The sequence below is a fragment of the Capricornis sumatraensis genome, chromosome 8 (assembly GCF_032405125.1).
Source record: "Capricornis sumatraensis isolate serow.1 chromosome 8, serow.2, whole genome shotgun sequence".
In the NCBI taxonomy this organism is placed as follows: Eukaryota; Metazoa; Chordata; class Mammalia; order Artiodactyla; family Bovidae; genus Capricornis; species Capricornis sumatraensis.
Window position 1 is genome coordinate 22,458,714 of NC_091076.1, and position 142,865 is coordinate 22,601,578.

The 142,865-nt window shown below is 46.3% G+C and overlaps 4 protein-coding genes across 7 annotated transcripts; 3 read left to right on the forward strand and 1 right to left on the reverse strand.

Moving 5' to 3' along the window:
• Positions 1-46,686: 46,686 nt before the first annotated feature.
• On the forward strand, positions 46,687-76,668 carry MSANTD2 (Myb/SANT DNA binding domain containing 2). Of its 2 annotated transcripts, none has more exons than XM_068977185.1 (4): positions 46,687-47,199; positions 69,106-69,361; positions 71,073-71,133; positions 75,153-76,668. In XM_068977185.1, exons 1-4 carry the CDS (start codon positions 46,687-46,689, stop codon positions 76,003-76,005), a joined length of 1,683 nt encoding a protein of 560 aa, XP_068833286.1. In that variant the 3' UTR covers positions 76,006-76,668. The 2 variants fall into 2 exon arrangements, with proteins under 2 accessions (XP_068833286.1, XP_068833287.1); XM_068977186.1 differs by having other exon boundaries at positions 69,262-69,361.
• A 4,735-nt stretch (positions 76,669-81,403) lies between these two features.
• Positions 81,404-90,017, forward strand: ESAM (endothelial cell adhesion molecule). 3 transcript variants are annotated; one of them, XM_068976968.1, is made up of 8 exons: positions 81,404-81,595; positions 85,083-85,279; positions 86,555-86,756; positions 86,918-87,073; positions 88,457-88,579; positions 88,869-88,995; positions 89,197-89,324; positions 89,564-89,726. In XM_068976968.1, exons 1-8 carry the CDS (start codon positions 81,526-81,528, stop codon positions 89,590-89,592), a joined length of 1,032 nt encoding a protein of 343 aa, XP_068833069.1. In that variant the 5' UTR covers positions 81,404-81,525; the 3' UTR covers positions 89,593-89,726. The 3 variants fall into 3 exon arrangements, with proteins under 3 accessions (XP_068833069.1, XP_068833066.1, XP_068833067.1); XM_068976965.1 differs by lacking the exon at positions 89,197-89,324 and having other exon boundaries at positions 89,564-90,017; XM_068976966.1 differs by having other exon boundaries at positions 89,197-89,697.
• A 1,114-nt stretch (positions 90,018-91,131) lies between these two features.
• Positions 91,132-96,217, forward strand: VSIG2 (V-set and immunoglobulin domain containing 2). Its single transcript, XM_068978902.1, has 7 exons — positions 91,132-91,192; positions 91,537-91,700; positions 92,478-92,685; positions 93,461-93,619; positions 94,547-94,666; positions 95,009-95,153; positions 96,088-96,217. The coding sequence occupies exons 1-7, from the start codon at positions 91,132-91,134 to the stop codon at positions 96,215-96,217; spliced, it is 987 nt and encodes a 328-aa protein (XP_068835003.1).
• Positions 96,218-97,164: 947 nt separating this feature from the next.
• On the reverse strand, positions 97,165-103,774 carry NRGN (neurogranin). Its single transcript, XM_068978977.1, has 4 exons — positions 103,760-103,774; positions 97,929-98,155; positions 97,698-97,715; positions 97,165-97,318 (listed from the first exon to the last, which is right to left on the reverse strand). Exons 1-2 carry the CDS (start codon positions 103,772-103,774, stop codon positions 97,934-97,936), a joined length of 237 nt encoding a protein of 78 aa, XP_068835078.1. The 3' UTR covers positions 97,165-97,318; positions 97,698-97,715; positions 97,929-97,933.
• Positions 103,775-142,865: the final 39,091 nt, after the last annotated feature.

The window sequence follows — 142,865 nt, forward strand, 5'->3', positions numbered from 1 at the left end:
GCAGGCTGCAAGTCTGAGCTCAAGGGCTGTGCTCTTTCTGAAGGCTCTTAGGAAGATCTTTCTTGTCTCTTCTAGCTCTGATAGTTGCAGGTAGTTGTCGGCATTCTTCAGTTCGCTTATGCATCACTCCAACCCCTTCCTTTTTCTTCACGTGGCATTCTTCCCTGCGTGTGTATGTCTCAGGACACCAGTCACTAGTTTAGAGCCCAACCCAATCCACTGTGACCTCTTCTTAACCACTGCAAAGTCCTATTTCCAAGTAAGGTCACATTCTGAAATTTAACCTAGTACACCTTCTTTTTCTGTTTTTCTTCCAATAGTAACCCACTCCAGTATTCTTGCCTGGGAAACCCCATGGACAGAGGAGTATGGCAGGTTACAGTCCATGGGGTCACAAAGAGTCGGACGCAACTGAGCAACTAACACTTTCACTTTCCCCACTCTATCATTCCTGATACTCTCCCAGGGACCCTATTTTGCTACTTTAATCAGTTGAGTCACTCAGTTGTGTCCAGCTCTTTGCATCCCCATGGACTGCCACGTGCCAGGCTGCCATGTCCATCACCAACTCATGGAGCTTGCTCAAACTCATCGCTGTTCATAGAGTCAGTGATGCCATCCAACTATCTTATCCTCTGTCTTCCCCTTCTCCTCCCGCCTTCAATCTTTTCCAGCATCAGGGTCTTTTCAAATGAGTCAGCTCTTCACAGCAGGTGGCCAAAGTATTGGAGTTTCAGCTCCAGCACCAGTCCTTCCAATGACTATTCAGGACAGATTTCCTTTAGGATTGACTGGTTGGATCTCCTTGCAGTCCAAGGGACTCTCAAGAGTCTTCTCTAACACGATAGTTCAAAAGCATCAATTCATCGGTGCTCAGCTTTCTTTATAGTCCAACTCTCACATCCATACATGACTACTGGAAAAACCATAGCTTTGACTAGATGGACCTTTGTCGGCAAAGTAATGTCTTTGCTTTTTAATATGCTGTCTAGGTTGGTCATAGCTTTTCTTTCAAGCAGCAAGCGTCTTTTAATTTCATGGCTGCAGTCACCATCTCCAGTGATTTTGGAGCCCCCAAAAATAAAGTCTCTCACTGTTTCCATAGTTTCCCCATCTATTTGTCATGAAGTGATGGCACCAGATGCCATGATCTTAGTTTTCTGAATGTTGAGTTTTAAGCCAACTTTTTCACTCTCCTCTTTCACTTTCATCAAGAGGCTCTTTAGTTCTTCTTCACTTTCTGCCATAAGGGTGGTGTCATCTGCATATCTGAGGTTATTGATATTTCTCCCGGCAATCTTGATTCCAGCTTGTGCTTCATCCAGCCCAGCATTTTGCATGATGTACTCTGCATATAAGTTAAATCAGTAGGATGACAATATACAGCCTTGACGTACTACTTTCTCAATTTGGAACCAGTCTGTTGTTCCATGTCCTGTTCTAACTGTTGCTTCTTGACCTGCATACAGATTTCTCAGGAGGCAGGTCAGGTGGTCTGGTATTCCCATCTCTTCAAGAATTTTCCAGTTTGTTGTGGTCCACACAGTCCAAGGCTTTGGCATAGTCAATAAAGCAGAAGTAGATTTTTTTCTGGAACTCTCTTTTTCGATGATCCAACAGATGTTGGCAATTTGATCTCTGCTTCCTCTGCTTTTTCTAAATCCAGCTTGAACATCTGGAAGTTCACGGTTCACATACTGTTGAAGCCTGGCTTGGAGAATTTTGAGCATTACTTTGCTAGCGTGTGAGATGATGAGTGCAATTGTGCAGTAGTTTAAACATTCTTTGGCATTGCCTTTCTTTGTGACTGGAAAGATAACTGACCTTTTCCAGTCCTGTGGCCACTGCTGAGTTTTCCAAATTTGCTGGCATATTAAATGCAGCACTTTCATAGCATCATCTGTTAGGATTTGAAATAGCTCAACTGGAATTCCATCACCTCCACTAGCTTTGTTCGTAGTGATGTTTCTTAAGGCCCACTTGACTTCGCATTCCAGGATGTCTGGCTCTAGGTGTGTGATCACACCATCATGGTTATCTGGGTCACAAAGATCTTTTTTGTATAGTTTTGTGTATTCTTGCCACCTCTTCTTAACATCTTCTGCTTCTGTTAGGTCCATACCGTTTCTGTCCTTTATTGTGCCCATCTTTGCATGAAATGTTGCCTTGGTATCTTTAATTTTCTTGAAGAGATCTCTAGTCTTTCCCATTCTATTGTTTTCCTCTATTTCTTTGCATTGATCACTGAGCACGGCTTTCTTATCTTTCCTTACTATTCTTTGGAACTCTGCATTCAAATGGGTATATCTTTCCTTTTCTCCTTTGCCTTTAACTTCTTTTCTTTTCTGAGCTATTTGTAAGACCTCCTCAAACGACCATTTTGCCTCTTTGCATCTGTTTTTCTTGGGGATGACCTTGATCACTGCCTCCTGTACAATGTCAGGAACCTCTGTCCATAGTTCTTCAGGCACTCTGTCTATCAGATCTAATCCCTTGAATCTGTTTGTCACTTCCACTGTATAATCATAAGGGATTTGAATATAGTTTAAAATATTGTTTTATTATTGTAAGCTTAATACATGCTCATGGGGCTTCCCAGGTGGTGCAGTGGTTAACAGTCTGCCTGCCAATGCAGGAGATGCAAGAGGTATGAGTTCAACCCTTGGGTCAGGAGGTTCCCCTGGAGAAGAAAATGGCAACCCACTCCAGTATTCTTGTCTGGAGAATCCAATGGACGAAGGAGCCTAGCAGGGTACAGTCCATGGAGCCACAGAGCCGGACACAACTGAGCGACTGAGCACACAGACACCCCCCCACACACATGGTACATGCTCGTGCAAAAATATTTAAGCAGAATAAAAGAGTATAAGGTGAAGAAAGTGCTCACACCGTTCTTATCCTTCTTTAGCCTGGGGTAACCACAGATTGCTTCTTGGGTATCCTTCCAGATTTTATTTTACTTTTTAAATATTTATTTCTTTGGCTGTACTGGGTCTTAAATGTGGAACCCTGAATCTCCAATCTTTCCTGCCTCAGGTGGGATTTTTAGCTGCAGCATGCAAACTGTTGTGGCATGTGGGATCTGGTTCCCTGACCAGGGATTGAACCTGGGCCCCTGGGCATTGAGAATGCGGAGTCTTAGTCACTGGACCATCAGGGAAGTCCCCAGATTTTAAAAAGCATATGTATGGAACATAAATATGATCATATTATTTGTTCTGTTTTGCAGCTTGTTATTTTTAGCTTACCATGTAGGGTATCCTTTCACATCAGTGTATATATAGTCTCCATCTTTTTTACTTTAATAACTGCAAAATATTGGTCATTGCATAAATTTATCATATGCTTGTATTCAGATCCCTATTTATGGAGATTTGGGTTGCTTCTCAATTTTTTGTATAAACAATGCTACAAAGAAACAACATATATATATATATTTGCACATATGTGTATCTGTAAGCTAAATTCTTGGAAGTGGAAGTATAGAGGTGAATAATAGCTAACAATAGCTAATGTTTCCTGAGTGGTTCTCTTCATTCATCTGTCTAGCAGATGTTCTTACATGCATGCTAAGTCTCTTCCGTTGTTTCCGACTCTGTGCGACCCTATGCGCTGGAGCCCACCAGGCTCCTCTGTCCATGGGATTCTCCAGGCAAGGATACTGGAATGGGTTGCCATGCCCTCCTCCAGGGAATCATCCCAACCCAAGGATCGGACCCGCGTATCCTGTTTGGCAGGCATTTTCTTTACTGCTGAGTCACCATGGAAGCCCCCTTTCTAACCTGCTTATATCCCCCTCCTTAAGTGCTGATCCTGAGCATGCTTGTCCAGTGAGTCTCTGCGCTATTTCACCAGCTCTGTGGCTCCTGCCCATCTCCACGGCCACTGCCTTAGTCCAGGTTCTCACCATCTTTCACTACTGCAAAGTAACTCTGTATTCAGTTTCCTACTGGGAGTCCATCACCTACACTGCTGCTTCGGGGAGTTGTCATATATTTGTTCAACCCCCATTTAGTAAGCAACTGCCAAGTGCCAGATACTGAGCTATGTGCTTGTCTCTGATGTTTAAATCTGATCATGTCTGTTGTCTACTTAAAAATTATAATCCCTAGAGGAAGTGGCAACAAGTGTTGCCATAGTTCAGATAATGTCTGCTGTTTCCTGGTCTTCTCTGTTACCCCTCCCCTCACTCCATACCTCTGGCCATCTACATCCCACCACCAAGCAGCCTTTTTCCTTTCACAGGTGGTGCTGTCTCTACTTCTGGGCCTTAGCTCTCGCCATTCTCCATTTCCTCTTCCTGAAATGCCATCTCTGTTCTTCGCTGGCAGGACTCCTTTCATCTGGCAATCCAGCTTCCATCACCTAAAATTAGTAAAGCCCTCCCTGACTCTCCCAGACCACTTGGTTTATTCCCCTACTGTCTAACTGAACATGTGATGTTTTAATTATTTGCTGACATAACTGTCTTCCCCCTGAACTCCAACATCCCCTTCGAGAGCTGGAGCTACATCTTACTCATCCTTGAACGCTCGGTGCCTAACATAATGTGTAGCATGGCATTTATTGTGAACTTACAATTGCCAGGTCTGTCCTAGGTGTTTTATTCGTATAATTCTCCTATTAACTCAATAAATAGGTTCTCTCGTTACCCTCATTTTACTGACAGGGAGACGTAGGCACTGATTCAGTTAAGTAACTTGCCCAAAGTTACTTAGGTGGCTACTAAATGGAGGATCCAGATTTTAAACTCAGGCTATCCCTACACCTGTGTGATTGGTACACCACCTCTCTGTGAAAGACCTGCATCTGAGCATAGTGAAGGAAGACTTCTCTGTTCCCCACCCCCACATGGTTATGTGTAATTCATAATTCTAGTAACAGAATGACCTCTACAATCACGTTGCAAAGTATAATCCACTAAGACTTCCATATCTTTTTCTACCGTTCTGTTTTTAGTTCTGAAATCCCTTAGTCCCTGGTATCTATCGGTCTTAAACGTGCTATTCTTTGTGTTTGCACATTTCTATAATTCCTGGAACTTTTGCAGTTTCAGGGAAGTCAGAAATGGACTATGTTCTTTATCACTATCTGTCTTAATTTCCCAGTCTCAACCTTTCTCTGTCTCTCTCTCTGCTTCTCCTTATCCCGCTGTCCCTCTGCGGGTGTGTGTGTGTGTGTCTACGTGAGCATAAAATGCACAAAGAAAGAGACCAATTAAGATCTTCAGATCCCCTGCCTCCAAGAGAGGGAGTCTCGTTTTTCAATTAAAGAGGACTATTCCCTGGCCTCTAATGATTTACATTCAGAGGGAAATGCTTTTGCGTTAAATATCTGAGAAAGGCTTTCCACTTCACATCACTGGGCCTTTAGCCTCTGTGTTTCTTGGGTTGCTACCTGTGTTCATAGATTTCTTCGTATTCATTGCGAATAACAGACTGATTTCCAATGTCTTCGGGGGTCCCTCTGCCCTGGACTCCTACCTGCCACTGCTCTCCATTGATTTTTGGCTTCCCACATCAGAAGAGCCTCTGTTTCACCGACATACCCTGAAGCTCAATTTCTTGGGATGAAGATGACTCCAAGATCTTTCTCGGCTTCCACGGGAAAGCCATGGAAAAGCCAGCATCATTATGGCCTCATTCCCCATTTACACATGCAGAGAAGTCACCGTTCTGACAAGTCAGCGGACCCTAGTCTCCTTTCTGTGTCCTCTCCTTTACCATGGCTGCTCTTCCATCTCTCTCTCTCCTTCCATCTTCCCTACCCCCCCATCCTGCTGCCTGTTTCTTTTTAAAGCCTTACCTCCTAGTCCTGATTGCAAGGCTTATAAATATTCAACATTTCCTAGAAGCAGTCTCTGAATGATATTTCACTACTCAGTGTCGTTAACCCATCCAATCAGAAACGGAGCTAGACTTTCCTCAGGGTCGCTTCCGTCCACCCCCTTGCGCCTGCACTACCAGCGTGGGGGCCGTATTTTCCTCTCCAAGGTCTTCATCATAAAGGGACGACCCGCTGTGACTTTGGAGCCCTTTACGGATTCCAGCCTTGACAGGTGCTGAGACCCCCATCTCTAAATGTGTGAATTTCCAAATATTCCCTCACAAGACGGTTCACTTATTCCAGAGCAATAATCCTGGCATTTTAGGAGGAGAAGGAAAAATAGATCTGGAGTTATAATCCAGGTAGAAAAACTGTAAGCCCTGAGCCTGGTGCACAGAAGACATTCAGTAAATGTTTTAGTTGTGTTGAGTGATTTCTATGCATATGAAAAAGATGGAAAGAAAACTACACAAAACTATAAACAATGGTTGGTTGGGAATGAGGGAACACATGCAATTTTTGATCTTTGTTTCATTTAAAAATATTTTGAAAAAAATATTTTGTTAATAATAGAAAATATGAAATAGTCATTTTAAAGTTATTTTTATATAGTTTTATTTATTATTTTTATCTTTGGCTGTGCTGAGTATTCCTCGCTGCACAGGTGTTTCTCTTGTTACAGCAAACAGAAGCTACTCTCTAGCTGTGGTGCTCCAGCCTCTCATCGCGGTGGCTTCTGTAGCTGCAGAGCCTGGGCTATAGTAGCTGCAACATGTGGGCTTGGTAGTTTCGGCTTGCCAGCTTAGTTGCTCCGAGGCATGTGGGATCTTCCCAGATCAGGGATTGAACTCGTGTCTCTTGCATTGGCAGGCAGATTCTTTACCACTGAGCCATCAGGGCAGCCCTGAAATTGTCATTTTTAAAAATCTTTATTTTTTGGTCACACCCACGTAGCGTGTTGGATCTTAGTTCCCTGACTGGGGATTGAACCTGCGGCCCTGCCTTAGGAGTGTGGAGTCTTAGCCACGGGAACCACCAAAGAAGTCCCATAAAATTGTCATTTTAAAGGGTTTAGTGCCCAAACTCAGGCAGCGGCCAATCTCTTCTTACCTGCACTGGTTTGGAGAAAGGCTCAGCAAACCCACAGCTCTTTCTATTGGAGGGAAGAGAGATGTGGGAACAGGAAGCAAGTGCAGGGAGTCAGAGAATGGTAGGTCCCTTTGCAAAGATCCTCCCTAAACCTTTCTGCTCATCCAGGCGTGGCTTGAATCCTTCCAGCAACAGGGAGCTCAAAACCTGATGGGAGGGGTTTCCCTGGTGGGCCAGTGGTTAAGAATCTGCCTTGTAACGCAGGGGACACCCGTTTGATTCCCGGCCTGGGAAGATCTCAAATGCTGCAGAGCAACTGAGCCTATGCGCCATACCCAATGAGCCTGCGCTCGGAAGCTGCGAGTGTCCACTACTGAGCCCATACTCCACAACTCCTGAGCCGGCACGCACTAGAGCCTGTGGTCCGCTGCAGGAGAAGCCACTGCAGTGAGAAGCCCGTGCACCACAACTAGAGAAAGCCCGCCAGCAGCAACGAGGACCCAGCACAGCCCGAAATAAGTAAGTGTGATATTAAGAAAACAACACCACCACCTCATGGGATGCCGAGGCCAAGACAGGCGGCTCCAACAGAGAGAAGGGCTCTGACCCCTAGACGCCTGCCTCATCTTTGGGGCTGTGTTCTAGCTCAGGCTCTAACTAAAGAATTGGTTGGGAAGTGGATAGGAAGAGAAGCGAAGTGAGGTGAAAGTCGCTCAGTCGTCTCCAACTCTTTGCAACCTCTTGGAATTCTTTAGGCCAGAATACTGGAGTGGGTAGCCTTTCCCTTCTCCAGGGGATCTTCCTGACCCAAGGATCGAACCTGGGTGTCCCGCATTGCAGGCAGATTCTTTACCAGCTGAGCCACAAGGGCAGCCCAGGGTAAGAAGAGAAGTAGAACTGAAAAACAGAGATTTAAGGAATTAAGGAAAAGAAAATACCTCGATAAGATGCCAATGTTAGCTGAGTCAAGCTCATCTTTTAACACTGTCTTGAGCTGTCTTTGCCCAGGACCCACACGGGGACTTAGGTTGGCAGAGGTTGGGGATGGGGTGGACAGCAATGACTCTTGCCAGTGTCCAAAAAAACAGTTTTCAGCGCAGCTTAGAGGGAGACGGAAGCGGGGAATATTCCATAGGGCTATTTCAGAAGGCCAGAGCAGCTGTCAGAGGAAGCTACAGAAGTGTTTGTGGGGGGGAGGGTCGGTGTGGGGACAGGGCTCATGCGTGTGTGTGTGTGTGTGGGGGGGGGGGGGGGAGGGTCGGTGTGGGGACAGGGCTCATGTGTTTGGGGGCTCTATTAACTAACTCCCTCCCATCCATCACAGCCCCCCTCCCAGGCCACTGCAGCCCTGGCAGCTGGGTTACCCCGGGGAGGCTGGGCTGAGGGTCCCTAAAGGGAGCCAGGCTTCAGGCAGAGCAGCGGAGACACATGTGTGCCTGGTCAGGTTGGGGCTGGCGCCTCATTGAGAAGGGGGCTCTCCAAGCTGGGCTTCATTAGGGCAGTGGCACTAATAGGGGAGGGGGTGCAGGGGGCTGGGCTGACAGCCAATTACTTGCTCGTCTGCATTATGGATTAACCCATCTGGGTCTGGGAGATTGGCTCTGAAAGGGGCACAAAAGGGGGGGCGTGACCACAATCACACACCGAATTATCCAGTCTGAGCGCAATTGTCCACCAACAAACGGGGCCTCAGGATGGGTGACCCCCTTGGGTTCTCTCCGTCCCCCACCCCGAGCCCCACAGGAAGCGTTGGAGGTAAACTGCCGGCTGGTTAAAAGGCAGGATCTGGCATGAGGAGGAACAAGGATGCCCTTCCTGAGAAGGAGGGGATTTAGGGGAGACAGGCCGGGTTTGAGGTTAAGCCAGAGAAGTCAGAAGCCAAACAAAAGTTCTCCGAACAGACTTGATAATTTCAGTCCTCTACTTCAGAGACAAAGGATGACGTAAGGAACTTGCCCATCTGAAATACCGGAAAGAATCAGAGAGCTGAGGGCCTTAACCAAGTCTATAGGAAAAGATAGAGGGACTCTCAGAGTCGGGGGGTCTCAGTCTCACCCATCTTCCTTTCTGAGGCTAACTGATTCCAGACATGAATAAGGGGCTCTCAGATGGGGTCTTGGAGGACCCCTGCCCTGCTCTGGCATCTCTGATGCTCTCCCAGTGGAAGTGCCCTGCACCCTCCCCCATACCTCCTTCTCTAGGAATAAGCCCACCACGCAGGGTACTGGAGGGAAAGATGGGAGGGGGCGGCAGGCAGGGGGGCTCTCTACTCTGGCTAATCCCCTCATTACCATCTCATAATCAGAACCACGCTTTCAATGTAAATGGGGATGTTAAATATTGGTTTCTCTAGACACAAGCTCCTTTGGAAAAAATTATTGATGCTCCTTCTTTTGCCAGTGCTGGGTGGCTCCCACAGTGAGGGGGGTGGGTGGTGGCAGCGAGTGTTAGGGCTGGGGGCTTCAGAGTCTGGTTGGTGGGGAAGGTGAAGGTGTCTGATGAGCAGGGGTGGAATGATTTGGTTTTGGTTGATCTGGGCAGCCTCCATTTTCCTGATTTGGCAGAAGAAACTCACCAGGGGCAAACTGGCTCATTTTGAATCCATCAAGACTTTGTTGGGGCTGATTGGCTTCTGGTCTCCAATCACTCTAGACTAGAGATCAATATGGAGCTGTAGATCCCAAAGTCAGATTACTGGGGGAACAGGGGTGTAGTCATTGGCCAGTTTAGGCACCTTGCCCTTTGCCCATTGCTAGAAACCCCTGGCAACCCCCTGGGCAGTGACCTGGACTCCCCTTCCAGCCATTTCTAGGTACAAAGCACAACGTAAAGCGACAATGACCTTTCACATGCAAAGGTCCCTTTACGAGCAGTCCTGTGAAACAGCTATGGCTGTCATCATCCCAACTGGCAGATGAAACTCGGGGTCATCAAGTGACCCACCGAGGCCCACGTGGCTGCTCAATGGCAGATACATATCGGAGCATGGTTCTTCCAGGTCCAAACTCAGCCCCATCCCCTTGTGCCATGCTCTAGCCTTTAAAATCAAGACAACTATTCCTGTGCCATTTGTGGGGACACAGAGAGCATCTGGTGTGTCTGCAGTCTGACCATAGAGGTATGAGCATTGAGAGGTGGGTATGGGGGCTCTGGGCTTCCCAGGTGGCTCAGTGATAAAGAATTTGCCTGCCTGTGCAGCAGACGCAGGAGATGGGGGTTCTCTCCTTGGGTGGAGAAGATCCCCTGGAGAAGGAAATGGTAACCCACTCCAGTATTCACCCACCTGGAGAATTCCATGGACAGAGGAGTCTGGTGGGCTCTTTGCAGAGTCTAACACGACTGCGTGACTGAGCACGCATGCACTCACGGGGGCTCTGCCACTGCAGTTAAGACACAAAGCTGCAGACTGCTGGCAAGGCCACACACCCCCTGTTCTCTCTCTCCGCTCGGGCGCCCCATCCCTCATGGATTTCTCTCCTGGGTCCGAAACTAAGTGTGAAAAGAATAATGGCAACAACAGGGGCTTCTTCTCCCATTTGCTTAGCATTTTACAGTTCGCAGATCTTTTCCACATGTTATGTGGTTAGACCCTCACATCCGCCCTCAAACTAGCACCGGTGCTTGATGCTAAGGACCTGGGCTACGTAATCACATGGTATGTTCACTTCCCAGCAGCACTTAGTAGCTGGGTGGCCTTGGGCAAGTCACCTCAGGTTTCCCGCCCCCATTGTCCTTCTCTATGGAATAAAGATGGTAAGAACACACCTGCCTTCTAGCGTTTGGGGGAGCAATAAAGATTATATATGCCATGTGTTTCACCACCTGCTTGACTGAGCTGCTAACTGGTTTCTTCCCACCTAAAACAGCAGGAATGCGCCTTCAGCTACTTCTTCCTCTTTCACAACCATGTTCCTATTCTACACATTTCTCTTCCCCAAAGTAGCATCTTTCTTCCTTCTTATTGTAAAGCTGTATTGGAAAGAAACAGACCCACAGACATAGAGAACAGACTTGTGCTTGCCAAGGGGGAGGAGACATGGGGGAGGGACAGATTGGGAGTTTGAGATTAGCAGATGCAAACTATTACACATAGGATGGATAAACGAGGTCCTACTGCGTAGCACAGGGAACTATATTCAATATCCTGTGATAAACTGTAATGGAAAAGAACATGAAAAATAACGTACATATGTATAGCCATACATCAGCTTTTGCTGTACAGCATAAGCTAACACAACATTTTACATCAAATATACTTGAATAAATTTTTTTTTAAATTATATATGCCAGCTGCTTACCGGAGTGTGTCTGGTACATAGTATTACTAAGATCTCAGTCAACCTTAGCCATTTTGTGGTGGGGTAAGGAGTATGACTCATTGGAAAAGACTGATGCTGGGAGGGATTGGGGGCAGGAGGAGAAGGGGACGACAGAGGATGAGATGGCTGGATGGCATCACCGACTCGATGGTCATGAGTTTGGGTGAACTCCGGTAATTGGTGATGGACAGGGAGGCCTGGCGTGCTGCGATTCATGGGGTCGCAAAGAGTCGGACACGACTGAGTGACTGAACGGAACTGAACTGAAGGAGTATGATCCCATTTTATAGATGCAGAAACAGAGGCTCACCGGACTAAGGAACTTGTCTACTGGTTACTCAGTTGGTAAGGGCGGAGCTGGTTCTTAATTCGCTCCGGAAGGAAACCTGCGGGTGGTCTGGGACTCCCGCCAGACGATGAAAAGGACGGTGTCCTGAGGTCCTTTGTTGGGTTTTAGACAGGAAGGGCAATTTCGCTCTCAGTTTAGCGAGGCTGGGCACACGCGGAGGAAGGAGAAACGAGTTCTCCAGGGCGGCGACCCCTCCTTTTTCCCGGAGGAGCGAGTGGAGCCTGGGGCACTGCGTGGCTCGAGCTGCGCCTCCCCTGAAAAGAGGGGGTGGGAGATGCCTTCGGAAGCCCCCTCCTCCCTAGGGCCTCAGACGGCTTCCGCTGCTCGGCTCCCTCCGTTTAGCTTTCTTCTCATTAACTCCCCGGCCTCATTAATCAGCCCGTATGAAATGCGCCCCCGGGAGCACTGCCCGCCCGCTCCGCCGTTTGGCGCTTTAATTATCCTCCCAGCGGGATGAGGCAGGGTGGGCGACGACTGTGTGGGTACACACACACACACACACACACACACACACCCCGTCCTCAAGTCCTGTGTGGGTACACACACACAGACACACAGACACAGACACAGACACACAGACACACACACACACACACACACACACACACACACACACACACACACACACACACACACACACCCGTCCGCAAGTCCAGGACTCGCTGCATCAGCCCCAGGCCACCCTAGCCTCTACTTAGCATCTGTCAGTTCACTACCACACAGTGTCATCTGCATCCAGCCCTTTCCTTACAGAAGGGGGAACTTCCTTCTGTCCAAAAAAGTCCACAAAGCTTCATCTCTCTAATCTAATTTCATTCACTAACCAAACTCTTGCTGATCTGCCTACTGTGTGCTCTGCTTTAGTGTTGGAGGTACAGACAGAGCGCCTGTGAGGCCTCAGGAAGTGCCCACATCCTCCAGGTGGCAGACAAGTGGAAGGAAAAAAGACCTAACATCAAAAAGAAAACACAAGAACAAAAAACCCACACAGGGGGCCACCGAAGTGCAGAGCAGGACAGTGAATGGAGTCAGGGCCTGCCCAAAGCAGGTTTCCGAAAAGACCAAAGCTTGAAGGGAGACTTAAAAAAAACAATTTTTTTTTAAATTTTGTATTGGCATATGGTGGCTCAGATGGTGAAGAATCTGCCTGTAATACGGGAGACCCAGGTTTGTTACCTGGGTTGGGAAGATCCCCTGGAGTAGGAAATGGCTACCCCCTCCAGTATTCTTGCCTGGAGAAACCCATGAACAGAGTCTGGCAGGCCCATGGGGTAGCAAAGAGTTGGGACACTGAGCAACTAACACTTTCATAGCTGATTAACAATGTTGTGATAGCTTCAGGTGAACAGAGAGCAAAGGGATTCAGCCATACATATGCATGTATCCATTCTCCCTCCAAATCCCCTCCCATCCAGGCTGCCACATGACATTGAGCAGACTTCCCTGTGCTCTACAGTAGGTCCTTGTTGGTTACCCATTTTAAATATAGCAGTGTGTCCATGTCCATCCCAACATGAAGGGAGACTTTTTAAAAAAAATGATTTCGTTATCCTTGTTTATTTTTATTTTTTGGTCATGCTGTGGGGCAGGTGGGATCTTATCCACTGAACCTGCACCCCCTGCATTAGAAGCATGGACTCTTAACCACTGAACTGCCAGGGAACTCGCTTGAAGGGAGACAATCTATAAATGAGAGTTAGCTGGGGAAGGAATGGGTGCTTAAAGAAGCAAATAGAAAACGCAGAGGACAAAATATACACCGCCCTGTGTGTGCAAAGTCCTGTGGGTAATTCCCTCTGGCCAGAGGATGGGGTCGTGACAAGGGAACAGTATGTGGTAAGACGCAGCTCATGGGGAGCCTTGCATGGCGTGCAGAGGAGGCTGGCTTATATCTAACCTGAAGGCAATGAGAAGTTACTGACAGATCTTTAGGCCAGAGAGTGACATGATTAGGTTTATGGTTTGGAACATCCTCTTTTGGATGAGGAGGTCGAATTGGAGGAGACAGGAATGGAGGCAGAAGGCTAATTAGCAGGCTAGGTGACTGACTGGGTGTGGGAGGCAAGGAAGAGAGGGAAGGATTTGGAATAGTATCAAGTTTCCTCTGCAAAGTGTGTTTTGGGAATTGGGAGGGAGGTTGTCTTGAGGTGTTTCAAGGTCTCTGACTCAGCTCAACTGAAAGGTAACGCAGAGAATTCCCTGGTGGTCCAGTGGTTGAGATTTCACCTTCCATGTAGGGGGTGTGGGTTCAATCCCTGGTCAGGGAGCTAAGATGCCACATGCCTTGTGGCCAAAACGTAAAACAGAAGCAATATTGTTGTTGTTCAGTTGCTAAGTTCTGTCTGACTCTTCTCATCCTCATGAACTGCAGCGGCCAGGCTTCCCTGTCCTTCACTATCTCCCAGATTTTGCTCAAACTCATGTCCATTGAGTCACTGGTGCTATCTAACCATCTCATCCTCTGGCGCCCCCTTCTTTTGCCTTCAATCTTTCCCAACATCAGGGCCAGGAGACTTGTCTTCTCCTCCTAGGTAGGTAAATTATTTCACCAGCTCTCTCATCTGTAAGATAAAATACAGATTGAATCTGATTTACAAACCCATAGCTGCAGTATCCAGGCAGGTAACAGAAGAGATCTGAGCAGATCAGGAGAAGAACAAGTGTCCACTAAGTCTGGATGGGAGGGGAGTTTGGCAGAGAATGGATACATGCCCTTCAGCCACAGACTAGCCATGTTGGGAAAGGGCTCAGGATTGCCATATCGTCCTCAGGAGAAGACAGAGCTTGGTATTTTTATTATGGTGTCTCCTAATTTAAAAATACTCATGTAATAAAAAAACATACTTGCTGTAAAATCCATCAAATATATTTAAAGTCTTGAATTTATAATGATTTTTTAAATCTTGCTTACCTTAGAGGATGCTAAGGAATTGGCTCATTATCTTGAGAAATAATAGGCAAAGAAAAAGAATCGAGAATTTTTCCTACGTTTTCTATTTGGATGTACCCCAACATAAAGAAATAGTTGATGACACGTTTTCTTTAGAGAAGTATTCCAGCTAATAAATGAAGATGGAATTACAGAATTAGAATGTCACAATTTGGCAACCCCTAATGAAATAGTGGATCCAGGCAATTATCCTTACTGGATGGTGATATATCACAACAACAAACAAAACAAGACAAGCAGACATGACTGCTGTCACAATTACACAATGTTGCCTATGAAGTATTCTAGTGAAAAAAATATCACGCATTAATTGATCAAGCCTCTATATCTAACAACCAATTTACAGGAAATATAGGGACATACGAACATGTTAAATGACACCATGGGGATACATTCAACAAAATTCAGAGTGTGGAAAGATTTTCAGGACAAATGACCCAGTTTTGTCAACAGATAAATTTCAAAGAAAAAAAGATAAAGAGGTGAAACATCCAGTTAAAAGAGACATGACACTGTAGAGTCTCATCTGGATCCTAATTTGAACAACAACAATGAATAAACATAAAACAGCTGGGGAAGTTTCAATATTGATTACATATTGGATGATATATTACAGGTGTGCCAATGTTATTATTATGTTATTTAATGAGACCTTGCCTTTTAAGACTACACTGAAATATTTACAGAAGAAATATGATTTCTCACATTAGCTTCAGAATTATGAAGGGAGAGAGATGGGGCCAGATAAAGGAAGACTGTCTTCAAATGGACAAGCGCTGAAGCTGGGTAGTGGGTTCATGGAGTCTCATTCTATTTTTCTCTCTAATTTTGTGTGTATTTATTATACAGAATATGCAATTTATCCATAATAGGATGCTGAAGAATACTTAAAGGGTCAACATGTGTCTGTCCTCTCAATTTGGCCCAGCATCTGCGAGACTGTGGCCTCTATATCTAATGAGCTTCAGTCTCCACTGAACTCTACCTTCACTCCCGAAGCCTAAGTGGTAAGGCCCTTTATCAGCAAACCTGGCTGTCCCAACCTTTCTCTGGTCCCTTTCTTCTCAGGTCCTTTCCCAGAGATGCCCATCTCCCAGCGAAGGTGACATCGTGGCAAAGAGGAGAATGACACAAAGCCACAAAGACCAGGGCGGGTTCCCTGAGAGGGAAAACACCCAGGATTAGGGAGCTGGGTGTCAGGGGGCGTCACCACCTAGCGCCCTTCGTTTAGTTCCCAACTCCTCTGTCCAATTCCTTAACCTCTAGGTCAAAGATACACACACACCTGTCCAGATAGCCCACCTTTTCTTTCCTTCAGCATTCCAGAGCCCAGACAAAGGTATCGACCGAGCAGGAAAATAAAAAGAGGGCATCTCTCCCGGAACAGTTCGGATTAGAGAAGAGAGTCGTAATCTGGGGAGATGGAGCTTTGAAGCGCGGGAGGGGAGCGGGTCCCCCGACCCGCAGGCCCGAGTGAGAGACCGCGCTGGAGACAGGCCGGTATATTTTTGTGCAGCCTCAGCTAGGTGCATCCCCTCGCCACCCCTTCCCAGGCCCCCTCCTTGAAAGACCCTTCCCCCGGCGCGCCCCACGGCTCTAGCTGCTCATTTCGAATCCACGAGGCGGGCAGGGAGAAGGCTGTTACTCCGACAGAGCGCGGGGGGCGCGGAGCGGACTCGGACAATGGGCAATCTGCGAACCCGCTGGGCGCGCGCTACCCGGGAACGCCAGTCTCTGCCCAGCCCCGGAGGGCCTCTCGTGGTTCCCTGGCTCCTCCTCCCGCCAGGCCTTGGGGGCCAAGATTGGCGCAGGCGTCGGGGGTTTGGCTGGGGTCGGAGATCGGCTGTAACTGGACGGGTGTCCACCGTGCAGGCCTCTCCCCTCCACCCTCGCGCGCTCCGTCCGGCCCGGGGCTCTGGCGGCAGGCCCTCCCCCGAACCCCCCTCTTTCCACGCCCGCTCCCCGGCCGATCAGGGTAATGAGCCGCCCTCGGCCTGGCCCCCGCCCCATTGTGTACACTGTGGGGGTGCAGCCGGGTCTCCGCGTGCGATGGAGGGTGACCGCGCGCGCGGCTGCGACTCCCGCTTCACACCTGCTCCCCGCCCCCAGCCCGGGGCCGGCGGGGGTGTGTCTTCTCCCTCCCCGCGGGAGGGGCCTCAGCTGGGGCTGCCCTTGGTAAAGAGGCCGTGGAGAGGCCGGCGGCGCCCGAGGAGGGGCTATAAATTTGAAACAGATGCGCCCTGACAGGCCCCCAGCCTGGGGAGGGAGGGGGGGTTGTCCCCCTCCCAGGTCCCATCTTGTCGTCTGCTGCTGAGTTAGACTGCAGATGAGGTAACCCGGGAATTTGGACGTAGGGAGGCCTTCTCCCCCTCCCTACCTAATCCCCCACCTCGTCAGTGTCACCCCTCTTCCGCTCTTTGTGCCCACGTGTGGGGAGGAGGAATGGAAAGCAGGGAGGTGCCTGAATCACCATTGCTTTCCTCTTTAAAAGAGTGATTTCTTCTTAAGAGATTGACAAAGTCTGGCTCTGGCCTGGCACGTTTTGGCAGCAGCTGGAGAAGGCAATGGCACCCCACTACAGTACTCTTGCCTGGAAAATCCCATGGGCGGAGGAGCCTGGTAGGCTGCAGTCCATGGGGTCGCTAAGAGTCAGCACGACTGAGCAGCTTCACATTCAGTTTTCACTTTCATGCATTGGAGAAGGAAATGGCAACCCACTCCAGTGTTCTTGCCTGGAGAATCCCAGGGACAGGGAAGCCTGGTGGGTTGCCGTCTACGGGGTCGCACAGAGTTGCATATGACTGAAGCAACTTAGCAGCAGCAGAGAAAAATATGGCAGACAGCAGAACATGCTTCGCCTGTTCATTCCACACCATTTGAATGCCCGTTTTGGCTTCCCTGGTGGCTCAGCTGGTAAAGAATCCCCCTGCAATGCGGGCGACCTGGGTTCCACCCCTTGGTTGGGAAGATCGCCTGGAGAAGGGAGCCGCTATCCACTCCAGTATTCTGGCCTGGAGAATCCCATGGACACGACTGAGCGACTTTCACTTTTACTTTGTACTAAAAGAAACGTAGGGAGGCACAGGCAGCCTGGGTGCAGGGAGAGTAGGAACCAAGGGCAGGAAAATGCTAAGGAATAATGCCTGCCCCGAGGGCTTCCCAGGTGGCTCAGGGGTAAGGAATCCTCTGGCATTGTCAGGAGATGTGGATTCCATCCCTGAGTGGGGAAGATCCCCTGGGGAAGGAAATGGCAACCGACTCCAGCATTCTTTCTTGGGAAATCCCACGGACAGAGGGGCCTGGCAGGCTTCAGCCCATGGGGTCACAAAAGAGTCAGACAGGACTGAACAACTAAAGAGCAACAATGCCTGCCCTGCTCTAGGGACTTTAGGTGCTTCGATTGTGTACGTTTAAATAGCATTTCCCTTTGGTGAGTACAGTCCTCCCTGGATATCCTCTGGGGATTGGCTCCAGTACCCCCATATCAAAAATCTGACACTCAAGTCCCTTATATAAAATGTTCTAGTATTTGCATATCACCTATGCACATCCTCTTATATACTTTAAATCATCACTAGACTACAACTAATACAACTCCTGTATGCGTGCCTGCTAAGTCACTTCAGTCGTGTCAGACTCTTTGGACTATAGCCACTCCCCTCCCCCAGGCTCCTCTGTCCATGGGATTCTCCAGGCAAGAATACTGGAGTGGGTTGCCATGCCCTCCTCCAGGGGATCTTCCTGACCCAGGGATCCAACCTACATCTCTTCTGTCTCCTGCACTGGCAGGCAGGTTCTTTACCAATAGTACCACTTGGGAAGCCCACAACAACCCCTACTACAGGGTAGATGCTATGTAAGTATACAGTTGCTTTCCTGAAGCAAATCAAGGTTTGGTTTCTAGAAATTTCTTTTTCTGAATATTTTCGATCCAGGACTGATGGAATCTGCGACTGCAGAACCAGGCAATCCAGAGGACCCGCTGTAGTATTCTCCCCATGCAACAGAGGAGGGAGCAAGCTGCTGATGCTGCCTGGGGTTTCATGGAGTTAGTTTTCAATCCAGGTATCCCGGCCCCAAGTGAGGGAGGTGAGGGGGGTGCTGCTGGGGGCCTGCTGGTGCACCACACTGCCCAGGAGGTGAGTTGCACCTGTCGCGGATCTGGACGGAAGTGGAGAGAGTTGAAACAGTGTCGGCTGGCACAGCCCTTGCTTATCTTATCAGTCCTGAACACTGCAGCTACTGTTCTGGAGTAGCATGATTCGAAGGCTGAGCCCGCGTCTAAAGATGGTGGTATAGTCACCAATGTGACCTAGGGTAAATTCGGGGGCTAGTGTCTCAGCTTGGTGCCAAGGTGAGCTGGCAAAAGGCCCTGTGGTGCAGTGTCATCTCCCTTTACAGATGTTCTCTGCTTCCTCTCCTCTTGCAGGAACCATCACTTCTTCTCTTCCATCCCACCAGTCTCCCTGGTCCATACCCGCATAGTTTCGTAGACTCATGGTTCTCAAACTTTGGCATGCATCAGAATCACCTGGAGAGCTTGTTAAAAACACGCCAAGGGGGGAAAAAAAAACCCACTCCCAGAGGGACTTCCCTGGTGGTCCAGTGGTTGAGAGTCTACTTGCCAATGCAGGGGACATAGGTTTGATTTCTGGTCTGGAAAGATCCCACATGCCTAAGAACAACTAAGCCCATGAGCCTCAACTACTGAGCCCCTGCCCTAGAGCCCCGGAGCTGTAACCACTGAGCCTGTGTGCTCTAGAACCCGTGCTCAGCAGCAAGAGAAGCCACTGCAAGAAGAAGCCTGCGCACCACATCTAGGCAGTAGCCCCGGCTTGCCACAGCCAGAGAAAGCCCCCATAGAGCAATGATACAGGGCAGCTGAAAATAATAAATAAACAGTTTTAAAAACATTGCCAGAGATTATGATGTATTTAGTCTGGGAAGTCACAGGGCCTGGGAATTTGCATTTCTAAGAGTTTCCCAGGTGATGGTGGTGGGGATGCCTGGGGCTACAATTTGAGAGCACTGGCCTGAAAGGAAGGAAAAGTAAGGGCTGGTGAAAGAGGAAAGAAGTGATCGTGTGCAGTGCTGGAAGAGATTATTGGAAGTTCAAGGTCCCAGAGTCCTGGGGTATCTTTACTTTCTGTGAGGGATAGATAGACTGAAATCCCCAAGCAATCCTGGGCATACTCCAGAATTAACCTAGGGCATGTGTTTTTTGTCTGGAGATTTAGCACTCCCCCTAATGGACTCAGACAACTCTGCACCCTCCAGTGAAAACCAGAATTACCTATTTTCCCAACCTAACTTGGTCATCTGTTCATCTCTTTGGCACTAAAGGTGCAGGGATGTGATCTTACACATTTTTGTTTGCAAACTGATTTGCATGTTTTTTTTTCATGGGAAGGCATTTTATTTTGATGAGCATGGTTTTTCATGCTCAGTGGTGCTCAACTCCATGGATGATGGTGTATGAATGAATGAATGCTTTCTTCTTTAGGAGAATCCTAACACCTACCAGTCCCCTCCTTCTTACCTTTGCTTCTTCTCCCAGCTGTTCTAAAATAATATGAAGGTGATTTAAGATCCAGATATTTGCTGAAAAATTCTGTTCAATATGTCAGCATCATTATCAAATTAGGAGAATTTGGCTGGTGGCTAAGCAAGCAAGCCCAAGTTAGAGGCTGAGAATGGGTTCTGTAAAATATGTGTTGAGTCACCTCAGCTGTGTCTGACTCTGTGACCCCATGAACTAAACAGTCCACAGAATTTTCCAGGCCAGAATACTGGAGTGGGTAGCCTTTCCCCTTTTCCAGGAGATCTTCCCAACCCAGGGATTGAACCCAGGTCTTCTGAATTGCAGACGGATTCTTCATCAGCTGAGCTACAAGGGAAGCCCTTGTAAAATATATGATTGTATATGATTTTTAATATATATGATTTTTTAAAAAAGCAGTATAGCAAGAAATTAGATGAGAAAAGCAGGTGACATTTTGTTTCTTGCCACCAGGTGGCAGACCTTGCCCAATCAATGAGAATTAACCCTGGACTTGGAGCCCGGCCTATATACTCTACATTTTTCCACTCAGAACCAGGACAAAGGGCTGTTTCTCTACTTAAATGACTTGGGAACTGAAGCAGGAAGAGCAGTTACTGGAAAATACCTCTGTAACAGCTGCCGAGGTACTTGAGTGATCCCTTGAGTTTCCTCAAGGGCTCTCTGAGACTTCTTAGTTTTTCCTTCTGGGAAAGAGGTCCACCCTGCTCTAGATGTAAGAAAATGGGTTACTTAACTAAGAAAAATGGAAAGAATGTAACTTCAGACCAGAGGTTTCTACATAGGAGGCAGCTCTGAACCACTTCAAGGCCCAGGGCTTGGCTTCTTCCTCCCAGGACCCTCTGGCAGTCAACTTCTATCTCCTACCACCCAAGAGTTCTTTTTCTCTTGCTGGTAGTGAATCTTCCTCAAATTATTAAAATGACCACTTAATTTTAACTCTAAAGTCCACTCTGGAATCTTCTTACTAAATTCCAGTTTTCCATCTAATGGACACAGGATGGTCTCTCCCAGGTGATCATGACCCTCCCTCAGATGATACTCAACATGTTACAAAACCTAAATCACACAGTAACTTTAGCAAATTACATGCTCATAGCAAGAATATACATTGTTGTTGTTGTTCAGTCACTAAGTTGTGTCCGACTCTTTGAGATCTCAAGGACTATAGCCCACCAGGCTCCTCTGTGCATGGGATTTCCCAGGCAAGAATACTGGTGTGGGTTGCCTTATCTCCTTTAAGGGATCGTCCTGACCCAAGGATCGAACCCCACATCTCCTGCATTGACAGGTGGATTCTTTACCACTCAACCACCAGGGAAGCCCAAGAATATTCATATGTGTATTAATATAGATACACAGTGTCTAACAGGAGAGCTCAATGAATGTTTTGGGAGAAGAGCAAGTGAAGATTCTATTTCATGCACTGTTTTAATCTCAGTTGTATGTGCAACAGATACTGAGAATATAATTGTACCCTCATGGCACCCCACTCCAGTACTCTTGCCTGGAAAATTCCATGGACAGAGGAGCCTGGAAGGCTGCAGTCCATGGGATCACTGAGGGCTGGACATGACTGAGCGACTTCACTTTCACTTTTCACTTTGATGCATTGGAGAAGGAAATGGCAACACACTCCAGTGTTCTTGTCTGGAGAATCCCAGGGACAGGGGAGCCTAGTAAGAGGTGGTCTATGGGGTTGCACAGAGTCGAACACGACAGCAGTAGCAGGGCCAGAGTCAGAGCAGATCTGTACCTACACAGAAAACAGGAAGTTGTGAGATTGGGATTGACACATATACACTATTGATACTATGTATAATAGATAAATAATGAGAACCTACTGTCTGGCACAGGGAACTCTACGTACTGCTCTGTGGTGACCTGAATGGGAAGGAAATTCAAAAGGGAGGGGATGTATGTACATGTGTGACTAATTGATCTGGCTGTACAGTAGAAATGAACACAACATCGTAAAGCAACCATACTCCAATAAAAATTAATTTAAAAAAGAAAGAAAACAGGAAGTTGCTATACCATTGTCATGTTCTCAAACGCAGGTGGGACATCACCCTCAGCTCATCAGCTTGAGCACTGTTGTTCAATCGCCAAGTCATGTCTGACTCTCTGTGACCTCATGAATTGCAGCACCCCAGGCTTCCCTGTCCTTCACTATCTCCCTGAGCTTGCTCAAGCTCGTGTCCATTGGGTCAGTGATGCCACCTCACCATCTCATCCTCTCGTCCCCTTCTCCATTTGCCCTCAGTCTTTCCCAGCATCAGGGTCTTTTCTAATGAGTCAACTCTCCTCATCTTGTGGCCAAAGTATTGGAGCTTCAGCTTCAGCATCAGTCTTTCCAATGAATATTCAGAGTTGATTTCCTTTAGGATTGACTGGTTTGATCTCCTTGAAGTCCAAGGCCTGGGGATGTGTAAATCCCAGCTAATAATGACCACTTTAACTAAACTCATAGCCCAGAAAGCTTCAGTGGGCAGTTCCCTGACTCTGCAGCAGCTACCCTGGTCATCTTAAATGTTTATAGAAATCTTGCACTAAAGACAGAGACTGTGAGGGAGGAAATTAGATAATTGAAATAGTGCACATTTGGGGGTTTTTCTCTGTGGATTGTTAACAGAGTCAGTCAAACCCATGTTTATGGAATACCCACAGGGCACATAGCAGGATACTTCACCTCTCATTGAAAATTCATTAGAACAATTAATAGACCATGCTTAGAAACTTTTTTTCCACAGAGAAATTTGCTTTAGTTGCAGGGGTAGCAGGAACTAATTTGAGATGTAAAACTAACAACCCCCCTTTGCACTAGGAAGGCTTTATGTAAACTGTCACATATATGTGAATTTATTTGTACCTGTGTCTGTGTTTATGGACTTAAAAGCTACAAATGTAATAGGATATTGATATAAGGGGAAAATAATGTTAAAGTTAGTGAGTCATCTTCTACTGATGCTCCAAAGTTAAATATTTACCTGGGAGGTTATGCCCTGGTTATAGGCCATTAATGACCATCAATAAATAAAATTGTGTTCACATCTACACTTATGGAACGTCATATTGTCTTGACTCTCACACAAAAATGAGGCTCAAAGAAAACGCACTTTGGGGCTTCCCCGGTGGTCTGTCTAGTGGTTGAGAATCCACCTCCCAATTCAGAGGGCACAGGTTCGATCCCTGGTCTGGGAAGATCCCACGTGCCTCAGAGCAACTAAGCCCAGGAACCACAACTACTGAGCCCACGTGTTGCGACTCCTAAAGCCCACATGCCCTAAAGCCATGGTCCCCAACAGTAGAAGCCACCACAAAGAGAAGCCTGTGCACCGTAAACTAGAGAGTAGCCCCTGCTTGCTACAACTAGAGAAAGTCCACGCAACAAGGAAAACCCAGCACAGCCAAAAATAAATAAATAAATATTCTTTCAAAAATCCACTTTTACTGAGATGCTGTTAATCAATGTGAATGGCTAGACTCATTCAAACCAACATTTTACCTGCCCCCCGAACAGGCGGCAGTGGGCGCAACTGAGGGACTCTGGAGAGGGTCCTCTTTGGCTTGTCCCAAAGGCACTATCTGCTGGGCCCCAGTAGCTGTTACCCAAGCCGGTGGGGGTTCTTCTGTCCTTAATCTTCTCTGTGCCAAGGATCAGGCCAATGAAAACTGTGAGCACAGGTCAGGTGAAGTGAAGTGAAGTAGCTCAGCGGTGTCCGACTCCTTGCGACCCCGTGGACTGTAGCCTACCAGGCTCCTCCTTAGCAGATTTTCCGGCAGGCTATGAAGGGGATCCCTTGGCACATTTTTCCCACTGCTTTTTCCTCCTGTCCTTTAGCTCTCTTCTGGGACTCGAGCCCGGCCAAAACCCAGGAGGCCTGGCTTCAAGACCTAATGAAGCTCAGGCTCTGACGTCTCATTGCAAAAATTCAGTGAGAGACAAAGCGATAAGTAAGAGGTGGATTTGTTAGGATTCACAGAGAAGCACACTCTTCTGGATGTGGGCCATAGCTGAGGGCAAGGGCTTGGGCCAAGGAATGTGGCCTGGCTAGGTTTTGCTCAGTTCAGTTCAGTTCAGTTCAGTCACTCAGTCATGTCCGACTCTTTGCGATCCCATGAATCGCAGCACGCCAGGCCTCCCTGTCCATCACCATCTCCCCGAGTTCACTCAGACTCACGTCCATCAAGTCCGTGATGCCATCCAGCCATCTCATCCTGGGTCGCCCCCTTCTCCTCCTGCCCCCAATCCCTCCCAGCATCAGAGTCTTTTCCAATGAGTCAACTCTTCGCATGAGGTGTCCAAAGTACTGGAGCTTCAGCTTTAGCATCATTCCTTCCAAAGAAATCCCAGGATTGATCTCCTCCAGAATGGACTGTTTGGATCTCCTTGCAGTCCAAGGGACCGTCAAGAGTCTTCTCCAACACCGCAGTTCAAACGCATCAATTCTTCGGCACTCAGCCTTCTTCACAGTCCAACTCTCACATCCATACATGACCACAGGAAAAACCATAGCCTTGACTAGGCGGACCTTAGTCGGCAAAATAATGTCTCTGCTTTTGAATATACTGTCTAGGTTGGTCATAACTTTTCTACCAAGGTGTAAGCGTCTTTTAATTTCATGGCTGCAGTCACCATCTGCAGTGATTTTGGAGCCCCCCAAAATAAAGTCTGACACTGTTTCCACTGTTTCCCCATTTATTTCCCATGAAGTGATGGGACCAGATGCCATGATCTTCGTTTTCTGAATGTTGAGCTTTAAGCCAACTTTTTCACTCGGGGTGAATTCATATGCTGATGAGGGGAAGATCATCCCAACCATTGGGGAACCAGTCACTCCTCTGTCTTTTGACATTGCCTTAGAGCTGTCCTGCTACGTCTGGGTGTGTCTTTTGGTTTACAAATTGGAGATTAAGGTTCACTTGAATTTGACTTGTCATCTTGGACCCAGTTGATTTTAATCGGTTTACGTTATTCCCCTGTGCTCTGCCCGCTTCCCTCCTGTTTCGTGCTCTTTTCCTGAGCCCCATCCGGCCCACAGTGTTGCCTCTACAGTCTTCTGGAGGAACAACCAGAAAACAGCTGGCCCTTGGGAGGGAAATACCGTATAATATCCAACTCCTCTAGATATTCAGCTCTGCGTCATCCATGATTCCTACAACATGTGCAGTACCAGCATCTCCCAGTGAACCCACTAGGGCGGGCGCCAAGCACACAATGCCTGCTAGAAGTCCATCTGTTGGCCTCCCTTCAAAGGCAATTGGGCTTCCAGGGATAATGTTTGCCACTTTGGGAGTTAGCCCTGCAGGCCGTTTGGGCCCAAACCCTTACCACCCTTCTCCTAAAGTTAGAAACATACCCCTGGATCAACTCTCCACTCCACTTTTATGGAACATTTAGTCTGTTGCCTCTAAACAAATTTGTTCTTAAGCCCATTACTAACTCCTACAATCAGGACCCTGCCCCCTTGTAGGCAACGTTGCTCCACCCAGGCTATTATTAAAATACCTTAATGTCCCTAACAGGGCCAGATAGCCCACCCCTTTGTCACTATTTCTGTTATTGCCTAAAGTGGGTCTATGACAATGAAGGGCCTCCCTGGTGGTGCAGAGGTTAAAGCGTCTGCCTGCAATGTGGGAGAACTGGGTTTGATCCCTGGGTCGGGAAGATCCCCTGGAGAAGGAAATCGCAACCCACTCCAGTATTCTTGCCTGGAGAATCCCATGGACGGAGGAGCTTGGTGGGCTACAGTCCACGGGTCGCAAAGAGTCGGACAAGACTGAGTGACTTCACTTTCACTTTTCATGACAATGAAATGCTTACCAGGAGAGACACCCTAACCTGCTCTTTAGGAGGACTGGGGGAGGAAATCAGTGATTTACAATCCCTTAGAGTAAGAGGACAAAGCTTATGACTGTTTCACTGTTTCCCAGGCTCAGGGTACAGGCTTGGATTGCTTTACGTCATCATATCTATTCCCATCTTCAGTAAACAAACTGGCGATGAGTTAAAATTACAACCCCTTAATCCTACCCAGCACTGGTCACGCTGAAGAACTTGGGGATGCCCAACTCCACTCCGGAGGTCCCAGGAGTCAACCTGCCTTGACCTGTCTAAGGATCTGGTCCTCGAAAGGTTGTCACACCTTAATCTGCTTGGGGATCCGCCAGTCCAGGGGTCCCAGGAGGTCGTCACGCCTCAACCTGCCCAGGGACCCAATTCTCAGGAGGCCGTCATGCCTCGACCTGCCAGGGGATTCAATCTCTAGGAGGCTGTCGTGCTTCAGCCTACCTGGGGAGCTGCACCCTGACCCGGGGACGCCTGGCTCTCAGGTTGCAACAGTACTGGGTAGGATAATCTTCAGAAAGACTCACCCCTAAGGAAGTCCACCCATGAAATTTGAAGGAGGCCAAGGCCCAGGAGAGGGAGAGAAGGAAAGAGACAAGGCATGCCCAGATGCTGGCCGCCCTCCAGGGAAGCCCTTTGGCAAACCCCGAGTCCTTGAAGGACAAGGCACGAGACAAATGCCTAATCTATAGACAGGCAGAGCATTGGGACAAAGAGTGTCCAAACCAAGTCTCCTAAAATGGCTTGCTACAAATGCCATCAACTGGGACATTGGGGAGCACTCTGCCCTCGGGACCCAAGAGCCTCAAGGTCAAGCGCCAAGCCTTCCCTCAGGGGTTCAACAGGACTGAAGCAGCCTGCTCCAGCCAGCCCACCTGTCACAGATAACCATCACGGGGCTGGAGCCAAGGGTGCAACTGGATGTGGCAGGTAGGTCCGAGAATTTCTCGGTTGACACAAGGGCTACCTACTCTGTCTTGATCTCCTACTCTGGAGCCTTCTCCTCCCAAACCTGTACCATTTTGGGTGCTCCAGGAAAAGCAACTACTAAAAGATTCACCATTGGTGGGATGGACAATATTTTCCCAACAGTTTCTGGTGGTCCCTGAGTGTCCTACTCCTTTATTGAGAGGAGATATACTCACTAAAGTGGGGACCCCCCCCCCCTTGTGATGGGAAGTTTCTCTGCCCCTGGAGCTCTGCAGCTCCTGGTTACTACTGAAGAACCCATTACACCTTCAATAGAGAGGGACCAAAACTATGGGAAGACAAAATTAACCCCCAGGTGTGGGACCAGGGAATTCCAAATTGAGCCCACCAAGCTGAATAGGTCATCATTGTCCTCTGAGATCCCACTCGGTTTCCTAACTGGAAACAATATCCTTTCAAGCTGAATAGGTCATCATTGTCCTCTGAGATCCCACTCGGTTTCCTAACTGGAAACAATATCCTCTCAAAAGAGAGGCTCGGGAGGGACTACAGCCTTTAATAAATAAATTCCTTGCTTGTGGGCTATTGGTCCCCACCAGTTCACCATGTAACACCCCAATCCTCTCAGTAAAGAGAAAGGATGGAGACTGGAGAATGGTTCGAGATCTCCAGATCATAAATGAAGCTGTAGTCCCCCTCCATCCCACAGTACCCAATCCCTGTGTTATCTTGGGAGAAATCCCACCCAGGGCCAAGTGGTTTACAGTCTTGGATCTCAAAGGTGCATTTTTTTGCATACCACTGGCTAAAGAATCCCAGTATCTATTTGCCTTTGAGTGGGAGGCCCCAGGAGAAAAACGCCAACAGATGACTTGGACAGTATTACCTCAGGGGTTCAGAGATAGCCCCCACCTGTTTGGACAGGCCCTTAGCCAGGATCTCCTAGATTTGGACCTGGGACCTAATAGGAAAATATTACAATACATAGATGACCTACTAATCTGCTCTCCAGATGAGCAAAGTGCCCAACAACATGCAATTCAGGTTGTAAACTTCCTGGCAGAAAGGGAATATAAAGTCTCCCGTGCTAAGGCACAGACGGTCAAGACAAAAGTCACTTACCTGGGATTTCAAATTACGCATGGGTCCAGGAGGCTATCCTCTGATCGGGTACAAGGAATCCTCCAGTTGCCCTCCCCCATGACTCGAAAACAATTGTGAGCTTTCCTGGGGCTAACTGGGTATTGTAGAATTCAGATACCCAACTATGGTCTAATTGCCCAGCCCTTATATGAAAGCTTAAAGGGACGGGATGATTCAATCCCACTGATGTCAGGAACTCCTCAAAAGAAGGCAGAGGCTACGCTAAAACAAGCCTTAACTCAGGCACCTGCCTTGAGGTTGCCAGACCCAGAAAAAGCCTTCTAACTCTATGTCCATGAAAGAGAGGGACTAGCCTTGGGAGTGTTAACTCAAGGGTTGGGATCTGAACCCCAGCCTATAAGCTTACTTATCCAAGAGGCTTGATCCAACCGCCCGAGGCTGGCCCGCCTGCCTTGGAAATCTTGCAGCTATTGCAATCATGATAGAAGATGCTTTAAAACTCTCCTTTGGGAGAAGGAAATGGCAACCCACTCCAGTATTCTTGCCTGGAGAATCCCATGGACGGAGGAGCTTGGTGGGCTACAGTCCACGGGGCCGCAAAGAGTCGGACACGACTGAGCAACTTCACTTCACTCACTATAGTAACTTTAGCATAAACAAGAAAATAAATTGATTAAAAAAAAAACTCTCCTTTGGGGGCAAACTAACTATTTTTACCAGCCACCAAGTGAAACAACTCCGAAATGGGAGAGGCCATTTATGGATGTCTGATCAAAGAATCCTCAGATATCAAGTAGTACTGATGGAAAATCCAGGCTTCATTATATCTCCTGGTGAGGTTCTTAACCAGCCACCCTCCTGCCTACCCCCGAGGGCTCTCTCCCCTTTCACTCTTGCCTAGAAACCTTGGACCACTGGACAAAACCCAGAGAGGGGTTGTCGGAAGATCCTCTGACCAATCCTGAGAAAATCTGGTACTCTGACGGAAGCAGCTTTGTCTTGGATGGAAAAGGAAGAGCCGGGTATGCAGGAGTTTCCAATTTTGAGACCATAGAGGCCAAGCCTCTGCCACCAGGTCGACAAGCTACGACATGCAGTGCCAGTTCAACAAAGATATAAAACTACAGCCGACCGTGGAAAATATCACTCACCCTTAGATGGACCCCGCTATAAGGACTCTGAGGCCTGAGACTAACAAGACGGGGAGGCCCAATACCCCTCGCCATCCCAGTTCAGCAGGAAGTAGCCAGAAAGACCTCAGCGCCCCATTCCCAAAGAATTGGGCCTCCCATCTCTTGACGGGGGAACGTGAGGTAGTTAGAATAGGAAAGAGGAGGCCAAAATGGCAGTGGCTGAAAGACAAGGAAGGGAAAAGCCCATGAAAATGGAACAAAGGAAGGTCAAAGGAAGGTCGGAGGACTGAGTGAGGACCTCAGGTAGGACAAGCAGCACTCCTGGCGAGCCCAATTTACATAGGGCAGGCCCAGGGGAGGAAAAATCATGTGAAAAGAGCAGCCAAAGGGCCAGGTCTCTCTCTCTCTCCCGCGCGCTGGCGTGCTCCCCCACGCTCTTCTCTTTGCGTCTTTGAGTCGACATGCCCTCACGCCTCGAGGATGGATTCTCCTGCTATTTTCTAAATAAAATAGGCTATAACAGGGTCTGTTCGAGATCTGAGAGCTATAACATGGTCTGTCCAAGACCCAGGAGCTGTGACTCGCCGAGGGCTTTAATGTCCGTCACTCCAAATATTTGTTGTGACCAGACCTAACTGAGAATACACTCACCTGACAATTTGATCTCTGAAATTAATTTATAAACATAAGGAGATTTCATAAGTTTGTTTGTCGCTTTTTCCCACTGCTAACTTTAGCAACCTTTATTAACATATGTACACATACACAGTTGGTTCTGCCTTTCTTCAATTATTAGTTCAACAGGGAATTTTCATCACATACTTAGGGCACTGAAACAGAACTTGTTGCAGGGAGGAAGCCAATTCTGACTCCACTTGGAACTGTTTCCTTGACTTGCTTTTCGTTGCTTTTGTTATTATAATCATACAGAATGGTTTGTCTCAGAAAATCCTGCCCCTTTGCCTGTTAAAGTGCCTTTGTTCAGAACCTTGTCCACGGTGGGTGGCAGGAAGGAAGAAATTAACACATCCCCTGTCTGAGGCTTGCCACTCTAGGAGATGTCTGCAAGATGAATGGTCTTTCGCTTTGCTTCCTCACCTCCCCCCATCTCTAATCCATAAAAGAACCTGGCATCCAGACCCCATAAGATGGTCATTTTGAGATGCTACCCTACCATCTTGGTCTGCCAGCTCTCTTCCTTGCCTCAACACCTGTCTCTTGGATTCACTGGCCTGTCGTGCAGCGAGCAGAGCAAGCTTGGACTCGGTAACAAACTTACCCCCATATCCTGCAGAGCCCAAGTTATCTAGTAGAGAGCTTTGGTTTGAGGGAGATGTGGGGTCTTGTTGATGCTGCCTGGTCATAGTAGGGCCCCTCCATTGCTACTCCTGTCCCATGTTCTAGTCCCAAATCTTCTCTGCAAACAGCATCTGACCCAAGATTCTCTACAGAATCCCCTAGGTTCTTTAGGGCAGAAGGAGAAAGAAAGCAGACTTGGGCAGAGGGCTTTAGAATTTATTTGAAAAATGTATCCACATGTTAGTGTAAGGATATCTGCTGTCTATATTGAAAACATTGTCACGCTCTAACCCTTTCCATTAAGAGATGAGTCTCTTTTTTAATATTTTTATTTGTTTATTTTTGGCTGCGCTGGGTCTTCATTGCTGTGTGGGCTTTTCTCTAGCTGTGGGGAGTGGGGGCTACTGTCTAGTTGTGGTGCTTGGAGTTCTCATCGTGGTGGATTCTGTTATTTCGGAGCACAGGCTCTTGGGCATGCGGACTTCAATAGCTGTGGCATGTGGGCTCAGTACTTGGGGCTCCTGGGCTCTAGAGCACAGGCCCAGTAGTTGTAGCACACTGAATTAGTTGTTCTTCAGCATGTGTGATCCTCTAGGACCAGGGATCAAACCCATCTCTCCTGCACTGGCAGGTGAGATGAGTCTTAAAAGTGAAAAAAATACACTTTCCATCAAGTGGTAGAACTGTGGTGACGGACATACGGAAAAGAATATAGGTTGAGAGCATAAGCTGAGGTCGGACAGTCCCAGAATCAAAGCTGAGATTCATCACTTACGAGTGATCTGGTTTTGGAACAGTAACAACTTCTCTGACTTAAGGCTAAACTTCTCACTTGTAACATAAGGCTTCAATTAGATAAATATGTAAAATGCGTAGTATAGTGTCCACCAGAAGGCATCAGTGAGTGGAAGTTCTTGGCATCCTGCAAAGGTCTATGAGAGTTGAAGCCTACTTCACCTCTGACACTTCAAGTGGCTTCTGGTTGATCTTCACCTCTGATCAAGAAACTATTGGGTTGGCCAAAAAGTTCGTTTGGGTTTTCTATGGCCAAACTTGGCCAACCCACTGTGCATGCAGCGTATCAGAAAGCTCACTGATCTGCCAGTGAGTCAGCATACCCCATCATAGAACTTTCTATCTGGGGAGAAACTTTGTGTGGGATAGGTGTCATAAGTGAGCAAGATCCTATCCTTGTTTTGGTAGGGAAATTATCGGTAGGTTAGACTGATCTCCCAGGGATAGATGCTGAGATAAGGATTAGAGTGCAAGCAGTTTATCTGGGGAAGTCACCAGCAGGGAAATGGAGGTGTGTGAAAGAAAGGAAGAAGGCAATAAAGGGTGAGTGTGGACAACTGGGGGTTTAATCCCAGCAGGGAGCCCTGGGAGACAGTGTAGGGCACACTTTGGAGCTGCTCCACCAGGAAGAGCAAGGAAGTTTGTTTATTTACTGACTTCTCATCATCAGTTAAGATCTGCTTTCAGGAGCATTAACTGTTGCAGCAGAGCCATGCAGCAGAACCCTGGAGGTCTACACTACAGTTTTCCCAGTGGAGCTTGCAAAAGACTCTACATGGCATACAACTACAACTAACACCACCAAGGAATCTACTGGTCACAGGGCCAGGCAGCAAGGCCACTTAAACTGCTCTCAGAACCTGCTGAGGTCTGCTCTCACTCTGGCCCCCCTCATAATGTGTGGTCTTCAAAGTCACCTAATACATGGACTGGAGCAGTATTTCCAAATGTGGTACGTGTTTTCTTCAAGATTGGAAGAAGCCTACCATCACTACACTGCCACGTGGTATAAGAAGCAGGATGCAGGAACTTGTCCTTAAGCTTGGAGCGGACCTCTTAGGGATGCCCAAGACAACTGAACCTTAGAAACTTTACTGACATGGCAGGCCTGCCAATCATTTTAGGGCTTATTTCCTCCCTGCTGGTATTCAAGTGATCCAATTAACACGCTGCTATCAAAATAGGGGAACTTGGGACTTCCCTGCTGGCCCACCAATGCAAGGGACACAGGTTCAATCCCTCGTCTGGGAACTAGGATCCCACATGCCATGGGGCAACTAAGCCTGCAAGCCAAAACTGCTGAAGCCTGTGGACCCTAGAGCGCGTGCTCTGCAACAAGAGAAGCCACTGTAATCAGAAGCCCAATCGCCACAGTCTCTGCTCACCGCAACTAGAGAAAGCCCTCATGCAGCAGCAAAGATGCAGTGCGGTCAAAAATAAACAACTTAAAAAAACTTATAGGGGAATTTGGTGATGGTGTGTGTCATATGTACCAAGACAATCAAGGTCTTTGGAGTAATAATTTGGAGGTGCTATGGGAAAACATCCTTAGGATTCTCAGAAGCCCTCAATGAGAGGGCATTTATCTTAAATCATTCAGTAGTCTTCACAGAGGTCCTTCCAGCCATACCCTTGATTTGATATTTGGCCTTGGACTACTTCAATGCTGAGAAATATTTACCAGCTGGGAGAACTGGGAATAAAAGTCAGTTCTATCAGCCAAACCAGCCAGTCCTGGTGCTTCTGTGTCTCCTCTAGATTCTGCTTACAAATTGCACGATGCCTTCTCTCGCTCATCCCTCTCTTATTGCACGTTATCAGACTCCGTTAAGAGAGACCAAATGGCACTTTGAACATTCTGTCTGGAAATCTCCTTATCATCTATTTTGAAGTTTACTAGGTACATTTTCTATCTTCCAAGTTGCCACATGCAACATTTCTCCAATTATTCCGTCACACTTAACACGTGTTGTCCTTCTCCAGCCTCTGATAACTTTACTCACTGCTTTCTCAGCCTCCAGCAACTGTTTGTTCACCATCCCTCCAGGCTTTGCTAACAGCCTCTTTGGTATTTTCCAGCTTCTAACCACCAACTGGTCCAAGGGCAGAATTCCAAGAGCACTAGAAGGGATGATACAAGCCTCTTGAGGTTAGGCTTTGGAACACTTCTGCTACATTTTATTGCAAGCAAGCCATGGGGCTGTTCCAGATTCAAGGACTGGGGGAAACAGACTCATCTAGTAATGGAAAGAGCTATAAAATATTGTGACAATGTTTTTCTGTATACAGCAGACATCATTACACTAACATGTGGATACAGCTTTGGGATACATTCCCAAGAGTGAACTTGCTGAGTCAAAGGCAAGTATGCATTTGTGAAATATTGCCTAGCTACCCTTCATAGACGTTATACCAATTTTGAATTTCACCGGCAAACTAGAAGGATGCCAGATAAGGTTTCCTCAGATTTCACAAGACAATGGATTATCCAAATTTTTTTCCCCCTGCCATTATAACAGGTAAAAATGACATCTTTGGACTTCCCTGGAGGTAGTACAGTGGATAGTGTCTGCCAATGCAGGGGACACCGGTTCAATCCCTGGCCCAAGAAGATTCCACATGCCGCCGAGCAACTAGGCCCATGGGTGTCAACTACTGAAGCCTGGAACCTGTGCTCTGCAACAAGAGAAGTCACTGTAATGAGAAACCTGTGAACCACAACAGAGAGTAGTTCCCTCTTGTTGCAACTAGAGAGAGCCCCCACGCAGCAATGAAAGACCCAGTGCCAGCAAAAATAAAAATTAAAAATAAATAATTTTAAATGACCTCTTGTAGTTTTAATTTCTATTTGCATATTAATATTTTATAAATTTGCTTAAAGAGCCAATTGCATTTCCTCCTTGAAACTGGCTACGTTTGGATTTTCCATTTGGTTTGTAGGCTTGGCTTATCATCGTTCAATGCACTCAAGAATTCGCATATGTTAGTAGCAAAATACAATGGAACAGGCTCTCTTGAGTCTCTAAACTGTTCTCTTACATGCCTGGTTTTGGTCTTTCTAAGGGTAACACATTCTCTCCTCCCTGGGAAAAGCTAATAGTATGAGACCATGATGAGCTCTCGGAGAAGGCAATGGCACCCCACTCCAGTGCTCTTGCCTGGAAAATCCCATGGACGGAGGAGCCTGGTAGGCTGTCCATGGAGTCGCAAAGAGTCAGACACAACTGAGCAACTTCACTTTCACTTTTCACCTTCATGCATTGGAGAAGGAAATGGCAACCCACTCCAGTGTTCTTGCCTGGAGAATCCCAGGGACGGGGGAGCCTGGTGGGCTGCCATCTACAGGGTCGCACACAGTCGGACACAACTGAAGTGACTTAGCAGCAGCATGATGAGCTCTAAGGGAATATGTGGTTCTCTACCTGGAGAAGACCTGGGTTTCTAGATATTTTTCCCCAAATTTCACTGTTCCCAAAAGAGAAAGTCACATAGGTGGAAGAGAATCCTAAGTTTTGAGGGACCTAATTGCCTTCAATTTCCTAATGGAGGCTTAGGGAGAAGTGATCATAAAGATATGTGTGTTTATGTGTTATAATTGACTTCTGTACTTCATGAACACTGCTATAAAGAGTTCTGCACTGGGCTTCCCAGGGAGCCCTAGTGGTAAAGAACCCACCTGCCAGTGCAGGAGACATAAGAAATGTGTGTTCTGTCCCTGGATCAGGAAGATTCCTTGGAGGAGGGCAGGGCACTCCAGTATTCTTGCCCAGAGAATCCCATGGGCAAAGGAGCGTAGTGGGCTATAGTCCATAGGGTTGCAAAGAGTCAGACACATCTGAAGCAAAGCATGCAGACTAGTGGATGAAAATAGAAATGCCTTAAAGAGTTCTACATTGAAGTAGAACATGTGTGTTTGAGTCTAGTGACCTTGGACAAGCGTCCCCCCTTCACTTCTGTTTCTTTGCTTGTAAAAGGAGGATGATGTTACCTGTCTAGAAACTCAAAATTGCAATTTGCAAAGGTAAATTTTACAAATATATGGTGTTAAGATGTTCACCTAAAGGTACTGGGGACCACCCAGGATCTAATGCGGGCTGGAGAAACTCAGTAGTTCTAAACTATCACTGCCTGAGGGACACCACTATTTCTCACAACCTAAGATACTAGATGTTGTTGCCTGACCTCTTCTAATGCCACCATTACAGCCAACCAAGGTTAAGAGCGCAGACCCCCTGCCTGAGATTTGAGGCACCAACTGCAAGTTCAGAGATCCCTAGGGCCACCCTCACTTCAGACCAGCTGGCTACAAACTAGGAAGCGCCTATGACCACCTTCAGGTTCCATCCTTTGTTAAAATGACTCAGAGAACTCAGGACTCATGGTTATAGTTTTGTTATAATAAAAGGATACAAATTAGAACCAGCCAAGGGAAGAGATACATATGGCAGAATATAGAATGAAGCGGGTTCCAAATGAAAAGTTCTGTGTCCTCAAGAATGTGTTTCCCTCCTGGCATCAGTGTATGGTAATATGCAGATTATTGCCAGCCCAAGAAGCTCATCCGCATGCTTCATATATTCAAGAAACAGCAAGAAGGCCAATGTGACTGTCTAGGGAATGGCAATATGAGATGAGGTCAGAGAGGCAACTGGTTGGGAGCAGAACTTAAGCAGCTCTTCAATCTAGGCAAGAAATAATGGTGACTTGGAACTAATACTACTGAAATATTAATATTCATTGATGTCTGTAGTTTACATTAGCACTGACTTTTTGTGTTGTAGAGTTGTATGGGTTTTGACAAATGTATAACGCCATGTATCCTTGTGTGTATGTCAATATCACAGAGAATAGGTTCAGAGCCCTAAAAATCTGCTGTGCTCCACCTGTTCATCCCTCCCTCCCTTCCTGCCCCACCTGGCTACCACTGATCCTTTTTTTACTGTCTCCATAGTTTTAATTTTTCCAAAACATCATATAGTTGGAATCACACTGTATGTAGCTTTTTAGATTGGCTTTCCTCACTTAGCAGTATGCATTCCTCCGTGCCTATTCATGACTTGATAACTCATTTCCTTTATTTGTTAAATAATATTCCATCGTGTGGATGTACCAGTTTGTTTTTCCATTAACCTATTGAAGGACATTCTGGTTGCTTCCTGTTTTTGGCAATTGTAAGTAAAGCTGTTACAAACATTCATATCTGAGCGACTAAGCACGCACGCACGCAGGTTTCTGTGTGGACGTAAGCACCATTGTTGGACCAGGCAGCAAAAATATGTTTAGCTTTGTAAGTGGCTGAATCAATTTGCATTCCCACAAAAAATGAATCAGAGTGCCTGTTGCTCCATAACCCTGTCAGCATTTGGCACCGTCAGTGTTTTAGATTTCATCTATTTTAGCAGGTGTCTGGAGGTATGTTGTCATTGTTTCAATTTGCAGTTCCTCAAAATATATGACATTAAGGATATTTTAATGTGCATTTCCATTCATATATCTTCTGTAGTGAGGTGTCCATTCAGATCATTTGCCCATTTTTTAATTGGGTTATTTTCTTGTTAAGTTTTAAGTGATCATTGTATATTTTAGATGAATCCTTTATTAAATATTAGATTTATAAATATTTCCTCTCAGCCTTTGGCTTGTCATTTCATTTTCTAAAGCCTATTACTCTTGATTAACAAGATGTACTGTGAACATCTCTCTAAGTTAACTTACTTACTACAGTACTTTTCTTGTCAGGATAGTATTTCATGGAATGATTATAGCAGTGTTCATGTAGCCAGTATCTTACTGCTGGGTTTATACATCCATTCTAACTGTTGGTATTGCACACCAAGTAGTGGCAGACCATCTTGTAACTAAATCTTCGTGTGCAATCTTATTTTCTCACTATACATATCTCGAAGTGGAATAGCTAGCTGGATTAAGGAGTTCTTATTTTTTTCAAGCTTTTGTAATTCATTTATTTATTGGCTGCTCCATGCAGTACGTGGGATCTTGGTTCCCTGATCAGGGACGGAACTCAGGCCCCCCTTGCATTGGAAGCAGGAGTTTTAACCGCTGAACCACCAGGAAAGTACATATTTATTACAATTGCCCAACAGAAAATTTCTCCCAGTGTACATGCTTATCAGCAGTACAGAGAAAGCATCTATTTCCCCAGGCTCTTAAGGAGGTATTACAAAATGCTTCAGAATTTGAAATAGCTTTCTTTTTCCTTCTGGATACAAAAATAACTCATACTTATGCTACCATTTAAAACTATTTGCAAATTAAAAAGTTAAAACTAGTATTTTATGCCTTTAATTTGTATTTCTTTGATAATTAAACATTTTGTCAAGCAAAACTTCTTTAGTCCCACTTAAATGACATTAATATAATGGGTATGTAATAAATGTGCCATGATAATATTTATAAAGCATCATTTGATTACTTGGTATTCAACATGGTACTTTGCTGGTTATTACTAAACATGTATAGAAGAAAGAATCCCTAATCACTGCGGTGCTGGGAAAATTAGACAATTATATGTAAAAGAATGAAATTAAAACATAACCTGACACCATACACAAAAATAAAATAAAAATGGATTAAATACCTGAATGTAAGGCCAAACACTCTAAAACTGCTAGAGGAAAATACAGGTAGAACATTCTCTGACATAAATCACAGGAAGATCCTTTTTCGACCTACCTCCTAGAGTAACGAAAATTAACATAAAAAATAAGCAAATGGGACCTCAGTTCAGTTCATTTCAGTTGCTCAGTCATGTCCGACTCTCTGCAACCTCATGAATCGCAGCATGCCAGGCCTCCCTGTCCATCACCAACTCCTGGAGTTTACCCAAACTCACGTCCATTGAGTTGGTGATGCCATCCAGCCATCTCATCCTCTGTCGTCCCTTTCTCCTCCTGCCCCCAATCACTCCCAGCATGAGGGTCTTTTCCAGTGAGTCAACTCTTCGCATGAGGTGGCCAAAATATTGGAGTTTCAGCCTCAGCATCAGTCCTTCCAATGAACACCCAGGACTGATCTCCTTTAGGATGGACTGGTTGGATCTCCTTGCAGTCCAAGGGACTCTCAAGAGTCTTCTCCAACACCACAGTTCAAAAACATCAATTCTTCCGTGCTCAGCTTTCTTTACAGTCCAGCTCTCACATCCATACATGACCACTGGAAAAACCATAGCCTTGGGACCTAATTAAGCTTAAAAACTTTTGAACAGTAAAGGAAACCATAAACAAAATGCAGAATGGGAGAAAATAATTGCAAAGAAAGCAACTAACAAAGGATTAATCTCCAAAACATATAAGCAGCTCATGAAGCTCAATATCAAAAAAGTGAAGAACCCAATCAAAAAATGGGCAGAAGACCTAAATAGATATTTCTCCAAAGAAGACATGCAAATGCCCAACAAACACATGAGTAGATGCTCAACATAGCTAATTATTAGAGAAATGCAAATCAAAACTATTATGAGTTATCACCTCACACCAGACAGAATGGCCATCATCAAAAATCTACAAACAATAAGTGCCGGAGAGGGTGTGGAGAAACGGGAACCATTATACACTGTTTCTAGGAATGTAAGTTGATACAGCCATTATGGAGAACAGTATGGCGGTTCCTTAAAAACTAAAAATAGAACTGCCATATGACCCAGCAACCCCACTCCTTGGCATAGATACATGCACTCCAATGTTCATGGCAGCTCTGTTTACAACAGCCAGGACATGGAAGCAACCTAGATGTCCATCAACAGCGGAATGGGTAAGGAAGATGTGGTGCATCCACGCACGGAATATCACTCAGCCGTTAAGAGAAAGGAAATTGAGTTATTCCTAGAGACATGGATGGACCTAGAGTATCATACAGAGTGAAGTAAGTCAGAAAGAGAAAAGCAAACATCGTATATTAACGCCTGTATGTGGAATCAGAAAAATGGTATAGATGATCCTATTTGCAGAGCAGAAGCAGAGACAGAGACATAGAGAACAAATGTATGGACACTAAGGGGGGAAGGGGGTGGGAAGAACTGGGAGCTTGGGATTGACACCTGTACATTATTGATACTGGGTATAAAATAGATAACCAATGAGAAGATACTGTATAGCACAAGTAACTCCACTTAATTCTCTCCGATGACCTGAATGCTAAGGGAGTCCAAAAGAGAGGGGACATATGTACAAGTATGACTGATTTTTGTTTTGCTGAACAGTAGAAACTAACACAACTCTGTAAAGCAACTCTACTCCAATAAGAATTAATTAAAAAAAAAAATCCCTAACCACTGAGAAATCACAGGCTGAGAAAACCAACAGTCACTCAGTAAATATCTATCATTTTTCTGGAACTATATTTTCATAACAACTTTACTGAGATATAATCAACATACAATGAACTGTGCATAATTAAGTGAACAATTCGATAATCACTAACATATGCATGCTCCAGTATCCTTGCCTGGAAAATTCCACGGACAGAGGAGCCTGGTGGCTTACAGTCCGTGGGGCTACAAAGAGTCGTATACGACTGAGTGGCTAGGCACACGCACCCAACGAATGCACGCGCCTGTGAAACCATCCCCACAGTCACCTTGTTTGTTTCCCATCTCTTAGGTTCACTGTCGTTTGTTTTTTGATGTCTTTTGTCTCGAAAGCCCTTGTTTCATACGTTTTGTCTGGTTTTCTAGTGATTCGAGGGAGGAGGGTGTATCTGGTTCCTGCTGCTCATCTTGGTTGACTATGAAAGCTTGCCTGGACTCTTTTAAGTGCTGGATCCAGTAGGAGGGAACGAAATGGACAAAATCCTTGGTTTCAAACAGCCTACATTCCAGACCAGAGTGACAGTAAATATATGAAAGAAGAGTGAATTTGCATAAATAAATAAATGATTTCAGAAAATGTGTGTTGATAAAATAAGATGGTAATGTGACAGAGATGCAGGAAAGGTTTCTCTGGGGAGGCAACATTTGAAGAGACGACTAATGAGAAACAGGCTGTTACTTGAAGAGCTAAGAGTGTGTTCTAAGATAAGGAGATATGACAAGTCCAAACAGAAATAAGCTTGGCTTATTTTATAGGGCAAACACAAGGCCAGTGTGGCTGGAGTGTATTTGAGATGGGAGACAAAGTTAGAGGCGCAGGTAGACTGTTGTTCAGTCGCTCCGTTGTGTCCGACTCTTTGCAATCCCATGGACTGCAGCACGCCAGGCTTTCCTCTTCTTCACCATTTCCTGGAGCTTGCTCAAAGTCTTGTCTATTGAGTCAGTGATACCATCCAACCATCTCGTTCTCTGTCGTCCCCTTCTCCTCCTGCCTTCAATCTTTCCCAGCAACAGGGTCTTGAGCTTAGAGGAAAAGAGTCTTGTAGATCAGTGTTCCAGCTACCAACTGCTGCATAACATAGAACAACAACAATCATGAACCTTACTCATGAATCTAGGGGTGCTTGAGGTCAGCTAAGTGACTTTGGCTACAGGTCTCTTGTGTGGTTGCAATCAGGTGATGGGTGGGACTGGAGTCATCTCAAAGATTCCTCATCCCCCTATTTAGAGCCTGGGCTACTTAGACAAATAAGTAAAGGATAGAACATTTCTAGTTCCTTGGCTCGCTCTCTCTTTCGACTTAGGGTAGCCCAATTTTTTACATGGTGGCTAAAGGTTTTCAGAGCAGAAACTGGCAAAAGCTTCAGGGTATTTCCAAACCTAGCCTTGAAGTCACATAATGTCACTCCCACCACATTTGGTTTGTCAAGGTAGTCACAAAGATTCACTCAGGTCCAAGGGGAAGGAACAAAAATTCAACTTCTTATTGGAAAAACATCAAATAATATCTGGATATGTTTTAAAACTGGGATTCCCAGGTGGTGCTAGTGGCGAAGAACATGTTTGCCAATGCCAGAGACATAAGAGACACAGGTTCAATTCCTGGGTCGGGAAGATCCCCTGGAGGAGGACATGGCAACCCACTCCAGTATTTTTACCTGGAGAATCGCATGGACAGAGGAGCCTGGTGGGCTACGGTTCATAGGGTTGCACAGAGTTGGGACACAACTGAAGTGACTTAGCATGCATGCATGTTTTAAAACCATCATACTCATGGCAAAGATTTTGGGTCAGATTTTTACAACAGGAAGTCATTGGTGGGTTTTTAACAAGGGAATGATACGAAATGATTTGCAATTTTAAAAGGTCAGTCTGTCAGGATTACTAAGATGCAAAATCAACAGGCAAGCATCAATTGCGTTATTATATAACAGCAAAACCAATTAGCAAATGAAGTGTTTCAAGTGATACCATTTACAAGAGTGTTTTAAAAATACCAACTACCTAGAAATAAATCCAACAAAAATACGTGTAAGACTTTTATGCAGAAAACTACAAACCTCTGTTGAGAGAACCTAGAGACTGAATAAATGGATTTACTATTTTCCGGGATTGTATAACCAATTATTATAAAGATGTCAGTTTTTCTTAAATTGGTCCATAGTTTCTGTGCAATGCCAATCAAAATATCCACAGCTTTTTTCTATAGAACTTGACAAGCTAATTCTTACCATGTATATGGAAATGTGAAGGATCAATAATAGTAAGCCACTCTTGAAGAAGGAGGAAGAAAAGTGGAAGAAGGATTTTCTATCCTTGATATAAGACTTACCATAAAGCCAGTGTCATCCACTATTAAGGCAGTGTGATATTGACATGAGGAACACAGATAGAAAAATAAATAGACCAACATAATAGAAACCAGAAATAGACTCATGCACACATGGACACTTGATTTATGTCAAAGATAGCATTATAAAAGAAGGAAAGGATGGTCTTTCAGTAAATGGAGTTGGAGTAATTATGTATCCACATGGAAAGAAAGAAGGAAAGAAGGGAGGGGGAGGTATATAGTCTGCAGAAATACTTGCGCATATGCACTGGGAGACATGTACAAGAATGTTTGTAGCGGCATTATTCATAATATCCTAATTTAGAGACAACCCAAAGATTCAGCAGTAGGATGGATAAATAAAATGTGATATATTCATAAAACAGAGTATTTTACAGCAACAAAAATGAATAAACTGCAGCCTCATACAGACTAGATGAATCTTAAATTGAAAACATATTATTGAATGAAAGAAGCCAGACACAGAATACATGTGATTTCATTTCCAAAAAATTCAAAACTGGGGAAAACTTTTAGAGATGCATAACCATGGACAGAGGAGCCTGGTGGGCTAAGTCCATGGGTTGCAAAGAGTCAGATACAACTGAGCGACTAACACTTTCACTTTTTTCAATCATTCGATAAAACTGTAAAGAAGGGCAAGCCTGCATAGTGGTTATTTTTATGAGGAAGATAGAGTTTAACATTGGGAAGGGGTTGTAGGGTAGGGCTTCTAGAGTGCTGGTTATATTTTATTTTTACTGTCTTGGGTGTGGTCATATCAGTTCAGTTCAGTTGCTCAGTTGTGTCCGACTCTTTGCAACCCCATGAATGGCAGCACGCCAGGCCTCCCTGTCCATCACCAACTCCTGGAGTTCACTCAGACTCATGTCCATTGAGTCGGTGATGCCATCCAGCCATCTCATCCTCTGTCGTCCCCTTCTCCTCCTGCCCCTAATCCCTCCCAGCATCAGGCGTATCTGTTTTATAAAAATTCATTTAGTAGTTGTGATGCATGCTTTATGTACATTGTATTTCACAAGAAAAAAGTTTTATAATACCAAGTTCACCCTGGCTACTGTTTAAGCATGCAAGTATGTAAGCAGGAAGTCCAGTTGTCCAGGAATGACAAGATAGAGGCTTGGATGAGGGTTGAGAAGTAGTCAGATATAGGAAATAGTTTAGAATTAGAGGTAACAGGACTTGATGTGGAATATGAAGGGCAAAAAATACAGCAACAAACACAGTCATAAAACACAGTGAGAGTACGCAACAGAATTAACTAAGGTTCTGAAATAGAAAACGTTAATGTGAAGTGCTAAGCTGTGTGAATGGGTATCAGATGGAGGACTTCTGTCTGACACATCAGGGAAGGCTTCATAGAAAAGCTGGGAAGGAATTTCCCTGGTGGTCCAGTGGCTAAGACTCCGAGCTCCAAAGGTGTTAGCCCGGGTTTCATCCCTGGTCAGGGAACTAGAACCCGCATGCCACACCCGAGAGTTCACATGCTGCAACTAAGACCCGGCATGGACAAATAATTAAAAATAGATGAAGCAAGTATTTTTTAAAAGCTGGGGAAACAGTTGGCACAGATTATGGAGGAAATGGATGAGGGGTGATACAGTTAAAGGAGATTGGTGGATTGCTTACAGGCAGAAGCTTTGTATTGTCCTGTACTCTTTTGCACATTATTTTATTTTTGAGGCATTTCATGCATTATCTCTCAAATAAGTTTTATCTACTTATGACTACCATCTAGATCCACAATAAAAGGTGATAGCAAATTACTTCAAACGCAGTAGCCATTCCACAAGTCCTGATTGAACCATGAAGTCTTGAACAAGTATATCACACAACTCCTAGAAGCCAACACCACGGTCACATGATCCTGGTGGCCTAGATAGCAGGGCTTCTACACTATAGAATGGAATACGTATTAATAGCTTTTACATTATTGACTTCATTTTACCTTCAAAATGTTACTGGAAGTTTTATCTTTGATACAAGCTTTTCTCATTGGATAGACTGATGGGTGTGGGAATAAAGGGGGGGATGTATAGAAATAATGTCTAAAACAGAAGTTAGTGGGAAGGGAGACTTCTCAGTCAACCCACTTTATCTAGGAAGGTTTCCTGCATGAGTCAGAGTGATTTGAGGATCATCCAGAATTAACAATAGAAGGAGGCAACTTTTTTTTTCAGGCTTGTGGAAAAATAAGAGTGGGAGAAGCAATGATTTTATCTCTGCGGCGTTTCTGATTTCATGTATGATTTTAGGCACATCTCTCTCTTTCACAGGGCTTCCTTGGTGGCTCAGCTGGTGAAGAATCTGCCTGCAATGAGGGAGACCTGGGTTTGATCCCTAGGTTGGGAAGATCCCCTGGAGAAGGGAACAGCTACCCACTCCAGAATTCTGGCCTGGAGAATTCCGTGGACTGTATAGTCCATGCGGTTGCAAAGAGTCGGGCATGACTGAGCGACTTTCACTCACTCTCTTTCATACACACTATACACCTTGTCATTAAAAAAATTACTGTTGGCCTAAATGAGAGTGAGTTTTGCTTTCATAGGTGTCTAAGATTCCACTAGAGCCCGTGAGAGAGTTGGAAATGAGAACACTGAAAGCCAGAAGTATAGAGAAAGTGAAGGGGGAAGACTAGATTAACTAGAGTACAAGCAAAGTGATGTGATTGCTAGTGCTCACACACGCTTGTGAGAACCAGGAACCCTTGGAAGAGTTTTATCTATGTTAATGCATTTACTCTCATGACAATGCTGTGAGGTCATCGTCATTTCACAGCTGATGATACCATGACACGGAAAGGTTGGGTAAATAAGTTGGTTGAGCTTACAGAACTGGAATTTGAAGCCAGGCTTTCTGATGCTAGACTATATATATATAGAGAGAGACTATATAATATATATATATATATATATATATATAAAGATGTGAAAGATTTATTGCTTTGAATTTTTTAACTGGAGGATAATTGCTTTACATCATTGTGTTGGTTTCTGTCCTATAACAGGAATCAGCCAGAAGTATACATACCTCCCCTCCCTCTTGAGCCTCCCTCTCACCCACCCCAGTTTTGAATTTTTATTGGAAGATAGTTGATTCCAATAGTTTATTGGAAGATAGTTGAAGACAGTTGAAACTAACACAGTGTTGTTAGTTTCAGGTGTAGAGCAAAGGAAATCGGTTATACATCTACTAGACTATAACTTTTTCTTAGAAAAAAAGGAAGAGATAGCATAAATGTTGGAATTTGTGCTTCTTCATTCATATTCCTATCTTATAAAGTATGGCGACATTTTAAAATGGCATACAGAGACAACTATCTCCTCTACTTTGTCCCTGGTGCTTATTCCTTTGGCTTTCCAATGACAACCATGTCATTTTCTGGGATGACTCTGAGTTTATTCTTGACTGTGCTTGGTCTTCCTTGCTGTACTAGCTTTTCTCTAGTTGCCAGGATCCCAGCAAATCTAATTGGCCGTGTGTGGCCTTTTCATTCCGGTGGCTTCTCTTGTGGCACACAGGATCTAGAGACCCTGGCTTCAGTAACGGTGGCATGATGGCCTAGTTGCTCCACAGCATGTGGGATCGTCCCCCATCAGGGATTGAACCCACGTCTCCTGTACTGGCAGGTGGATTCTTTACCATTGAGCCACAAGGGAAGCCCTGATTTTGAGTTTAAAGTGCAGCTGACCTCAGCTTTTTTTTTTTTTTTTAACCTAAGATATATTTGCTCTTAAAAGAAAAAAAAAAAAATTTCATAGCTTATTTATATTTGAAAAACAACAACAAGCAGCTGGGGCCTTCAAGTTTAGCAACCAAGATTAGATGTTTGGCTTTGAAGAATATTGAAATAGCTTACAGCGATGTATCGGACTTGGGGTGTTTAACGTTCATTAAACTGCAGCACTTTATGGAACGATTACCACTAATTACTGGAGGTCACAAGAGCCGTCATAATTGACAGTCTTTTTTTCGTCGCCTTACACTGGAGAGTATGAAAACTGTGGGAAAAACGATGTAACTTCTCAATTAGCGAGGATGGAGAGCGGTATGGGAAAGTAACTTTTCTGCTGAGGCTGGGAGTTCATACTCATTTAAGCTGTAGACAGATCGTGCAAGCGCCATAAAGACGTCTAACTGTTCAACAAACCGTCACCCCCGTCCAAACTGGAAAATAGATCAGAACTGGAATAGGAGTTGCTCTTCAAATACTGCGCTTGGGAGTCTCCAAAAGCTACACAGCACAAACCAAGCCTGGTTCCCAGATGCTTTTTAAAGTCTTCCCCAGGAATGCTCTCCCTGCAGCCTCGGCGCCTTCCTGGCTGAGCCCGGCGCGGGGCTCCCCAGCCGCCGCCCGGGACGTCAGCCCCTGTACCCCGAGGCCAGTTCCGAAGAGGGGAGCGGCAGAGCAGAGGGAGGAGAGCGAGAGAGCGAAATGGTCAAGTCCTCCTTAACTCCGGGCCCCCTCGCGGGCCTCACCCCTCCTCCCGGGGGCTGAGATTGGAAAGGAAGTGGGAAGGTTTCAATCTGTTCCTCACACCGGCGCCCTCATGCCCCAACCCTTCTCCTCCGCTCGGGGCTCCGGCGAGCCTCATTCCCGTCCCTCGCCCCGGGAGAGGAGCGCGCGCCGCGGCCGGGTGCGCGGAGAAAGACCAGGGGCTGCGGGCGGCCTCCACGCGGCCGCCGGGGCCCGCAGCCGCCCGCCCGCCAGCAAGCCAGGCCCGAGGGCAGCCCCGGAGTCCGGGGCGGCCGGATGTGAGGGCGCGTCACTTCCGGGCGGTGCAGCGGCGGCCGCTTGGAAGATGGCTGCGCCCTGTGGCTCGGAGCTGCCCGCCAACTCGCCGCTAAAAATCCCGAAGATGGAGGTGCTCTCCCCGGCTTCTCCTGGTGGCCTGAGCGACGGAAACCCATCGCTGTCAGACCCTTCTACGCCTCGGGGTGCCTCCCCGCTCGGGCCGGGCAGTGCGGCGGGCTCGGGGGCAGCGGCGTCCGGGGGTCTCGGGCTGGGGCTGGGGGGCCGCAGCGCCGCCTCGTCCTCGGTCTCCTTCTCCCCTGGTGGCGGCGGTGGTGGCGGGGCTGCGGCAGCCGCCGCCGCCGCCTGCCGGGGCATGTCGTGGACGCCGGCAGAGACGAACGCGCTCATCGCAGTGTGGGGCAACGAGCGGCTGGTGGAGGCACGGTACCAGCAGCTGGAGGGAGCCGGCACGGTGTTCGGCAGCAAGGCCCCCGGGCCGGCCATGTACGAGCGCGTGTCCCGGGCCCTGGCCGAGCTGGGCTACGAGCGGACCCCGTCCCAGTGCCGGGAGCGCATCAAGGTAACCGGCCGCCCGGCCTGGGGCAGCAAACCAGAGGCAGAGAGAAGGCGGGGAAGCGGGCCTCGGGGGCGGGGGCCGGTCTGAGCGCAGGGCTCCCCTCCGGGGCCCGGTGGGCCATTCGCATCTCCTCCGCCTTTTTTCTTCTCTCCCTGGGAAGGGGGGGGGCTTTTTTTCCAGATGGCCGCCAGCCCGTAGGTTTTCTGAGTTTGAAGTTGGGCGTGCCTGCCGCCGCCCCTCTTTCTTGCCAATCGAGGATGTTCTTGCGCTCTGAAGTTGGTAGTTTCTCATTGTGCTCCCGGCGACAGTCCCGTGCAGCCGGCGCCTCTCGCCCCCACCGCCGGGGCCCCTCGCTTTGTTCCAGTCCTGGGGGCTCCCAGGCAGAGGCTTACGGGCCGGGGCGGGATGGAGCAGGGATAGAAGCGGGGGAGGAGGGGGAGATGCTGAGCTCCCCCACCTCACCCCCCAGTTTAGGAATTTTCAAGTGAGTGGCAGGGGCAGAGCCGTACGAAAGGCGCCTTCAGACGATGGCCTTTGTGTCAGTTGTCTTGCTTCTGCCTTGAGCTTGCTTCTAACTCGAAGGGCGATCAAGAGTTGAGATGCTTTGGAGAATTGAGAAGGCTCGGTTGTAGCCAGATACTGTATTGCTTTTGTGGAGTTAGGACACAGTTGAAGTTAGCCTGGCTGATAGTTGGTCCGAAATTTGAGTGTGATGTCTCCAGAGTTAGGTTGGCTTGAGGCCCTGCAGTGTTTCTGACGAAGCTCCTTCTTGAAAGCATGTGTTCCCCTGCTTTAGCTGTTGTGCCGGATGTGGTGACAAGTGAAGCTCTCACTGTGCGTCTGGCTATCCTTGTGTACCTGAAGGTTCAGTACAGAGACTTAATTTGGGCTAGAAATGTTACCTCCAGTCGGGTTACTGTTTTCTGTTCCTGCTGACGTTTAATCTGGGAGTTCAGATTTGTAGTATTGGCAGATACGGAGTTGTTTTTTAGGTAAGTTGGTTGGTGTCCTTCTCGCAGGGTCTGCTAAAAGATTCTGGTAGAAGACTTTCCTCCTAGTTCACGGAACTACTACTTGTTCAGAGTTATAGTATCCGTGTGCTTCGTTTCTGGCAGGGCTAACACTTTTTTGGAACTCCAAGGTGGGGTAAAAATCCAGTAGGAACTGTCATACTCACACTGGAGAAGGATATGGCTCCAAAATTCCAGAGATCTTGTCTCAAGTGTTCATTTGAGGACATTGTGGCTTAGAAAATTTGGTCCAGAAACCAAGATATTTCAAACCTCCTATTTTTAGGAAATCTGACACCCATTTCTCAATTAGAAAATTAGATTGGTTTACCTGATAACATGTTATCTTTGGGTCCCCCTCCCTCTCTGTTTTAAACAAGGATGTCATGAAAGTAAATAGTTTATAGATACGATAAATAGTAGCGAATAGTAGCCACTGTTCTCTGAATCTCATTCCTTGTTCTATTCAAGGTTGTTAAGGTTAAGTTCTGGGGAGTTTTTGCATTGTGCTGTTTAGCCTCTATCCATAAACTTTTTTGAGTTTAGCAGTACCCTTTAGGCTTTTGTAATTGTTTTAGCTTTATCGATTTTTTCTTTGTCCATAGAAATTTCCCAATCAGAAGGACAAAGGGTGTTATCCAAAGCTGCTTATGAATCTCACTGATTATAAAATTGTTTCTCAGAAAGCCAGGAAATCTCTAGTTGGGTTGCATCTTTGTCCAGTTATGAGAAGCATAACCTAAAGCAAAGAAAGGTAACTGGGCTTCTCTGAAGAATTTTCAAGAGGATCGTTTTCTCTGTCTCCAAGCAGATAAGATCAGATTGACCTCAAGTTCTTAGACTAATTGGAGACTATATGGATGTTGATGTACTCTAATCCACAGTAGCAGTTGATGGGGTGACCAGATCACTGTTTTTTGTTTTCTTTTTTACGTAAACAATTTCTTAAGTGTGATTTCAACCAAGGAACCAGACTTCTTCATTAACAGCATTGGTCTTTCATATTGGAATTATAAGCTCCATAAAGACGAGTTCTGATCTCTTATTCCCAACAGTATTTCCAGTGCCTAGGACATAAGTAGGCACTGGATACATATTTATTAAATTCACCAAGTAAACAAAGCCTTGAAGGAGAATGTTGGAAAGCGTAAAAATCTAGAGCAGTGTCCAGATTTTAACCCCAAAACATAGACTTTGAAACCCATTTGAGAAATACTTCCTTAAAAACTAAACTCTGTCCCTCTTGGAGACTTAAGATGAATGTAATCTTAAACATAGATGCACACGTGGTCACTGAAATCATAGCCTTACACAATTATGAGGTGGATCTCCAAGTACTCCAGATTATGTTTGTGAAAATCAAAAGGCAACCTTAGGAAATTCCCAGGGAACCATCGCAAACCACTGAAACAAATCTTTCAATCCCAGTTTCAGAAATGCCGATTTAGAACAAGTAATTCAGAAATCTCTTTCACTTGATTCTGTTAATGAGAACTACAAAAAGAAATTCAACAGTCCTTTTTGCTTTGGAATTTGCAAAATAGAAACAAAGTAGTGCAGTGAGATATGGACATGGAGGTATATCTTATCCAGAATAATGCAGCTCATTTAAGTGTGAACTCATGTCAGAGGCTCCCGGGGAAGGAGCACCGTGTGCATCAGTTACATTTCTAGTCCAATGTATTTATTTAAATATCTATCAAGATTCAGCTATGAAGTAAATAATTTCTTCTAAGTTTGAAAGGAAGGATGATATATAGTAACTTCAGTTTTTCCCTGAAACTTTCCCTGAATCATAGTTTCAATATATTGATGTAACAACCTTGTCATATGATGACTCTTATATTTTGCTACCAGAGGACTATTTTTAAATACTATCCAAGCGAATATGTGTATTTCTAAGTGCACAGGTTTTTAACTTAAAGTCAGATATAAACATTTTTTAAAAAAATTGCTGCAAAGTCTGACATGTCCTGTTGCTGGTATTTGTTCAGTTTTTTGGATAAAATGGGTGTGTTTGAGACTGGCATGCTACACGTGTTTGGTATCGTTTGGTTCTGAAGTTTTGTTGCTTTCTGTTTGTTTGCCAGAAGAAAATAAATCTGCTAACAATTCCAGCCTAATTTTGGAGTCAGATAAATAAATGGGTGATTTACTATCCTTTCCTATAAGCCTTGTTGTCATATCTCCATTTTCTAAATGCTTGAGTGTTTACTGTCTGCTCGGTGTTAGGTGAAGAGAAGAACTGTAGTACAGAGTCCAAGAGCTTACTTACAGTGTAGTTAATGTTTGTATACCCACACCTAAGAGTTAAAAAGCTGTACCAGACAACACAGGGGATGGTATGCAGTGCAGTACTTGGTATCAGATGACAAAAGCAGACCATAAGTGTGATGACTGACTTCAAGGGAGGAAGAGGGCTCAGCACAGCCCATACTATAGTAGTTGAGAGACCTATCTAGACTTGGAATTCAGAGCCAGATGCCGGATTCACACTTAAGTCAGTTAATCTGATGCCCTGCAAAACTCATTCTCAAGTCCCATGTTTTCAGGTGTTCTCCAAAAATTTGGCTCTTGAGAGTTGGCTTTTTGTCTCTCAAACAGATGCTTTACTCTGGCTCTGCCTGAAGATGAAATGCAAGGTGATCATATGACCTAAAGAACTTGTCTTTGCTCTGTCAATGCTGATTGTTTATCAGATAAACTTATAAGTGGTGGGGAGTCTTCTGCCTAACAAGCAAGACGATTAACTTTTTAGGGACATTGTCTTGATCTATATTCTTCAGTAATTCATCATAATCTTTGGAACAAATATGGTGCTTTAGCAGACAGATCACAGTGTGGTATATTTCAAGACTTGTCATTATCTGTCCTGTGAGAACAAATAGGACAAAGATAACTCGGAGCCCACAAATACTGTTGTCCCTGTATGAACATTTTAAGACTCTGCCTATCTCTAAGGACTTTTCTGATGTTAGCACACTAGACTTTCTGCATTATCATTGAAAGATTTTTCAGAAATATGGTCTGCCACTCAAAAGTGTTTATACGAAAGATTTAGTCAGATTTATCTCCTTCCATTTCTTTTGTTCCCAAGCCACTGCTGCCAGAAAACTTATGTGTTCCAGTTTTTTTGTCTGCTTTTGAATCTGATGGAGATTTGATATATATACTGAAAGAGTAGACTCCCAGCCATACACACGTATATTTAGGCTTTTGGTTTTGGAGGTAAGGACTCTGGTAAGCACACCTTAAAACTGTGCGTGAATAGGCACCTGAGTTTATTTCCTGGCATTTTGGGAAATCTGCTGGAAAGTGGAGTGAAATATTCTGGATTCTTCATTAACAGGATATGTAAAAAAAAGGAAAAAAAAAAAAGAGAGCAAACCCATAGTATAAAGCAGTGCTGTTCAATAAAACTTTCTATAATGATGGAAGTGTTCTGTATCTGCTGCAGTTCAGGGCAAGAGCCACTAGCCAAAGGCTGTTAGGCTTTTGAATGTGGTTAGTGTGCTTGAGGAACTGAATTTTTAATTATGTTTCATTTTAATTAATTACATTTTAAATTATAAATAGCAACATGTGGCTAGTGGCTACCGTTGTGAACAATATAGGTAAAAAGTTGTTTTTCAGAATATTAAAGAAGGCTTTATTTTATGAAAGGACTGTCTTGGCTACACCCTCAGACCTCTGAGGGGGCGGGAGTCGTGTTGGAAGTTCTTTCTTCGTGCCCTCCCTGTTGCTACCCCTGAGTAGGAGGAACCTTGACAAGTCAAGAGATATGGTTCGCCATTATAGGAAGAGGAGCTTTTCCTGTAAGGAATAAAGTATTATAATCTCAGTTGACTGGGGCAAAACATATCTACACTGTCTAGCAGACTGTGCAATAGCTGCTGGCCACAGGCAGTAATTGAACACTTGAAAAGTGGCCAGTGTGACTGTGCCACTGGATTTTTAATCTCAAGTTTAATTTATTTATATTACTAATACAACATTGTAAAGCAACTGTAATCCAATGAAAATTAACTTTAAAAATAAGTTAATTTAGTGGCTATTATATTGACCAGAACAGCTTTGGAATTATAGTGTTCAGACTTTTTTTGCTGTGTACTGCCAAAAGAGTTTTGAAATCCATGAGCTCTCTTGAATGTTTGAAAGCTGACATTAATATTTTTTCATCATATGTTTTAAAATTTATGGGGCATTAACAGGATATTGTGGGCAGGAGGAGAAGGGGACGACAGAGGATGAGATGGCTGGATGGCATCACTGACTCGATGGATGTGAGTGTGAGTGAACTCCGGGAGTTGGTGATGGACACGGAGGCCTGGCATGCTGCGATTCATGGGATCGCAAAGAGTCGGACACGACTGAGCAACTGAACTGAACTGAACTGAATTGAACAGGATATAGGACATATTAAATCTAATATCAGTAAGATGAGATTGATGTAAAACTTACTGAATAATGTGCTCTGAATCTGAGTCACCCCAAATTCTTATCTATAGGTTTTATCAAATATATCAATGTTGATGATCCCACAATATTCCACTTACACTTAAAATAAACAATATGATTAACCTATATTCCTTTGACTATTCTAAATTCAGTAGCCAAGCTTCATGCCTAAAGAATATATACAAAACTGAGAATGACAGGGTCCCTAAGGTTTAAGGTGCCTTGATCAATCATTAAAGAAGCATATAGGCACTACAGTTAAAGACCCCTAACTTAGAACTTTGAGCATCTTTTCTGTTTCTTTCTTGGCTGATACAGAGCTCCCAGGCCCTTGGAATTCCACTGCCTGGAGGAGCCACGAGAGATTGAAACTTAACTCTTGGCTAAAGGCCAGGCATCTGGGGAGGACTTGGAAATCTTACCCATTTGCTTTCATCACACTCATCTGACAGATGCATCACAGGGTTTCTTTAAATACTAAGGTCTGAAATAAGGACTTTTTTTTTTTCCATTTTTCATCAACAGATACGTGAGGGCTTTCTGTGGGAGGCCCTTGACATACAGCAGTGTATCATTTACCATCAAAGAGTCTCCTTTCTAGGGAAGCAGGAGTCAGGATGCTAGAGCACCACCTCCAGTATTGTGAGCATGGTCTATGGATTGTGTGGACATTAAGCTCCTGGTGCCATAGCCAGTTTAAAAGTCATGCCTTTCATTTGGAGAACCGTTTGCTGTAGTGCATGAGGGTATGCCCTAGACACCACACGCGACTGGTGGGGCTGTCATCCAGGGTCAGGTCAAAGGGTGGAGTCACTGGTTTTGGGACAACAGCCGATGTACCAGTTCTAGGACTTTCTGTTTCCATAAGTAACTTTTTCATAGCTTGAATTGCAGTTACGTCCATTACATATCTCATTCCTTAATTCATATACTAGAAAGAAGACCAAAGCCATGCGTCTTCTTGAACATCCAGGAAGAAATGTATTTTGCTCTGTGGCCTGGCACTCGCATGACACACACATGTGCATAAGCAGATGACGGTGTATGTGTAGCCAAAGCAGATTTCACAGAGCAGCAGTGCTTACATTGCGTTTGCAGTGTGTCATGCACTGTTCCAAGTGCTTTACAAACCTAACTTAACTAACTCACATAGTGGCGCTATACTTACCTGTGCAACACAGTCTGGTTTGTTCTTTTCTTCTTGAACCCAGAGCCTCCAGCCCCAGTGTCTCCTGAGTGGCATGGTCTTCAGCGCCTGTCTGCACCTGGCAGGCCTCTTTCTTCAGCCCCCTCCCCACATCCTCCTTCCCCCGCCCCTCACCACAGGGCTTTTCAGCATTGCCGCCCCTTGCCCCCCAGTCCGTCTGTCCCTCATCTTTCCTCTACCCCAGCCACATTCTCATTTGTCTCTAGAAATTCCCTCACCTAAAAGAGATGCAAAAAAACACCTGGGAGGATGGGGGTGACCACACCCATTGATACTGGGTAGCAGGCTTACTCCTTGGGGACAGGCAGCTCAGGGTCACATTGGCCCCCACGTGGGCCACACTGCGGAGATGGCAGGATGGAGGAGCTGGAGGAACTAGGGGAGGGGAGACAGGTTAAATACATCCAGGGGACCAACAGCTCACAGAACAGAGGAAGGGCCTGGAGTCTTTCTCCTGCAGGTCCCGCAGCCACAGTGACACACTCCAGGAGGGCATGGGGTGGACCAGGGATGTTCTAGGTTTGTTAACATGACCTCAGTGAGGTTCGCCAACACTTGGTGGGGGCAGCATGCCTCCCCATCACCATATGCCTGCTCTGTGCCCAGGGCTCAGCTCGTCCCCCTCCCCCAAACTGGGGGTCCTCAAATACCCCTTACCTGCACCGTCCCCTCTAACCTGTAGCGGCCCTCCATCCACCCTTGTCTCCCTAGCCACCCTCTCACCGCCCCAGATCCTCTGCACCAGAACAGGTCCTGTTCCCCTAGATGGTTATCCCTTTATCTCCTGTGTGGGGTGTTGAGAAAGCTGCCCACAACTCATTAGAATTGATTACCAACCTGCTCATGGGCCAGAACCTGCAGGTAGATGGAAGAGGAATAGAGGAGAATGAGGTGACATTCAGTTTTTTCAGTCATTGTGCTACTTTAGACGCAAGGTATCAAAACTCCAGAAACATTCATTTGGGACAGGTCATGTCCCAGATATTCTCATGAAATGTTTTCTCCTGTGTAGTTCTAGAGACCTAGAACCTATGGCTTGAGGGGAACATGAAAGGATGTGGGAAGTGGTAACAAATCAGACTAGAGACAAACAAGAGGTCAGAGGATGGGCTAAGGAGTTTGGGCTTTGTTCTGACTTATTAGAGAGTTTTCAGCTGGAGAGTGGCATGGTTCCTCTTAGGTTCTCGAACTGGCTGTCAGGTGGAAAATGAATTGGCAAGGCTAAGACTGAAAGTACTAAGATCTTTTAGAGGCTCCTTGCAGAAACCTACATAGGAGATGAAATAGTGGCAGTGAAAAGGGAGAGAACAGAACAGATTTCAGACATAATCAAAAGTAGTGGAGCTGTTTTGGAGAATCTGAAAATTTAGATTTGCTAGATCTTAACCTGGCTACACAACTCACTGTGTACTTCTCTACCAGTGTACACAGAGGATTGTAATTGCAGTCCTTAGAGGTCATCATAGTAATTCATTGCTTAAGTTTTAAGCTTTAAGTTGGTCCTTTTTTTTTTTAAAGCTGTGCTATGTGGCAGGGGGTCTTAGTTCTCCCTACAGGGGGAGCGCAGAGTCCTAATCACTGGATCACCAAGGAATTCCCTAGGTTTGGTTCTCAAACCCAATGGAAGTGTTAGTCATTCAGTCATATCTGACTCTTTCGTGAGTCAGTGGACTGTAGCCTGCCAGGCTCCTCTGTCTACAGGATTCTCCAGGCAAGACTGTTGGACTGGGTTGTCATTTCCTTCTTCAGGGGATCTTCCTGACCCAGGGATTGAACTCAGGTCTCCTGCATTGCAGGCAGATTCATTACTATCTGAGACACTAGGGGAGCCCAGAACCCAGTGAGATCCAGCTAAATAAAACAATGCTTTAGGGCAGTCCTGTGTCTGTGTTATACAGACTCCCTTGGGTTCTGATATGCTCCCCAGGCTTCTTAAGTGATGGTCCTGCCTTCTTTTTTCCTAACATTATCAGAGGGCAAGAACTAAAATCAGATCTAAAATTTCAACGTAAATTTTCATGCATTCTCTCAGAAGTATGCTCATGTCACTAGGATGAGGTAGAATAGCAGGGCCGCCCCCCCCCCACCCCGACACACACGTACACTTTGGATGGTTGTATCTGTATGGTGTTTGCAAAATTTTTTTTTTTTTTTAAAGGGAGAAAAAACTTCTTGAGTTTCAAAAACGAATACCAGTACCATTTTTTAGATAGTTGATTGTTAGGATTGCCCATTGATTATTAGGTACTGTGTAATTGTATTTCTGTTGTGGGGTTTATGCAGTGTGTTCTGCCTGCTATTTACCATTGCAGAAACTTCCTTCAGTGTTGAAAATGCATGCTCAGTGAATCTGCGCCTCCTATGCTGCGTATGTTACAGATTATCTGGGGTTTGTAATCTCTGCGGAGTCTTCCCCGCTATTGTTCTGAAGAACTGAAAAATGTCTGCATACTGGAATAAGGTGTATATTTAAATCTGTGTAATTCTTAACCTATTTGTAGTTGAGAGAGTCCTTGAGAGCCAATGGAAATACTTTTTTTCTTGGCACTAATCAAATGAGTGTTACTTTGTCACTTAGTGGGTGGGGTGTGATGTTATTTCCTAGTAGAATACAGACCTGTGTTTATTCTCAGACATTTTAGGAATAACAGCCATCATCTTATTTTTATATGTGTGTTCTTGGCTGTATTCATAAATTACATTTCTTGAGCTACCAAATAATAACTTCATTCATTATAAAGTGATGAAATAGAATGGAAGTTATTTACCTAGATTTGTTTTCTAGTAGCATTTGCTCAGCCTGTGTAAAATGACTCTGTTGTAACAGCCTGAATTTTTGAAACTCACAATGTTGTTTCTCTACTATCTACCTTCAGATTAGTACATTTATCCAAATAAGTCAATTATGTTTGTACTTGATATTAATAAAACCGGAATAAAGTTCATATCTACCAAAACCTGCTCTTATCATTATTATTTAAAATTTACAAATGCTTTTCTCTAAATGGATAGAGCTGCTTAATGATTTAGAAAAAAAGAGTGTGATAGGCCAGAAAGTACCTTGATCTTATAACTCTCAACTGCCACATACAGTCTTAAGTTTTCGTCATTCACTCATCCCTTTAGCAAAAATATATTGAGCTGCTTCTGTGTGCCAAATATTTGATGGAGGTTCTAAGAATACGTCAAAGAATAAAACTGGGAAAAAAACACAAAAACAAATCCGCTTGCCTTCGAAGAGGTTATATTCCAGTAGAAAACAATATGAATATTTTAAATATGTTAATTCAAAACTATTAATAATCAGAAAACCCCTCAAATAAGAAATTCTTTTATATTAGCCTTATTGACCTTAGAAGGTTTGAGCTCTCAACCTTCCATTATGCATAGGAAATAGAAATTCATTTGCTTTGGCTTTATTAAGAATGATTTACATGATTTTTATATTATGACTTCTTATTGTGCTATGTCCAGTTGTCACTGAGTTTTGCCCCTCCAAGCAGCAAAGTGCCATGCTGCTGGTATTCATGCTGTCATTAGATAATGAGCACATCTGTGCTGGTCCTGGTGGCACAGCCTTCAGCAGAAACATATAATGTTCCTTCTGTCTTGTATAAATCAGGAAATATGGTTAATAGTTGGATTTGAGAAATCAGAGTTTTGCCAGTTTTAGAACAGTATAAAATAATTTTTGACATGTTATATAAACCACATTACAAAACTAAGGAAAAAGCAAGGGAAAGTGTTTAACTTCTTCACGATGGCATATCTACAAGTCCGTGAGATGTTATTTTTCAAGAAGTGGTGGTGAAGCTTATTTTAATTCCAGTAAAATTTCCATTGGAGAAGGAAGTGGCAGCCCACTCCAGTATTCTTGCCTGGAAAATCCCATGGACAGAGGAGCCTGGTGGGTTACAGTCCATGGGGTTGCAAAGAGTCAGACATGACTGAGCACACAGGCAAAATTTCCATGCACCAAAGAAGAAATGAGAAACCTGGATGCTCTCTGCTTTATTGAACTCCGTGAGAGTGTATGTAGGCCATTCATGCCTCTTACTTGATTTGTGCCTGCCTCCTGCTTCTTGCAAACAGGTTGCGCAGTGAGGCTAAGTCCTCACTCTGGGTGGGTAGCAAGAATTCCTTTTTCCTCCCTTGTTTATATGTCACTGTGTTAGTCACCATATTCTTGCTCAGACTATAAACCTTTGAAAATGGCTAAATGATTAGCTTTTAGCCATAGAAGAATGAATATGAGTGAAAAGTTGAAGTTATGATGACACAGCCAGGTGTTGGTGAAACTTGAATAATGTATGGGCAATAACATATTCATTTAACAATGTTACCTAAATATGTAACAAACCTAAATCTAGGTATAAACTCCTTTTATTAATACTTAAAGATTTCACATGTTGTCAAACAAAACTTGATACAACACTTGAAGTGCTAATAAAGAAGTGAGCATTCTTTTATACTGGGTGATGTTTAGCTGAAAGTTACCTGCTTTTCTTAACAAGGTTCTGACAGATTGCTATAGTAAGGTTCTTCTGAGTTTGTTATTATCATGTGCTTAATGATAAAGCTTCACTGCTACTTTTTCTCTACTTGAACTAACCTTCACATAAGGCACCTTGATTTCCAGGTGGTGTGACTATTCTTGTTGTAATAATAACAAATATTTAACATTTACTGAGTACAAGCTACTAAGCAAACACTGTTTTAAATGCTCTACTTGAATTTTTTTTTATTTAATACAAATCTATGATGGAGGTAATAGCAACACACTCCAGTATTCTTGCCTGGGAATTCCCATGGACAGAGAAGCCTGTCGGGATACAGTCCATGGGGTCACAAAGAGTTGGACACGACTGAACAACTATCACTTTCACTTCATGATGGAGAGACTGTTACCAGCTCCACCTTACAGACAGAGAAATTGAGGTACAGAGCGATTAATTTTTCTAATGTCACAGAGCTAGCAGGTGGTGAAGCTAGACTGTCTGACTCTCCACTTTTAACCACTTGATTATATTGCCCCATTGTGAATTATCAGTCCACCTTTATTAAAATTTAACAGTTGACACAGTATTTTGGCAACAATGAAATCATAAATTCAGAAATGCCAGAATCACACAGCAACACACAGATGGACCTCCTAGGGCTCATATATGTTTCTCGTCATAGAAATGGAAACACGAATTTTAAAAATCCTTGCAGATAATTCATGGTATCCTAAGATTATAAACATAATGAGAAACATTGATTTGAAAGTCCCAAGAATTTAAAACAAAGTGTTGAAACATAAATAAGACTTCCACTGTAGACAGCTCATTCAGTCATTCATTCAGGCCTTTATATGTGTGATGGTATTTATTGGACTACCAGCTCTTCTTAAAGAAATTAAGTTTGAGGTTAAAGAAGGAAAAACATTTACAGGGTAGAATGAGCTTTTTTGACAGTAAAAGTGGATAAGGATGTGGCTTACTGAAGGAGACCGCAGAGTGAGCATTGCTTTATGCCTGCCCTTGTTCACCTAACGTGTGAATGACTGGGTGCTCTCCTCAGAGGTGAGGAGGGTGGGATGGACTGTTCTGTAATGCGTGATATAAATATACAAAAAAGGAGACTGCAGATGAAGAAAGCTCAAAATAGACTCAAGAAGTGAGAAATCAAGCGAGTGCAGGGAGTATAGCAGTAACCCAGGTAAATGTGGTCACTTCAGCTAAATATGAAAATGGGCTGTAAACTTCCCGGCAACTATGGCAAAAAGGTAACTACAGTGATTTTCTGTACTTTTCATTGTCTGCAGAAGGGAAGCACACAAGGTCCTCATTCTAAAACCTAAGATGAATTTTGATTAAGGACACTCTGATAGCGGCCTTGGATAAGCTCTTACCTTTCTCTTCGTTCTCTTTTCTGTTAAATAGGGCAGCATGACGTGTCTTCTGTGTATAGTAATACACTGCCCGGATCCCTCCCCCGGGGAGTGAGCCGCTGGCGCGTCCCTACCAGCTGCCTGAGTGGTGATGGCTTCAGGAACCCTCCTGAAGGAACCCTCCTGAAGGAACCCTCCCAGGAATGTCTGGTTGCCCATGGCTAGGCTCCCTCTCCACTGGCAGCCTGGATTCAGTGACTGGTCAGTGCTGAAATTCAAAAGCCCAGCCGCCTTGCCTTAAGGGAGCTCTAAAGTATTACATTCCATACTTCACTTTAGGATTAACCAAGACCTCTGCAGCAGCCGTGAGTTACTTCACCTCTCTCTTCCCCGTCCTGTGCTCACAAATGCTGTTTTGAAGAGCTCTCCGCTGTAAACGTCCTGCACAGCCTCCTCAGTGTCTTTCCTGGGACCCTCTCTTTTAGCATCATTGTAAAAATTAGAAATAATAAATGTAACCTGCTGACCCCCAACTCTCAGCACATGGTAGAGACTGAGAAAATGTTAGTTATGGTTTCCTTTCATTGCATGGGACATTGAGCCACCTGTGGACAATGTCTGATTTTTGTAGAAGGTACAGGCATTTTTTTCATATGGTAATTCCTTTTAGCAGTCCTCATAAAGGTAAGAATAAAATATAAAAATGCTACCAACTGAGCTATAAAAAGTGTCACAGTAGATTTTCTGAGTTTGCAACAAGTTTCTCAGTAAGTTCAAGTTGCTCAAAGACAGGAGCACAAACTTAAAGCAGGCTTATTTTCAGATTTTTCATAGAAAGTTTATATGTCAAGATATGAAAATACATTATTTTCATGCATTTGGGACCTATAGCTTATACCCTGTAAATCCAGAAAGAAAAAACCCTTTTGAAATAATATTTACCAGGTTTTAATAGTCAACTGAATCTTAACCTAATGCTTGTACCCAGGTATCTCTGGAGGATTTCTAATCTTACTGTTTAGGTGATTTTATCTCGATGTCCAAATTATTATTTTTTTCACAACCAAATACCTAAAATTTACTAATGGGGGGGAAAAAAACTATTGTAAGTTATCTTTGCATTATAGATGGTAGTTTTCAGCAAGAAGATAACTGCAAAATTGAGAATCACATGGTTACCCTATGAAACAGATCAAGTGGCCTTTTTCAGAGGGGAGCCTGGTCTGCCTGAACATTGGTCTCATGAATCGAAGAAAGTACCTGTGTTTGGGAAGCAGAACACTGTTGTAAGGATGATGCTCTGAGGATGTTTGGAACAACGTGTGCTCATGTGCGTGTGTCGTGCTTAACTTTTAGACACTGTTGATTATGGAGCTGTCAGCGTTTAATGCAGGATGTTTGTATGAGAGGACTTTAAAGATGAATGGCTCTCACCGCTATCCTAGAGAGATTTTAGATAATTCTCTTGAATGTGTTTTTTAGTTATCACATACTAATAAAAGCTACCATTTTAACATCATCCAAATACTACTTTTAGGTGGTGCCCTGGGATGTGAAGTACTGAGAAAAGATTCAACAAAGAGATGCTAATGTAGCAACGTCAGCGCTGATATAGGAGGTCAGATGAAAATAACCTCTCCTCCAAGTCAGTGCTTTTTGAAACAACTGATTTTTTTTTTTCCTTTCAAGTTGGGGGTGGGGTGGGGGAAGTTCTAGATACATAGTGTTATCTGACTGGGTTTGATGACTGCCTGCTTGTTGCCTACATCTGAAATAAGTAGTTCAGTAAACTCTAGTTTTTTGTTTTTGTTTTTTTACTTGTCTTAAATAGAGAAACCCTTGAGGATTCCATATCTAGAAAGACTTTTGTATCCCAAAGACGCCCTTAAAACTAACCATGCAGATAGGTATGGTTTATCTAGTATTGCGGCCAAGATGAGGTTTTGTATCAGTATCCGTATGATTTATAGACAATGTAGAGTTAAAAGCTTAATAGCCATATGAGTTTAGTTTCTTGAGCAATGGAAGATGTTTAATTTTGACAATTAGTATTGTCCTCCTCGAGGGATTTTTTCTTCTTACTCAGAATGGGTAAGACCCTCAGCTGCTAGCATGGAGGAAGCTAGAAAGCTTAGAATACTCACTGAGAAAGTTTCCTGAATGATTTGTTCTATATAAGAATTTCTCCCTCATAAAGACACACTGATCAGATATAGACACAAAAGTGAGTCACTGATAGCCAAGTTTGGGATGAAGTGCAGCTGATAGAACTCGATCCTGGACAGTTCTCCACAAAGACTGAGGCACTAGAGAGGTAAGAGCTCTTGCTTTCTGGTGGTCATTCTTGGGTTTGGCCCTGTTAGAATCCAGGAAGCAATCAAGTCTTATTTCCCTTTTGTATCTTTAACTGAACTACTGTCAAAGAATATTCTTCACTATTTAATTTGTAAGGCATAAGAAATAATAAAATTTGGACAGGGTTTACAGAGCTCTATTTGGCAGGCAATCCATCCTGCCCCACCACCCCACATCCCCCACCAAAGAAAAGTGTAATAGGAATGGTAGGTATTTTAAAATAGCCTTGCCCTCTGCAGTTAGTTCTCCTGTATTACAAAGAAATTAATTTGCTCTGCTAATTATAGCAGTATCTGTGTTGTATACTTTTTGCCACTCCTGCTCTTTTCAAGAGGTTTTAGGACTCCTACCTACCTTGGATTTATTGACTTTAATACATTTAATGCGTTGTATGTTTATACAGTGAATTTCTCTATTTTCTTTGCTAAGAAGATTTTCACCTTCTTGCAAGTGATTTAATACTTTAAAATTACCTTAATTGGTTTAATAAACATATATTGAACAATCCTTACATGACAGGCACTATTCTGGGCTCCAGGAAACAGGGAACAAGGCAGACAGCCTTTGCCCCTTTGAATTTACAATCTAGTGAAATAGCTTTTTTAGGATACAGTAACATTATTTAGAGTGTCATTTGGTAATTTTTACATGCCAGATCCCTTCTGAAGGAACACTTGTCTTGGGGCCTTGGCTCCTCATTTATTAAATGAGGAAGTTGGACTAGATGATCTTGAGTTCTTTTCCATTCAAAACTTCTGTAAGGTTTTGGAAGTTGGACCTGGTTTCCTCTCAGAGCCTTGGGCAGCCCTACCCTCTCTCTGTCAATCATTACATTATGGGCAATTTTACAAAAGAGGCACTTGGCAAGCATAGTGACAGGGATAGGTAACAAATAGTATCAAGCACCGCAAGAAAGTCAGATGAGTTAAGGACAAAGTTTGAGGACCATTGTTCTCAGTAATTAGGAAGGCATTGCTGACCATGATGGTTTCAGTGGAAGAACAGATCAACTTTGATCCCATGGAGTTGAGGATTGAGTTCCTGTAGACATTGCCTATTCCTTGGAGTCCCTTTAGGCTATTAAAGTGGGGAGATGTTAAGGCTTAGCCGTTGTCCTCTAAGGAAGGCGGTCAAGACTTAATGTTCCTATACTTGTTTCTAGGTGTGTGAATTTCTCTGGTCTAAGTGGTTACCTTAGGTGATTTACCTAGAATCTCAACTGATAATCAGATAATGAATGATCAAGTACTTTGTGATAGGGCTGGAACAGATAGCATAACTTATGAATCATTTATTACTGTTTTCATTGCCACCACAGAAAAACATTTCTTTCCCAGTAGGTAGAAAAAAAGTGCTATATTTTTGTGAAGAGTAAGTTGATACCTTTGTATGCTTTTACCTATAGAAATTGTTTCTTTCAAGAAATGGGAATGTTGCTAATTTACCTCTTAAAGAAAATAGTAAGGCTGCTTTATCTAAATGAGTAGGATTCTGAGGAAGCTGGAGAAATTGTATTTGAATTGGCCCCAGTCTTCAGCCTCTCTTGTAAAACGTAAAACACAGACCAAGTCTACCTTATTTTAGGATTTCTGACTAATATGTTATATATTATTTTGTGGAAGAAAAAAATCCACGTGGCATAGAGCAGAGTTTCTTAACCTAGGGTTCTTGTGTGAGCTCTTCAGGGAGTCCATGTGCCCCTTGATATTGTATAGAACAGTTTTGTACAGGTATTCTTCTGAGGAGGGGATCCAGGACCCAAAAAAGCACCTCTGCTGTAGGGAGGAAAAGGGCATCTTGAGAATAAAGATTTCTCACTTGTCAGATCTTCTATAGTGCTAAGAACTGGGGAGTGTGAAACAAGTGCTGTTGTATTTTTTGGTTTTCTTTTGTTGGGGTGTTTGGTTGATTGCTTTGGTTTTAAATGACTTAGTTTGATTTGAAGGATTAGGTGATTGGCAAGTCAATTTGCCAAATTTTAACATACAGAAAATCTAAGAAAATAGGTAGTAAAAATTACACTGACCTTAGATGGGTTTTGCTTTAACTGATTTCCTCGTCATTAGTTACAACACTGTCTATGTATACATACATATATATATATAAATTTATGCTATATTCTTAATATTCCTTTTACTGTGTGCAGAAATGTTTTTACAGTTGTCTGCCATTTCAAACTTCCCCCCCACTGCCTTTGTGCTCACAGTAGGAAAATCAAACTAATTTAAGAAATTCTGAGTCTCTCTTAGAAATATTGAAATAAACTCAGTATTGTTCTGTTGCCTCAGTTAACTAAGAGCAACTAATTATAACACAGTAAAGCAGCAGCTTTAGTTTAAAAGATGATAGATCTGTTTCTTTTGCTTTACAGTTCATATCAGCTTAGGCTGAAGTATTGTTTTCAGCACTTTTTATAAACAATCGCTAGAGATTTGCACCTAGTGTCATTTCCACTATTGCTTGTGGAAATATAGTATGTGATTTTTAAGACTTTGTTTCCAAATAAGTGTATCCTTTATTTAATCATTTGGGTTAAAGAGTCTTAAATTTATCATATTAGTTGGCAGAGGGTTAAGATAAACTGTAAGCCATTTCTAATATGGCTAATTTGACAACCACATTTGAAAATCTGTTTCACTGCTTGTTTTTTTCTTATAACATTGTTTCCTGCTGTTATAACTAAGCTGTCCTCCCTGCAATTTGACTATTTTTTCATCTGACATCTTAGACTGATCATGCCAGTGTTTTCTAAACAAAACATCATATGGCGATATGCCTTATCTCTGTTCCTCCCTGTTATAGACCCTGTTCCAGTTATAGACAGTTCTCTTAGAACAGTGATTTTGTCATGGTGATGATTTTATGAGTGTATGAAATGGGGCACGTTTTGAAAAAATGATGGAGCCGGTAGCAGAATTAGGTGGCGTATGCCCATGTAATTTATTGAGCCTGCTTCCTGCTCTGCCATACCAGGGAGGAGTTCTATTCTGCCCCCTTCCTGAAAGCCAAAGGGGAGTTGGAGGACACTGAAATAAAAAGAAGCCTTAATTTTTGACCCCCAGAGTAGCTTATATAATGTCAGGAAGGGCTTTGATGAAACTACTGGCCCTACTTAAAGATCTTATTTTCCAAGCCTTTCATTATTTTATTTGCCCTTTTCTGAACTCTGCAATTTCCCTCTCTTGTAGCTGGTTCGATGCCCAGAACTGAATGCTGTGTTCCAGCTGTGGCCTCACCGGTGCTGAATAGAGAGGAAGAGCCACCTCCATAGCTTACATGTGATTCCTCTGCTTATACAACCCAATACTGGATTTACTTACTTTGGCAAGATAGCTGCATCGTGCACTGTATTTAATGTTACGTGTACTGTAACCCTGGGTCTCTCTCTGCATTGCTGCCGTTAAACCCCCAATCCTGCCAATCTTAAAGCTCCTGCCTTTGTTTACCTGCCCCGCTCCCCACCCCCCAGACTCCCCTTACATTCATCCACAATGAATGTCATCTTTTATTCTCTCATTTCCTCTCACTGTAATCTTAAACTTTGGCAAAACCTTCCCTCTGTCTATGAATTGTCAGTTGTCAGCCATCTGATTTTTTCTTCATGCTTGGTAATGGGACATCTCTTACTTCTCTCTGGTTCTTTTTCTTTTGGAGTCGTTGAACACTCGACACTGGGGATTTATCATGCATTCACTTGGCAGTTCTTCTGAATCAGATACCTTTGGATTTCTCTGATCTGACCACCTGGTCAAGTTGTTTTAGTTCTTCTATCCAGGTTTTCTTGATTTCTATCCATGTGACTTCACTCAGGATATAGTATTATCTCATAACTCCTGGGGGAGACAATAATAGAGATTTACCATGGACGTTTCTAACTGTGAATAGAATAGTCTTTAATAATTTTAAGCAGATTCTTTTCTCTCTGAGGTCTTAATTTTTTGAAAAATGCTAGAGCCAAGTGACTCTGAATTTGTAAGATGGGTGAGATAAAGGAAGAAAGGAAGGGAAACAAGGTTTCTGTGTAGAACAGGAAATGGTTCTCAAAGGGAGCTGAATTGAGGTTCTTGTTGGGCTTGGTACAGCTTTCCAAAATGTGAGGCAAGACTTCGTTTTTCCTTGATACCATAGCATTATCTAATCTAAGATGTACAGTAGATGTTCAGTTGGTTTATTGAGGACTGTTGACATAGACATACAATCGCTTAATTTTGTGCTTTGGTTAATCATTTAGAGTGTGGAAAGTGTAACCTCTTCTGGTTTATTATGGATGATAAGAATTGGAAGGCCTCCGCATGTCCTTTCTGTCCATTTCTAAAGGCCCTCGAGCTTATCTAAATCCCAGTGTTGTTAGAGTAGCAGTCAAGCTGATGTTTCTTGCTTTGTTTTCTATCTCAGTTGATACATGCTATTTAAACAGCCTCTGCTTGGATCTGTGTTCTTCACTGAACCCAGAAGGTACCTCTTTTGTGTATTTATGTCTCCAGAGAGTTGGAAATCTTTTTAACATTGTTTCAATACATCAAATTCCCATCTTATGGATCTAGATGTCACCAAACATTTTTCATTCAGACGCCTAATAGATATTTTACCTTTCAGCGTGTTACACTACTAAAGTGTATTTCACAATTACACTGCAAAGTAAGAGGTGACAGGATCTGTTAGACTTTTTTGGGGGGGATAGAATATAAAATATATCATCTGACTGTTCTTCCATATCTGGAACCCTTAAATACTGCTGGTTTGCTTATTCATACACAGAAGAAGTGAAATGTTAAGCTCTATTTGATGGTTTCAAAGAAAGTAAATCTTCTCTGTAGTTTCCCACCGAATGTAGTGTCAAAGATTGGTCGCTTTACTCACGCCTTGGTCACGTCTAAGTGTGGCACATTCCTTCAGAGGAGTGTTAATTTCACTCCCTGACTTCCGAAATGACCCTCAGTGGCAGATCCATCGGGGTTCTTTGTGTGAGGAGCGCCGTGTTCCAGGCAGCCAGCAAGTAGTGAGCACTGAGTGGTGTGGTTTCCATCTCCATTTATGGCCTTGAAAGGGTGAGAGGGACAAGGCTGGGACTCTCCATTTACGGTCCTTGAAGGAGCTGAAAAGTGCAGTTGGGGTGTTCCTGGAGGCAGAAAGTAGACATTGTGAGATAAAAATAAATTGGCAGGAGATGTTTGCAATTCAGATTCCAGTCCCGGCAAGGAGGGCAGAGGGTGCCGGGTAATGGGGTATAGAAGGTCACGTGAAGTCAGCTGGAGGCATTTGTTCCCTCCCATTTGAAGAGTTGCCTATGACACATTTCCCAGGTTCATTTCCGATTTGTTCCAGAAAGTTATGTGTTATGTACTTGTGAATATCCTTTACAAAGAGGAAGAAGAAACACTTTTAAAGAGTGTATGATCAGAAACCTCACTTCTTTAAGGCATCCTTTCGAGCACCAAAAGAAATCTCCAGAAAGGGAGAGTGAGGCAGGTGCTTTTGCAGGGGATAGGCTGGCTGGTTTCAGGATGGACGACTCTTAATCGCTGCTCTGTGTCGGAGGAAGATCGTCATGTGTGTTTTGTGTTTATTATTCCCTTTGCCCGTCTGGATTTCTGGCCTCAAGGGAGAGATCTGCAGTGTTTGACAGAGTGTCTTCCAGTAGTTTGTCAACTGAGATTTAACAGTACTGAACTTTCGAGGAGGCTCCATGAAGATTATTCAGAGTTGTTTGATTTTGGCGAGAGTAGGTGAGGTATTGGGTTATGGAAAGTCATCTCACATTCAGGAGAAATTTACAGTCTGGCTGACGTGTGTAAATTAAGTCTAAGGTAAGCTGCTTTGGCACAGTTGAGTTCAAAAGCATTTGGAGAAAAAGAGTCTTGTTTGCCGTGAAAATTCTCAAGAGTAAAACCCAGTAAAGTAGAAAGGAGATTAGAAGGAACAAAAGGAGGGAGAGATGGGACAGAGAATGAATATAATTAAACTAAATTTGGAACTGAGGCGAAAGGCCTGGGACTAAATCCTTGATTTATCTTTTGAAATATCTAGCATAAGATATACCATTAAGGAAACTGGGTTAATTATCAGAAATATGCATTAGAAGACCATGAAGCAGGTTGAAGGATTGTGCAAGGTAATAAAATTATACAGGTTTTATCTGTGGACTTGCATAAGGATATGTTATTCGCTGTGTACCACGAAGCAGAAAAAGGAGTGAAATAACACTCTTCTACTTCACTTTCTGTGACCCCACCCCAAAGAAACGATGAGCTTCGTTTGTTGGTGTTGGGCTGGCAGTTTGAGTTGGTAGAATAGGCTAGTATTATCATTGGCTAATTGTTAGATGTTGGTATTAGTGTCTTGTTGTTTCTTGATGATTGATGTTTGAGACTGAGCATCTGTAGCGTTATTGATTTGATCTCTTTTAAATTCGATTCTAGCAACTGCCCCAAAGACAGAGTGAGTTAGTAAGGAGTATGGACTATGTAAGTAATTTGTTTCACTAGCTAATTTGTTTAGGCAATTGTTTTTACCCTATATTCCTTCTTAATCAAGAATAAGGAAGGGTACATTCTTTGCTTTGGGAAATTCTTCTTTCTGTCCTCCTTTCCCTCACTTTTTCCAAATTCTGGGCACAACAGCAGCTCTTTCTTTTCTGTGGCAGGTGTGCATCCTATTGGCTGGCTGGTATTTCTTGTTTTCTTTTTTTTTTTTTTCCTTATTCTTTTAAAATGGGGGTGGGGGTATAAAAATATGTGTATGGGATACATGCAATAATGTTGTAATGTTTCTTGTTGTTTAATGGATAATTAATTGCAAAATAATTGTTTAAATTATAACATGTTTGAGTAAATGCTAAATTAGTCATTTTTTTTCTAATATAATAATGAATTTAAAATCTAGCATTCCTGTAACAATGTGTCTGTGTTTGTCTGTCCGTGTCTGTCTAATAGTAATTAATATCTGTGGTCCGTACCTGGAAGAGGAAGTTCAGCTTTAAAGGAATAACAAAAGACTTTGTGTCTTAGACCCTTCGCAGGTGTTACAGTCGGGTGAAAGAACATGGTGTTGGGAAAAGAAAGAGCAGTTACACATTTGAACAGTTGGAACAGGTGTTTGGTCAGGGAGGATGGGATGCTCAGCCCTGCCAGCCTGTACTTATTAACAGTAGTGGCTTGTACCAGGAGCTGGAGTCAGATGGCAGCACTATGGAGGAGTATTCACAGGAGGACTGGGGAAACCACAGTCAGGATCTCCACGGCTACCCCACAGATCAGGAATTGGGTAAGAAAGCCAGTGTCTGTGATACTTGCAGTGTGTATGTGTGTGTGTCTGTACATATCTTCACTTGTGCTCAGGTGTTTCATATCTGTAACACCTTTTTTTTACGATTCCCATTGGTAGCACAACACATAGAGCCAGTGTCTGTTTGGGGCAGTTTGGGTATCCTTCAGTTAGCCTTAAACTGCCCGCTGGGGCTTGGTGCCTTGAGTTCCACAAAGTCCCTAAAGACACACAAGAATTCTTAATTCTGGGCTGCACAGGGAAGCTCAGTGACAGGCTATGCAGTTAAAAATATCGTGCACCTCTTTGTTCTAAGGTGACTGCTAAGAGTATTGACTCCTGGCTCAACTCCTGGTATAGATATAACTGTCATTTCCTTCTTTCATCCCCAAAACTTTCCCCCCACCCCTGTTTGTAATTTGCCAAAGGTCCCTTTCCAGGCTTCAGTCTAAACCATAAATGAAGGAAAGCCTTGGTTTGAAAGGAGCTGATAATTGAACTTCATCAGGGATCATACTCCTTCTGACTTCATAAAGGCTCCCATCCCAACAATAGCTGGAATGATTTATTCACTATCTTTACATTAAAAATGGAAAATAGAACTCCTGGCCATGAAATGTAAATTTGTATGGACTAATTAAGAGGGGGTGTGTGTGTGTGTATATATATATATATGTAGTTGGGTTGTTTTGTTTTTTGCAATAAATGTTCTGGTTTTAGTTTTCATAATTTGCCAGTACTAATCAAGTGTCTGCTGCAGGCTTCGTACATTCATAGCAAGTTGTGTAATGAGTGCTGCCTTGTAAGTGAATGTTCTTACTCTCTAGTGAAGCACTCGGGCAGCCCCCAGGAAGGATAAGTAGAATTGGCTCTATAAATGTGCCTCCCCAGCTTAAGACAAAAGTCCACAGGCACTGTTTTACAGATCCTCCTGTGACAAAGAAATGCTAATTCAAAAGAAAAAGGATTAAATACTAATATTGAGTTGGCCAAAACATGCATTTGGATTATTTCATAAAATGGTGTGGAAAACCTGAAAGAACTTTTTGATCAACCCACTATTTCTTTCAAATGCTGTTCCTAAAAAAAAAAACATCTTAAAATATTGAAAGAGAGGAGGAGCAAAGAAAGTGGTTATAAAACCGTAAGACTGACACTATGTAAGAGAATTGATTACTGGAAGGAAAAAAGGGCAGATGCTAAGTGATCACTGCCTCTTAATTTCAAAACAGTTCTAAGGTCTAAATTACTTTGGCATCCTATAACTCTGGTTTTGCTGGAGAGAGTTAAGCCACCCAAACCTTTGGGACAAAAATAACATGTAGAGCATATTGATCCTGATATTGGGCTGGGGGCGAATAATTGCTCTATAAAACCTACATAGAAAATCTAAATAAAATTATTTTCATTCTCATTCCTTTAAAAATCATATTTGCCATGAAATTAAGCTTTAAGCTCCTAGCTAGAAATCCACTAGTGACCTTGAAGAACTTTATACTCATAGAGCTGGTTTCTGATCTTGTATATAAATATATGCATCTCATTATATATGAGTTATATTATAAATCTGGCATTGGACCATGTTTGACACTAGAATTAAGTTCTCGCATTGGAAAGTATGGAACAAACAGTAAACTTACAGCTACTCATCTACATAAATACATGTCACCACTTAGGAAAATATAATGTTTGCAAAACCTCTGTTTTTCAGATGAAATACCTGTCACAAAGAGAACATTAAAAATAAAACAAGAGTCTTCTGAAGAAGCACAGTAAGTAGATGTTCCCCCTTTCTAAAAAGTGTAAATACCTAAGTTTAATGACAAAAGTCTTGCTGTAATTAGACGTGCTATGGAAGTTAGGGGTTTCTCTGGTGGCTCAGACAGTAAAGAACCTGCCATGCCACTGAGGGAGCATGTCTCGTTGTTCTTCATCTTCTTAGCCTAAGTTTTCCAGTGATTAATCCAAAAATGCTGAGAATTTTGTATATGACAAGAAATAGATACATGAAAATAAGTGTGTCTGTGGTATTTGTGTGGATATGGCATTTGGATGTTTAAATATGACACAGAGATGAAGTACAGGGCCCAGAGATTGTCTGGGGTTACGTGAAATGATAGGAGGGCCAGAGGAACACTTAAATTATAGCTGTCCCCAACCTTTTTGGCACCAGGGACCAGTCTTGTGGAAGACAATTTTTCCACTGACCAGGATGTATGGGATGGTTTTGGGATGATTCAAGCACATTTCATTTATTGTGCACTTTATTTCTACTATTATTACATCAGCTCCACCTCACATCATCAGGCATTAGCTCCCAGAAGTTAGGGACCCCAGGTTATAATATTCCAGTTTGGGAATCAGAAAGTAAATTCTTAGGAACTACAGGGTAGGCCAACTAATGTAACTGGAGATGAACTCAAGCTTCACAGAATTGGTGTCACCAGTCTCAGACCCCCCTGAACTTTTCCTAGTTGGAAATTCAGAAATACAGCAGACAGTTTTCAGGAACTGTTTAAATAGCTGGGTCTAGTTCTCGCTGTGTTCCACAGCTGTCAAAAGCTGGTCTGAGGCTTAAGCCCAGGGAACTTCCAGGCTGAGATCAGATCAGGGGGGCAGGAAACTGGCAGACTCTGCAGAAATGTCCAGCATGGCTGTTTCTCCAGGATTCAGCCCATAGGGTGAGTGGGTCCTAAGAGGCGACTCATTTCCCAGTGTACCAGTTTCCTAAGAACTGTTCCTTATTGCTGACTTAGGGCTGTGACAGTGCCAAATATGACAACTTCATTTGGGCACTGGATTTTTTCACTCTCCAGTTCTGGTGGAATTCACCTGAACTAACTGATACATTCTTTTACACCAGTCAGTTATACCATCCTTCACCCATGAAGAAGAGTCACCCCTTATTTATCAAATACCTACTGTATGTCAGGCATTGGGATACGGCAGTGAACAGAACAGACAAAAGTCTCTGGCCTCCATCCCACCTCCTTAGCCCAGTCTTTGTTGAGAGCAGGACAACATTTTAAGAGAGGACAAGAAAGAATGGTAGCGTTGAACAGGGATTTCTTTTTTACAGCATCGACCCATGCAGAAATATGGTCCTCTGTCTTAGCCTCACAGACACCACATCCTCAACATTAGCAAAGTGACCGAGTGCCTTTGTGCACTCTGAGAAGAGGAACAGTCCCCAGAAATGCAGTGATTTCATCTGCATGGCCACCAAAGTACTTGAGTAGCTTTCTAGACAAACTGAAGTGCAGAGGGTGAGTCCAGGACAGTAACTGGACCAAGAAAACTGATAACAAAATATTCACTCTTTGTCATCTTGGAAAGAAAGTAAAGGAAAGTAAGAGAGAATGGCTATGTGGAAGATCCCCTAGTTTGTTCCAAAAGCTCTTCTAGAAGATTCGAGAGTTTAAGAGGAAAGTGTACAGTCTGTCTTCTACCAAGAAGCTGTTCACAAACCACCATTACCCCCTCTTTTCTTGCCTGCGTTTGATTATATGTGAATGTGGTAGTTGAGTATTTTTGTGATTGATATAGAGTGTGATTATTTGCTGCCAAGTTACCCTTTAACAAACTTCAGTCTTCCGATATCAGAGTTGTGCCCTGAGAAACAAATATCCTCATTATCTATATAAGTCATTATGAGTGTCAGTTGGAATTACTTGAATTAAGCAGCATTTGAAACAAGAATTTCCCTGCACTTTGTCTTATTCTGTTAACTGTCCAAATCAAAATTGAAATAATTTTCATGCTTTTGCTTCCCTTTATAAAAATACATTTTAGGACGATCTCAGTTCATTATCTGGAATTTTTCTCTCTTAAAACGGAAGCTTAGTAATGGGGCTTTTCCATCTGAATTTTCAGATCTTAATTCTGTGCTAAACTGTTCTTTTAAATTTGGGAGTAGTAATGTATTTTAGACAAATAGAGGAAAATATCCTTTTCTCATGTTTTTGAATCAGATCAGTTCAGTTGCTCAGTTGTGTCCAACTCTTCGCGACCCCCATGGACTGCAGCACACCAGGCTTCCCTGTCCATCACTAGCTCCCGGAGCTTACTCAAACTCATGTCCATTGCGTCGGTGATGCCATCTAACCATCTCATCCTCTGTCATCCCCTTCTCCTCCTTCCTTCAATCTTTCCCAGCATCAGGGTCTTTTCCGATGAGCTGGTTCTTCATGTCAGGTGGCCAAAGTATTGGAGTTTCACCTTCAGCATCAGTCCTTCCAATGAACACCCAGGACTGATCTCCTTTAGGATGGACTGGTTGGATCTCCTTGCAGTCCAAGGGACTCTCAAGAGTCTTCTCCAACACCACAGTTCAAAAGCATCAATTCTTCAGTGCTTAGCTTTCTTTATAGTCCAACTCTCACATCCATACATGACTGCTGGAAAAACCATAGCTTTGACTAGATGGACCTTTGTTGGTAATGTAATGTCTCTGCTGTTTAATATGCTGTCTAGGTTGGTCATAGCTTTTCTTTCAAGCAGCAAGTGTCTTTTAATTTCATGGCTGCAGTCACCATCTGCAGTGATTTTGGAGACCAAAAAAATAGAGTCTGTTACTGTTTCCATTGTTTCCCCATCTATTTCCCATGAAGTGATGGGACCAGATGCCATGATCTTCGTTTTCTGAATGTTGAGTTTTAAGCCAACTTTTTCACTCTCCTCTTTCATTTTCATCAAGAGGCTCTTTAGTTCTTCTTCACTTTCTGCCATAAGGGTGGTGTCATCTGCATATCTGAGATTATTGGTATTTCTCCCAGAAATCTTAATTCCAGCTTGCGCTTCATCCAGCCCAGCGTTTCTCATGATGTACTCTGCATATAAGTTAAATAAGCAGGGTGATAATATGTAGCCTTGACGTACTCCTTTCGCTATTTGGAACCAGTCTGTTGTTCCGTGTCCAGTTCTAACTGTTGCTTCTTGACCTGCATACAGATTTCTCAGGAGGCAGCTCAGGTGGTCTGGTGTTTCCATCCCTTGAAGAATTTTCTACAGTTTGTTGTGACGCACACGGTCAAAGGCTTTGGCATAGTCAATAATGCAAATGTAGATGTTTTTCTGGAACTCTCTTGCTTTTTTGATGATCCAGTGGATGTTGGCAATTTGATCTGTGGTTCCTCTGGCTTTTCTAAATCCAGCTTGAACATCGGAAGTTCATGGTTCACATACTGCTGAAGCCTGGTTTGGAAAATTCAGATCAATAGTCGTAATCAATTTCATGTTTTCCTATGGCCAGCATGTATGGGTCAGACTTCCTTAACTTCCAGAATTTCCGAGTTAGAAATTAATCTGTTCATTCTTTTAAGTGATTCTGTTTACCTTTCTGAATGCAGCATTCTTCACCTACTTTTGATAGGTCTGAAGGCCATCATATGCACTATTATATACACACACACATTATTCTTGAGTTTCTGAAATCCTAGGGTCTTATGTGTTAATAGTTATTAAGTGTAATACAACTAGACTATAGAATAATGGAAAGCAGTTTATCACTGGTTCTAGAAACTTCATCGGGGTAAGCATGTCTCAGATTTTAATACTATGATTATCTGGACCTGCACAGTCCAGTGTGGTAGCCACTAGCCATCTGTGGCGATTTAAATGTAATTTTTAGCTAATTAGGAACTTAATACCTCACTCACAGTAGCCACATTTCCATGCAATGGCTAACATACTGGACAGCACAGACATAGAACATTTCCACCATTGCAGAAAGTTCTGTTGGACAGTGCTCATCTAGACACCTGAGGAATCTGACTTTTATCTCTCTTTCTAGGAAAAGAGACATCATGCAGAATATTGTACAAATTTTGGAATCAGTACAGTTGAAATGGGAACTGTTTCAGAGCTGGACAGACTTTTCAAGGCTTCACCTTTCTAATAAACTGGCCATTTTTGGAATCGGTTACAACACCCGTTGGAAAGAGGACATCCGTTACCATTATGCTGAGATCAGCTCCCAGGTGCCCCTTGGCAAGCGACTCCGGGAGTACTTCAATTCTGAGAAGCCCGAGGGCCGGATCATCATGACCCGGGTGCAGAAAATGAACTGGAAGAATGTATACTACAAATTTCTGGAGATCACTATCAGCGAAGCTAGGTGCCTGGAGCTGCACATGGAAATTGACTGGATCCCCATTGCCCACTCCAAACCAACTGGTGGGAATGTGGTTCAGTATTTATTGCCAGGAGGCATTCCCAAAAGCCCGGGTCTCTATGCCATTGGCTACGAGGAGTGTATTGAGAGGCCTCCCTCCCCCCATGTGGAGCGACGTACCCTGGACCCCGGAAAGGAGGGCCGGGTTGACTTGGAAACCCTTTCAGCACAAGCCTCACTGCAGGTGGAGATAGAACCCACTCGAATTATCTATTGCTACCTCGGAATCGCTGAGGTCAGGACTCTGCAGCAATGCTTGTTTTTACATTTCCAAGCAAATACCAAAACCTTCAGCAAGGATTGGGTTGGTATAAATGGGTTTTTGTCTCAGAACTGTATTGTGGATCCCGGTGTGTCCCCCAAATCCATCTACATCAAATTTGTAGAAGTTGAGAGGGATTTTCTTTCTGCTGGCTCGTTAGTTGAGTGCCTGGAAAAAGCCATCGGGTACCCCTTAAAATATAACAACTGAATGTCATCCTTCATAAGGATCTGGGCTCTTACCTCTCTCTTTTCTACCCCTGTCCCGTGACCCAGACTGTCCCTCATCCAGATGCTGCCATCGACTCTTCATGGAAACTCTTTCCACGATCGGGCCAGTACAACTAAGAAACCATAGTAGACCTTGGGCAGAGAACACAGACCTCACCTGAAAAATGCTCATTTTGAGCAAACAAGCTACACAGCAGACTTGCGTGGTGGGTCAGCTGTTTCTTTTTTAAAAACAACAAAAAAACAATTTTTAAATGAATTTTAGAGCCCTAATGTAAACAAATGTAGGTACATTCCATATTGGACAAAACTTATACTTTGAGTTTCATATGAAATTGAAAAATTGTATTTTTTTCACGATATTTCATTTTTACACATCTCTATGTCTCTATATAAGTATTATTTACAACCTTGAATAAATAAGCAATAGATAATGGCAAGTAAAATCTTGAGTCACAGTGAATAAGACTGTTTTTCAATATTACCCTTTAGCTACTATTGTATATAATTTAGAGTTTCACTTTTTTTCACCAACCAAGTGTTTTGCTATTCCCAATCAGTGTTGCCTGCAAAGCCCTCTGTTTCTGTGATGTACCAACTTTTGGTTGTGTTACCATTTAAAACTTAAAAAAAAAAAAAAATTAAAGGAATTCCTGGCCTCTTGGCGTTGTAGTAGTGGAGCTTTTTGTAGTGGAGTGTGGTCTCACTGGCAGTGGGACTGTTCTCTGACTTTACTGCAAGGGATGAACAAAACAGAGCAGGGTAGTGGCTTCACTTCTTTACTCATCTTCACTCTCTACACCCCACTGGCCAATGTCATTATCCGTTTTCAGAGCCCCAAAGGTCACTGGGACATTTCATTTTGTGCTACTTTTTAAAAAGCTACAAAAGGATATTCCTTTTGGCCCTCGGTACATAATATTTGCAAGAGACTTTCATTCCTCATCTTTATACTGAGTAATCAGGGGCAGCTGTCTCAAGAGCACGGGTGGAGGACTGACATCGTACTGCCTAGAAAAGGAGAGAAGATCTAAGAGAAACGCCCAAACAAAGATTTTAAGCGGTCCGTAGGATAGGAAATGGTAAAGTGTTGATTCATTAGGAGGGTAGGTATCATGTTCAGATCTTTCAGAGATGTCTGTGCACTCCACATAGAGGTTAGTACTCAGCTAAGAACTAGCTTACCAGTAGTGTTGTGAAGGGATACTTTAGTCTCTAGGCAGGGATTTGTTAGATTTATTTACCTTTAATGAGTCCCCCAACATCTCTCAGGTTTTCTACTTTAAGTGGTCTACATGTCCAAGTAGTAGCTATAATTCTCCCCATTTTTCTTGAAGATAAAATTGCATATTGATTTAAAAAAAAAGTTTCTTTCTTGTAGCCTGAGTGGCCTTATATCAGTAATTTTTCTCATTCTGGTTGTGAAACTTGCTCAGTCGTGTCCAAGTCTTTGTGACCCCTATTGGCTATACAGACCATGGAATTCTCCTGGCCAGAATACTGGAGTAGGTAGCCGTTCCTTTCTCCAGGGGATCTGTCCAACCCAGGGATCAAACCCAGGTCTCCCACATTGCAGGTGTATTCTTTACCAACTAAGCCACCTGGGAAGCCCTCATTCTGGTTGGTCAGTGCTTATTTATTTGTCTAATGAGAGCTTATGATCAATGAGATGACTCTTATTAATGTCATTTGAGGCTAACTTTATGGAGTTGACTGTTTCCTGACATGAGATGCTAAAGTGGGTGCTAGTTCAGAGAGTGTATAAATAGTCTGGAATGTTTGACTGCAGCACATCTTGCCGGGCACAGGCTGTAGGAATGGGCCTTAGGAAATTCTCATGAGTTAGCTCTTCTTTGGAACTTGGAATTATTATCCTGAAGACCAAGGCTACATTGACCATTTTGAAGCAATGATCTCATAATATCAGTGCCAAGTGCTGCAGGAAAAAGCGTTATTGCCAGGAGTAATACATGGCATTCCCCAAACTGCCACTGGTCAACCCTAAAACTAACACATTTTCTCCCCATCCCAATTCTCACTGCTGTTGGTTACTTAGCAGGGGCAGAACATTTGGGAACATTTAGAGAGGATGTTTGAGATCTACCTACTGTTACTGAGAACAGGGCACTGCTAGACAACTATGAGCAGTATGGAGAATATGGCAAAGACTGATCGTGTTTGTGTTTTCACCATGTGGCTTGGGATGGATGAGGAGTCGGGGCAAGAGGAAAAAGCTGAGCATTGGGAAATGGAGACTTGAAAGTACCTTGCTGATTCTGAATATCTATTCTTTTTGGCTGGAACAATCCAGAAAAAGGGACAGCCGGGTGTCACATAACTGAGTTTTCCTAAAAACAAAAAGTGGACTATTTAGACCTTAATGAAACCTTATAACTGATTCCAGGGGAATGGAGACACTACATTCAAATATAAAAATCAGCATTAAAAATAAAGTACTGTAGAGACTTTCCAGGTGGTCCAGGGTTTAAGACTTTGTCTTCCAATGCAGGGGATGTGGGTTTGATCCTTGGTGGGGGAGCTAAGGTCTCACATGCCTTGGGGCCAAAAAAAATCAAAATAGAAGCAATACTGTAACAAATTCAATAAAGACAAAACGGTCCACATAAAAAAAAATCTTAAAATACTGTAGGGGTAAAAGATGATGTATGACTGGGAGAAACACTGCTGCTGCTACTGCTGCTGCTGCTGCTGCTAAGTCGCTTCGGTCGTGTCCGACTCTGTGCGACCTCGTAGATGGCAGCCCACCAGGCTCCCCCGTCCCTGGGATTCTCCAGGCAAGAACACTAGAGTGGGTTGCCATTTCCTTCTCCAATGCATGAAAGTGAAAAGTGAAAGTGAAGTTGCTCAGTTGTGTCCAACTCTTCACTACCCCATGGATTGCAGCCTACCAGGCTCCTCCATCCATGGGATTTTCAAGGCAAGAGTGCTGGAGTGGAGTGCCATCGCCTTCTCTGGGGAGAAACACTAGTGAACTGCAAATCTCTTTAACATACAAACTTAGCTCGTGCAGATAACCTGTTGTGCAAGCAGCTCCCAGATCACTCAGATCATCTAATATTCCCATTTTACACAAGGGTAAAGAGAAATGTTCACCCCAAATTACTGCATCTCAGCAAAAACTTTCAGGAAGTAATAGAACTGCTCTGCTAACTTCTACACTTGACCCCCTCAGGGTCAGCAGGAAAAAAAAAAAAGTGGTTGGAACAGGAGATAGTTTAGAAAATTCTTCTATTGGGTGAGAACAGTGAAAGAGTCCTGAAAGCACTGTTTCTGTGTCACTTGGAGAGAGTCGCTGCCTACGAATCTTTATTTGTATTTTTACCTCTTTTTTTCCCTTAAACTTTTAATTGAAATAATTTGAGATTTATAAAATACTGTAAAAAGAGTACAAAGTATTCCCCTATATATTCACTTGTTCCCATAATATTCTTGCCTGCAACAATGATTATGGTGGTGGTTACCAGACAAGTAATATTTGTGTCTTTACTTCTGATGTAAATTACTTGGGGTGCAAATTCTGAAAAGTTAGCTACTGAGAGTGAATGTTGAGGTTCTACGTTATGTAGCACTTGATTCCAGCCTGTAATCAGATGCTTTAGTGCACCTGAGACAACCAAGAGCTCACTGCTCTTCTTAGAAGGGGTAACCTAGCCTGACCTAGAAGCAAAGGAGGGATGCTTATAAAAGGTGCTTTGCCGACTAAAGTTAAAAAAATGACTGTGATAGACTAGAAAAACCCAACCAACAACACCCCACCACACACACACACACACAACGTGGTCGACAGTTTCAAGCCTGTAGCCCTGCATAAAGGTATGAGACCAGCAGTTACCTATTACTGCTCCCTTTGCGGTCACTAAGCTGCCGAGCACTAGATTCCAGGGATTGCATGAGCAGTCTAGTGTGTGCATGGCCGCTTCTCAACGCCACTGCATGGCAGGTATTTAAAGAGCAGTCACGCAGGTCGTATTAGGAAGAAGGAGCTGAGAGGGTCAGTGGGGCACCGTGTATTCAAAACAAAACCTTGGAGAGCGCTGGCTCAAAAACCACACTGAGAACCATGTGGAGTAAATGGAATCCAGGAGACCTGGCATCTTTTCTGCCCAGTCGACTATCACCTGGAGCAGGCAGCGCCAGGGATTCGTTGTTATGGTTTCTGTCCTCGGTGACCTTGACTCGGTGGTTGAGCTGTGCCCGGACGTTTGAAGCATCTTTATTTTGGCTGTCCGACAGAAGCCAGAACAGGTGCGCGCCCTTCTCTAAGAGAACTGCGGCCGCCAGAGGGTGCAGAGGAGCTTTTGACCGACCGGCGTGGGGAGGTGGGGGCGGGGTGGGGTGGGGGAGGGACGGTTAAATTAAATTTCACTAGAACATGATCTAGTCCGGGGAATTAAAAGATCAGAACGCGCCGGGGGCGGGATGGGAGGCAGCGAAGACATGGGCAGAAATAAACCGAGGGACTCAGTCCAGTCTACCTTCCCGCAGCTGCCTTCTCCTCTCCGGTCTGCCTAAGGCTTTTCAGAGTTGAGAGGGGGAACCTGGCTCCTTTCTCCTGTTTCCCGCTCAGAACCTGGGGTTCCTTGCGCCAATCGTTTCCCTGCTTGGGTTTGCGGCACAAGCTCCGAGTGACCCTCGGGTCTGCCTTTTAGGGAGGCTAGGGGAACCTGCGGAGAGGTCCGATCTCCGCCCGCAGGTCCTCGCATCCTGCCCCGCAGCCTAGGGATCCCGCGGCACCTGCAGGGATCGGCCGGGGCGGCCACGGCCGCATCCTTTTGCCGTTCTCCCGGCCGGCTCCCGCGGCCAGCCCGCCGCTGGCCTTGGAAAATTGGTCGTTTCGGGCAGCAGAACCGGGCCCGCGTGGCCGGCACTCTGGCCCCTTCCTGCCGCCCCGACCCCCACACTGCGAGCCCCAGTGGCCCAGGGGACACGCGGCTGAGGACGCTGTACCCGCAAGCTCCCCCAGTCGGTTAATGGGGCGGGACCCCCGGACGCTTAGGGTGGCCCCTGGACGTCGGACAATCCCCAAACCTCCCTTCCTTCCTGGCCCTCCTTCCTAGCCCACACAGCGGACGAGGAAGGGTATGGCGTGGTCTGAGAGGTCAGGACCCTCTCCTCTGCCCTGGACCTCCGCCGGCTGCGAGCACCCCACGACTCACCCGACCCCACCCTGCGTCCTGACTGGGTGGAGGCCGCGGGATCCGGCCGTCGGAGCGCGAGGATCGCCCCCCTGCTGCGGGTCACCCTGGAGCCCCGCCCGGGAGGACGGCGACCTCTCCGCCCCCTCGAGTGCCCCGCCCCCCAGTCCCCGGCGGTCCCCACCCCGCCACCAGCACACGCTTGCAGAGACTCTGACCAGAGCCGCCCTTGGTATCAGTGGCCCGATTCCCGCGTCCGCTCCAGCTGCCGGGCAGCCTGAACACCTGTCGGTCGGTGTGTCCCCGAGCCGGCGCCCCTGACTCCGTCGGGGCCAGGGAAGGCCATGATTTCCTTGCCCGGGTCTCCTGCGACCAGCTTGCTGCGGGTTTTGTTCCTGGGGCTGACTACTCTCGGTGAGTGAAAGCCTGGACCTGGAGAGGACATGAGATGGCAGATGGGGTGAATCCCACCCTGAGGGGGTGGTTTGGGGCGCTGATGAGGAGCTGGGTGGGACAGGATCCGGACTCTGGCTCTTTCCCTCCCAGCACTTATACTTTCCCCTAGGTTGGGTGTCACTGGTTGGTGCTGATTTCTGTTGCCTGTGTTGGGGAACAGCCACCACTTTGGGCGCAGTATGTTTGTGGCAGGAGAGACCGTTTGTTGGAAACATTCCTCACCCTCACTCCCCACCTCCACCCGGCAGAGCCAGATGAGCTGAGCTGCTAGAGGAGACACTGGCTAAAGAGCTTAAGGACTTAACTCCAGCCCCCCTCCCAGCCCCCTGCCCCACACACAAGCTGATGTGCAAGAGCCCCTGGGGAATTCCCTGGTACCCCAGCTTGACTCACGCACTGACTTCACCTCAATTCCCAAGCCTGGATCCTCCCTCTGGCCCCCTGCTTCTGCTTCCTGCCCTGGGAATCAAGGGAGGTGCCCCCAAAGCTTGACCGTGAGGTCATGTAGGACACAGGAAGTGGAGGAGGGGTTCGAATGCCTAGAGGAGCAGAATTGTGACAGCGCCCCCCCCAAGAGGTCCATCACCCCTCGTTGGTTCCCTGAGCCAAAGGGACAAAGGAAATAGAGAGGAGGGCCTCAGAGAGTCAGAGAGGAAGGCCACCTCCTTGGGGCAAGTGCTTGAGGCCTGTGTGAAGGCCTCCAGGAGCACCCAGAAGCTGGGGTGGCCCGGTCCAACATCTGGGAGAAAAGGACCCACAGGAAAGAAGCTCATTATAAACCATTTCACATGCTGCCTCCCAGGCTTTCTTGCCGTCTTTCAAGGATCCCGAATGAGGGTGAAGGGTGGGTTTGTCTGGCTCAGCTTTAACTCCTCATTTCTCTCAGGCTGGAAGTCTCCAGGGCAAATAAGGCTTGGAAAGAACTGTAGTGATGGAGACTGAGATGGGGACCATCAAAATCTCACCCGGGTACTCTTTAGCCCAATCTGTGCTGCAAGGGTGTCAGGGCAGGAAGTATTAGGGTCCCCAGACAAAGTGGGGCTCAAGACCAGACTGCCAGCCCCTCTAGGCTTGGTGGCCTGCTGTAGGATCCCTCCACTTCTCAGTGCCCCCTTTCCCAACTTCAACTGTCTCTTTTCCTGCATTCTATCCTCAATTTCCCCATCCCCCTTCGTGCTGGGGATCTCTGAAGCAAGGCAGAAAAATTCAAGTCAGTGTCCAGGGCGTCATCTGATCATCTGTGTCTCTCCTGCAACCCATCCTCTTTCTGTCCGAGCTCTGATAACTCTGAGCCTCAGTTTTCGCACTGAAGGTCCAGGCTTCAGCATCCCTACCTCTCCCCAACCCCTCACCCCACCCCCACTGGGGATTGCCAAACTCTGGCTGGCCACTTGAGGGTTAAATGGTCCTCTGGATGGTCAGCACTTTGGGAGATACTGGCTCCACTGGGCTCTGCCCGACCGGGTTCTACCCGGAGGCCCTTATGCTCCCTCGCGGCTCAGCGATGCTGCCCCTGGGGCGTGAGAAGCCCGCGGGGGGAGTTTCTCAGAGAAAGAGGGAGACTAAAAATAGTAGCCCTGGGGAGCCAGCCCAGAGCCCATTTTCGCTCTCCTTCGCTCTTGCCTGCTCCACAAGTTGGTCTGGAGAGGCCCAGAAGGGTCCCTTCCCTGCCCTGGGTTCCTTCACTCAGATCTGCCCGCCCCTCTTTCCTCTCCCTGTGGCACCTGGGAGCAAAAAGGGCTGAAGAATTGAGAGGGTTCTGGTCCGGGGGACACCCAGGATCAGAGCAGTGAGGCCTGGGGCCCTCTCCAGCTCCTAGCTGACCTGTGTCCAGGCCCCAGTGTGTCCAACTTACTACTTACTGACTTACCCTGCCCCCTTCCCCTTTGTAAAGTGACATTATAAATGCAGGACCTGAGCGAGGGGCGCCTAGGGCGAGGCGGCTCACTCTTCTCCTGGGACCCCGGCAGGTTTCCGGCGGGAACTGTGTCTGGCCACTGGGAGTGAGCTGCAGGAAGGCCCGGCTAGGGCCTGCGCCCCCCGTAGGCCTCTCTGGTGTCCCGGCCAGCCCGGTCGGTCCTCAGCGGGCGGCAGACTCCTTGAGTCGGAGGTTGTTTTCCCCTGCAGCGCCTCCGGTCCAGCGGCGCCCTCCGCATTGTCTCCTGGCTTATCACCGGGCACAAGTTTCCTGCTCAGCCCTCAGGGACCCTGCCAGGAAATGGGGAGGGGGGTGCTAAGAAGGCCAAGGAATTGGGGTGAGGGTTCTGTAAAGACGCGCAACCAGGAAGCGGAGGGGGTGGCGCGCATCCTGGCCGGATCCGCTCCTGGGCCCTCAGAGGCCTTCAGCCGGCCTCTAGGAGGGTGGACAGCCCGGCCTGTGCGCCGCCTCTGTCCGCTCGGCGGCCCCCTGACCACCAAGCAGAGATGGCATCTTAGACTCCAGTGCAGACTGTTGAGGCTGAGGACTCAAAAGCTTCAGCAAGAGCCGGTTAAGGTCCAGAGCCACCAGCATCCTCAGGCCTGGCTTCGGACAAGCCCAAGGTTTTTCCCCTAAAGGACTTTTGATTGGGCCTCTCCTCTGCCTCGCCAAAGGGCAGTAAGGAAGTGCCTCTGGACGCCATGAGGCAAGCTCTGATTCGACAGTCCCCTCCCTGAAACCCATACCCGCCGCCCCCTCCCCCCCCCCCGGCCATGTCCTGAAGGACAGCCACAGGCAGATGGAAGCTCTGTGCTTGATCAGTTTTGTACCTAATGGTCAGGGGACTTTCCTCTCCTCCTAGCTCTGCCGAGGTTCCCAGAGACCTCAGACTATCCCCCCATCTCCCCTGGGCCCCAAAAGGGCCTTTGAGAGGTTTCCTGTGGGGAGCCCACTTGTGGGGACCCAGCAGGAAGTCGTGGAGCCCAGCAGTCACTGGGCCGCACTGGGCACTGGCCGCTCCAGTCTCTCTGGCTCGGAGTAGTTCTGAAGGAGCCGCGGGGTTAATCGGTAAATGATTAACCTTCCCGCTCCCCTCTGCCCATCTGGTGGAGAACTGCAGGAGATGGGAATGCTCTTGATCCTGACCCTGTCGTTCCTTCTTGGCTCATGCCCCGGGGAAATTGCAGGAGCAAGTGGCTTAAGTAGAGTGTAGATTAAAGGTATTAAATCCGCCCTTCCTCTTGGGTGTCTTCCCCTTCTCGTTGGAAATCTGCCCCCTCCACTTGGTGCTCTGAAATCTGTGTCTCTGAATACAAATAAATGTACAGACACGGGTCCTGTCCTTGCTACAAGCCAGCGGGGCTGAGGCTGGGGAGAAGATGCCGTGATGGACTCGACCATCGCAGGATCACAGCCCTGCAGGCCCTGGGCAGTCTTGGGAGAGACCCCTGAGAGGTTCGTCCTCTGCTGCCACCGCGCTGGGCAGGGTCCCAGGCTCCGCGCTCACCCTCCTTCTCTCCTCCCCAGCGTCCCCCTCGCGGGCCCAGATGGAGGTGCACGTGTCCACGAGCCTCACGAAGCTACAGGCGGTGGAGGGAGCGGAAGTGGTGCTCCCAGCATGGTACAGCCTGCATGGGGAACTGACTCCGACCAAGCCCAAGCCTTGGGAGGTGCCCACCGTGATGTGGTTCTTCCTAGAAGGGAAGGATAAGAATATGAGCCAGGTGAGGGAACTTCTGGGCAGGAGGCTAGCTACCTACTAGAGGTGGGTCTGGGGGCTGTGGAGTGGGAGGGGGTTGGGGGAGGGAGGGGAGAGGAGTGGGGGAGTGGATTGGGAAGAGCTGGCGACCATGGGAGGGGTCGCCAGGGATGTCAGGGAAATGCAAGGTCCGTGTCACCAGTTCAAGTTTTGTTTTGATCTTGGAGGCTTCCCCCCAACCCACCCATTTCTCCTTTTCCTAGGGTTCCCTAGAAACCCAGTACTTTGCTGGGTGAGGGGGAAAGTGGGGACTGAGGATACAGGAAACAGGAAGTTTCGGGCAGGTGTCACACAACTTTTAAAAGTTGAGTATCTTCCTGTTTTCACATTATCTGTCCTTTGGATGTGGTCATAGGCCACAGGTCACAGTAAGCCCACTCCCCAGATGATTATCTGCCACCGCCCCCCGCACTCCTTTATAAACTCCTTGAGAGGCAAGGGTGGGTCTCCTCCTACAGTCTCTCACCTGTCCTCCTTTCCTGACATCAGAGGTAGATTTACCCAGAAGCCAGGGAAATGTCATTTTCAGAGCACCTTTTTTACATGGGCTCCCTGCAAGGTCCTAGGAAGAGTGTTGAGGGGGGAGTCATTTGATAAATAGGGGAAGAAAGCATATGAAATATGAAAGCAACTTAGGTTGCAGGAGTGGGGCTGGGATCCACTGGAGGGGAGGGTCTTCAAGAAAAAGAAAATTTTATAAGATACTTTTTCTTTTTGGCTCTCCCCCTGCAGCCTGTTTCTTTCATATGTTCTCCCCTTGTTTATATGATCCCCTCCTGGTGGCTCAGATGGTAAAGAACCTGCATGCGATGCAGGAGACTCAGGTTCGATCCCTGGGTCGAGAAGATCCCTTGGAGAAGGGAGAATGTTTACCCACTCCAAGATTCTTGTCTGGAGAAGTCCGTGGACAGAGGAGCCTGACGGGCTACAGTCCAGGGGGTCTCAAAGAGTCGGACATGACTGAGCAACTAACACACATCCATTTTTACATCTTTCTAAACACCCAAGTGGGAGATGAAGAAACAGCATCCAGGGAAAGAGGACCTGTTCTGATGCAGAGGATTTGGGGCAGTGAGAGGGTGGCTAGGGAGACAGAGGTGGATGGAGAGCTGATACAGGTTAGAGAGGACGGTGCAGGTAAGGGGTATTTGAGGACCCCCAGTTTGGGGGAGGGGGACGAGCTGAGCCCTGGGCACAGAGCAGGCATGTGGTGATGGGGAGGTGTTGTTGCCCCCACCAGGTGTTGACATACATCGGTCAGGTCACAATGAGTGAGCCTCGAGCATCCCTGGTCCACTCCATGCCCTCCCGGAACGTGTCACTGCGGCTGCGGGACCTGCAGGAGAAAGACTCTGGGTCCTACCTCTGTTTTGTGAACTTGCAAGACAATCAAGGCACTGTTAAAGGTCAAAGCAGCAAACATTTAGAGCTGGATGTGCTGGGTGAGCAAGAGGCTCCCGTGGGAGGTCGGGCAGGCCTCTCCCCCAAATGACTGAAGGGGAAGGTTGGGGGAGGGACAAACAAAGTGACAGAGGGTCCATGTGTGGGAAGGGGAGCTCTTGGTCCCCTGATAGGAGTTTTTAACCTGTCTCCCCTCTCCCAGTCCCTCCGGCTCCTCCATCCTGCCATCTCCGCGGTGTGGCCCACGTGGGGACCAACGTGACCCTGAGCTGCCAGTCCCCAAGGAGTAAGCCCACTGCCCAGTACCAGTGGGTGCGGTCACCCCCATCCTCCCAGGTTTTTTTTGCACCTGTTTTAGGTGAGGGAATTTCTGAAGACAAATGAGAGTGTGGCTGGGGTAGAGGAATGATGAGGGCCAGACGGACTGGGGGGCAAGGGGCGGCAATGCTGAAAAGCACTGTGGTGGGGGTGGGGGAAGGAGGGTGTGGGGAGGGGGCTGAAGAAAGAGGCCTGCCAGGTGCAGACAGGCGCTGAAGACCATGCCGCTCAAGGGACGCTGGGGCTGGAGGCTCTGCCATTCACTGCATGTGCGACTTGGTGGCTGTTTCCTCGTCTGTAAAATGGGAGTATCAATAGCCCTGACTTGAGCACACCATCTGGCTCAGTGGTAAAGAATCTGCTGGCCAACGCAGGAGACACAGGAGAGTGGGGGCTTGCTCCCTGTCTGGAAGATCCTCTGGAGGACCCACTCCAGCATTCTTGCCCAGAGAATCCCATGGACAGAGGAGCCTGGCAGGCTACAGTCCATGGGGTTGCAAACAGTCGAGCATGCATGCCTGAATGCCACTATAAAAAACACTTGGACGCCGCTGGAACTTTTTTTTCAATTTTATTAAGATTATTGATGGAACAATTTTAATATTGTATACCAGATGCTTTGGAAGAATTATTCTTAATTTATCAGCTGTGGTAAAGGTATTGCAGTAATGTGGGACAGTATCCTTATGTTTTGGAGTTTCATGCTGAAATGTTCATTTTAAAAGATCTTGAGAAAAAGAGAAAAAATGGAATAAGTGTAGCAAAATGTTAGCAAGTGTGGGTATATAGGTTTTCATTTTGTTCCTCCTTCTACTTTTTATTTGACCATTTTTATAATAAAACTTTTTAATTTTTTTTTTTTACATAGAGCTTACATAATAGGTTTGTTGTGAGACTTATATAAATTAGTACATGTAAAGAACTTAGTCTTTGGTGAAGAGTAAACAGCCAATAAACTTTAACAGTTAGAATCATTAGATTATTTCATACATTCCTTTCAACACCACCAGTTAGCTCATATCACCCCATTTTATAGATGAATAAATTGGGGACCAGAAATAGCAAATAACTTTCTTAAAGTCCCATGGCCTGTTCTGGATGCCACGTTTTCTAATTCCTCGCTCAGTGTTTTTTCTCTCTCACTACTCAGAAATAAAAGTAAAAATTGGGTTTTGGCCTTTCTGGGCATCACTTCCTCTTTAGCCTTCTTTCAGATATCGCTTGGGAACACTGAGCGGTGGAAATGGAAAAGGGTATTGAGCTAGCAGTTTGGCAACTGACCATCACACCTTTACCTTTCATCAGGGATTCAGATAGCTAAGGCTCCCAGAGAGTCAAAATAGACGTTCCAGAGGAAGGGCAGGGTGATTTTTTATGGGAAAGGGGATCAATCCTTGGACTGATGGCCAAATTGTGTCCACAGATGCCATCCACGGGTCTTTAAGCCTCAAAAACCTGTCCACTTCCATGTCTGGAGTGTATGTCTGCAAGGCCCACAATGAGGTGGGCAGTGCCCAGTGCAATGTGACCCTGACTGTGAGCACAGGTCAGTGAGGGGTAAGTGTGGTTAAGGAGATTGATCAGTGGTGGGGTGGGTCAGCAAGAGAGGGGAGGAGGGCTGTCTGCGGAGGCCTCTCGTTGTAACAGGACAAGGTGCTTGTCCTGGTTACATGTTTGTGCAGGTGTTTGGTCAGTGACCACTTCCTGCTTGACAGTCACCTTCCTTTTAACAAAGAGAGAAACTAGGTATGGTGGCAGTGGGGCAGAGGGGCAGCGGGATTGGGAAGGGCCAGGGAATGGCTGAGAGTCCGCCTCTGACAGTAAGGTTTTTCCAGGGCCCAGGGCTACGGTGGTTGCCGGAGCTGTCGTGGGCACCATGGTCGGACTGGGGCTGCTGGCAGGACTGGTGCTCTTGTACCAACACCGAGGCAAGGCCCTAGAGGAGCCGGCCAATGATATCAAGTAAGTGTCCCTGGTCTCTGCCAAGAAGAGGGCTCTCCTTGGGGATTCAGGGAGCTCCCATCTAAGGTAGGAATGGGCAGTGGCTGAGACATCACTTCTGTGGGCAGATTTTAAGGGAGGAGAGGTGAGAATAAGACAAAGCATATGGAAACTCTCCTCTCCTTCCACCTTCTGACCTCTTATCACTTCTCTGATGACTAGGGAGGACGCCATCGCTCCCCGGACGCTGCCCTGGCCCAAGGGCTCAGACACAATTTCCAAGAATGGGACCCTTTCCTCTGTTACCTCGGCGCGAGCCCTCCGGCCACCCCAGGGCCCTTCCAGGCTTGGTGCATTGACCCCCACACCCAGCCTCTCCAGTCAGGTCCTGCCCTCGCCAAGGCTGCCCAGGACAGAGGGGGCCCACCCTCAGCCAATATCTCCCGGCCCTGGGGGGGTCTCTTCCTCTGCTCTGAGCCGCATGGGTGCTGTCCCCGTGATGGTTCCTGCCCAGAGTCAGGCTGGGTCTCTGGTGTGATGGCCCAGCCACTCGCTGGCTAAGCCATTTGGTTTCTCTCCTTCCTGCAAGGTTCGGACACCCCTGGCACAGAGGCCTGAGATTGGGAGGGTGGCCGCCTTCCAGACCGCTGGTCCTCCACCCTCACCTTTCTGAGGCTCAGTTGAAACCCAAGTTTCCAGGAAGTAGGAGAAGAGGAAGTGGACCTGGGATTAAGAAGCGCTCCCACCCCTGGCTGTCTCTAAGTCTGCAGTGGGATGCTGCTGAAATTGTTACCACTGCCTCCCCCACAACCCCCAGGCCTGGTGGGGACCACCAGTCAACCAGTCCTCCAGGCCTCCTTGGTCTGTACCCCCCCCTACCTAACCTCATCCTTCACTCCCCGCTCCAGCTCCTTGCATTAATATAACCTACCCTGCTGGCTTGGTTGGGTTTTGCTGGGGCAGGGGATAAGGAAGATATTTTTTTTTCAACTAACTTGAAATGCATGGTTTTGTTTTTATTTTGCCAACTTCAATAAAGATATGTTGTGTTTGTACGGAAAGTGAGAGTCTAGTTGCCTTTTCAAACTTGGAATTCCCAGGGAGAAGCTGACTCTCTCGGGATGATGCAAAGAGGATGGTACCCAGACTGTGGACCCAGCAGGGCTTCTGCACGCAGCCGACTTGGCTTACTGGCTCAGGATAGCTCTTCTAGAGTCTTTACAAGGGTCGTGTGCTGTCAGGTGGTGCTGGAGAGGCACAGAGAACCTGGGGAGCGGGGGTGTGGGGGTGTGGGGTGGGGGGAGGTCCTAGCTCACTTTGAGCAGCAAGAGGATGAAATTGGTGACTTTCTGCTGGAGCTCACAGCTTGGGTGCCTGTGCACTTAATCTTCTGAACCTGACCCCTCCTACCCTCTCCCAGACCACTGAATCCTTCCTGTCCATCCAGCAGTGACCGCCGGTACTGAGGCAGAGCCAGACACAGGATGTGGGGCTGGAGTGTCCACACCAATCCTGCCACACCCTTTCCTACACAGGGCGGGGGCTTCTCTAGACCTCAGTTTCTCTGCCCATGTAATGGTTTGGCTCTGGGGCGGGGGCGGGGTTGTAGTTTCCATGGAGACTCCTGTCTCAACAAGGGATGGCAAAAGGGCCAAAGAAGGGGTCTCAGGGGAGGAAAGGATCTCCGAGGGCCTCAGAAGGAACAAGACTCTATGAAGGGAGTGGAAGGGGGTGATGGGGTCTTAGCCTGGGGTTCAGGCTCACAGTATGAGACCCTGACATGGTGACAGCATCTCAGGTTATAAGGATGCATCTCTTTTCCTCCAGGGTCTCTCTTTCCCTTCAGAGCTCCCATTCTGATCCCTCCCCTTCCCTGGAGTGCCCACCCAATCCCAAACCTGGCACTCCCCACCCCTCACGCCTGACAGCTTCAGAAATTGGGGGAAAGGGGACAACAGAAGGGGGTAGGGTGAAAATGAGTCCCTTATTGGGCCTGGAGGAGGGAGGAGCCCTTCCTTACCTGAAGGCCCGGCCTCTCCCCTTGTTTGCTCTGAGATAGCCAGTCTCTCTCGGCCCAGCACCAGCAGGCTGCTCGGTGGGCACTCCCTTCCTTCTCCCAGACCCAGACACTCAGACAGAACAAGAGTTGGCAGGACGATGGCCTGGCTCCCAGGGTGCTTCCTCTGCAGGTTCCTGCTGGGCTGGGTCGGCTTGAGTGGTGAGGAGGGGGCTGGAGGATGGGGATGAGAGCGGCTGGACCGGGGAGGGGACATGGAAGGCTGCTGGGAGGGTCGAGGACAGAGGCTGGAGGACAAGTTGGGCCTCTTTCGGGAGGGTTTAACCAGCACCCAACTTCTGTTTTTCTTTTCCTAACAAATACACCCTGGGACCTGGCCCAGTCTTGGTCCTTTCACCCACCAACCTGGCGGGATGTGGGCTCCTCCCTCCCGGAAACCTCAGGTTTCGGAAAGGGAGGCATAGAGAGGAGGGAGCTGAGCCCTAGCGGAGGAAGGACAGGCAGAGTCATCTGAGCCCTCCCCCGCCGGTCTCTGGCACCCCCAGCCCCCGGGTTGGCCGTGGAGGTGAAGGTGCCCTTCGAGCCCCTGAGCGCACCGGTGGGCAAGACTGCGGAGCTGACCTGCAGCTATAGCACCTCGGTGGGAGACAACTTTGCCCTGGAGTGGAGCTTCGTGCAGCCTGGGAAGCCCGTTTCCACGTCCCAACCGGTGAGCTGGGGGCACCTGCGCAAGTGGGGGGCCTTCCTGCCTTTGGTGGACTTGACAAGGAGAGGCAGGACCAGGGGACCCACCTAGGATGAGGGCAGGGGGTCAGAGAGAGTGCATTTGGCTATGAAAATACTTGGAGGAAAAAAAAATCAGTGGACTCTTTCTAGATCTTATTAGGAACACAGTCTGCATGACCCTGTATCACAAACACAGTCCTGCAGTTTGTAATTTCCTCCCCCATAGTTGGACTTCCCTGGTGGCTCAGTGGTGAAGAATCTGCCCCACTCAGGCAGGAGACCAGGGTTTGATCCCTGGGCTAGGAAGATCCCCTGTAGGAGGAAATAGTGCCCACTCCAGTATTCTTGCCTGGGAAATCCCATGGACAGAGGAGCCTGGTGGGCTACAATTCATGGGGTCATAAAGAGTCAGACGGGACTTAGCCACTTCCCTATGTGAGCGCAGCTCCAGTGTCAGTTCATAAACTCACAGAGGCTAAGCTGTTGCGATTAAAAGCAAGATAAAATGCTGCCCCTTCCAGGAATATTTGCTCTCCCTCCCCACCCCCACCCCTGGATTGCGTAGCTGAAAGCAATGAATCTAGTTCATTCCGCACCTGGGAAGGGATGATATCTGGGGACAGATCCTTCATGGTTCTGCTACAGAGTATCAGCTTCCCTGGCTGCTTTAAGGGAAGATCTCTTATACCTGCTTTGAAGGACTATAGAGTTGACACCAGGTGGCAAAAGGCACATACCCATGTCTTCTGCTTCTCCCCAGATCCTGTACTTCACCAATGGCCAGCTGTATCCAACTGGTTCTAAGGCAAAGAGAGCCAGCCTGCTTCAGAACCCCCCCACAGGAGGAGTGGCCACCCTGAAACTGACCGATGTCCGCCCCTCAGACGCTGGAACCTACCTCTGCCATGTTAACAACCCGCCAGATTTCTACACCAATGGGTTGGGGCTAATCAACCTTACTGTGCTGGGTAAGGCAGGCTAGGGACCCTCCAGCCACCCACATTACCTGAAAGATTGCACCGGCCTTGCTGCGTCTCCCCTATCCTGCTTTCTAGCCCAAGCCCCTAACTGCACTAGAGAACTTGAAGAAAAATACCCCTTCCTAAAGTTGTCTAATCTTACCCCTGCTCCACCCTCCTCCTTCAGTCCCTAGTAAATCTCTCCCACAGATGGGGATTTGAGTCATCCCCCAACAGCTCCATCTTTAGGGGAACCTCCCATTTGCAGCTAGATTCTGTTCCTCTAGGTTAGCAGCAGAGAAAAGGTATGGCCAATTAAAGGAAGAAGACACTCCATCACTAAGCAATAACTTCCTGTTCAGAGTATCCATCTCACCTCAAACTAGAGCCTGATTGGAGATGAGCAAACAGCAGAAACTATTAAAGGGGCTGGGGATGTTGAGATGGAAAAGAGAAGACTTAGGTGGTGGTGTGTAACAGCTGCAATCAAATATCTGAAGAGCTGTCTTACGGAGGAGAGGTTTTTTTTTTTTCTTTTTTCTTTGTGGGCCCAGAGAGCAGGAAATGGGACCAATGGGAGAATATCATATTAACACAGATTTGGCTTGACATGAGGAAGAATTTTCTAACAATCAGAATTTCCAGTAGTGGAAATTACTTCCTGGAGATGAGGTGGTGTGTGAACAGAGGTGGACCGCTAGGTAGTAGGAGTATTAAAGCAGGAAGCCTAGCACTTCATGGAGGTGGAGCTAGAAGAAAGCTAAGGTACTTGTGATTTTTGCAGTGCCCCCCAGTAGACCCTCATGCAGTCAGAGTGGTCAGACCTCCGTGGGGGGCTCTGCTGCGCTCAAATGCAGCTCTTCTATGGGAGCCCCCAAGCCTGTGTACAACTGGATCCGCCTTGGAGCTTCTCCTACACCTTCCCCTGGCAGCATGGTGCAAGGTAAGGGTCCAGGCCACCAAGGAAGGTGGGACTCAGAGCCTGGGCAGATCTGGCCTCTAAACTCCACACAGTCACAGTACAAGTTCCATGTCTGCAGCTATGAGACACGTGGCTACATCTTTCCCTTACGTCTTCCTTGGCTGCCTTTACTGTTCCCTCCTGTCTTCCTGTACCATCTGCAGCTGTGTGGTCCTGGGAGCATTTCTTAAGCTAGACATATTTCTGATATCCTGGAAGACAGTGGAAGGCAGGGGGTATTCTGTGCCTCCCACTTGTCTGTTTTGGGGCTTTGGGTTCCTTGTAGATATCTTAATGGTCATGACTCATTTCCAGACTTCCTAGAGAGGAAGCCAAGGCAGAGTAGCAAGGACTGGCTAGACTCTCCTTCAGGGGATCACATAGCTAGCTAAGAGCCTTGGCTTCTCAGCCTCCTCATGCTGGCTCCAGTGCCCTGGCTCCCCTCCCAACCCCAGCAAACCCCTTTACCCATGCACAAGGCCCCCAGGTCACCTCCCGATGTGTACTCTTCCTTGTAAAGGGAAGGTAAGCAGCTTAGAAGAGCATTTGGGTCAGCTTAGAGCCCACTCCAAAGGACACAATTTCTAGCAATCAAACCCTTTCCACCAACCAAGAACCTGACATCAGCCAGTAGGCAGCCCACCCCAGTTCATGTGTGCCATTTCCCCTTCCCTGAAAAGGCCGCTGTGTAGAGTGGAAAGAGTACAGAAGTTGCGGTGGTTGTGACACTTCCTCTCTGGGTCACCTTGGACAATTACTTTCCTTCTCTGAGCCAGTTTGCCCACTTATAGAACGAGGTTAGTTCCTTCCTGATGGGATTGCGGTAAGGATGAAGTGAGATATGCTTTTGTCACAGTGCACCTCACTGTGAGTTGAATAAGTGATGGACACTTCTTCCTTACTCTCTAGATGAGGTGTCTGGCCAGCTCATTCTCACCAATCTCTCCCTGGCTTCCTCGGGCACCTACCGCTGTGTGGCCACCAACCAGATGGGCAGTGCGTCCTGTGAGCTGACCCTCTCTGTGACTGGTAGGGGATGCTGGGCAAAGGCTGGGTTGGTCTGCCTGGGTAGGGGGTCAGTGTGAAGCCATCTGGGGCATCAAGGAAGGTCTGCTGCTATGACGATCATGTGTCTCCTTGTATGTGTGCTAAGTCGCTTCAGTCGTGTCTGACTCTTTGCGACCCTATGGACTGTAGCCCCCAGGCTCCCCTGTCCATGGGATTCTCCAGGCAAGAATACTTGAGTAGATTGCCATGCTCTCCTCCAGGGGGTCTTCCTGACTCAGGGATTGAACCCAGGTCTCCTGCACTGCAGGCAGATTCTTTACCATCTGAGCCACCAGGCATTTATCTCCTTATGTGTCTCCTTAGACCCTTCCAAAGGCCGAGTGGCTGGGACTGTGATTGGGGTACTGCTGGGTGTGCTGTTCCTGTCCGTGGCTGTGTTCTGCCTGATAAGGTTCCAGAAAGAAAAGAGGAAGAGGCCCAAGGAGACATTCGGGGGGAGTGACCTACGGTGAGCAGGAGGGCTGAGGGCTGGTCAGGGTGGGAGGAAAGGGCTTGGGTTGAGTTGGTGACTGCAGCTCACACTCTGACACCTTCAGGGGTGTTTCAGGGTGAGGGGTGTGGCTCAGCCCCGGGCTTTGGTTGTGCTGTGGGTGCAGTGCTGCGTGTGAGTGAAGTGTGCAGGGTGGAGGGCTTGGTTCATGAGCTACCCTCTCGCTCCTAACACTTAGAAGAATGTTTTGCTTTTCACCTTTAAGGAACTTTTACATCAACAGGCTGCAGAGGCTGGGAGTTGTTTGTCCTGAGCTCTCAGCCGAGTCTAGTTCCTTTGTGTGGGGCAGAGAGAGGTAGTAAGGAAAAGAGAGGCAAAAGCTGCCTGTCATCAACTTCAGCTGTCAGCTGTGGGGTCCAGAATCAGGCATCATTTCTCCAAGTGTGGTCCTCACACTGGGAGAGTGCCTATGTGCCAAGCTGCTTCAGTCCTGTCCAACTCTTTGCGACCCTATGGACTGTAGCCTGCTGGTCTGTCCTCTCCAATCCCTCCTCTGTCCATGGGAATCTCCAGGCAAGAATACTGGAGTGGGTTGCCATGCCCTCCTCCAGGGGATCTTCTCAACCCAGGAATGGAACCTGTGTCTCTTATGTCTCCTGCATTGGCAGGTGGGTTCTTTTACCACTAGCACCTGGGAAGCCCAGTCCTCAGATTACCTGAACTAGGAGCTTATTAAACATTCAGATTCAAACCACTTCCTATTCCTCGTGAAGCAGAATGTGTGTGTGTGTGTGTGTGTTGGGGGGAGCGATGGGGCCTGGAATCGTCCTTTCAACCAAAATTCCACGAGGATTCCTACACACAGTAAAAATGGGAAGTCCCTGGGATAGAGGATGGGTGTGCTCTGAGGGATGCACCCAGCTTTCACTGAGAATTGCCTGTATCCCATCAGGGAGGACGCCGTGGCACCTGGGGTTTCTGAGCAACCTTTGGAAAGCGCAGATTCTAGCAATGGGCTCCTGGAGAGGCCCTCCTCTGCCAGCACGGTGACGACCAAGTCCAAGCTCCCTATGGTTGTCTGATTTCTCTCCTGATCCCTGAGGGGGAATATCAGAAATTAAAGTTTTTGGGTACCATACTGTCTCTCTCTTCGTTCTGCTGGTTTAGCAAATTCCTCTAGGCGGCCCAAAGAGTATTCCCAGAAGGGATGCGGTAGGCGGGAAGTTTGGTTCCTAAGGTACCTTCTAAGCTTGGTTCCCCTTCACCGTTCCACCTCCACTTTTTGGTTTGGTCAAAGGAGACTTGTTCAGATTTCCAGCGGTGGCCTCATATACCCAAACTCCCTCCCTTCTGGCACCCTCTGAACACTTGGACATTCCTCTTTATTGTTCACATTCCAACCCAGCACAGTCACATGCACACACGGAGATAAAAACCCTCCCGGCCACAGCCCCAGGAGCCCGTAGGGGCGGGGCCAGCAGGAGCAGGGGCGGGGCCGCGGGAGACTCCTCCTACGGAGCCGCCCCCGCGCTCCGCGTTCGCGTAAACAAGCTGAGAGCTGGAGAGGTGGCTCTCGGGGTACGCTGGGGAGAGGGGAGGGCTGAGTACAGGCAGGCGTGGGGTTGGGGCGTGACATGGCAACTTCCCTTCTGATCACCGCCAGGGGCATCCGACATCATAAAAACCCCTCCTCCCCTCTCTCCTCGCCCCGAAGTTCTGGACTAGGCTGGGGCGTGAGCGGCGCAGCAGAGACGCAGGGGCGCCCCCTTTAGCTGCGCATGGAACTAAAGGATTTCTTTTTTTTTTTTTGGAGTGTTCTTGGGCCACGCTTAGGGTGCCCTCCGCAGTGCGCGAAGGGAAGCACGCGGAGGCTGCGGAGAGAGAGCTGCATGCTGGGTGCGGGGAGAGGTGGGCGAGAAGCTAAAGAAGGAAGATTTGGGGGCGCGAGGATGGGGGGGTCAGGGTGGGGAGGAAGGGCGAACGGGGACCATACTAGACTGGAGAGCTAACTAAAAGGGCACGGCCTTAGCGACTGATGGACGGTGTTCCTGGGAGAGGGAGTCTCTGGGGGAAGCAGAGAGGGCTCCTGAAGCTGGCAGGTTGGTGGAAAGGAGAGAATCACAGACACGGCAGGGAAGTCTCGTCACTGCGAAGGGGACGCGGCATCCATCTGTCTCGGGAAACTGAGCAGAAAGAAGGGGTGAGCACCTGCCCGCCCCCAGTACTTTCTTCTCTACCCTCCGTCCTGAATCGGGGCACCCAGGGCGGGGAGCGGGGATCACCCGGGACTGCCCGCTAGGAGTCACTGAGCTGAAATGAGCCCGCGGCCGGTAGGTGTGCGAGCCGCGGGGTGTTTGTGATCCCTGGGCCCGACTTATGCAGTCCAGTGCGGGGGACAGGTGTGTCAGTCCAGGTGCGCCTCGTCGCAGCGTCAGGTGTCACCAAGGGTCAGAAAGCCCGTGGGCTCAGGGGCATTTTCCCTGGCTGGGAGGCGGAGGAGGGAAGGGGTGGGTCCTATCACTCAGGGGTCCCACCCCACTGCTTCGGAGTTGCATTCATTACCTTCGAAAATGCTCAGTCCTTCGGTCCCGGGCGAGGCAGAACGGAGGATGGAGATAGAAACAGGTGAGCTCTCGAGCCCGCAGCCTCCTCCCCACCACGCGCCCCCACCCACATCGCCAATTTCCTTGGCTCCCTCCACACCCTTCTCCATCCCCCAGTGCCCTTAGCCACCCTTGCACCTTCGGAGGAAGGGGCCCAGTGTCGGGAAGGAGAGCCTGCGGCCCGCCTCACCTGGCCTAGTCTCCGCTGGGGCCGCCGCCCGCGCCTCCCCGGGCGCCCCCAGCTCCGCCTGGTCCCCCGGGGCCCGGGCCCTTCCGGCCGCGCTCTCCGCTCTTTATCTTCTTCCTCGCCATGTGGCCCCGGAAACTCGCCTGGATTTTGGCAGCGGCCGCGTTGGCACCCGGATCATCCAGAGGGATGTCTAGAATGTCGTCGTCCGGCTTGGAGCAGGCGCTCTCCTGGGGATGGGGTAGCGGGGAGGGGGTGTTTCTTGTGGGGTGACCCGGCCGAGATCCCCGAGAGGGTGGGGTAGGAGGAGAGACTTGTGGGACTGAGACCAGGACGACGCGGGAGTGGGAAGCGCAGAGAAGGGGCCAAGGCAGGGCCCGCACTGGGCCAGGGGGAGGGATGGTGTATGTGTGTGCGTGTGTGTCTTGGGCAGCGGCAGACAAAAAGGAACGTTCAGGGTCAGGGGGACACAGTTGTGTTCCCAACTCAAGAAAAAGAAGCGCACAGTAGATGTGCTACAAGACAGCTAGGTAGCCGTTGAGTGAGCCAGGGCCCAAGCCAGCAGCCCAGTGAGGGGAGCCGTCTAGCTGTCTGGAAAGTGCACGTAATTACTGGAGAAGGGCAAAGTAAACCACGGCGGGACTCCTGGACACGGCTGCTTTTCCCCCATCCTCAGAGGGTGCCTCTGGCTCAGAAGGGTCCCTGCTGAGTCCAGGATTCCCTGGGGGAGGGTTTAGAAGAACCAACCCTTCTCTGAGTAAAATCACCCCAGAGCTCAAAGCTGGGATGAAGGTGAAGATGGGGCTTATGCTGCAGTGGGGCAGCCTTCCCCGACTCAGGGCTAGAGGTCAGAGACTGTTTCCCTATTCACGCTCCATTCTGCACTGCTCTAAATACAGGAGAGAGGGGATGGTCTGCAAGAAGCTACAGAGAAAAGGCTTCACTTCAAAAAAGGACAAGGAAAAGATAAGCAGGAGCAAGAAGTTCTTTCCGTGAGGTGCGCAAGGGAAAGAAAAGAATAATGACAATAGTTCCTAATACCACTGAAGCACTGCCCTTGTTCCAGGCATGGCAACACAAGGTTTTACAGATGTTATTTTATTTAGCCCTGGCAACAATGCTATGACGTACCTTTTATTGTTATCCCAGTTGACCCCTAATCAAACTGAGTTAAGTCTTGAAAACCTACCTGAGGTTGTACAGGTAGTTATCAGGACCAAAGAGTCAAGCCTTTGTATATCAGATTCCAGAGTCTGTTTTTAACCCCTGCCTGTGTATGTGCTAAGTCGCTTCGGTCGTATCCGACTCTTTGTGACCCAGTGGACCACAAGCTCTTCTGTCCATGGGGATTCTCCAGGCAAGAATACTGGAGTGGATTGCCCTGCCCTCCTCCAGGGGATCTTCCTGACCCAGGGATCGAACCTGTGTCTCACATGTCTCCCGGTTCTTTACCACTAGTGCCACCTGGGAAGCCCGTTTTAACCTCTACTTTGCAGATAAGCAAAGGCAGTCAAGAGAATGAACCATGCTCTACCACTTGCTAATTGAGTGGTCTTGGGCAAGTTTTCTAATCTTTTCCTATCTCCATTCCTTCATGTGAAATCAGGTTCCTCTGGGTCATGGGGAAGAATAAACACTGTGATATGCAGAAAGTTTCTGGCACAATCTAGTTGCTCAGTTAATGGTAGCTATTATGATTCTTTTAAATAATGGTAAGTTGGTGCAAGGTAGTTGTTTCTGCAGGTTGAAGCAGTCTTGTAAAAACAATTTCATAGGGAGCAACTAAAAAATAAGGAGACCCAACCCAACAGCTATGAGGTGAGGTGGGAAGCTTAAGGTTAACTATGGAGTTAAAAAGGCATTTCTCCTTTGAACTGACTTTTTATTTTATTTTTTGCCTGAGGACTTCCACTACTTTCCCTGTGTTTTTATTTCTCTGGCAGGAGATGACCAAGGTCTCACATACTAAGAGTAATTCAGTTTCGTTTGTTTCTCTTCCCTCCATCACCCATCCAGTTCACGGAATTGAGATGAGTGTGAGTGGGGCCTCAGTGACCACTGCCCCAACCAGATCCCACCCCGGACCTGCAAAGGTTTCAATCCCAGATGCTTAAGTCCAGGTTTACAAATGGCTTCCTCTCATCATGGTCCCCAAGGTTGTCTGCATTTTCTGGGCTTCAGAGATCTTTGGTTTGCGCTCAAGATGTCCACAGTTGAGTTAAGTGCAGGTAAAAGGTGTTATCAAGGGCTGGGGTGGCTGTGGAAGGGCCCCTCACACTCTTTTTGTCTTTCCTGGGTCTATTCCTCTCTCCCTGACATCTCATTCCCCACCTATAAACAGAAATCACTCTTTTTTTGGATCCTTGATTCTCAGAACTCAAACCTTTCTTGGGGATATTCTTAGGGAATGGTGAAAGTTTCTTCTCCAAAGAGGACAATGATCAAAAACCCATGCCCAACACCCTCCCCTGAGCCAGCAGCTGTAGCGGTTGAGCGGAGGAAGGGGTATCTTCCCCCAGAAATGCTCAGACCCACCTGCTGCCACCACCCACCCCAGCTGCATCCAGAATGGAACAACAGGCAGAGCCACCCCCAACTCACTGCTTCTCCCCAGAGCCCACTCCCTCTCCCTTCAGCTGAGTTCTCAGGGCAGAGCTGGAGGGAGAGTAAAAAGACCCAGGAAGTGTGCCTACGTTGGTGCCCTCCAAAACCAAGATCTGATGGCGTGTGCCTAAGAGCTCTGCATGAACTAGGGGGCTTCTGGGAGGGGGAAGTGGACAGTTGTGGGCAAAACATGAGCCATGGCTCTTGGTCCCAAACATCACTTCAGCTCTGAGGGTCTCAATATCTTCAGCCACATCTAGACGTTGGCCCCAATTAAGGCAGTCTCCTTCAGCTCCCTTGTCCTAAAGGCTTTAAGAATTATCCCTGCCTACTGCTTGTCATATGCTGGGCCCTGTGCTAAGCATTTTGCACCCATTGGTTGTGGTGATGGTTTAGTTGATAAGTTGTGTCCGACTCTTGTGACCCCATTGAGCCCACCAGGCTTCTCTGTCCATGGGATTTCCCAGGCAAGAATACTGGAGTGGGCTGCTGTTTCTTGCTCCAGGGGATTTTCCTGACCCAGGGATTGAACCCGCATCATCTGCATTGCAGGCGGATTCCTTACTGCTGAGCCAGCAGGGATGTCTTCATTTAAGCTCTATTTTACAGGTAAAGAAACATCTGAGACATCTTGCAAATTACCCAAGGTCACAGAGCCAACAAATAGTGATGGGATTCAGAAATCTGTGCTGCGAACTACTTCCTCAGGGCAGGTAATTATTTCTATGAGTTGGATCATCAACTAGACAACTAAGTAAAAAAATAATAATAATAATAAAAGTCCAAAACTGTTTCTTTGCCTTTTTATATTAAGTGATTCAGGAAAAGCCTGATATTTGTGACTATGTAAATTGGCAACTGATACATCTGAATCAACAGCTCTTGCTCTTAAAAAAAAAAAAGCAGGACTTTTTTCTTCCCTTTTCTGACTGAGCCTCTTTACCAAGCAGAAAGAAGGGAATAAGGGAGGACTAGGTATTGCCCAAACACCAGGTTGGACAGTCAGCAGGGAGAGCCCAGGATGGAAGGTGAAGAGGGACTGGTTCCCAGCCTCCCAGATGGGCTATGTCCACTATGCATGTCCTAGCTTCCTCCCAGCACAGAGCTCAGCCCTCCACAGAATGGAGATGGGTAGGAAGATGCTCAGCCCCAGCCCTCCCCCAAACCCCAGCCCTGTCACCTCTTCTTGGACCCCCTGCACAGCCTGACAGTGGTGTTCTCTCTTGCCCAGCCCTTTAGCCCTGCACACCTAGGACACGGCCTGAAAGGGGGAGGGCGCCTGTGTAGAGAATGCACTGGAGGGGGTGACCCAGAATACAGGGCAAGTGGGGCAATTGTGTGTCTGCCTCTGCTGCATTATTTGAGTGAGCAGCTTCTTCTTTTTTAGGGGACACTTATTCCAGCCATGCCCACCAGCCCCTCAGTATGGCTTTCTGGGCACTCAGGAACATGGTCCAGGGCAGACCAGAGCCCACAGGCAGGCACCTGACATCCTACTCTAATTAGTCCTGCAGGTGCCAGTGGGGACAAGTTGCTGTCCTTCTCTGGCTTTTTGGAGTCTTTGCTCTCACATGTCTTTCCATTGACCATGATTCCTGACTTATCTCCCCCACCATTCTTACCATCTGGGCAATATTTCCTCTCCTCCACAGGCATACCCAGAACCCACCATCCATTTATTTTCTCTGTTTTGTAAAACACCACTGGGGGGGTGAGGAGCCCAGGAACCTCCATTAAGAGCCCAGTTCTCCTTTAACAACCAAAAACTGCTTCCAGGAGAACAACAGGGAGGAAAGGTTGGAAGAAAATATGTTATTGGGGCTTTCTTTAGGGGTGGGATTGTAGATTCTTGACATGTTTCTTTTTTATACTTTTCTTCAGTTAAAAATTTTTTTTCTGTTATGAGCATATTACCTTTACAATGAGGAAATATTGGAAATGTTTATAGGAGAGGTTAAATTACAGCTGTTGGAATCAGACAGGTCTAGTGTTCCACCTCCACACTTAGAAGCTGTGCTTCCTTGGGCAAATCATTAATCTTTCTAAACCTCACTTTGCACATCTGTAAAATGGAAAAACATCTACCTCACAGGGTTGTCATGATGGTTAAATATAAAGTGTTAGGTACATGGTAAGCATTCACAAATTGACAACAATTATTTGTATTAATAAGAGCTAAACATCATAACAACAGCCACAACCACTTGCCCCTTTTTTCTACCTCTTGGTACTCAGACACAGGGAACCCTCACCTCTTCTAAATTGGACTATTCCTTCCATCCAAACCTCATTTTCCCCCTTTTTTAAGCCATACGGTGGAGGGTGGGGAGCAGGCAAAGTTATAACTTCTTGTGTCATTAGCTGGGTTGACCAAATGGCTGAGAATACAAGGACTTTGGAGTCGGACTTTCTCCATATGTAAGGACTAAAAATAAATAAAAGTAAATAAATAAATACAAACATATCGTATACACGTATGATCACCACTCCTCGGATGTGCCAGGAACCTGGTCCTGTGCGAGGCGCTTACATGCCCGCACCTTAACAGCAACCTGCTTTGGCGTCAGGTCTCCTTGTGGGCGCTGACAAATTGCAGACACTTCCTTCCCTCGCCAGCAGGGCCCTCTCGCCGGTCATTTCACCCAGCCCCCTCCAGAGCTAGAAAGCGTTGGAGGCCAGGCCAATCCCTCCCCAGGACCACACGGACTAGGCTCTTCGCTGCCCATCATCAGTACTAAGGTAACCAACATGAATTGACTATTTCACCGGGCGCTGCACAGGACGCGAGGGTCACCAAGGTCATCCCGTCCGCCCACCGACGGCGGCAGTAGTGGGATGGGGATTGGGGTGGGGGCCGAAAGCCAGGGGAAAGGAGTCGCGGTTGCTTCGCTAGGCGACGGTTTCCAGCGTCTCCCTGGGGAAGTTCCTCTTCTCGTCTAACCTGCAGCTTTCCTGTTGCAGAGCTTTGTCGAGCTCCGGGTCCAACCTAGACTGCTTAGCGGATGGGTACCCAGACGCCCCCGCGAGTTGGGGAGCATTTTTCCTAGGGCTTCCAAGTCAGGCGGGCACCTTTCACCACCCACCATTTGCGTCTCAGCAGGCACCCTTATGGCTCCTAGGTCTTCTGCACCCACTTCCATCCCTCACTCCCCACTCCCCCTCCAGGAGCTTCTTGGTAGCCCTATCCCCAGACGAAGCTGAGTGCCCGTCCCCCAGGCCCGCTCACTTACGGTGCAGCAGTCCATGTTTGATGTCAGGAGTCCTTGGCTGGGATGGAGGTTGGCGCAGAGGGTCTGCGCGGTGACGGGTGGGGACCCTGGGGCGGTGGCGAGGCAGCCGATCCGCGCCGAACCAGCCGCTCAGCTCTCGGGTCCTCTCTCCCGCGCTCCGCACTGCTGGAGAAAGTATCCTGAGCCCTGCGGAAGAGAAGCCAATCAGGAGAAGCCCTCGGCAGAGTGGGCGGGGGGAATGGAGGCAGGGCCACGCCCCCTCGCGACTCCCTCCTCCTCGCCCCGCCTCCTGCCCCAACCCCTCTGCCTACACACTTCCATCCATTCCTCCTACACACCCCATCCTCCCAAACTCACCACCAACACCCCCCCCCCCCACGCCCGTTGCTGCCGAGGCGGCAGACTGCCAAGCAGATGTATGCCGGCGCACGCAGGAGGACCCCGACATCCCGGGCACAAAAACACTCGCATCTGGGCACAACACTCCTCCCACCCACAGAGAGAAAACCGTGCACCCCTCACCCACACTTCCACAAACTAGCTAGAGTCCCAAATATGGTTCCCTCTACCTTCCCTCCCCCCTCAGGCCTCAAAGAAATAAATGACCCCCTAGGACGTGCGGTTTAAAGGAATCGTCATCAGTCTGCAGTGGAATGGGGAAGGTGTGGGTATGTAACCTGGGGGTGGGCACAGGGGAACACAAAAGCTCACACCAGAGCCCCCCACGCCCATATATGATACTCCCCAGGCTCACTAAAACGTGCACTTCGACACGCAGACCCAGCCTGCAGAAACACTACACAGGCCTTGTACACACGCTGTGCTGATACATGCAGACTCCCTGTTACGTGCACACACCAGCACACGTGTACACGTCAATCACCCTACTGGAAATGTCTGCATTACATATCTATCTATCCACCCATCCATCTATATTAACAAGACAAAATCATATATGCATGACACCCATTTGGTGTGTGTATATGCATATGTAGAGAGACAGATAGATACAGATATACACACCCTTCCTTCCCACTCCCCAAACCACACCTCCCCAACCTCTTGTTCCATTGCTTCTGTATAAGACAAATACTGGCTACTCTCACTCTTGCCCCTGGGAGGGGAAGAAAATACTGTCAACCCCAGTGTAAGGAAATATCCGAAGGCATCAGTTCTCTGGGTCCATGGTGGAGGAAGGATGTGGGTTTTGTGAGAGGCTTGAGAAGGGAGATATGGGAGGAGGAGCCTCGTAGGAGAACAGGCTGGTGGGGGAACAGCTTGCCAACCTCCCCCAACCGGTCAGGGTACCAGAGCTAGCAGCGTGGCATGCTAGTGAAGAGATTGGGCCACCTCTGAGAAAACTGGGAGGTCCTTCTCAGCTGAGGTCCCAGAGGAGGGAAGGAAGCAAGGATGCCTGCTCTTCAGGTGTGTGGACTGGAGCCGAGGGGAGGAGGGGGGAAATGCCCCGTGGCTCTGGCTGCGACAGGGGATGCTGAAGCAGCATGCTGAGGTGACTCCACAGCCACTCGCCCGTCCTGGCACGGCTGTCACATGCTTTCTTCCTACCTGAACATTTGGGCTTTCCTTGCCAAAGGGAAAATGCGTGGGAGGGAAATTCTGGTGGCCACTCAGGTTGGGGACAGGGTTAGCCAGCTTGTCTCCCAAGCTGAGCTGGATGCCAGCTGGGATTCCAGGCCCTGGGGTGTAGGGGTGTCTCTCTCAGCAGGTTTGGGACCCACCCACCCTTGTAACTGAAAATCTGTTTCCCAGTCTGTCTCTGGCACATCCTTCATCTCCCACCCCCCCACCTCCACCAAATGGCAGAAAGTCCTGGGAACTCAGGCCCTTGCCTACATGAGGGCCTTGGGTTTGTGTCAGTTCCCACTAGTTTTCAACTCTGGGTTCCAGAGGAGAGAGGGCAGGAGGACCTGAGGGCACACTGGATATCAGGCCTGGACTCTGTGCTTATCTCTTCCCAAATTAGAGCTGAGGAATTCGGGATTGAGTGAGTTTGCAGTAAAGTCTCCCAAGTTGCTAGGCAACATCACTCTGCAGGCTGCATTGCCTCTAGGCCCTTCTTCCTGCTGGTCAGAGCGGAAGAGGGGGTATCTTATTAATGCACCCGGCCCCCTTCAGACCCCCGCACAGGCAGCACAGCCCTTTCCTCCGCCTAAAGGACAACTTTGTGTGGAGGTGAGGGTGTCTCTGAACAACCGCAGGCCCAAGGGACAATGGATATGCGACTGTGGTTCTACCTGGAAAACAACGATTTCAGCAACAGCCCACTTGAGGCGCCTACGCAGAACTGGCCACAGCACTTGTCAGGGGGATGGGCAGGCGCAGAGGTGAGGAAAAGGTAGACAGACAGGAAGGCAGAGACAGAAATAGGAAGGCAGACAACCACAGACTCAAGTATCCAGAGGGGAGCGGCACCACGGATGTCCCCATGTAATGTCACCTACACACACACACGTCACACATCTTCAGAGACACGTACTGTGGACTCTTCGCCACACAGTCACATCCAAAGACACGCACAGAAGTGGACCCCTCCACCAGCACGCATCAAGGGCACGCATATCCTCTGGTGAGGGGTTTCTCTTCCGGACTATGTGACTAAGGTTGTCGGCAAGTCTGGCTGGGTGAATCTGTGAGCCTCTGATTCTCAAATCAATGAGAAGGAAAGGAGACAGGAGCAGTGAGAACTGAGGGGTCCCAGGACTTTGAGGAACTGGCGAGACCAGATGACACTCCCCACAGAGAATTGCCTGGCCTGGGGCCAAGGTCAGCCTTTGGAGTGTTACTTGTTAACCTGCTGCGCTTGGGCCCTGCATTTATCGTCCGTGACTCTTCACATTTCAAAAACTCCCGTCTCCCACTGCTATTGAAGGAGAAGGACTGCAGGCCTAGAAAGGAGAGGAACTCTGGAAGGGCCTGGTTTGAGGGTGAGCTGGGGCCCGTGGGTGCAGAGGGGAGGCTGGACTCAGCAGGGAGTAGGGAGGTGGAGGGCACAGCTGGAAGGCAAAGCTGGCAGAGGAGGAGATGGCTCAAGAGAGGATAAAAGATAGATTAGTGGGAAGCTTCTAGGGTCCAGTACAGATTCTTGGGACAGATGGAGGGGGATTTGGAGAGAGCTGGTCCTCATAAGCGGAGACAAACGCCAAGGCACATGGCAAGCTATTTGCCAAGACTTGTGGCTTCCCCACCTTGGAGTAGGCACTTTCTGAACATAACATCCTAGCTCTAACCCACAGCGGGACTCCATGATAAGACGAGGGTGGGACGTGGGAGGGTGCGCCTTTGGTGAAGCCAAGCTGGGGGCTTCTTAGGTCAGGATTTTGAGTGGAAGGGGTAAAGGTAGCAGGAAATTCAGTTTTCTCTGCAAATATTTCAGCTTTTGCTGTGGTAGTATTTTTAGCAACTTGGTTGGCAGAGGAGGAGCCCGGGTACATTTTTAAAGGGGCCTCTACCAGACTGGAGGTCTCCTCCCACCCTCCCCCCACATGTCAGAAATGGATGGGGGAGAAAGCACACAGCATTCAAATCTAAAAGTCGGTTTTGCTAGGCGTCAGGCCGCTGTGAAGTCATCTTCGCGAGTAGTCGCTGTCTGTTTTCATCAACATAATTCTCGTAAGCATTCTTATCAAGAGTAAATATTTCTCGAACTTCTGCCGTGTGCAGGGTGCTGCTCCGGGCAGGATGGAAAATAGAAAAAGCTAACCAGGACACACTTGGTGAGACAGAGAAGGGAGCAAACTTCCGAGTGAGTGCTGGGTGCTGTGTGTCGTGCTAGCCACATTGTAAATGTGATTTCTTTTAATTCTGATAACAACCCTGCAAGTGAGGCCTTATCTTTCCTATTTTACAGATGAGGATGCGAAGACTTTCAGGGGTTGAAGAATTTACCCAAGCTTCCACTGTCATGAAATGCAAGAGCCTGGATTAAAACCTAGAAGAGAATGATAATATTATCCGAAACCTGAATAATGATTTACAAGGTGTTTCCACAATCGTGATTTAATTTGGTGCTTTTGAGAACTGTGTGAGGAGGTATTAGTATTTTTAACGCATTTGGGGAGGAAGTGAGGCTTGGAGAGATTCAGGGACTCGGGTCTTGTTGATACGAGTCTGGTGCCCTGCAGGACTAAGACTGAAAGGTGGGAATTCTATTACAGCTCTGAATTCTGTGAGCGTTCGCCTCTACAACTCCCAGTGCTTTCCTGGGCCCGAAAGGATGGGATACAGTGGGTAACAAATCATGAGCTGTCTCTCTTCTCTTGGCTCTTACAGTCTTACAGATAAAAGTACATATGTATGTGTGTGTATATATATCTATGTGCATATATAGCTTATGTATATATAGATGTATATAAATATATGTATCTACATGTACATGTATGAGATATATGTATATTTCCTAAAGTAATAATTGATAGATGCCGAATGAACGATGCAGACAGTAAGTATTATGAGAATTGAGATGGGGGAGAAATAATTGAAAATTTGGATCTTGAAAATTTGGATGATCCAGGAAGGCTTTCTGGAGGAGGATGGTTTGGAGGAAGAATAGGACTCAAAGAAATAAAAGTCAGGGGACTTCCCTGGTGGTCCAGTGGTTAAGACTTCACCTTCCAGTGTGAGGAGTGTGGGTTCAATCCCTGGTCTGAGAGCTAAGATTCTACATGCCTCCTGGCCAAAAAACCAAAACAGAAACAATGTTATAACAAATTCAGTAAAGATTTTTTCAAAAAAGAAGTGAATAGGGCTGGAAGGAGGCAGGACACTTCAGGCATGCCCTGCATTTAGTGTTGCTGCTGGCTCAATGCAGTCTCCCTGCCTGGAAAGACTGCGAGCACAGCAATGCCATTGCCTGCCCCTCGCGCAGGGTTTATGTCTAAATCAGTGCCCTGACCACACACTGGGGCACAGCCAGGCCTCGAGGTCACGTCAGCTGTGTGCTCTTGCCTGGTCAGCAGCCCCGCTGCTCCTCAGAGCTCTAACACACACCTGCCCCCTTGCCCCTGTGCCGGGGGCCTGCCTCCTCTCCGTCCATGCCCTGTTACTCTGGGTCTCAGCGTAATTCTGAGTCCTGGATGTAGTTTGCTCCTTGTTCCTATATTGCCCCAAACATTTACTTATTCTCTAGCCCTCCATTTCCCTTTCTTCAGTTTGCTTCCCCGCGTTTCCTGATGAATAAGAGCCAGTGATGGCCTAGCAACGTGTGTACCTGCTGAGCCTCACATCCCACCTGCAAACACTGAACCAACAAAGTCATTCTTATAACAAGCAAACAACCATTCTGATAATATTTTAAACTCCCACACAAACCTAAGAACCACTTCAATTTTGGTCCGGATAATGCCTGTTTTAATTGTTTGTTTGTTTTTATAAAAACACTTATATGAGGTATGACTTTTACCTTAGTCTGTTTGAAGACCCTTTCTCCTTTTGTGGTTCAGGTGGACAATGGATAAAAGAGATTCCTGGGGCTTCGGTAATATTCCGGGGTTAGGACTCTGAGCTTCCAAGGCAGGGGGTGAAGTTTCGATCCCTGATCAGGGAACTAAGATCCCGCATGCCTCATGGCATGGCCAAAAACGTAAAAAAAAATTTTTTTAAGTAAAAGAGATCCCTTGTTCTTTCAGTAATATGTGTCAGGTGAGGTGCAGGCCATTCTTCCTGCCATTGTCTACCTTAGGGAAGAAGGGGAAACATCCAGAAGATAGCAACTCTTGAAGTCATACAGAATGGGCATCTCTTGAAATGTATGTGTAGCCAGCATTCCACGTTTAAGTTGCTCCACGCTACACTCTCTGCAGATGGTGACTGCAGCCATGAAATTAAAAGACGCTTATGCCTTGGAAGGAAAGTTACGACCAATATAGATAGCATATTGAAAAGCAGAGGCATTACTTTGCCAACTAAGGTCCGTCTAGTCAAGGATATGGTTTTTCCAATGGTCATGTATGGATGTGAGAGTTGGACTGTGAAGAAGGCTGAGTGCCAAAGAATTGATGCTTTTGAAGTGTGGTGTTGGAGAAGACTCTTAAGAGTCCCTTGGATTGCAACGAGATCCAACCAGTCCATCCTAAAGGAGATCAATCCTGGGTGTTCTTTGGAAAGAATGATGCTAAAGTTGAAACTCCAGTACCTTGGCCACCTCATGCGAAGAGTTGACTCATTGTAAAAGACACTGATGCTGGGAGGGATTGGGGGCAGGAGGAGAAGGGGATGACAGAGGATGAGATAGCTGGATGGCATCACCGACTCAATGGACGTGAGTCTGAGTGAACTACGGGAGTTGGTGATGGACAGGGAGGCCTGGCGTGCTGTGATTCATGGGGTCGCAAAGAGTCAGACACGACTGACCGACTGAACTGAACACTCTCTAGTCTGAGAGCTTGGGTGGAGTGGTGGTTTTCATCTGGATCCAGAGGCCATGGATGTCATCCATTTAACATCTAGCCACTATTGCCTTGTATTAACACTTAAAAAAAAATAACCCTTTGTTTTACTTAAAAAAAAAAAACACATGCAAAAGTAAACAGAGTTAATACATAAAGGAACTCCAGGTACCCGTCACTCACTTTCAATAAATCTCAGGTCATCACCAAACTTACCGATATTCCTCATGACTCCCCCATTATCACTTTATTTATAAATGTTCAAGTATATGGTATTCCCTGGTGGCTCAGATGGTAAAGAATCCGGCTGCAATGTGGGATACCTGGGTTCGATGCCTGAGCTGGGAAGATCCCCTGGAGGAGGGCATGGCAACCCACTCCAGTATTCTTGCCTGGAGAATTCCATGGACAGAGGAGCCTGGTGGGCTACAAAGAGTTGGACACGACTGAGCGACTAAGCACACATGTCCCTGAAATATCAATGCAATCAGTTCAGTCGCTCAGTCATTGTCTGACTCTTTGGGACCCTATGGACTGCAGCACACCAGGCTTCCTTGTCCATCACCAACTCCTGGAGCTTGCTCAAACTCATGTCCATCTCATTCTCTGTCGTCCCCTTCTCCTCTTGCCTTCAATCTTTCCCAGCATTAGGATCTTTTCAAATGAGTCAGTTCTTTGCATCAGGTGGCCAAAGTATTGGAGTTTCAGCTTCAGCATCAGTCCTTCCAATGAATATTCAGGACTGATCTCCTTTAGGATGGACTGGTTGGATCTCCTTGCAGTCCAAGAGACTCTGAAGAATCTTCTCTGCAGTGGAAAAGGGCCTCATCTCACTTTGAGGGGAGATGGGGACTTGTTTTTCTCCAGTTGCGGCAGGAAATGTGGGGTTCCTCTCGAGTTACGATGGGGACCTCAGGGACCCGCTTTTGTTACCTCAGGAAAGGGCAGTCTCCATGCGAGTTGTGAAGCCCCTCTCGGGATTCCTCTGCTTTTGGTGCTGTGTCTTAGGTTCTCATCTGGAGCTAAAGTCGGAACTTCAGTGCTGGGAGCCAGCGTGAGGAACTCCGTGCATGGCAAAAGTCATGAGGAAGGAGGCTTCGACATATGCCAAGGCGGGATCGAGTCTCAGGATACCCCCTGTTCACGAGCATCTACCCCCCAAACCAGAGTCTGCCTGCTTTACTGCTTTATGCTCTCAACTACACCTCTGACTTGACGGTGGGCAGTCCCCCACCACCTCTCTCGGAGAAATATTTAACTTGCAGCACCAGTCAATAAAAATTCCTGGGCATGACAAGAGTGTTTCAACGTACAAACTCCTCTGAAGGTTCTCTAGCCTGCCTGAGCAGGTTTGTCCGGCCACATGTGATTGTTTACAGCCTCCCAACCGTGAGAGGCACGAGATGCTTTAAACTTTCTAAATACAGATTCTTTTGAGAAGTTAGATTTATTAGTATATTGGGTTGGTGAGAAATTATACTAGTGAAGGCTTTTCATTTGTTGGGCCAATATTTGCTGCTAAGTCTCCATATTCCTTGCCTTTATACACATTAATGAATATAACTAGCATATAAGAGAAATAAGTATTAACCTTTGGTATTAATCATGTTAAACCTTAGGCTAAGTAAATTCCTTTCTCGATTGTAACCCATTGCACCTTCACCCTATAGGAATGCAACTTTATCTGGTACCTTCAGAGGGTGGCTTCTGGTTTAAGAAAATTCACCCCTGGAAAATAGGTTTTCTGGCTGGCTGACTGTTATCAGAAAGAAAGGGTCATAAAATGTCAGCAGGCCTCATGGCCAGAAGATGATGTAAAGCCACCTAAGACCTTTTGTATACATTTATATGAAGCACCTGATTTTGATAAAAGTCAGGTCTGCTGACCCCACGTGACTTTGTATTCTATCTCTATGTATAATAAAAAGTATATAAGCAAACCTGAAAAATAAAGAAAACGGACCAGTTCCTGGAAAAAAAAAAAAAAGAATCTTCTCCAACACCACAGTTCAAAAGCATCAATTCTTTGGCACTCAGCTTTCATTATAGTCCAACTCCTACATCCATATATGACTACTGGAAAAACCATAGTTTTGACTAGATGGACCTTTGTTGGTAATGTAATATCTCTGCTTTTTAATATGTTGTCTGGGTTGGTCATAGCTTTTCTTCCAAGGAGCAAGCGTCTCTTAATTTCATAGCTGCAGTCACCATCTGCAGTGATTTTGTAGTCCAAAAAAATAAAGTCTGTCACTGTTTCCATTGTTTCCCCATCTATTTGCCATGAAGTGATGGGACCAATTGCCATGATCTTAGTTTTTTCAATGTTGAGTTTTAAGCCAGTTTTTTTCACTCTCTTCTTTCACTTTCATCAAGAGGCTCTTTAGTTCTTCTTCGCTTTCTGGCATAAGGGTGGTGTCATCTGCATATCTGAGGTGATTGATATTTCTCCCGGCAGTCTTGATTCCAGCTTGTGATTCATCCAGCCCAGCATTTTACATGATGTACTCTGCATATAAGTTAAATAAGCAGGGTGATAATATATAGCCTTGATGTACTCCTTTCCCAATTTGGAACCAGTCTGTTGTTCTGTGTTCAGTTCTAACTGTTGCTTCTTGACCTGCATACAGATTTCTCAGGAGGCAGGTCAGGTGGTCTGGTATTCCCATCTCTTTCAGAATTTTCCACAGTTTGTTGTGATCCACACAGTCCAAGGCTTTGGCATAGTCAATAAAGCAGAAGTAGATGGTTTTCTGGAATTCTCTTGCTTTTTTGATGATCCAACAGATGTTGGCAATTTGATCTCTGGTTCCTCTGCTTTTTCTAAATCCAGCTTGAACATCTGGAAGTTCATGGTTCATGTATTGTTGAAACCTGGCTTGGAGAATTTTGAGCATTACTTTGCTAGCATGTGAGATGAGTGCAATTGTGTGGTAGTTTGAACATTCTTTGGCATTGCCTTTCTTTGGGACTGGAATGAAAATTGACCTTTTCCAGTCCTGTGGCCACTGCTGAGTTTTCCAAATTTGCTGGCATATTGAGTGCAGCACTTTCACAGCATCATCTTTTAGGATTTGAAATAGCTCTACTGGAATTCCATCACCTCCACTAGCTTTGTTCATAGTGATGCTTCCTAAGGCCCACTTGACTTCACATTCCAGGATGTCTGGCTCTAAGTGAGTGATCACACCATCGTGGTTATCTGCGTCATTAAGATCTCTTTTGTATAGTTCATCTTTGTATTCTTGCCACCTCTTCTTAACATCTTCTGCTTCTGTTAGGTCCATACCATTTCTGTCCTTTATTGTGCCCATCTTTGCATGAAATGTTCCCTTGGTATCTCTAATTTTCTTGAAGAGATCTCTAGTCTTTCCCATTCTATTGTTTTCCTCTATTTCTTTGCATTGATCACTGAGGAAGGCTTTCTTATCTCTCCTTGTTGTTCTTTGGAACTCTAAATTTAGATGGGTCTTTAGATCTTTCCTTTTCTCCTTTGCCTTTAGCTTCTCAGAAAAATAGGGACCCTTTAATCCTTATGTTTAAAGAGTATGTTCTTCAGACTGAAAGCTCCATAAAGAAAGAAAATAGCTTTTTTAACCACTCTAACCTTATCTCGATGTATAGGACATAGTGAATACTATTCTCTTTTTTTAATGATTGAAAAAGGGGTGAAAGAATAATATTATCAACATGAGGTTAGGGGTAAAGGAAAGTGCATATTTCTGTGGTCAAGCATGATCTAATTTGCAGTGGGCGTAGATTCTGTTGAGAGCTTCCCAGGTGGCTCGTGTGTGACAAACCTGCCTGCCAATACAGGAGACACAGGTTCCATCCCTGGGTTGGGAAGATTCCCTGGAGAAAGAAATGGCAACCCACTCTAGTATTCTTGCCTGGGAAATCCCATGGACATAGGAGCCTGGCGGGCTATAGTCCATGGAGTCGCAAAGAGTTGGACACAACTGAGAGACTCAGGACACACACACACACACACACACACACACACACACACACACGATCCTGGTGGAGGCCCAGGTATGTCTTCAGCAAGAATGTAGTAGGTGGGCCTTAAATAGGGAGGCGACTCCTCCACTCTCTGAGATTCAGCCTCAGGGCTTCCATTCTGAGGAGCCGAGACAGGAGACGTTGGGATCTGTGTTCTGTGGAAACCCTTGCTGAGATCCCCGCTCCCCACCCCTTCATGGGAGGAGCATGGGAGACAACATGACAGGGCCTGAGAGCCTGAGAAGGAACTTTGCCTACAACGAGTTTATCTAGTTTCATGATTCTCTTGCTGTTTTATAGTTTCCTTCCTTTAGCTCGGTGGAGCATTTCAGCTTTGTCTTAGCTATGCAAAAGGACATGGAAGGAAGAATGACACACCCCAGGGCTCAAGGTCCAAAGGCCAGCTGGGTGGCAGCATCCGTTAGTAAGAGAGCTTAAGAGGAAATTGGCTGTCAGGGGATCAGAGCCTGACTTTGTGGCCTTGCTGTCCTTTTTTCCTAAAAAAACACAAACAAACAAAAACTTTTCGGCCACACCCCTCCACCTGTGGGATCTTAGTTCATTGACCAGGAGTCAAAAACACACCGTCTGCATTGAAAGGCAAAGTTTTAACCATGGAAATGTGAGGGAAGTCTGCTGTCCTTTTTTAATTTGGAGGTTTTCTTTACAGTGATAAGCTTAGAAGGTTTTATTTTCATTTTAAAAAGTGGAATTTTTCTTTCATTTGGTGGTCTGATGCAGTTGATCCCTATTCTCTTGAATAATTTTCTATGCTAATGATTTCTGCCTACCAGGCCAAACCAATGGCAGATTGGATAGATGAAGATCAGCCTGCCACTGCCATTTATAGGAAAGCAAGGGTCTACCTGGTGGCTTTACCTTGTGGTTCAAATGGTAAAGAATCAGCCTGTAATACAGGAGACCTGGGTTTGATTGTTGGGTTGGGAAGATCCCTTGGAGAAGGAAATGGCAACCCATTCCAGCATTCTTGCCTGGAGAATTCCAGGACAGAGCAGGCTGGCGGGCTATAGTCCATGAGGTTGCAAAGAGTCGGACATGACTTAGCGACTAACACTTTCACTTTTCAAGGGCCTACCACGGTCACTTTTGTTGAACCAATACAGATCCGCCATCTGGCTGGAGATGGTGTTAGCAACAATCATCTACTGAATTTTCACACGAACTTGTGCGAGGACGGTTAATGTTGGTATGGAAAGGTTTCTTACCTAGACTTCACAAGGAAGGGGACACAGACAAATGTGTCCTCACAGACTGCCATCCCATTGGATGGCATATTTGACCCAGACATAGGAGAATAGATATTAGAATTCAGCCATTGTAGGGTCTAGATGGCAGGCCTTCTACGAGAAAAAGCTTCCTCAAGGGCCTCCCTGGTGGCTCAGTGGTAAAGAGATCGCCCGCCAATGCAGGAGACACTGGTTCGATCCCTGGTCTGAGAAGATCCTGCATGCTGTGGAGCAGCTAAGCCTGTGCGCCACAACTATTGAGCCTGTGCTGTAGAGCCAGCGAGCCGCAAATACTGAGCCCATGCGCCGCAACTGCTGAAGCCCATGCACCCTAGAGCTGTGCTCTGCAAGGGGAGCCACCTCAGTGAGAAGTGCACCTCAAGTAGAGAGCAGCCCTCGCTCGCCTCAAATAGAGAAAAAAGACCTGTGCAGCAACAAAGACCCAGCACAGCCGAAAATAAATATATTTTTAAAATTAGCAAAAAGAAAAAAAACTTCCTGAAGTGCACCACCCAATATGAAAGGCATGTCACACACCCCTCAGATTAGACCATGACGCAGGAGTTCGATTGTTTGGTCAAGCGCCTTTCCCTATGTAAAGATGACAGGAGTTCTACCCAGAGTAACCCTGACTCTAACTTTGGTGATGTTCTTTGGTTTGACTTTTTTCTTTTCCACTCTTTTTGGTCAGACTGAAGCACTGGAAAGTGAAGGATTATTAACTACAACCTTTTGTAATTCTGCAGTTTGGGTGGAGTGTTTGCATTTAACGAGGCAAGAACGGATCGTTATTTGGGTTGATATACTTTTGTTATTTTTGCTTTGCCTGCCGTGGGATCGTGTGTCGGAGTGGTATGAGGGTGGGGAGTGCTGGAACATGAGCTGTTTTGGGGTTGGGTTGTTAGTGGAAATGTTCCTACCGCTTAGCGGAGAAGGCACGTTAGGTAAAACCACTCTGTCCCTTTGACCCTGAAATCTTAAGGTATTTAAATAGCCTTTCCAGAGGTGTTCAGTGTTCACACATGCCTGGGAGACCGAGTCAACAGTCTGTACAGTAGACACAATCCTGTAACAGATGTTCCTCATAAGTGAGACTACAAAGCTTGGTTCTTTCTTAAAAAAATATTTTATTGTAGTTGATTTACAATTTTGCGTTAGCTTCCAGTGTACAGCAAACTGATTTAGTTATATGTATACACACACACACGTACATGTACATGTATGTATATGTATACATGTATATGTACACACACGTACGTGTATATGCATATATACAACATGCATGTACATATATGCATACATATATACATGTATACACACATACACATGTATATACACACATGTATATGTATATGTATGTGCTTAGTTACTCAGTCGTGTTCGACACAATCTTTTTCATACTTTTTCCAATATAATTTATTACAGAATATTGAATATAGCTCCCTGTGCTATACAGTAGGACCTTGTTGTCTATCCAACCTATATATACTAGTTTGCATCTGTTAATCCCCAACTCCCAACCCATCCCTCCCTGCCAACCTCTTCCGTGGCAACCACAAGTCTATTCTCTGTCTGTGAGTTTGCTTCTGTTTTGTAGATAAGTTCATTTGCGTCAATTTTAAATTCCACGTATATGTGACATCATATGATATTTGCCTTTCTCTTTCTGTCTCACTTCACTTGGTATGATAATCTCTAGGCCCATCTGTGTTGCTGGAAATGGCATTATTTCATTCTTTTTTATCGCTGAGCAGTATTCCATGGCATACATATGTGTATATATTTATGTCACATCTTCTTTACTCATTCATTTGTTGATGGACGTTTAGGTTGCTTACTTACCTTGGCTATTGTGGATCGTGTTGCTGTGAATATAGGGGTGCATGTATTTTTTTGAATTATAGTTTTGTCCAGATATAGTCTTAGGAGTGGGATTGCTGGATCACAATGGTAACTCTATTTTTAGATTTTTTTTAAACAATTAAAAAAAAAGTCTTTATTGAATTCGTTACAATATCATTTCTGCTTTACATGTTTTTTGTTTGTTTGCTTGTTTGTTGTTTCATTAGCCCTGAGGCAAGTGGTATCCTAGACCCCGACTGGAGATTGAACAGGCACCCCCTGCATTGGAGATGAAGCTTAACCATTGGACCACCAGGGAAGTTCCCTATTTTTAGCTTTTTGCGGAAATTCCATACTGTTATCCATAGTGGCTGCACCAATTTACCTTCCTCCCAACAGTGTACAAAGGTTTCCTTTTCTCCACACCTTCTCCAGCATTTATTGTTTTTGGGCTTTTTAATGATGGGCTTTCTGACTGGTGTGAGGAGATACCTCATGGTGGTTTTGACTGCATTTCTCTAATAATTTAATGTGCTTAGTCATTCAGTCAGGTCCAACTCTTTGCGACCCCATGGACTGTAACCCGCCAGACTCCTCTGTCCGTGGAATTCTCCAGGCAAGAATACTGGAGTGGGTTGCCATGCCCTTCTCCAGGGAATCTTCCTGACCCAGGGGTCAAACTTGGGTCCCCTGCATTGCAGGCAGATTCTTTACCAATGGAGCCACCAGGAAAGCTCAGTACTTTAAAGCCTGGTTCTTAGAGAACAGAGAGCACCGTCTGTCCTACTGGGAACAGAACGGCAGAACTGAGCTATGTTATGATTTGCTAAACATACGTCAGATCATCACAACAGGAAAGCGACCCTCTCCCCACCCCCCACCCCGCTAGCCCAGTGGCTGGGACTTCACCTTCCAATGCAGAGGGTGCAGGTTTGAACCCTGGTTGGGGAGCTAGTATCCCACATACCTCGTGGCCCAAAAACTGAAACATAAAACAGAAGCAATGTTGTAACACATTCCAATAAAGACTTTAAAAATGGTTCACATCAAAAATGTCTTAAGAAAAAAATAACAACAGGAAAGTTCCACATTTGGGATATTATGTGAGGATGTGTAGATCTTAATCAAACCATCATGGCAGAAGCTATTGGTTACCTAGCCAACAACCATGCATTTCCCCCTGCTTGCTTCCTAACAGAACAGCAGTTTTGTTGGAGCCTGTCATGGGTCCGGACCTGACAATGCGTCATAATCAGTCTAAGCCTATTTCCACTTTCACAGCTTTTATGACAGCTAAGGCTGATCACACAGCCCAGATATGGCCAATGAGATATGAGCAGATTTCTGCTGAGAAATCTTCTGGGAAAGCTCTTGCTCTCCAGATAGGAGGAGGCAGAGGCAGCTGGCATCACCAGTTCCTCTTCTTCCTGCCTTGAATACAGACCTGAAGCTCAGAGCTGCATCAGCTGTCTTTTGACCATAAAGCAACATGTTAAAATCATGAGGAAACAACTTCTTATATAGTTAAGCTACTATCAATTCAGGCTTTCTATAAGATATATACAAATGACTCTCTAATATGCTGTAATAATACAAGAGATATTTGAGTGCCTCACATTAACGTACCCAGCGTTCTGACAGGACAGGGGCAGCAAGTGCGAGTTATTTCCAGGGATTCTTTGATGACAGACCCTGAAGGTTCTAAGTTGGAACAGCTAACATTTCAGACATGAGTTTATTCGATCTTGTACAGCTGGGCTTTCTCGTGTGTTGTCCTAGATTGGCTCTGCTTGGTTAAGGAACCATTGTAGGACTCTGGGTGACCATTTATAGTTCCTCTAGTCACGCTCAAAGCCTTTGTCCCCTGGTCTGTCTCAGCACCTCTCTCCCTTGTCCCAAGTCTGTTGTGTAGGCTTGCTATACTTAGACTTACTGGAGAGTCAGGAAAATTCCTTTAAGACAGAGACAAGAACCCAAAGATAGATGAGGACTGGATGGGTTCAGGCATTTTTTCTCTAGTCAGATGGCTGATCTTTATTGGTTTTTAAAAATCGACAGGTCAGAGACCCTTTGCATGCTCAGTCACATCCAATCCTTTGCGACCCCGTGGCCTGCAGCATGCCAGGCTTCCCTGTCCTTCACTGCCTTGCAGAGTTTGCTCAGATTCATGTCTGATGTGTTGATTATGCCATCCAATCATCTCATCCTCTGTTGTCGCCTTCCCCTTCTGCCCTCAATCTTTTCCAGGATCAGGGTCTTTGCCAGTGAGTCGGCTCTTCACATCAGGTAGGCAAAGCATTGGAGCTTCAACTTCAGCTTCTGTCCTTTTAATGAATATTCAGTGTTGATTTCCTTTAGGATGGACTGGTTTGATCTCCCTTCTGTCTAAGGGACTCTCAAGAGTCTTCTCCAGTGCCACAATTTGAAAGCATCAGTTCTTCAATACTCAGCCTTCTTTATGGCTCAGCTCTAGCATCTGTACATGACTATAGTGCAATGAAGCAAATACAGTTATCCACGTTTTACCAGCAAGGAACTTGTGGGGAAAAAGAGAAGTTAGGTAACTTGAATAAATCACACAAGCTGTAGGCAGCAGAACTGGGATTCCACTCAAATGTGTCTAACCACAAAGCTCTTACTTATGGTGCCACCTCTCCTGTCTTTGGGGCTTCCCTGGTAGCTCAGCTGGTAAAGAATCCGCTTGCAATGTGGGAGACCTGGGTTTAATCCCTGGGTTGGGATGATCCCTTGGAGAAGGAAACGGCTGGCTACCCACTCCAGTATTCTGGCCTGGAGAATTCTGTGGACTGTATAGGCCATGGGGTCACAAAGAGTCGGACATAACTGAGCGGCTTTCACTCACTCTCCTATCTAGATGAATTTCTCCCCTACATGTGTATCTTTCAGTCTTGGAGCCACGTGACCAAATTGCTCTATGTTCGCCCATTAGGCAACCACCTTCTGCTCCTCTCTAGGAGAAGATCTTGGTTCTGAGGACTCTTGTCAGGCTTCTGTTTCCTTTTGGAGTTACTAGTTTAAACAAAATCAAGAATTTTATTGGACCACTTTCCTGGATTGGCATGGGTGGGCCCGGGGCTGAGAATGGTGCTATCACGTCTGTTTCCCTTGCCATCGTTCCGCAGTGCTTCTCTCAGAGTCTCTCTGTGTTAGATTGATCCTCACATTGGTGAAGAGGCTGCAGACAGGCACCAAACTGCAAAATTAAAAAAAAAGAGAGAGAAAGAGCGAGGGAAAGACCATTCTCTGTATGAATCCATATACCAAATTTTGAAAGGGTTCTGTGCAGTCCTTCTTGGGTATTTCTCCACAATACTGACAAGCACTCCAGCAAAATGCAGACTGGACCAAGCCTAGGATGAGATGCTGGCAGCCATAAACACATCCATATCAATGCCTAGCAAGGTGGACTCATAGAGTGGAGAGCTGTGGTCTGTTTCCTCCTCTTCAATATTAATTACACAGCACTTTATTAGCAGTTATCACTCTGTCTAGAAGCCTCAGGGGGCCCAGGTGGTGCAGTGGTAAAGAATCTGCCTGCCAATGAAGGAGACTCGGGAGACTTGGGTTCCATCCCTGGGTTGGGAAGATCCCCTGGAGGAGGGAATGGAAACCCACTCTAGTATTCTTGCCTGGAGAATCCCACGGACAGAGGAGCCTGGCGGGCTACAGTCCATGGGGTCGCAAGGAGTCAGACATGACGGAGCACAGCACACAAGCCCTGCCTAGTAATTGTTTACATCTTACCTTCCTCACTCGTCTGTGAATACCTGTGGAACCAGGATTCCATCTTTCATTTTGACATCTCAGAATCTAGCATATTGCCTCAGATAGAGGAACTCAAAACATATTTACCAAACAGATGAATATAATACAGAATAATGCTATGGTTTGCAATGCTGTGGTTAAGAAAACATTCTCCAGAGTTCTGGGAGGCACCACAAGAATAAAAGCCACTCCTTAGAGGCCTCTGTATAATTTGCAAAGTAAATGATAGCTACTTTCCTGAAAACTTTTATATATGCGTCTCATTTAAACCTGAACGCAATGAGAATGCATGTACCAGTACTTAGAAGCCTTGCACTTCGCGGGTGTAGAGGAGGGTGAGAGAGGTGGTAGAGGCGGAGGATGTGATCTGTAAGGAGACTATGGTCCTGAGGATAACTAAGGCGATGAGAAAAATCACTCCAAGACAGTGGGGGACTAATTCCTTCATTCAAATGGATGCTCAGGTGCTCCCTGGCAAAGGCCCAGCGTCAGCTCAGGTTCCAAGGAGGAACTTCGGGATCTATTCAGAGCGGAGTTAGAAGGGTGACAAGAAGATGAGCTAAAAAACATGACATGTGTGGAAAGGTTAAAGGAACTGGGATGACTCAGGTTGGAGAGGAGAAGGCCAAGAGGAAACTGAGTCATTTTCTTCAAGACAAAGAAGGGATCTCTCGCTGGGGGCTGGTGACCAGCTGTCCTCCGTTGCCTCTGCATGTGGAGCAAGGGGAAACGGGCTTAGACCGAAGGCAGGGCTAAGATTAGAGACAAGGAAGAACTTGGCAGTGAGGGATGTTGTATAACCTACTTTACAGACACTTGGGGACTGAGGAGACTCCCACATTCCTGGTCCCGGCCCAGTGGACTGGATGCGGGGATGGTCTGGCAGGCTGGCGGGGAACGGAGGAGGAAGGGATCCTGGGGGCCCTCCGTCCGTGGCCTGATCTTCCTTGGTGTCCTCAATTTCCCGTTGGAAAATTCAGTTCCCCGGTTTTGGAGCTGGCAAGGCAGCACCTCCCCCACCCACCACGCACTGCACCAGTGTTCTGGGCTGGGTAATAATGCCTGTCATTTCCTCTCCCGGGGGAGTGGGGCTGCAACCGCCCTGACAGCCCCGAGGGATTGAAGGCAACTAAAAATAGTGCATTAAATATAATCTGTTGAGGGGCACGTTTGCATTGCTCTTCTTTCCCCCTCTGGTCTTTTTATCCTGCTGGGCAGGCCAGGCCCGGGTCCAGCTCCGGGGCCCTGGGAATCAGGTTTTGAGCTCCAGCTGCTCTCATTTTGTTGCAGAAGGATTCTCTCGGCAAGAGATTTCAGGGAGCAAATCCACAAAGTACAACCGGGGATCCTCAGGGGCCACCCCTCCTCACTTCCCAGTGGGTGCTCTGGGTCCTTCAGGGCCTGAAGGTACAGGGAGAGAAGCTGGAAGTGGGGGAGACAGTGTTGAGAAGGAGAGCCAGCTCCAGCTTTGTTCTCCCATCAGCCGCTTCCGTCTGCTGCACAATCTCTCTGAGGTTAAATATTAATTAAGAGCAGAATGACAGTGAGCGCTGAGCAGTGTCACTTTCTGTCCCAACACAAATGCTAATTTCCTTCCCGGTACGAAGTGACTTTGGAGTGGGATTGGCAGCGCAGGAGAAAAGCTGGTGGGGCGGGAGGAGGAGAGGGGAGGAGAGATGAGTAGCCCAGCTTTAGAGAGCTGAACGAATGATGCGAGGGAGGGGGAAGAAGAGGGCTGTCAGGTGACAGAATGTGGTCATGATGCCAGCAGGGCCCCCGACTCCTGGGCACGGATGCCTTTGGTCCCCCATCAGTTGTAGGCAAGATTCTAGCCTCCACGACCTTCTCTGAGTTCCAGGAGGGAGAACAGTTGCTCATCAAAGGAGACACAGCAATGAAACCACCTGAGGCAGAGTCTCATCCAGAGTAGGAGATGGACCACTTAGGACCCTACACACACCCTAATCTGTCAGCCACCCCGCCCTTTTGAAACCGCAGAAGAAAGAAGAATGCAAGATTGTTACTGCCTTAAACTTTATCCCATTCTCCTCCCTGACTATAAAAACTTTCCCTACTCACCAGGGAAGGGACCACAGTTCTTGAGGCACTAGCCTACTTACTCTGTTCCCCCTTTGCCTGGCAAAGTAATAAAGCCACTCTTTCTTTCTCCTCCATAACTCTGTCTCTGTATTTCTGTCTGGCATTGGTGCACAGAGAACCAAGATTTTGGCAACAGTCACAACACAATCCTAGACTTTCTTCACTTTATTTTTTTAAAAAACTTGAAATTTTGTATTGGAGTATAGCTGATGAACAATGTTGTGATAGGTTCAGGTGGACAGTGAAGGGACTCAGCCATACATATCCATGTATCCATTCTCCCTCAAACTCCCCTCCTATCCAGGCTGCCACATGACATTGAGCAGAGTCCCCTGTGCTCTACAGTAGGTCCTTGCTGGTTATCCATTTTAAATATAGAAGTTGAACATGTCCATGCCAAACTCCCTAACTATCCCTTCCCCCATCATTCCCCACTGGCAATCAGAAGTTCATTCTCTTAAGTCTGTGAGTTTTTTTTCTGTTTTCTAAATAAGTTCATTTGTAGCATTTCTTTTTAGATTCTGCATATAAGGGGTGTCATACGATATTTCTCCTTTCCTGTCTGATTTACTTACTCAGTATGATCACTTTAACCTGATGATCTAAGAAGCTGGGGTAGAGCTGAGTGTCCCCACATCTATAAGGCAGGGTTCTTGACATGGGTCCATGCGTTGGTTTCAGGGGTCATGAAACTGGAAGTTGTTTGCAAAATTGTGTGTGTGTACATAAGCAGCTTTTAGAGGAGATTTCTGAATTTCCATCACAGCCACTATGATGTTCCACAGGGTCAGCCCCAGTATGTAGTACCTATCTCATGACTCAAGATGGCTGCTAGAACCTTAGCTGAACATCTGTCTTCTAGGCAGGAGAAGGAAAAAGGTGGGATGAAGAGGGGAGGGCAAAAAAAGTTCCACTCCAATTTTCTGTTTCCCTATTAATAAACTGTCTCAGAAATCCCTGGTGGCTCAAATAGTAAAGAATTGACCTGCAATGCAGGAGACCGAGGTTCCATCCCTGGATCAGGAAGATCTGCTGGAGAAGGAAATGGTTACCTACTCTAGCCTTCTTGCCTGGAGAATCCCATGGACAGAGGAGCCTGGTGGGCTACAGTCCATACAGCTGCAAAGAGTTGGACAGACTGAAGCAACTGAGCTCGGGAGCCCTGGGAGAGGTTAGTAGAGGAGAGAGGGATTTAGGGAGGAACACTGATTTGTGTGCAGCCTTACGGCAAAATCAAGCCCCCATTTTTAGGGCAGCGTCTGAAACTATGGTGTTGGAGAAGACTCTTAAGAGTCCCTTGGACTGCAACGAGATCCAGCCAGTCCATCCTAAAGGAGATCAGGCCTGGGTGTTCATTGGAAGGACTGATGCTGAAGCTGAAACTCCAGTACTTCGGCCACCTCATGCGGAGAGATGACTCATTGGAAAAGACCCTGATGCTGGGAGGGATTGGTGGCAGGAGGAGAAGGGGACGACAGAGGATGAGAAGGCTGGATGGCATCACTGACTCGATGGACGTGAGTCTGAGTGAACTCTGGGAGTTGGTGATGGACAGGGAGGCCTGGCGTGCTGCGATTCATGAGTCGCAAAGAGTCGGACACGACTGAGCGACTGAACTGAACTGAACTGAGAAGGAAGGGGCAGGAGGAAGAGAAAATATAATCTTTGGAGATCAGGTGTTTTGGCAGGGCTGGGAATTCCTTTGGGAATCTAGAAGTGTTTCTATTTAACACAGGGAAACTATGCTCTCTGTGTTGGGTTGAGTACAAAGCCTGACTTTTTCTTCTGGAAGGAGACTGTGTTGTTCTTTTTTATTTTATTTTTAAAAATATTTCTTGTGTTTGCTTATTTGGCTGCCTCTGGTCTTAGTTTCAGCATGTGGCATCTTAGTTCCCTAACCAGGGATTGAACCTGCAGCCCCTGCATTGCAAGGCAGAGTCTTAACCACTGGACCATGAGGGAAGTCCCTCTTGTTCTTGTATAGCTTGAAAGTGCTGGTCAAGGTGTCAGGATGGCGAGATGGAGGTGTTCAGGGAGAGGAGGTGAGAGGCCAGGGTCGGGGCTGGGATGGGAGCCACCTTGGTCCAAGTGTTTTGCAGGCCTTTGGGAAGGAGATCCCATGCTAGGTCCTTCCCTCGCCCTTCCTTTTTCTGTCTTTCTTAAAATATCCTGTGTTTCTGCAGCAGTGCGGCTGCTAATCTAAAATAAAAACAGCAGGAAATGCAAATGGTCAGGTTCTCCTAGCAACAGGAGCCAGCCCACGCAGGGCGTGTGGAGCAGAGAAAACTGTCCTGAGGCTGAGATGTGGGTGGCTGGGCCGAGGAGCAAGTCTCCTCTGACAGTCTCGCCCCTCTCACTGCAGACAGGGGCTGTCTGGTGGGCAGCCACCTGTTGTACAAAGAAGCCCTCTATGAACTGGACTAGGGCAAAGGATCACATGCTGGGGAGATGGTGCAAGGGTAGGGAGATAGCAGCAGCCTTGGTTTATTTAAGACATCGCCTAACCAACACAACATAAAATGTAAAGCCATTTTTCTCTGATTAAAGAAAAAAAAAGACATCTGTTGATGGCAGTGGCTGGAGTGGCCCCTTGGAACCTGACAGAGGGGGTCTAACTAGGTGTGTGATTAGGAAGGGCCTTGATTTATGAACATGTTCCTATATGTCCATTTGAGTCAACCCTCAGAGCCTTGCCGTTCCGAAACAATAGCCATAACCATTTCACAACAATAGGTTATGAAATAAGAGGAAGGAGAAAATGGCTCGGATGCTTAGGTAAGGGGACCAAAACCAGGAGACTGCAAAGACTCTTAGAGACACCTGGATTAGGGACTTACTTGGTGGTCCAGTGGTTAAGAGTCAGCCTGCGATGCAGGGGACATGGGTTTGATCCCTGCTCCAGGATGATCCCATGAATGGTGAAGCAACTAAGCCCGAGAGCCACAGTTAATGAGCCAGCCCTCTAGAGCCCATGCTCCGCAACGGGCTTAGGCAACTTACTTAGGTTCTGAGAATTGGATTCTTTATCTCTAAAGCAAGAGCAATTGTGTCTGTTTCACAGAGTCACATCTCACAGAGGTATGTGAAGTGCTAGCACCGCCAGGCATACAGTAGGCCCTCAACAGATACTGGTTTTTGCACCTCTTACTTGTGGTTGCGGTTGCTCAAGGGACCAGGTGGGAGTTTTGACTGCTATTGCCAAGGCAGGGAATGCTATTTTCCAGGTAGCCCGAGATGGAGCTCAAAATGGAATTCTCCCACACACACATAAAGGAGCTTGCCTTCATTATTGATTAAATGGCTTTTTAATAGATAGATCTGAGACCATAATGCCTATGTCTGTTTTTCATCATTGTGTCCTCAACACCTGGTACTCAATAAACAACTGTTGAGTGAATGAACCAATGTGGTGTTGTTTCCGTGAGGAAAGGCATTTTAAATACAAGATAGCCAGCTTACAAAAGAATATTGAAGCATATGGACTTCCTGAGTTTGATCTGCTTAGGCAACCTGTTTGAGGTCAGGTCCTGAGAAGACAGGACCTGGTCCAGGGTGGGGACCTGACCTACTAGTGGATTTACCAAGCCATGACCTGCAACCCTGCTCTGTGCTGTTTCCTGGCTCAGACAAGACAACAAGCTGTACTGATTCATATAAAAGGCTGATGAGGGGCCAGGTCTTTTCAGGAGATCTCTGATGGGCTGATGGGCTCAGAAAAGTGAGTCATCACCTTTGGCCTTGGCAACTCCATCCTCCACCCCACTCTTCTAGATGATGAGGGGCATATGAGGCTGAGGTCACCTCCAAGAAGGGGTTTGCTCTTCCGTCTTATTTGTAAACATCTCCCTGACCCTACACTACTGTCTCAGTCCCTCTCTGTGGGTTTTTTTTTTTTAAATTAATTAATATGGTTGGTTGAGCTGAGTCTTAGTTACGGCAGGCCAGAACTTTGATCCTCATTGTGGCATGTGAAATCTTTAGTTGCTGCCTGTGGGATCTTAGTTCTCTGACCAGGGATCAAACCCAGGCCTCTTGCATTGGGAGCAGGAGTCTTAGCCACTGGACCACCAGGCACATTGCCTTTTTCACTTTCTTTTCTATCACACCCTTCTCTTTCTCTCTCTCTCTCCCACACATGCACACACATACAGACATGCACATATGAATTTGGATATTGATTTTTACTATTTTAACTCCAGGTTCTGATTTTCAAATGTGGGTAGTTCCAGCTTATTCATTATTCCCTTGTCGCTGGGGCTGTCATAAAAATGAGTTTCCTGTTGCTGAGATAGCAGCCCCTTGTGTGTCTCAGGGAGATCAGCAAGGGCAAAGACCTTCCCATCGGACCCCTGGGAAATCACAGAGGCTGTTGGAGTGTGGGCTCAGCATGTGAGGTCCCCAGGGAATTATGGCCCACTCCTCCTGGGAATTGTGGACCTGCTGAGCTGATTTGCAATCTCCTTGAATCCCAGACTTACAGGAGTGTTCAGAGTCTCTTTGCTTCCTCCACTTAACACATTAAAGACCTACAAGAGGACAGAGTACCTAACGAAGAGACAAAGTCTTTGGCCTTAGTTTTTTTCTTTATATTGTAAGGGTCTTAGTTAGCTCCCTAGAATCCGGCTGCCCGATATCATTATCCATGAAACAGGTGGAGAGTAAGAACTGTCTTTGTCTTCATGGGTAGGAAATCAGGTCATCCTCTCCAAAGGTATAGAATACTCCCCCAGGCTGTGGAGAGCAGGTTCTGGTTTCTACCCAGAAAAGCTAGAGAGGAAAACTGTGGCTGCCTACTAGAGTATCAGGGGAAAAAGCAGAGATATTTTTAACCTACGGAATATCAGTGAACAGAATGCTAAGGAACTAGAAAACTTATTCCAATAAATATGAAGCATATGCTCTTCCTAAAGCAAACCCAGCTTCTGCTATATACAAATTTCATGAAGGAAAAAAAAATGTCAGAAATTGCAGAAATATCTGGCCTGAGGTGGGCTACAACCACTTACTGCAGGAGACCTGGAAGGCTGCACAGATGCCCTGGGAATAGTGACTGGGGGGTCGGGGGTTCTTGGCCATCTTGTCATGCGGGTTGGGGATTGTCCAGAGCCCTCTAGAGTCCGGGGAGACCAGCTCAAGATGGACAGTCGGACACGGAACCACAGCTTGTAATGTCAGAGCATGCGTCACCAGCGATTGGAACGTCCTCTCCAGCTTCGCTACCCAGAATCCCAACACAGAAAATGCCTTTCTGAGTGGCAGAGATTCCTGCCATCAAATGGCCTTTTGGATTCTCTTCAACCTGTTTTCCCTCTTGCAAGCAGGAAAGGCGATTTGTATTCATCTCATTAGTAGGGTGTTGGTAACTGGGGCTAGTATTAATAATTTCATTGCGAAACCTGACAAATATTTCACTCTCTCCTGTAGTGGGTAATTGCATCCCCAACAGCCTCTCTTTTTGTGCCGCCAGATGGAGAGGATGTGTGTTTGCCATTCTCATGAATACAGTTAGTACCTTAGCATCGCGCCTGTCCTCTCCCTAGCCCCACGCTCTCCCGGCTCGGCTCGGGGTGGGAAGGGGAGACCGAGCAGGAGGCCTGTTGGGGTAGGGTGGAGGGCGCCTGGGGCCCTGGGCGGAGGTGGGGAAGGCTGTGGGAGGGGCTGGCGGGAGAACTCTGAGAGAGGCGAGGCACTGCAGAGTGTTAAATCACAATAAAAACACCGCCGCTAACAACAGGGTGATGGAGGAGAAACAAATCACGATGCTGCCTAAAACTCCCATTGCAGTATCTCAACCCCAGAACAGCTCCCCCGACTCAGGGCGCCGCTGGCCGCCCTTCCATCCCCGAGCGCCACCCCCGCAGCCAGACTGGTGACACGGTGCAGCCACTCGCGCCCCCGGCTGTCCCAGCGCCCAGCACTTCGCTCCTCCTCGCCGGGAGATGCTGGGAGCCCCGTCGGGGAAGGGGGAGCGCTCTCAGCAGGCTGATAACTGAAAGCCTGTTCCTCTTCCCGGGGAGGAGGAGCAAGGATCGCGCTCCTGTTGCCTGGGCCTCCAAGTCTCTCTCTCCACCCCCATCCGAAGGCTGCTAACCTGGCCAAATCCTCACGACGTTCCTGGCCCCGCCTCCTCAGCCCCAGCTGGCCCCTGACTAGCAGACGCTGGTCGGATACAGCTTCTCTCCTGGAGGGATAGGGACAAGGGCAGACGCTGGTGAGGGATGTAGCTGCTTCTGCTGCTGCTGCTGCTAAGTCGCTTCAGTCGTGTCCAACTCTGTGCGACCTCATAGACGGCAGCCCACCAGGCTCCTCTGTCCCTGGGATTCTCCCAGGCAAGAATACTGGAGTGGGTTGCTATTTCCTTCTCCAATGCATGCATGCTGAGTCGCTTCAGTCGTGTCCGACTCTGTGCGACGCTATGGACAACAGCCCATCAGGCTCCCCCGTCCCTGGGATTCTCCAGGCAAGAACACTGGAGTGGGTTGCCATTTCCTTCTCCCATGAGGGATGTAGCCCAGCCCGCATCTCACTCACTGGCTGGAGTCCCCTGGCTCCTGCCTTTTCCCAATTGTCTGGGAGATGCTTGAGGCTTACCCCTTACTTCCAACTTTGCCTACTCCAAAGGGAAGGCAAAACTAGGCAGGGTATCCTTTCTCTGGCATCTGAGTGTGGATTTGGGGACCTTGAGGGAAGAGTTCCAGAGAGAAACCACCTTGAGGCCAGCCATAGTCTACTCCTAGGAAGGAGTCTGTCCTTCAAGGGACCTAGGTTGTTATAGAATGAAAATAATTAAAAAAAAATCATCCCTGGGGATAGCAGCTAAGAGTGGCCACAGTGCTGCTCCATCCAGGTTTGCCCAGGGGCACCACTTTCTTTTCCCCCATTTTGGGTCACCTACTAATATCATTTGAGCCAGATATGGCATTAGTGGCAAAGACTATTACAGTGGGGTTTGGACTTGAAGAACTTGGGTAGAAGCAAGCCTATGGTCCCTAATCCTGCTAATGTCACCTGAGGGCCCAAAGCTTTGAGCTTTGTGTGACCTCTCTCATTTAAGAGTGATATTTCTTCCTGAGCCTCAGGGTTTAAAACTTTTTTTATTGAAAATAATAAAATAAATTTTTATTGGAATAAACAGTTGCTTTATAACGATGTTTTTGCTGTTCAGCAAAATGAATCAGCCATACATATACATAAATCTCTTTTTTTGGGGTTTCCTTCCCATTTAAGTCACCAGAGTTCCCTGTGTTGTACAGTAGGTTCTCAATAGTTCTCTATTTCACATAGAGTATCAGTAGTGTGTCTCCCTCATGGTCCATAGCCTTGTTGTGGAGAAGCATCACCGACTCCATGGACATGAAACTGAGCGAACTCTGGGAGACAGTGGAGGACAGAGGAGCCTAGCATGCTGCAGTCCATGGGGTCGAAAAGAGTTGGATATGATTAGCAGCTGAACAACAACAATCAATAGCGTGTATATGTCAATGCCAATCACCCAGTTCATCCCAGCCCTTTCCTTTCTTGGTGTCCATATGTTTGTTCTCTACATCTGTGTCTCTATTTCTGCTTTGCAAATAGGTTCACCTGTGCCTTTTCCTAGATTCCACATATATCATTAATGTACAATATTTGTTTTGAGGTTTTTGAAACCAAACTGAATGAAAATACCAGAGTATTATAGCGGTTTCTCCTGACTTGGATGGACTCATCTTTCCTTTCCAACATATGATCCCATACCTCTTCTTCCCCTCAGAAACTTTCCTTGACCTGTTCTTTTTCATGAAGTCATCTTCATGGAGAAGGCACTCCCTGTCTCACTCACCATTGATCTGACAGCCTTATGATGAGTTTCCTGATATGTGGGTAGGAGCAACATGATCATATGTGGTATGTGTTGCCTCTGAAACTCAGAGGCAAGCACTGTGCCTGCCAGAGCATATCCTGACATGATCTAGACCTCTAATCCTTAGGAATGTTGCTGACGTGGCAAATCCTTGAGCTTTCTGCCATGACACCCATGTGACGGACTAGTATGATGTTCTTAGGGTACTGAGACAATCAAGGTCTCCCCAGACTGTCATGACGAAGAGCAGGTGCCTTTACAGTGAAATATATTGTTGTCTCTGCCACCAGAAGTCAAACTGCTTCTGATTAACTTTGGCCATCGGAATGGGGAGTGGGGGAGAATTTGTTAGGCTACTATCTGCATACCAGCTTCCAAGGGCTCTGTTGCTTTGCTCCAGCAAAGATGTCACATCCAGAATCAGCTGCAAATGGCATCACTGATTACGTGTGTGATAATCTACAGCCATTCTCCAAGACCATCTGTTTTTTGAAAGAGCCAAAAAAGGAAGTTAAATGCGGATGTGGTTGGAATCACACCTCTGCCTCCTTCAAGCCTTTAATGGTGACACTAACTCTGTGATTCCTCCGGCATGGTTTCTAGCTTGTTTTTGGGTTACTAGCTCAGCAGAGGAGAATGGGTTGGGGTAAGGCAGTTCGAGGACTTTCTACTTGGCCCTCCTTTCTGTATAATAGACTGCACTCTATAGGTCACGGAACCATTATGTTATTATGTGTGTCTGTTCCAAGTATATTTTCTGAGACTGGGAACCATGAAAATAGATCCATGGTCCCACTGAGTTTCCAAGAAAGGTTGATCTGTTACCTGACTTTCATAAGCACACTCTGACTAGTGGACCAAGGTGGGGGGCTTCAGATTTTAGCATTTGTGTGGGCATTTTCCAGGCAAGAATACTGGAGTGGCTTGCCATTTCCTACTCTAGGGGATCGTCCCGACTCAGGGATCAAACCCGTGGCTTCTGTGTCTCCAAAGAGTCCTGCCAAGCATTGGGCCTGAGCCACCTGGATTAGGTTACATTTACCACTGAGCCACCTGGATTAGGGTCAGGTTAATTTATTTCTTAATTCCGTGAAGAATGGAATACCTTCCAGGAACTCCTGAGGAAATATGGCTGCCAGGTGGTTGAGTAAGTTGCATATAATAGATCCTTTTTAGCATCCTCACGTTCTTTAGCATTTAGACCTCTATCTATAGCATGTCTGATATTTCAGTCTTACTGGCTATAGCTTACTGTCAAGATTGGCCAACCTAGTTGAATATTAATACCTCTTCCCAAGTGCTCAAACCATGACATTACATCCTATTTTCCAGTTGAGCACCCATTTCAAAAGATTTTAGGTAATCAGGCCTTTGATTACATTCCTGTTTGTCTAGCAACCTTAGAATCTAGTTAAATGCATGTTCCCCGGAACTCTTTACAGGAGTTGATGTAAGTTAATGAAACCCTGCACTTCTTTTGGCAAACTGTCTCCTCCAGGCACATGTCTTGTACTTTACTATCTGAACTATGCTGCCATTTAACCCTCCTTGAGCATAGTGGAGGTGGATTCTGAAAAAAATCACATTCTCTTGGCGTGGTCATTGAAAGGTTTTCATTTGGGAAGGTTTAGGAGGATTTGAGTATTCAAGGTCTCAGTTTCATCTGCGTCTGCACGAATGTCTCCATTCCATACCTTGGGATCTTCCTTCTTTCTTATCGGTGTGTGCATGCTCACTCACTTCAGTCATGTCCAACTCTTTTGTGACCCCATGGACTGTAGCCCGTGAGGCTCCTCTGTGCATGGGATTCTCTAGGCAAGAACATTGGAGTGGGTTGCCATTTCCTTCTCCAGGGGATCTTCCTGACTTGGAGATTGAACCTGGGTCTCCTGCATTGCAGGCAAATTCTTTACCCACTGAGCCACCAGGGAGGCCTTTCCCATCAATACCCTCTGCTTATTGTAAGGGACTTAAACCAAAGGGTTTGAGTATTTAATTGGGTTTGCAACTCTGCCACATTAATATCATTTTCTAGACTTGATCCTCATCCACATCAATCCAGAGGCTACAGGAGGAGAAGTCTTTTTTTAGAGCAAACACTGAGACTTCCTGATTTTCCAGCTGGTTCTGAGTTGGGTACTAAAAGTTTTCGACAGGTCATTTCCCCTTATTACTCTCTTTGGAGCCATCAGAAGCAGCCAGCTGACTCTACAATCTTTATAATAACTATTGTCGCCATGGTGACCAAGTATCACAGTCACTTTATTTCTATTGCCCACCACCTGAACTTCATCCCTTGCAACACCAATGATAAATTGAGTCACTGTGATGCCACTGAATGCCATGGATTATCAGTATCCCATTTTCTTCTGGTAAAAAAGTTAGTTGTGTGCTTCTTAAATATGAGAGTAATAGAGACTTCTCTGGTGGTCCACTGAGTGGCTAAGACTCTGCACCCCCCAATTCTGAGGGGCCAGGTTTGATCCCTGGTCAGAGAAGTAGATCCCACATGCTGCAACCTAAAAAAAAATCCCTCATGCCCCAATGAAGATCAAAGATCCTGCCTGCCTCAACTAAGACCCAGTGAAGTCAAAGAAATAAATATTTTTTAAAAATGAGAGCTATAGAATATTAGAATCCCATTTTTAGGGACAGTTTTCTTGGGTCCCTGTTTGATATCTATTCTTACCTTTGTCTAGAGTCTGGAAGGCAACATAAGGCACACTCAAATAATGTAATTGAGGTGGATTTAATAAAAGGGGCTATTTATAATGAAGAAGATGGGACCAGCAGATTGAATAACTGACTTCAATTCTTTATCCTTATTTTTATCCATATCCTTACATGGTATTGTTATTTGTAGAGTGTAATTCCTTGTCTCACTTCTTTGGGCTTAGAGGACTTTTTGGCCAATAGCATGTGGTGGAAGTGAGACCATGCCGGTCCCAAGCTTAGGCTTTAAGAGGAATCCTATGTTTTGTTTGCTCTTTTGAGGCTCTGCCACTGTCATGAAAGAAACATACCTACTCATCCAAGGAGGGTGAGAGGCCTCTGGAGCAGAGTTGCTTCCATCTCACAGACCTCCAGTGAGAAAAGTAGCTGCCCCAGCTACCAAAGCATGAAGTAAAGAAGTCCAGCTGAGCCCATCCTAAGTCATCCCAGTTCTAGGTGACCTGGAGATCTGTCAGAACAAATGGCTGCTTTAAGACATGGACTCCAGAGTGGTGGAAATGCATTGCTGGTATATACAGCAGATACACTAGAATAAAAAAAAAACAACACACAGTAAGAGTTGGGGCAGAGCCTCAGAGATGATGATGGAAGGCCTTAAAGGATCAAGGGGAGGGAGGAGTTACCAGAACTTGGACAGAAACTGTAGGAGGAGAAGGTGTGTGATGAGAGCTGTGGCCTTTGATAGAGGGATGGAGACAATCCACAGAAGCCAAGCGAGGGGAACAAATTTCATTGCTTTGCTCTTGTTGCATCCTCTGACCTCCTGATGGTGTCTTTTGTTATCAAAACTGGAAGGCAAGGGATCCCACCGATGCAGACCATGAAAAAAATTCTCTGAGTACACAGAGCAGGATGAAGGTCTGGAAGGGACACTGGAAGATATATAACACACTTTGCATGTCTGAGACCATCTTTGTTTACCCTCATACTTGTATGATAGCTTGGTGGAGTATAGAATTCTAGGCTTGAAATGATTTCCTTTAGAAGTTTGAAGAAATTTCCAATACAGTGTAGCTATTGAGAAGCTTGAAAGTCTTCTGATCTCTTACCCTGTATGTGAGACCTATATGTGTCTTGAAATAAGTAGAATCTTCTTGTCCCCAATAGTCACAAATTTTCTCCATGCGCCTTGCAGTGGATTTACTTTCAGTCATTGTTCCGGACACCCGTAGGGTCCTCAATCTGGAAACCTATGTCCTTCAGTTGTTTCTAGAATTATTTCATGGATAATTTCTCCTATTCTGTTTTCCTGCTCTCTCTAAATTTCTAATTTTCTTTCTCCTATTTTCCATCTTTTTCCTTTGACTTTCCTTTCTGGGAGCTTTCCTCAAGTTTTCCCTTCAATTCTATTGATTTTATTTTAATAGCATTTTAAAATTGAAATATGTCTCATGTACACTTCAGTGGTTTTGAGTCTACTATTTTGTGCAACCGTCACTGCTATTAAATTCCAGAACATTCCCAATATCCCTGAAAGAAGCTCTGTGCCTATTAGCAGTTAATCCTGATTGCCTCCTACTTTCATCCCCTGGAAAGCACTGATCTATTTCCTGTCTCCTATGGATTCACCTGTTCTGAACATTTCATATAAATGGAATCATATAATATGTGGACTTTCGTGTCTGGCTTCTTTCACCTGGTTCATCCATGTTCTAGCATTTGACAATATTTATTTCCTTTTTAGGGCAGAATAATATTCCATTGTAGAGTGGTCCCTCACTATCCGTGGGGATTTCCAGAATCAATCCAAATCCATGGCTGCTCAAGTCCTTCATATAAAATGGCATAGAACACAGTCAACCTTCCATATCTGAGGATGTGAAATCCACAGATAGAAAAGGTTGACTGCATTTATTGGAAAAAAAAAAAAAATCCAGGTGTAAGTGGATCCCAGAAATTCAAACCTCTGTTTTTCAAAAGTCAAACGTATAGCTATACCACATCTCATTTACTCAGTCATCAGCTGATGAACCTTTGGTTCATTTCCACTTTTTGGTTATTATGAATAATGCTGCTGTGAACATTCATGTACAAATTTTGTATAAACATATGTTTTCAGTTCTCTTGGGTATGCACCTAGAAGTGGAATTGCTGGGTCATATGGCAATTCTATGTTTAACTTTTTGAGAAACTGCCAACTTCATTGAGTTTCTAAATTCTGTAACCAAGTCTGACATTTCTGAGAGCTCTTCTTTTCATTTCCTGAGTGTTTATCCTTTGAAAAAAATTGATTGTAATATCTCTCCTCTCTGAGGATATCAATGGAATTAAAAAAAAAAAAAGATTTCTTCTCCCTGAATAGCCTATCTTGTAAAGCTAATTTAACTTTTAAAAATCTCTGCTTTCTAGGGCTCCTTGGTGGTCCAGTGGTTAAGGATCTGCCTGCCAATGCAGGGGACACGGATTCCACCCCTGGTCCGAGGAGATCCCACGTGCCGCGAGGCAACTACACCTGTGTGCTGCAACTACACTCGTGTGCTGTAACTACTGAGTCCATGAGCCACAACTGCTGAGCCTGAGTGCCCTCGAGCCTGTACTCTGCAACAAGGGAGGCCACTGCAGCGACAAGCCCTCACACCTGCTCAGCGCAACTAGAGAAAGCCTGTATGCAGCAAGGAAGACCCAGCACAGCCAAAAAGCAATAAACACCCCCCCCGCCAAAAAAACACAACACTCTGTTTTCTGTGTTAGTAGCTTTGACCAGCTGTCTGTATCTCATAATCCTTGGCAGATCAAGAGCGATTTTATTCAAGAATAAAGAACCAGAAAACTGACTGGATCACATCTGCTATCACATGGGTCATCTTGTTGACTTTGAGTTTCAAAGTGATTTGATGGGCTGTTTGTGGAGAACCCTTAATGTCAGTTATTTCCATGACAGGCTTCAGAGAAGGACCTTCCAGTCTCTCATGTGGAAGGTTAGGATTTTTTTCTTGTGCTGTGGGGGAGGGATGGGAAAAAGGGTTGGATGTCTCTTGTCTCACGAGTCTGTGCTCGTGGTCACGCCACACTCTTCTTTGGGTGAGGTGGTTCTGCCCTCAAGGGGGCCTGTATCTCCTAGTCTAGGGACTATGCTATTTTCTCTGGATTGCAAACCTCCAGATTTCTGCTAGTGTGTTGGGGCAGGTTCCCAGTGGCATGAAATGGAGAAAAGAATCTAAGGATCTGACTGCTGCTCAAGCAGCTTTTAAGCCATTTTCTTTTACGTCGCCTGCCACCTCCCCCTTTAACTAATGAGTCCTGCATATTCCTGCCAATGCGGTGGTGCGAATTGTGTTGGTGCTCAGCCTTCCTCGCATTAGGCTTGGGATTTGGAGCTCTCAGTTCAGCTGAATCTAGTTTCCAGCTTCTAAAATTTGTTGATTTTTGCCTCATTTTTGTTTGTTTGTTTTTTACATTCTAGCATGGTCCTATTGCACTAACCATGCTAGAATGTAAAAAACAAACAAACAAAAATCCATTTGCTGTTGTTTTTGTGGGGTTACTGGAGGATACAGAATTAGATGCACGTGTTCAGTCTTCCAACTTCATCCAGAAGTCTGCGTCCCACTCTTCTCAACTAAAAAAAAAAAAAAAAAAACAAACCCTGATTTTTGATTCCTATCTGAATTAGACACCATGTAATCACGGAACAAAACCCTCTATAGTTATCTTAATAGATAGAATGTAACATGAAGAATTGTTAATCAGGTGTAAAGAACTGTTAACACGGTGACTGAAAAAGTTTATAGAGGAAACTCAGCTATTAAGGAGATAGAAATTGCAGGAAGCAGCTACTAACTGCTAGGCCTGGAGGAACAAAGAGAAGAAGCTGGAGTTTTTAAAACATAGAAGAGACTCACAGACTTAGAGAAAAAACTTATGGTGGCCAGGGGGAAGGAGAAGGGGAAGGGATAGTTAGGGAGTTTGGGATGGACATGTACACACTGCTATATTAAAAATGGATAACCAACAAGGGTCTACTGTAGAGCACAGGGAACTCTGCTCAATGTTCTGTGGCAGTCGGGATGGGAAGGGAGTTGGGGGGAGAATGGATACACGTGTATGTATGGCTGAGTCCCTTCACTGTGCACCAGAAACTACCACAACATTGTTTGCAGCTGTACTACAATATAAAAGTTAAAAACAAACAACCAAACCTACAAACATAGTGAAAGGGGGCTCACGGAGCTGAAAGTCAGACCTCTGAGGAGGAACACATCTCGGCCGGGGTTGGCACCTCCAAGGGGGCATGCTGAGGCCGGCTATGACTGTTGGAAAGCTGGGCTCAACTGCTTCAGGACTGGAGGCTGCCCTGGGGTGAGAAGAAGCACAGCGAAACTGACGGGCAGAGGAAGCTAACAGGAAGTGGACAGAAATGAGCACGTGTCCCCTTCTCCTTCAGCCTTGCAGCCTCCCTCATGGCCTTACTGTAGGAGCCTAAAAGAGGTCTAAGGCTTCCCTGGTGGCTCAGTCATTATAGCATCCTCCTGCCAATGAAGGAGGCATGGGTTTGATCCCTGAGTTGGGAAGATCCCCTGGAGGAGGGCATGGCAACCCACTCCAGTATTCTTGCCTTGAAAATCCCATGGAGAGGAGCCTAGTGGGCTACAGTCCATGGGGCTGCAAAAGAGTCAGACACAACTTAGCAACTAAACAACAACAAAAGAGTCCAGCTTGCAAAAGACAGGTGTGAGGTGTGGTGTGCGGCGTCCAGTCCCAGCAAGCTGAGGGACAGCCACTTACTAACTAGCATAGTCTATTCTTTCGGGTACTTGAATGCCTGTGTATCCTGCTGAGCCTATTGTGAGCTTTCATTACAACAAAATCCACATTGTGTCTCCATCTTCTCACAAAACCATTCTTATTCTCTCCCCAAATGAGAAGACGCCAAGTCCAAACAGCAGTTGTATTGAAACATGGGAGATGGTTTCACTATCTATTCTGAGCTATATTAATTGCTGATCAAATTCAGCCACAGTGCCACCCAAATACTCTGTTTCTAAACAATGTCTTTTGATCCCAGTATTCCTCCTTTTTCTCAGTTGGTTCAGAATTTGGGGTGGGAAGAGAGGGGTATTATATACTGACCTTCTTCCCCACTAATGGGTGTGCTTATTGTCGACACAATTACCAGCTTCTGTGCCAATTTACATTCATTCCCAAGAGCAATGTAAGTGAGTTTCAACTGTTTAACAGCATCCACTCATTACTGTCAGACTTAAATTTTGCCAATTTATGAATGAGAAATTGTATCCCATTATTGTTTAATTTACATTTTCCTTAATGGGGAGGCTGAACATGTTTTTCCCATTTGGTTTTTGGACTCAGGTTTCCACTCATATTTTTTGCCCAATTGTCTAATTTTTTCTTCTTAATGAATTGCAAGAATTCATAAATTTTTTTGGTAAAATGTATATGAAACATATATACATATGGCTGATCCATGTTGACTATGAGGAGACACCCTACATCCAAGGGCAGAGAAGCCCCAGCAAGATGGTAGGCGCTAGAGTGGCGGCTGCGTGGTGCTGGAGTGACTTTGAGGAGACACCTCACGTCCAAGGGTAAAGGAGAAGCCCCAGCAAGATGGTAGGAGGGGCAAAATCACATTTAGAATCAAACCCCATACCCACCAGAACACTCAAACATGCCTGTGGCCACCAGGACCCAGAGAGTGAGACAGAACTGTGTCTGAGTGTCTCCTGAGGAGGGACGGGTCAGCAGTGGACTGTTGCAGGGGCAGGGGCTCTGGGTGCAGCAAACTTGGGTATGGCACAAACCCTCTTGGAGGAGGTCGCCATTATCTGTGCCATAGAGCCACCGGAACTTACACAGGACTGGGAAACAGACTCTTGAAGGGCACAGACAGAACCTTGTGTGCACCAGGATCCAGGAGAAAGGAGCAGAGACCCAAGAGACTGACCCAGACTTGCTGGTGCATGACCCAGGAGCTGTGGGTCAGTGGCGGCCTACTGCAGGGTTGGGGGCACTGAGTGTAGCCGTGTGTGCATGGGACCTTTTGTAGGAGGCTGCCATTTTCTTCATTACCTCCACCATAGTTTGGCCTCAGGTCAAATATCAGGGAGGGAACACAGCCCTGTCCTTCAACAGAAAATTGGATTAACGATTTACTGACCATGACCCTGCTCATCAGAACAAGACCCAGTTTCCCTCTCAGTCAGTCTCTCCTATCAGGAAGCTTCCATAATCCTCTTATCCTTCTCCACCAGAGGGCACACAGACTGAAAACCACAATCACAGAACACTAACCAGTCTGATTACATGGACCACAGCCTTGTCTAACTCAATGAAACTATGAGCCATCCCTAGCTCTAACTATCTAGGGCCACCCAAGATGGACTGGTCATGGTGGAGAGTTCTGACAAAACATGGTCCACTGGAGAAGGGAATGGCAAGCCACTTCAGTATTCTTGCCTTGAGAACCCCATGAACAGTATGAAAAGGCAAAAAAACAGGATACTGAGAGATGAACTCCCCAGGTTGGTAGGTGCCCAATATGCTACTAGAGATCAGCACAGAAATAACTCCAGAAAGAATGAAGAGATGGAGCCAAAACCAAAACAGGAGATGGCAAGAGTAAACATTGACATTTTAGGAATCAGTGAACTAAAACGGACTGGAATGTGTGAATTTAACTCAGATGACCATTATATCTACTACTGTGGTCAAGAATCCCTTAGAAGAAATGAAGTAGCCTTCACAGTCAACAAAAGAGTCCAAAATGCAGTACTTGGATGCAATCTCAAAAACAACAGAATGATCTTTGTTCGTTTCCAAGGCAAACCATTCAATATCACAGTAATCCAAGTCTATGCCCCAACCAGTAACGCTGAAGAAACTGAATTTGAACAGTTCTATGAAGATCTACAAGACCTTCTAGAACTAATACCCAAAAAAGATGTCCTTTTCAGTATAGGGGACTGGAATGCAAAAGTAGGAAGCCGAGAAATACCTGGGGTAACAGGCAAATTTGGCGTTGGAATACAGAATGAAGCAGGGCAAAGCCTAATAGAGTTTTGCCAAGAGAACACACTGGTCATAGCAAACACCCTCTTCCAACAACACAAGAGAAGACTACACATGGACATCTCCAGATGGTCAATATTGAAATGAGATTGAGTATATTCTTTAGAGCCAACGATGAAGAAGCTCTATAGAGTCAGCAAAAACAAGACCGGAAGCTGACTGTGGCCCAGATCATGAACTCCTTATTGCCAAATTCAGACTTAAACTGAAAGTAGGGAAAACCACTAGACCATTCAGGTATGCCCTAAATCAAATCCTTTACGATTATACAGTGGAAGTGACAAATAGATTCAAGGGATTAGATCTGATAGACAGAGTGCCTGAAGAACTATGGACCAAGGTTTCTGACATTATACAAGAGGCAGTGATCAAGACCATCCCGAAGAAAAACAAAAAAGGCAAAATGGTTGTCTGAGGAGGCCTTACAAATAGCTATGAAAACAAGAGAAGAGAAAGACAAAGGAGAAAAAGAGAGATATACCCATTTGAATGCAGAGTTCCAAAGAATAGCAAGGAGAGATAAGAAAGTCTTCCTTGGTGATCAATGCAAAGAAATAGGAGAAAACAATAGATCAGGAAACACTAGAGATCTCTTCAAGAAAGTGAGAGATACCAAGGGAATGGACGGAGGTTTGTTACATTGTACAGGAGACAGGGAGCAAGACCATCCCCAGGAAAAAGAAAAGCCAAAAAGCAAAATGGCTGTCTGAGGAGGCCTTACAAATAGCTGTGAAAAGAAGAGAAGTGAAAAGCAAAGGAGAAAAGGAAAGATATACCCATTTGAATGCACAGTTCCAAAGAGTAAAAAAGAGAGATAAGAAAGCCTTTCTCAGTGATCAGTGCAAAGAAATCGAGGAAAAAAATAAAATGGGAAAGATTAGGGATCTCTTCAAGAAAATTAGAGATACCAAGGCAACATTTCATGCAAAGATGGGCTCGATAAAGGACAGAAATGATATAGTCCTAAAAGAAGCAGAAGATATTAAGAAGAGGTGGCAAGAATACATAGAAGAACTGTACAAAAAAGATCTTGATGACCCAGATAATCACAATGCTGTGATCACTCACCTAGAGCCAGATGTCCTTGAAAATGAAGTCAAGTGGGCCTTAGGAAGCATCACTACAAACAAAGCTAGTGGAGGTGATGGAATTCCAGTTGAGCTGTTTCAAATCCTAAAAGATGATGCTGTGACAGTGCTGCACTCAATATGCCAGCAAATTTGGAAAACTCAGCAGTGGCCACAGGACTGGAAAAGGTCAATTTTCATTCCAGTCCCAAAGAAAGGCAATGCCAAAGAATGCTCAAACTACTGCACAATTGCACTCATCTCACACACTAGCAAAATAATGCTTAAAATTCTGCAAGCCAGGCTTGAAGAGTATGTGAACCATGAACTTCCAGATGTTCAAGCTGGATTTAGAAAAAGCAGAGGAACCAGAGATCAAATTGCCAATATCTGCTGGATCATCAAAAAAGCAAGAGAGTTCCAGAAAACCATCTACTTCTGCTTTATTGACTATGCCAAAGCCTTGGCCTGTGTGGATCACAACAAACTGTGGAAAATTCTGAAAGAGATGGGAATACCAGACCACCTGACCTGCCTCCTGAGAAATCTGTATGCAGGTCAAGAAGCAACAGTTAGAACTGAACACGGAACAACAGACTGGTTCCAAATTGGGAAAGGAGTACATCAAGGCTGTATATTATCACTCTGCTTATTTAACTTACATGCAGAGTATATCATGTAAAATGCTGGGCTGGATGAAGCACAAGCTGGAATCACAATTGCTGGGAGAAATATCCATAACTTCAGATATGCGGATGATACCACCCTTATGGCAGAAAGTGAAGAGGAACTAAAGAGCCTCTTGATGAAAGTGAAAGAGGAGAGTGAAAAAGTTGGCTTAAACCTCAACATTCAGAAACCTATGATCATGGCATCTGGTCCCGTCAGTTCGTGGCAAATAGATGAGGAAACAGTGGAAACAGTGAGAGACTTTATTTTTCTGGGCTCCAAAATCACTGCGGATGGTGATTGCAGCCATGAAATTAAAAGATGCTTGCTCCTTGGGAGGAAAATTATGACCAACCTAGACAGCATATTAAAAAGCAGAGACATTAC

What these genes read in the sequence shown, in the direction of transcription:
- VSIG2 (XM_068978902.1), top strand. Translation starts at nt 91,132, where the DNA reads ATGGCCTGGCTCCCAGGGTGCTTCCTCTGCAGGTTCCTGCTGGGCTGG. An exon ending in CCGTTTCCACGTCCCAACCG is followed by an intron (nt 91,701 to 92,477) that starts GTGAGCTGGGGG and finishes GCTTCTCCCCAG; the next exon opens with ATCCTGTACTTCACCAATGG. An exon ending in AATCAACCTTACTGTGCTGG is followed by an intron (nt 92,686 to 93,460) that starts GTAAGGCAGGCT and finishes TGATTTTTGCAG; the next exon opens with TGCCCCCCAGTAGACCCTCA.
- MSANTD2 (XM_068977185.1), top strand. Translation starts at nt 46,687, where the DNA reads ATGGCTGCGCCCTGTGGCTCGGAGCTGCCCGCCAACTCGCCGCTAAAA. An exon ending in AGTGCCGGGAGCGCATCAAG is followed by an intron (nt 47,200 to 69,105) that starts GTAACCGGCCGC and finishes TTTGTGTCTTAG; the next exon opens with ACCCTTCGCAGGTGTTACAG. An exon ending in GAGTCTTCTGAAGAAGCACA is followed by an intron (nt 71,134 to 75,152) that starts GTAAGTAGATGT and finishes CTCTCTTTCTAG; the next exon opens with GAAAAGAGACATCATGCAGA.
- ESAM (XM_068976965.1), top strand. Translation starts at nt 81,526, where the DNA reads ATGATTTCCTTGCCCGGGTCTCCTGCGACCAGCTTGCTGCGGGTTTTG. An exon ending in AGGATAAGAATATGAGCCAG is followed by an intron (nt 85,280 to 86,554) that starts GTGAGGGAACTT and finishes TGCCCCCACCAG; the next exon opens with GTGTTGACATACATCGGTCA. An exon ending in GAGCCGGCCAATGATATCAA is followed by an intron (nt 88,996 to 89,563) that starts GTAAGTGTCCCT and finishes CCTTCCTGCAAG; the next exon opens with GTTCGGACACCCCTGGCACA.